We start from the raw sequence: 124,059 nt of genomic DNA on the forward strand, positions 1-124,059 counted from the left end.
ACCAACTGAGCCACCCAGGCACCCTTTTTTAACGATTTTATTTATTTATTTGACAGACAGAGATCACAAGTAGGCAGAGAGGCAGGCGGGTGGGGGGGGGGAAGCAGACTCCCCTCTGAGCAGAGAGCCCAGTGGGGCTCGATTCCAGGACCCTGGGATCATGACCTGAGCCGAAGGCAGAGGCTTTAACCCATTGAGCAACCCAGGGCCCCTCAATTGATAACATCTTATATTTATGAGATACTATACAGATGGCCCCCATTTATGACAGTACAACTGACATTTTCTTGACTTTACCGTGTGTCAAGTGATAGGCATTCAGTAGACATTGTACTTTGAACTTTGAATCTGGGTCTTCCCTCGGACCAGCGATATATGGTATAATTCTCTCTCGTGATGTTGGACCACGACAGCCACAGCTCCCAGGTAACCATGGGATCTGGAAAGTAAACCATTCTCTCCTGTACAACCATCCTGTTTCTCGCTTTCAGCACAGAATTCAATCAATTACATGAGACAGTCATCACTTTATTACCAAATGGGCTTTCTGCTAGATGATTTTGCCCAACTGTAGACTAATATAAGTGTTCTTGTAACCAGGCTCAAGGAGTTTGCTGCTTGGGATACATCAAATTGAACACAACCCAAGGAAGTGTTGAAAGCAAAGAGCTTTTTAATTACTTGTTGCAAGTAAGGAGACAGCAGATAGCTCTCCAAGCACTGTCTCTGGGGCTCCTGGCTGGCTCAGTCTGCAGTGTGTGAAACTCTTGATCCTGGAGTCGTGAGTTTGAGTCCAATGTTAGGGATAGTGCTGACTTAAAAAAAAAAAAAAAAAAAAAAAGGTACTATCTCTCCTGGGATCATTACAGGAGGAAGCTTTATAAAAATTAATTAATTAGGGGCACCTGGGTGGCTCAGTGGGTTAAAGCCTCTGCCTTCGGCTCAGGTCATGATCTCAGGGTCCTGGGATAGAGGCCTGCATCGGGCTCTCTGCTCCACAGGGAGCCTGCTTCCCCCTCTCTCTCTGCCTGACTCTCTGCCTACTTGTGATCTCTCTCTCTGTCAAAAAAATAAAATATTGGGGCGCCTGGGTGGCTCAGTGGGTTAAGCCGCTGCCTTCGGCTCAGGTCATGATCCCAGGTCCTGGGTTCGAGCCCCGAGTTGGGCTTTCTGCTCAGCAGGGAGCCTGCTTCCTCCTCTCTCTCTGCCTGCCTCTCTGCCTACTTGTGATTTCTCTCTGTCAAATAAATAAATAAAATCTTTTAAAAAAAATATTAAAAATAAAATAAAATATTTTTTAAAAATTAATTAATTATGGATCAAATAATTTTAAACAAATTTTTAAATTTTAATTTTTAAAAAACATTTATTTATTTATTTATTTATTTGACACAAAGAGAGAGATAGGGAGAGAGGGAACACAAACAGAGGGAGAGAGAGAGGGAGAAGCAGGCCTTCTGCCGAGTAGGCAGCAGATACGGGGCTTGATCCCAGGACCCTGAGATCATGACCTAAGCTGTAGGCAGACCTTAAACGACTGAACCACCTAGGTGCCCTAAATTTTTATTATTATTATCTTTTAAATTTCAATTTTAGGTAGTTGACATACAGTGCAATACTGGTTTCTGGAGTAGAATTCAGTGATTTGTCACTTATGTAGAACACCCAGGGCTCATCCCAACAAGTGGCCTCCTTAATACCCAGCACGCACCTGGCCCATCTCTCCCCACCTCCCTCCATCAACCCTCCATTTATTCTCTATCATTAAGAGTCTCTTGGGACACCTGGGTGGCTCAATTGGTTAAGGGTCTGCCTTGGGCTGAGGTCATGATCCCAGGGTCCTGGGATTGAGCCCCCTGTCGGGCTCCCCACTCAGTGAGTAGTCTGCTTCTCCCTCTGCCCATCCCCCTGCTTATACTCCCTCTCTCTCGCCTTCTATCTCTCAAATAAATAAATAAATATTTTTTAAAAAGAGTCTCATCATTGGGCTCCTGGGTGGCTCAGTGGGTTAAAGCCTCTGCCTTTGGCTCAGATCATGATCTCAGGGTCCTGGGATTGAGCCCCGTGTTGGGCTCTCTGCTCAGCAGGGAGCCTGCTTCCCCCTTTCTCTCTCTGCCTGCCTCTCTGCCTACTTGTGATCTCTCTCCCTGTCGAATAAATAAATAAAATCTTAAAAAAAAAGTCTCTTACGGCTTGTTTTCCTCTCTTTTCTTTTCCTCTTTCCTGTATGTTCCATATATGAGTAAGATCATACGGTATTTTCTTCTTCTGACTGACATGTCACTTAGCATAATACACTCTAGCTCCAGCCACGTCACTGTATTTGGCAAGATTTCATTCTTTTTGATGACTGAGTAACCTTCGTATGTGTGTATGTGTGTGTTTATCATATCTTCTTTATCCATTCATCAGCTGATGGACATTTGGGCTCTCTCCATAGTTCGACTATTATTGATAACGCTACTATGAACGTTGGGGTGCATGTATGCCTTCAAATCTGTATTTTTGTATGTATCCTTTGGGTAAATGCCTAGTCGTGCAATCGTTGGATACCAGGGCAGTTCTATTTTTAACATTGTGGGGAACCTCCATACTGTTCTGCAGAGTGGCTATACCAGTTTGCATTCCTACCAGTGCAAGAGGGTTCCCCTTTTCTCCTCATGCTCACTGACACCTGTTGCTTCTTGTGTTGTTAATTTCAGCCATCCTGACAGGTGTGAGATGGTATCTCCTCGTGTTTTTGATTTGTATTTCCCTGATGCCGAGTGACGTTGAACATCTTTTCATGTGTCTCTTAGCCATCTGGATGTCTTCTTTGGAAAAGCGCCTATGCAGGTCTTCTGTCCATTTCTTAACTGCATTATTTGGGGTTTTTTGGTGTTGAGTTTGATAAGTTCTTTGTAGGTTTTTGGATACTAAATCTCTTTCGGATATGTTGTTTGCAAATATCTTCTCCCCTTCTGTAGGTTGCCTTTTAGTTTGGTTGACTGTTAGGAAGCTTTTACTCAGTGTATTAGGGAGAAGGTGCGGGGACCTCACATAAGCACTTTAGTTGAACTGTGCATGCCTAGCATGTAAGCATGTTAGTGCATAGACGGTATAGTAAAAAAAAAAAAAAAAAGCAGTGAACTCCACCCATAGGAAGAGATCTTACTATTATAATGAGCTAAAGGGAACTTCAGGACAACTCAGGGAAGCTTCTTTTTAGGTCATCAGCTCCATTCCAGCACAGTGTTTGAAACTGTGGCTGGCTGTGACGGCCTTTTTCACCCATGCCCTTCCCCTGCCCCCAGACCCAAAGCTGGACTCAGGCTCTGCTGCTTCTAGAAAGATTGTTATCTGTGGGTAAGAGCATGTGGGTGTAGGAGGGACCCTAGCAGTCAATAGCCCACCTGGTCCCTCCCCCCAGAAGCCTTCCTGGATTGCAGGAAATGACCCCCTCCCCTGGCTCTTCCACCCACGGGGGATGAGAATCAGGTAGGAGAATAACAGATACCAACCTGCCACCGGATAATTTTCTGCTTTGTCTTGTACATTTCTCACCCATTAATCCACTTGGTTCTGAAGCCAGTCCTGTGAAGGAGGTAACAAGTAATACCCTTCCCATTCTACAGGCAAGGATACTGAGGCCCAGAGAGGTTAAGTGGGGTTTCCAGGGTCAGAAGATGAGGCAGACCCTAGGCTTGCGCCCAGCTTTGTAAATCCCCAGGCAAATTAGCCACCCTGCCTTCACAGGGGCTCAGACCCGAGTGAGCGTCCATTGCATTTTATATTTTCTTAACACTTGTCTCAGTACGGCAGGAGGAGATGGAGGACTGGGGGATGGTAACTCCAGAGAACTTCTGCGGGGAAGGGTGGGTAGGGCGGGCAGAGGGCCAGATGAGGATGCTGAGATCCTGGGAAGGGCAGAAGAAAGAAATCGGAGAGAAAAGCCAGTTGACCTGGAAATTGTCCCTGGGGGCCCATGAAGACTCAAAGCTCTGGTGGGAAGGTGTCTACTACCTTCACAGGTCCTTGGAGAGAAATGCAGTTCACAGACATTCCCTAGGCAACTTAGGAAGACCACCTCCCTCCTCCCATTGTGAGGCAGTTCTGGGTATAGGCAGTGGGGTAGGGTGGGAGGAAACAGAGGCGGTGGGGGCAGTGACCTGGGCTCTGCCTGCCCCCACCCCCTTCTGACGCCTTTGGTCGCTCCCACCATCATGGGCAGTGCTTACCACTGGGAGGCCCGGCGTAGGCAGATGGCTTTGGACCGGAGGAGGTGGCTGATGGTCAAGCACCAGCGGCAGCAGCAGGAACAGCAGGAACAGGAGGAACAACGGGAACAGCAGGAGCAACAGGTGCAGGAGAGGGTCCAGGTTCATCAGGGTCTTTCCCTGGGGTGGGGGTGGGGCTAGAGGGGAGTGGGGAGGGAAGACCGATGTCTAGGAAGCTATTATTTGGTCAATGTATTTTTTAAGATTTTATTTATTTATTTGACAGAGAGAGATCACAAGTAGGCAGAGTGGCAGGCAGAGAGAGGGGGGAGGACGGCTCCCCACTGAGCAGAGAGCCCAATGCAGGGCTCCATCCCAGGACCCTGGGATCATGACCTGAGCTGAAGGCAGAGGCTTTAACCCACTGAGCCACCCAGGTGTCCTGGTCGATGTATTTTGCTAGGAGTGGAAAGAAAGTCAAGGTCCTTCGACATTCTCTTGGATGGACTGTGTGTGTCTGTGTGTGTGTGTATTGTGGTAATTCAACTTTGCTGTTGTACTAGGCTGAGACCTAGTGTGGGATCCAGGGAAGTTCAGGCCCGAGAGATTTTATTTTTATTTTATTTTATTTATTTTTTTTTTAAAGATTTTATTTATTTATTTGACAGAGAGAGATCACAAGTAGGCAGAGAGGCAGGCAGAGAGAGAGGAAGGGAAGCAGGCTTCCTGCTGAGCAGCGAGCCCGATGCGGGGACTCGATCCCAGGACTCTGGGATCATGACCTGAGCCGAAGGCAGCGGCTTAACCCACTGAGCCACCCAGACGCCCCTTTATTTTTATTTTTAAGGACTTTATTTGACGGAAAGAGAGAGAGAGAGAGAACCAGCAGGGGAAGTGGCAGACAGAGGGAGAGGAAGAAGCAAGCTTCCTGCCCAGCAGGGACCCTGGGATCATGACCTGAGTGGAAGGCAGACGCTCAATGACTGAGCCACTCTGGCGCCCTGCCTGAGAGATTTTAAGGCTGCTCTGTCCAATAGGGTGGCCACCAGCCTGTGTGCTGTTGAGCCTTGAGATGGGGCTAGTGAGACTGAGGAGCTGAATTTAAAATTGTATAGAGATTTAATTAATTTAAATCTAAATTTAAAACCAAATACTCTTTATGTATTAGAAAACTTTGAAGTATGTTTAGAACAACTTGGATAGAACAATTTTTCAACTGTAAATTAATGAAATCTAAATCTAAAGCAATTATTATTATTTTTTTAAAGATTTTATTTATTTATTTGACAGAGAGATCACAAGTAGATGGAGAGGCAGGCAGAGAGAGAGAGAGAGGGAAGCAGGCTCCCTGCTGAGCAGAGAGCCCGATGCGGGACTCGATCCCAGGACCCTGAGATCATGACCTGAGCCGAAGGCAGCGGCTTAACCCACTGAGCCACCCAGGCGCCCTATTATTATTATTATGTTAAGATTTTATTTATTTATTTGACAGAGGCACGGTGAGAGGTGAGAGAGGAAACACAGGCAGGGGGAGTGTGAGAGGGAGAAGCAGTCTTCCTGCCCCATGCAGAGCTCGATCCCAGGACCCTGGGATTATGACCTGAGCTGAAGGTAGACGCTTAGTGACTGAGCCACCCTCGTGCCCGTAAAGCAATTATTTTTGATCAAAATGTAGAGTCCAAATTCAGATGTGCTGTTAAATATAAAATACATGCTGTATTTTGCAGACTTAGTACAAAAACACAGAATATAAACTATCTCACTCATATTTTCTTTTTCTTTCTTTTTTTTTTTTAAAGATTTTATTTATTTATTGGACAGACAGAGATCACAAGTAGGCAGAGAGGCAGGCAGAGAGAGAAGGAAGCAGGCTCCCCGCTGAGCAGAGAGCCTGATGCCGGGGCTTGATCCCGGAACCCTGGGATCATGACCTGAGCCGAAGGCAGAGGCTTTAACCCACTGAGCCACCCAGGCGCCCCTCTCACTCATATTTTCATATTGATTATATGGGGAGGTATTGGGTTAACTAAAATATATTAAAATCTGTTTCACCTGGTCTTCCTGCTTTTTCTTTTTTTTTTTTTTTAAAGATTTATTTGACAGAGAGATCACAAGTAGGCAGAGAGGTAGACAGATAGAAATGGGGAAGCAGGCTCCCTGCTGAGCAGAGAACTCAACGTGGGGCTTGATCCCGGACCCTGAGATCATGACCTGAGCTGAAGGCAAAGGCTTAACCCTCGGAGCCACCCCAGGCGCCCCTCTTCCTGCTTTTTTCAGTGGCTACTAGATTTGTAAATTACTTGTTGCTTGCCTATATTTCTCGTGGACAGTGCGTTTCAAAGTGTTTGCAAGGGGATGCCTGGGTGGCTCAGTGGTTAAGCCGCTGCCTTCGGCTCAGTCATGATCCAGCGTCCTGGGATCGAGTCCCACATCGGGGCTCCTCGTTCTGTGGGGAGCCTGCTTCTCCTCTGCCTCTGCCTGCCACTCTGTCTGCCTGTGCTCGCTCTCTCTCTCTCTCTGACAAATAAATAAAAATCTTTAAAAAAAAAAAACAAAAAAAAACAAAGTGTTTGCAAGAACGTATCCTTTATTCTCCCCTTACTGCTCCCAAGGTAGGAGGTAGGTGCGCGGAGACTGTTGTTTCCTGGGCCGGGGGCTGTGCCAGGGGGCACTATCACAGAAGAAACAGGTCTTGGGTGTTGTGGGGTGAAGGGAGATAGCCCAGCCTCCAAGTCCAGGGAACAGAGACTTTCACACCGCCTCTGTCTCTCCACTGATCGCTTGCCTTGCTCCCTGCAGTGTCTCTGGCAGATGGGTGACTGGGTAGGGAGGGAGGAGGATGCCACTTGTGGGGGGGCTTCTTGCCAGGAACTGAAGAAACTCCAAGAGGAGAAAGGCCAATCTGAGAAAAAACCCCAGTCCCCTTGGGGGTCGCGAGAGGAGCAGCAGCCACCACCGCCACGGAGGCCACCAGGAGCGCAACCACAGCCGCAGGCGCCCCCTGCCCAACCGCAGCCTTGCCGACCGCAGGTCCCCGAGCAGACCAGACCCCCACGCGCCGGGCCGTCGCAGCCACCGCAGCCACCGCCGCAGCCACCGCAGCCACCGCCGCAGCCACACGCAGCCACCCGCCCGCAGCCACCAGCAGCCCACCGCCGCAGCAAGGCATGCAACAGAATGCCCAAGACCCTCTTTCGCCAGTGCACCTCTATGCATGTTCTGACCCAAAAGTCAGGTCCCTAGCTTGGCTCAGTAGGGACCATCAAGCTGAGGGAAATCCAACTTTAACAGATTCCCAGGAGGAACAAAACCCCCTCAAGGCCCTAGTAAGTGAGATGCCTGTGGAGGGCAGGTGGTGAGAACTCTCTGCTCCCACCCCCAGGCCCTGTAACCCAGAGTCCACATCCGTCTTCCCACTGACTCTGATACCCTCTCGGGGCATCCTTGGCTTTTACTTGGGGGCCACTCCCCCTGGGATGTATGCCTCACTCCAGGGGTACAAAGGAGGCTGCTGACCTTTGCAGGGGGCAGCAGCTCCTCCTCTGAGACGAGGGTGTCAGAGGGAGTGAGGGTGGGCTTAACAAGAGACTTACCCAGCCCTGGCAAGTCTGGAACAGGGAAGGACAGTGCAGGGTTCCCGGTTGTGAATTTTCAGGGTAGGCTCCGTCGGTGCCTTGCCCTAGGTGGGGGCTGCTGCCTGGGCCCCAGACACATAGTAGAGTCCAGCTCTGCCGCGTTCCTTTTTCAGAAACTGTCAGATGCATGATGTTGTGCTTTCTTTCACCCATCGGTTTCAGGAAGTCATTCCAGTCAAATCAGATAAATACACCGGGCACTCACGATTCACGGTGAGACAGAGTGAAAGGCGGGTCGACTCTGCTGCGTGTGTAAGTGTGTGCGGAATCTAGGGAGGCTTCCTTGGTGGGAGGGGCATACAGTTATTTGTATTTTATGAAGTCAATTACGTAAAGCCTTTATAAGGCAATTGTATGGTCACTGCTGGATGGCCCATTCCTTCATTGTTGCCTTCCCAAAAAATGTGGAGACCCTGTCGCTCAGCACTCGGCAGAAACGGAGGGCTTGAAGATCTATTCAGAAAGACAGGACTGGGCCAGAGAAGCAAACCAGAGGGGCTGTTTAAGTACCGGCTGGGGCAGAGGCAGCTGGAGCAGGAGGAGGGCAGGACATAAAGTCAGAGATGGGAGTCTCGGGATTGCCACTCCCCAGCTGCGGGATAGCATCTCTGGGCCTCGAGGGCCCGTCCATAAACTGACAGTGATAACACCACTTCCTTGACAGACGTGTCAGGACCACTGAATGTGGCAACTGAAAGAGAAGGTATCACAAGCCCTTAGCTTTGAACCTGGCTCAATCCAGGCCTTCGAACCCGGGGGTGGTCACCCTTTATGAGGACGTGACACAGTACAAGCTTTGGAAAGAAGGTTTCTCTGACACAGGTGCAAAGGACGAGAGAGCCCGATGCCTAGCCCTGTTAGGGTGGGTGAGGACTGGGGCGCTCCATTTTATGTTTATTCCTCTGGCCTCAAAAGGGCCAATACAATGTTCTGGAACAGCAGGCCCAGAAATGGCTAACTAACCCGGTTTGCCTCCCGTCTCTCCCTCTTCTCAGTCGACGAATTACATGCAGCAGTGGTGATCCAGAGACAGACCCTCAACCCCACTGGCCATCAGCAAAAAAACCCAGATAACCGCTTTCTCACCCCCTCCCCACCCCCAGCATCTCCACTCCAAAAGTCACCCCCTCCTGATTCACTCTAGAAGAGGAGGCTAGCTGGGCATAAAGTGTGATTTCCTCTTGAAAAGAATCAAGAGACTGGTCAGCTCTGTGAGACTGGAAGCAAGGGGAGAATGAGGACCTGTGAAGGGGATGGAGTGGGTGGGAGAAGGAAGTAGGTGATTCCATGCTTCTGTAGGCAAAGCCAATGGGAGAACTTGGTCTTGACCATCCCAAGTCTATAGCTCCATTGCTGGCTCTCTTTTTTTTTTTTTAAGATTTTAATTTATTTGACAGACCGAGATCACAAGTAGGCAGAGAGGCAGGCAGAGAGAGAGAGGAGGAAGCAGGCTCCCTGCAGAGCAGAAAGGCTGATGCAGGGCTCTATCCCAGGACCCTGGTACCATGACCTGAGCCAAAGGCAGAGGCTTTAACCCACTGAGCCACCCAGGCGCACCCCCCCCCTTTTTTTTTTTAAAGATCATTGCTGGCTCTTCTTTAGCAAGGACAGGTCTATTGGGGGCTTCAAAGCTTTTATTTGAGAGAGAGCGAGAACATGTGTGTGCTCAAGGGAGTGATGGGAGGAGCAGAGGGAGAGGGACAAGCAGACTCCCCCCCTTTTTTTTTAAGATTTTATTTATTTATTTGACAGAGATCACAAGTAGGCAGAGAGGCAGGCAGAGAGAGAGAGGGGAGGAAGCAGGCTCCCTGCTGAGCAGAGAACCCGATGCGGGGCTGGATCCCAGGACCACTGAGACCCAAGACCTGAGCCGAAGGCAGAGGCTTTAACCCACTGAGCCACCCAGGCGCCCTGACAAACAGACTCCTTGCTGAGCACAGGGCCGGACACAGGGCCCCAATCTGGCAACCCTGGCTCAAGCCTAAATCAAAAGAGTCAAGTCGGATGCTTAACCGACTGAGGCCCCCAGGCACTCCCCTGTTGGAGGCTCTAGGTTTAGGACTCTCGCTGGAACCATCACCCCTCCCCACTGGCAGATGCTTACTGAGGAGGAGGAATTGCATCACACCAGAGCAGGCCTGGAGCTGGACTGGAGGTGGCAGGCAGTGCCCCCCCAAAGTCCAGAGTAATTGCCTGGCCATAGCGGGCACTGAGCTGTGGCATGGATGACGGGACGCAGGGCTGGAAAGAGCTCAGAGGAAAGACAGACTGTCCCCTTAAACACAGGACACCTCATCTTGGGAAGGGGAGGCAGACTGGCCTACAAAACCCCACAGGCCTCTTCCTTCCTCCACCTCAGCCCTTCCTGGAAGCAGTCAGCCTTCACCCCCTCACCACTTCCTGAAGCTGACATCCGGGGTCTCTCCCACAGCCTGTCCCCTTTTCCACCTGGCGCTGATGAGGGGATGCCTGGGCCTTTCACGGAAGCCTACACAGGCTGAAGGGGCCCCTCAGTGCAGTGTTTCCCCTGGGGGACCTGGGGTAGGGCACAGAACAGGAATATTAAAGTAGGGAGGGAACTTAAGAGACACAAGGTGAAGGAAGGGGGAGAGGGGAGGGTTAGCAGAGGGGCTCAGGGCCTGGGGAGAAGAGGCTGGCACCCACCTAGACACCCCCAAACAGCCCAACAGTGTCGTGCAGGTCCAGCTCTCCTCCCAACTCACAGGAGGCTCTTTGTTTACTCTTTAACATTGTGAAGTGTATTTCACTGAATACAATATAAATCCTTTACATTTGGCAACTGACACTCAGCAGAAACTCCAGGCTGGCCTTTCCGGACTTTTGTGCTCCTGCCAGCCTCTTCCTGACTCTAGTTACTCAGGCAAGAATGCGGGGAGACAGGACAACCTCCTTCCTTCCCGTTGTCCCCCGCAGCCAGCTAGCCAGGTGCTGTCCCCACTGCCTCCTCTCTACCCATTCAACTTGGCATTCAGCTTTCCCCACCACCTAAGTTCATCTCCAGGCCTGAGAGAAACCACAGCTGCCTTTAGCGAGCAATTACCATTCCTGCTCAGTGCCTCCAGCTGCAGCCCAGTGGGAGCCCGAGTTAGCTGGGACTTGGCTTCTTCACCCGAGTGACAGCAGAGAGAGGTTAAGACCAGCCCCTCCTGATGTGCGGTTCCAGCCTGCCCATGCCCGAAGGAAAGCAGAGGCCTCTGGGAGCAGAGGATGGGCCTTGGAGCTAAGCCGGGGAGGCCGTAGAGCCCAGTAGCTTGTGGCCGAATCCTGACAGCTTGACCTCTGTAAGCTATCGCAGAGCAGCAGCTGGGGCCACCGGCTGACTGACCTGGGTCCAGGGTTGTGGGCCAACCACCAGCCAGAAACCTAACTTCAATAAATGCCTTCCCAAGTGACTCTGGCTTCATCTGTTTTTTTTTTTTTTTTTTTCCTGGAGAGACGGAGGGGGTGCCAGATGCCTCCCTATCCTCCCCTACTATGTTTGCTCCTGCTGTCATGGGAATAATAAAACGATTTTCTGGCGAGAAGCTTTAGCCAGAGAAAAGCTCTGTCTTCCTAGGAACGGGGGCAGCCTTTAACTGGGGAGGCCGCCGAGCTGCAGGCCCTTAGCCTACCTTGCCCCTTGCTGTAGGGGCACAAGTTCCCAAGAGAGAAGCTGACCAGCCCCACCCCTTTGTCACATGACCAAAGCCAGAAGGAACTAGACAGCACCGACATCCCTCAAGTCACCCTCCCAACACTAGGTGGGGAACTTGAAAAAGATCCATATTTTAAAAGCCAGATAAAATGAAAGAGTTCTCCCTTCAGGCAGGAGGAAGGCCAGCCCCAGAGGAGCGAGGCAACCAAGGTACTCAGTACAGAGAACAGATGCCACTCCAGACACCTCAAGGCTATATCAGGTCAGGCTCTCCTCAAGACAGACACAGGGGAAAGCCTGGCACTGGCTCCTAGAAGAACCAGATTTCTTTTCTGGTGGAAGTCAGAGGATGTGAGTGACGTGCATCTGTGCGTGCGCACGCGCGCGCGTGTGTGTGTGTGTGTGTGTGTGTGTGTGTGTGTAAAGTTAACTTCCACATAGGGCTTCCTGTGGTTGAGGGGGTGTGTGTGGTGGGGGGAGGTAGAATAAAGCAGAGCTTTTCCTTTGGCAAAGTCACTGTAGTCCTTCCTTGGGTTCTGGGAGATACAGCCCAGGCTGGCAGGGGCCTGGAGTGCGGGACCAGCAGGCAGGTCACGGCGGATGAGGGACCAGCAAGTGGGGCACTGACGAGTTTCCCCGGCAGTCCACGTACTCATAGTTCTGGAAGACTAGCTGCTCTGAATGGCTCAGGTAGGAACAGGTCAGGGTGCCCCTGGAGAGGAAGCACGCTTTGTTGCTATGTCTGGTGGTGGAGGGGCGCGGGGAGAAGAGGAAGCTCTGGACCTGCTCTGCTGTCTGGGGTGGGGGATCCCTCAAACAACCCCCCTTCCTTCTGCTCCCTGCTCTGCCAACGCACCTGGGACAGCTGTCCCACCTGTGATCCAGACAGCTCGGTGGCTGTCACACCGATGGCTTATAAGCAAGGCGGGGTCTAAGGAAGGGGTGGGATCTGCCTTCCCAAGAGCCAGCAAAGATCATGGAGTTAGCTTTGGAGGACCTCTCCCACAAGGTGAGCAGAGCGCAGCTCTGCTGGGGTCAGGAGGCGAGAGGGACACCTGGGCTCCAAGCCCTACTTACTGGATGTGCAAAAGCACGTGGTGGACTTTGATTTTCATCCAGGAACAGATTTTGCTGAGAGAGAAAGAACACATGACCATGTTTCACACTGAGCAGCCCGGCAGCTTGGAGGAGACCTGCAGGTTGGTCCCAGGCTCCGGGCCTCTTTTCCATCAGGGGCCCCAAATGCAGTGCCCACTCTTTCTCCCTCTAAGGTGAGCACGTCACCCTTGCTGCAATGTCATTCCTCCAAGCCCTGTAGGCTTGGCCCAGGTGTGTGCTAGCTCCTCCCTCAGCAGAAAACAAGACATTCATGCTTCTTAGTGATTTAGGCTGAAGAGTCCAAGGTCACCTATTGTAAGAATTAATTAAATTCTGGCCGTTTTCATTCCATCCTAAGTCCAAACAGGCAGAGGGATGGGGACCCTGAATCCCTTGCAGATTGCAATCTTGGCCATGACAGTGAAGGCCAAATGCTGGGTGCAGAGAAGGAAATCTGGTAGGGATGAAGACTGGGTTTCCAACCAGGGACAGAGGCTAAGGGAGAAGAGATCAAGGGATACTTACTATGTGTTTTCATCCCAGATTTTGTTGGTCACTGCATAAAATATCTGTCAACCAAATGGGCACAGGGTGAACCCCAACCCCAGCGGCCCCCTCCAATTCCCACACGTATCCACACCCCTGTGGGTAGGGCTGGCCCCGGGACGGGGGGTGGGGGGTCACCTGTTCACTGGCCAAAGGACCGATGTGGAGGAGGAGGCTATTGGTGACCTGCCCCACCACGAGGGACAGGTGCAGAACCTCGATGGTCAGCTGGGTCACCGTGATGGGGTAGTAGTTGCTATTGGAGATGTTTAAGATATTCTGAGGAGGAAGACAAGGGAAAGGTAAGTGGGAAGGTGACCATCCTTGAAAAGGAGAAGTCAAGTAGCTTCCTTATCCCTGCCTGCCCCTCCACCTGACTGAGCCCCACTCCCACTATGGGCCTCAGCTTCGGAAGTCCAGCGTCAGGAGCCCCTTGGAGTGGCTCTTAATGGCGAAGGGGTCACCGTAAGACATGAAGTTGGCCCAGGACCCAGGCTCATCCTGCAAGGCTTCTCTCTGTCTGTTCCGCCCACCCAGAGTGTCTCAGGCATGCCCTCCACACCCTGTGTTTTATTTCTCTCGCCCTGATTCTTCCCCCCTTGGGGTGTACAGTCCTAATTCTACACGTTCCACTATGGGGCTCATGGTTGCACCTGCTTACCCCCAGGCTTCGACACCCTCTGGCTGCCACAGAACCCCTGGCTACCTGAGCCCAGGATGGCAATGCCCGACAAGGACTGCAGAGAAGAGTGGCCGTCAAGGTGGCATGGGGCTCAGGGGTGTGGGCGCCCACCCACCGTTATGTTGAGGTGGATGTCAGCCTCGTCAAAGGCTACCGTGGAGGAGTTGAGGCCCGCAGGCTGCACGGCGATGGACCGGGGAAACAGGAAAAAGACGATGAGGGAGGAGGTCACAAGGCAGATGAGGACGGCCAGGAACACGAAAAGCTTCCTGTGGGAAAGGAAGCAGGATCCGGGGTAGAGGAAGGGACAGGTCTGAACGCCACAGAACCTTGGGCAGAGAGGGACACTCCTCTCCCTCGACCACTGAGCACCTTGGGCAGAAGGGGCAGGGATTCACGTCCAAGAGACCCATGAAAAAGAGGGTCACGCCCCCCTCCGGGGACACTCGGGGCCACCTCCGAGGCTGTGCAGTACCTCAGAACAGGAAGCAGCTCATTTTCCATCTCAACCAGAGAGAACAAGCAGGTCTGAGCTGCCACAGAGAGGGAAGCTCGCAGGAAAAATAACTTCCCCATATGAACCGCAGCCTGGGCCGTTCGCTCTCTCCCGAAAGACCTCTCAGAGTCAAGAGATCCTCCCTCTTTCCACAAGGGAGCCATGCTTCTTGGAAGCACCGAAGCTCCCGACAACAGGTGGCCTCAGGTGGTACCTGCTGTGGCCCAGACTTCTTAAACCAGGAAAAGCCCTGGAAGCGGAGCCTCACTCAGTGAGGCTTCCCATGGAGAAGAATTGTGGTGGGGAGGCAGAATGGGGGAGACAGAGAATAGACCCCAGGGGTGACAGCTTGTGGAGCTGAGGTGAGAAAAGGGGCTTACGTGCGCCTGGGCTTCAGCCTCTGGTCCCCATAGGGGATGAGGGCCACTAACTGCTTCTCTAGCTCTGTGGAGAGAAAGAAGGTAAGAGAGAGGGAGGGCTAAGAAGTGTGCATGACGAATGTTTCCTGTGCCAGCCTCCTAGAAGCAACCCCTTCACCCCACCAAGTGGGGTCAGAAGCATGCCACCTCTGCCCCAGAGCAGGACTGGGACCGCTGGGCAGATGACAGCAGCTCAACTTTGTCAGCTCCGGAATGGAAGTGAGATTTTCATTACCAAGTGTAATTTTCGGAAGGCACCAGCAAATGAGAGAAGTCTAGCTTCTCTGGAGAGATCATTTGTAACTTTGTGAATCCTAAGGCACAGTGTTGCTAAAGGAGCAGGGAAGCTGGAGACGCCTGGGGAGAACCACCAGGGCAGGAGGGGTGGGGTGTCTCTGCAGCCAGTGCAGGGCTAGGGAACATCTCGCTGGCCTCCCTGCAGCTGGGGGACCAAGCCCCAATTTGAGGAGGCTCAGAGGGGCCTGACCAGCTGGAATCCAGGCTCCTTCCAAAGCCTTGGGCCACTCACCTTGTGGGATCTCCCCGCTACCCTGACAGGTGGGACAAATCACAAAGCTGGCACGGGCAGCCCCTTCACAAGGCGCTCGGGAACAGAAGGATTTGCTGCTTCGGGTGCTGGAGTATCGGGCAGCGTTGCTGCCAGTGGCCGGGCTGGGCGGCAGGATAGACCTGTTCTCCTCCCGAGAGCCCAAATGGGAGAATGTCTCACCCATCATTCAGGGGGAGTTTTCACTAAGGAGAAAAGAACAGAATTCACTGCTAAGCTTGTTAGCACGGACAATGGGAATGTCACTCTGGTTTTGGGTTTTCAAGGTTGGCAAGGAGCATCACCCCAAATTCAGTAAGCTCCAGCCCAAGGAAGTTAGGATATGGAAAACTGAGCAGTTACATGGGATTCTGGGATCAGAAATTTCAGTGTATTTCCTTTCATTACTGCAGGGGAGCTCAATCTGCCTGTGAGAGGGAAGAGAAAAGAAAAGCAGAAGTTATTTCCCTAGAAGGGACTTCCAGAAGTGAATGGTGGAGCACTTTATTTTTATTTTCTGGGAAAGTTGCTGAGCTGTCAGTTGCTTCAGGGGAAGGAAGTGGACAGGGCTGGCGGGCGGTGGGGGGGGGGGGGCACAGTCCAGAGTCCCTTCACCCTCTGCGACAAGAGGACTCTGAAGAGGTGTCCAGGACACCCAGGCAGAAATGCCTGCGATCTCCCAGCCTGGGAGTGGAAGGAAGGCTTCCATTCCTGAGCCCCGGCAGGTGCTGGCCGAATAGGAAGGCAGGGATTCTTTGAAACAAGGGAAAGGAGGCTAGGCTGGTCACAGGTGTGCCTAAGAACCTTAAAGAAGCCCTGCCAGGGAGCAGAAATCTCTTCCTCACTGCTTTCTGTGGGGTACGAAAGAATGCCTGGGGAAGGGTGGGAGCAATGGTCAGGGTCCATCCTACACTAAGGAATGCTAAAGGCTAAAAATCCAGATTTTCCCCCCAAAGGGTCAGGAGTAGTAGCAGAATGAGAGGGCAAGGTGAGCCACACCTTGTTGGGCCAAAATCAAGGGCGCCTCACCTGGTTCAGATCTGGGATCCAACGCTCCTGTCAGCTAAGAGTGAGATTTCTGAAATGTGTCTTTCAGGAGAAAGGCTCATAGGGCAGGGCGACCCGAGGGACAACGGGCTGGAGCTGGCCAGGCTACTGGCCCCCTTCCACTGAGTCCTGGGGGAGCGAATATGCAGCGTGGGGTGGGGAGTAGCGACCTCGGCCTAGCCGGAGGAGCTAGGCTGCTTCCAGCCCTACTCCCGGGCTCGGCCAGGGTCCCGAGTAGGAGAGCAGTGGCTCCGCAGAAGCTAGGATTTCAGTGATGGAGAATTTCAAGTCCTTCCGGACACCCCGAGGCCGTTAGTCGAGGCTGTTAACCCGCGAGTGCCTAGGTGAGGCTAGGAGGCACTGAAGGTCCCTCGGCCCTTGCCTCCCAAAGGGAAAGAAAGGAAAATCTGCGGAGCGCCTTACCCCACCCCCGGGCGGCAGCAGGACTAAAACGGTTGCAGGCAGAATCGAAAGTGCGCGAGGCCAGGCCTCGCCCTACGCTTTGACTCGGTGCCGGGGGAGGCTCCGCCCCAGCTCCTCCAGGCCCTCCCCTTCCCAGGGGCCCGCCCGCCCCCCTTCCCAGGGGCCCGCCCGCCCCCCTCCCAGAGGCCCGCCCGCTCTCGAGACCAGTTGAGGGAAAAGAGCTCATCTCTTCACAGACCACCCCGCCGCCCCGACGCTGCTTCCGCAAGCACCACCCACTCCAGGCAGGGCTTTCAAAGAACCTTTATTTGACCATTCTTGAAGCGGTTACATACAAGTACAATCGGACGGACGACTGGACCTCAGGGTCCTCCTGGACCCCTGCAATAACGATTCAGGAGGTCAGAACAGTTCCCGCCCCAAATCAACCCAATTAATTACACACACCCTGCCGCTCAGCCTCTACCCAGAAACCCGGATAAAAACGTTTTAAATAATGAACCAGCCTGGTTGGCTTGCAGTCTGAATCTTGGTTTATTTAATAGCGGTCAAGAAGTATACTGTAAATAAACATCATGATGACTAATGATTAATATCATCATTCATTATAAATACCAACCAGGTTAAATAATACTAGTTTACTATCCTTCCCCCTTTTGGATGAGGGTTAAGAGTCTTCTTTTTCTGGAAGTCATTTTCATGAATAGCTTTTAGTGTTTTTTTTTTGTTACCTTTTCCTTCACCCATTGTACCCAAGACTCCTTTCTGTAAACAGAATGAGGACCTGGGGCCCTGTCAGCAAGCTTTCCAGTTCATTCTGGGGTTATTTCAAAAATTTTTCAGTTTGTCCCCTTCCAAGATTTGCAAAACAGTCTCCCCTGTGCTAGGCTCTCTCAGGCTGGATACCTTTGAGCAGATTTCAAACATTCAAGAAGCCATCAGCATTTCCTATTTGCCTGCCCCTGAACTGATTTTACTAGATAGAGCTGGGAGCCTGCCTTTCACTTTCCACCTTTCAACTGTAACATCTACCCTGACCTTAAGAAAAAAAGGTAACCGTTTTTTTTTTTTCCTTTTAATAGAAGTTTTTCCCTTCTCTACAGTATTAGCAAAATATTTCACACTATCTACTTAAATTTGTTCCCTTAAATAAAGAAAAGTGTATGCAAAATGACTACAGTAAACACTGCTAACAGGTGCTGGTGGGTTAACGAGCACACTCCCTCCTCCTTTCACTGAAGTTCGGGGACCCACGAGGTGATCTTCTTGAATGTACCAGTGGGGTCTCTAGAAAACAACAGTGCTGATCACGAAGTCTTGCAGGGAATTGACTTTGCCCTTGAACAAGCTGGAGTAACAAGATTTCTCTGGGGCTCTGGGTGTCATTTCAATACCACACAGATACGAGGCTTGGGGTGGGCTAGAAAAATTGTTAAGAATTCTTGAAAACAACTTCCGAGGTTAGGTTAATTTCTTTTAAAAACGGACAACAGATATCCCCATAGAAACATCCACATTTAACCAAAGGAAAATACTCAACTTTGATACAAGCAGAAAGAAAAACCGTTCTATAGGAAGTTCAAGTTATGCTCTTCAGATGCACTACAATGGAGACCGGAGCTTTATACAAATCAACTGAAAAACCGTTTTCCTACAATTCATCTGATGTCTCTGCTTCAGTTCTGGTCTTTGATTTGCTCCCCAAAATACTGTAATGCAGGTACTGTCTTGATAATTCAATAATGGGCTCTATAGATTCATCAGATTAAAAAATAAGCCAGGGCTTTCTCCCCTACGCCTCCAAGGGCAGAATAAAGATCTCTGAGCAGCAGGCTAATGATTTAATATGAGGGCCCTCCTCAGTAGCGGTGGCTGTACCAGTCATTGTTGTTGACCTGAAGAAGTTCCGTCACAACCTGCAGGATGTTGTAATTGTGTTTCTTCAGCAGCCTGAGGTTCAGCTGCCGGTCACAGAATCCCATTTCGAAGAGATGGGCCATCAGGGCTGCTGTCTGATCTTCAGAAACTACTGGCTGTATAGAGTCAAGAAAAGCAGAGCAACGTTTTCAGTATCACGTATGTGCCTTGTCAATTGTTACTATCTTGTAAGTCATACAAATCTTTCCAAGATCTGTTTAAAATATTAGGGAATTCAACGCAAGGGTGGGGCCACTCCTGTCCACCAGCCACCACTGCGCGCCACCTGAGGGAAGGCTGGGAAGGCCCCGCTGTGGATTCCCCGTGTTTGTACCTGGAACTGGGCAACTCAGGAACTGTCCTTTGGCCCAATAAAGGAAAAGATGCAAGCAAGTACTGGAAACACTGTGAAGATGAAGCTAACTGTGCTGATGGGGCCAGTGGAGGCAGGGGCAGAGACGTCACCGGGAGAGCGGGGTCAGCTACGCAAAGGGGCTATATAAGAAACTGTTTGTGAAATGACATCTTGGGCGACCTTCTTGGCATTCCCCCCCCCCACCCCTTTTTAAAGAACAGAAGCAATCCACGAAAGAGGGAGCTAACATTCCTTTTCCTCCCTCTTTGAGCCAAGCCCTGTCGTGGACACACAACCTTCCTAAATCCTACCACTTTGGATTACCCTTTTTTAATTTTTTTATTACTTTTTTTTTTTTTTTTAAAGATTTTACTTATTTATTTGACAGAGAGAGATCACAAGTAGGCAGAGAGGCAGGCAGAGAGAAGAGGAAGCAGGCTCCCCGCTGAGCAGAGCCAGACATGGGGCTCGATCCCAGGACCCTGGGATCATGACCGGAGCCGAAGGCAGAGGCTTTAACCCACTGAGCCACCCAGGTGCCGCCTTTTTTAAAAATTAACAGACAGTGTATTACTAGTTTCAGGGGTAGAGTTCAGCGATTCATCAGTTGCATATCACACCAACTGCTCATTCCATCACCTGCCCTCCTTAGTGCCCATCACCCAGTTACCCAGCCCCGCCCCTCCCCTCCAGCAACCCTCAGTTCCCTAGAGTTTTTTTTTTAAATATTTTTTTTTAAATTTATTTTTATTTATTTGATAGACAGAGATCACAAGTAGGCAGAGAGGCAGGCAGAGAGAGAGGAGGGGAAGCAGGCTCCCTGACAAGCAGAGAGCCCGATGCGGGGCTCCATCCCAGGACTCTGGGATCATGACCTGAGCTGAAGGCAGAGCCACCCAGGCGCCCCAGTTTGTTCCCTAGAGTTAAGAGTCTCTTATAGTTTGTCTCCTTCTCAGTTTTCATCCTATTTTAGTTTTCCTTCCCTTCCCCTATGTTCCTCTGTTTTGTTTCTTAAATTCCACATATGAATGAAATCATATGGTATTTGTCTTTGACTTTCTTTGCTTGGCATAATACCCTCTAGCTCCAACCACGTTGCTGCAAATGGCAAGATTTCCCTCCTGGATTACTCTCTTACCAATTACTTACCGTCCTACCAATTAATTCTCTTGTGTAGGAAACAGATACAAATACCTCGTTTGGAAGGGTTGTTGAAAGGATTAAGACAAGAGTCTGTATACATGTTGAACACAGTCTCTGGCATTTCCTCTACACCTAACTCCACTGTTCCCTTCTTCCCTCTTATTTCAGAATAAACTATCATCCTTTCCAGAATCGTCCTTCCACACATCCTTTTGCTTGCTATTTTGTGATTTCTCATCACCTCAGAAATCTCTTTCTGTGGGGCGCCTGGGTGGCTCAGTGGGTTAAAGCCTCTGCCTTCGGCTCAGGTCATGATCCCAGGTTGTGGGATCAAGCCCCGCATCGGGCTCTCTGCTCAGCAGGGAGCCTGCTTCCTCCTCTCTCTCTCTCTCTGCCTGCCTCTCTGCCTACTTGTGATCTCTGTCTGTCAAATAAATAAATAAATAAATCTAAAAAAAAAAAAAAATCTCTTTCTGTGTATCACCTCTTGACTGTTAACCTCCTTTGCTACTGGCTCAGCCAAGTGTAGAAACACCAATCTCGCTCAGCCTTCTGCGGCCCAGCTTTCGCTCTTTCCCTCTGTGCTCCAGCTACTGGAGAATGAGGCATACTCCGAGGCCTCTCCACCTGCTCCCTGTTCTCTGGGGGCTCTGGCCCTTCCTCCCCGTTCAAGTTCCCTTCCCTGAGCTCCATCCAGCACATCTTCCTCCCACTTCTCAGGCTCCTGGGCAGGCCCTTCTTCTTCTCTGGATTCTTTTTTGTTTTGTTTTTTAAAGATTTTATTTATTTGACAGAGACACAGCGAGAGAGGGAGCACAAGCGGGGGAATGGGAGAGGGAGAAGCAGGCTTCTGGCGGAGCAGGAGTAGATGCAGGACTCGATCCCAGGACCCTGGGATCATGACCTGAGCCGAAGGCAGATGCTTAACAACTGAGCCACCCAGGAACCCCTCTTTCTTGGATTCTTAAAGGCTCCATCTTGCTTTTACACCCTTTCTTCCTGGAAACTCTCACTGAATCACGTGGTTTCTGCTGGAATGTGTATACAGGGGACTTGACCTCCAGGCCAAATCACTCCTCTGAGCCACAGGAACATGCCCAGCTGCACTATGGGTAACGTGCCTCCAACTCCACACCATCCAAAATGGACCTAATTTTCTTCTCCTCCTGCCCAAATATATCCTTCTTCTTGGATATCCCCTCTTAGTAAATGATACTATCTGCCCAAAGCCAGAAACTCAGGATTCCTCCTTGACTTCTTTCTAGCCTCTTAATCATGGTCTCCCAAGTTCTGCCATTTCTCTTTCTTTTCTACCCTTCTTTTCCATCTACACATGGGTTCTCAAATGGATTTCCTTAGGGCTCCCCCAACCTCCACATGGTAATGGAATTATCTTACTAGGCACAAATCTGATGTTAATCACTTTCCTAAAGCCCATTCACTGCTCCTCCCCCCACCAGAAGTCTTAAAATAACACCCAAACCACTCAACACAGCACCCCTACCTACATAAATTGGGCTTTTCTCTTCTTACTCTTCCCAGCCCAAATTCACCTTGCCGGCTCACGTTTCCAACTCTTTTTACTGGCTAGTCTCTGTCACAATGTTCTTTCTATTCCCCTTTCCTGGCTCATACTTATTTTGTCGTTAAGAACTCAGCTAGGCGCCATCTACCAGGAAGCCTTCTTTGGCCCCACAGAGGGGCCCACAGCAGGGGTGGCCGAGGTGTTCCACCCGAGAACACTGGTGCAGGATCTTACACTGTGTACCTTACTTGTGTCCCACTGTCTTTTGCGCAAGGACTGGTGTCTTCTTCACCTTGTAGCATGTATTTGCAAGAGCTCCCCACATGTAACAGGTCCTCAACAAACATTAGGTCTTTTTCCTTTCTTCCCTTAAGTAACTTGGCTAAATTCCTATAGCTAGAAAGTGCCAGAATGCCGTAATACTTTCCAGCCCAGGCAGGGAGCATCATTTTCCCCAGTGGTTTGGCTTCAGTTGAAGAAAAGGAAACATACACTGACCTGGGCAGTGACTGGTGGCCCAGCAAACAAGGCCTTGTATGCAGAAGCAGCAACAGACAAAGCCCCCTTCATGAGTCCTCCGGCAATGCTGCTCCCATGGTGGTGGTGCCTGGGGAGGAAAACCAAATTATCTCCCTAAAAAACACAAACCATTAGCTTTCTACAAGCTAATCTGGGCTCTAATCCTTGAAAGAAAATTGATTTCCCTGAGGAAAAAAGTCAGATGTAAAAAAGAGAATGTGATCATTTTCCTATTAGTTTTATGGCTAAAACCTTGGTTTGATGTAGAGGCCAGCTCTACTGCTGCAAGGTTAAGGGGCATGCAGAAAAGACACTCCTCTTTCTGTAGAACACTGGCTTTCTGTCCCAGCTGAATATTATGTGGTCAAGGGCAAAAAAGGGTATTTAGTCTGTCTAGTCTGTCTGCTTAATTATCATCTCAGAGGACACACCTCCAAAGGAAATGTGATTTTCTGGACACTGGAGGGAGGAATCCACCTTGCCACGGATCTGAGATGATTAGAAGCAGAGAGGCAGGCTTGTTTAAGAAACTACTATGAAGGGGTGCCTGGGTGGCTCGGTGGATTAAGCCTCTGCCTTCAGCTCGGGTCATGATCTCAGGGTCCTGGGATTGAGCCCCACATCGGGCTCTCCACTCAGCAGGGAGCCTGCTTCCCCCTTTCTCTCTGCCTGCTGCTCTGCCTAGTCGTGATCTCTCTCTCTCTCTACATCAAATAAATAAAATCTTTAAAAAAAAAAAAAAAAGAAAAAAAAGAAACTACTATGAAGATGCACCGTGGGCTTGACCTTCCTGCCTTCTTTGGTACTAAGGTGAGGTAAATTTGAGAGTACTGGTCTGGACGGTGAACTTTTTTTTTTTTTTTTTTTTAAGATTTTATTTTTTCAAGTTATCTCTACACCCAGTGTGGGGCCCGAGCTCACAACCCCGAGATCAAGAGTCATATGCTATACTGGCTAAGCCAGCCAGGTACTCCTGGAATGTGAACACTCTTAAAACGTAACTGTAGCCCTCTGGTTCAGTGTTGTTCACAAGCTTCAGGAGAAGTAAGAACAAGAAGGAATGATGGCTCTCCTTCTCTGCCCTCTGGAGGCACACGGTTTGAGAAGCTTGTGCAAGCAGAAGCAATACTAGCATATATATCCACCTGCTTCTGAAGAAGAGGCTGCACAAGGTCCAGTTACCTTGAGTGGTCAGAGCTCTTCTGTCTGCTGTTTACAAGTCCTGACGAGCCTCTGGGCTCTAAAAGCAAAAGAGCTATTGGTTAGATGTGGCATCCACAAGTGCCTAGTGTTTCTTAACTAGTAGTGGGGCGAGTTTTGAGAGGCAAGCAGCAATCTGATCACAGCTTTTATTTATTTAAAATATTTGGGAAATTTTGCAGATGATTTTAAGTGATAAGGAGGAACTGTCCAGAATGCAGTGCAAGGTAACTGTTCACTGAATACAAAAAACTAAGTCCATAAAGCTATCACACCAATTTATTTATTAGTTTTTAAGTACTTTTAGGTTGGTTTGTTTTTTTTTCAAATTAAGAGTGGGAAGTGACTTTGAAGGTCTACTAACAACTTCAAGGTGCTAAGAAAACAGCCCCACAGGTTTTATGACTGTGCTGAACTGCTTCGAGGTCACACAGTGAGGAAAGGGGGAGTTAGGCCTGGAACCTATACTGGTCTAGCGTCAAACCCTGTGTTCTTGCCACTGCAGCACAATGCCTGCCTCTGTGAGGTCTCACTTAATAAATATGAAGCTAGAGAACAGAAAAGAATGTGAGGGAGGGCCACAGAAAAAAGAGATGGGCAGGTTTCTGAGTAATGCCACGAATCATGAAGACAGAGTGCCTATTTATGCCTGGTTTCATCAGAAAGGAGCACAGAAAAAGACATCAAGCTCAGGCTGGTGGTTACCTCCTCTGATCTGATCGGGGACTGAAGAAACTTCTGGTATGGTAACGGGTAAATCCAATCCTGGAGAACCATCCAGCTGTGTACAAGGAGTGCTCCTTTCAGAAAGACAATATCGAAAGTCAGTGGAAAAGACACCTATGGGAACGCTGGAGACAGAGTACACATAGCACAGCTGTGGCGGATTCTCTATAAAGGCTTCCCTTTTCTGACCCAGACCTCATGTCTGAATGCAGGGATCAGGTAGGAAGAGCTCATTCTACCTGTGGTTTTCCTCCTTAGCCACACTCAAACTAGAGAGCCTGGCTTGAGTCAGGTCACTCCCTGCTCCATTAAATGGTCTTGATAAAGGGAAATGTCTAGCTGCACGAGAGAGTGGTCTAAATCCTAGTAAAGGCTCCATCCTCTGCCACACCATGAGAGAACAGTGACACACACAGATCAGATGATGAAAAAGAACTGTTCTCTGGTTTTAGAATATATTTTTTTCATAGTAGGTTAAGCTTTCTCTTGTACTTTGGGTTAACATAAGAATGAATTTTGGTGGGACGCCTGGGTGGTTCAGTTGGTTGGACAGCTGCCTACGGCTCAGGTCATGATCCCAGCATCCTGGGATCGAATCCCACATCGGGCCCCTTGTTCTGTGGGGAGCCTGCTTCTCCCTCTGCCTGCCACTCTGTCTGCCTGTGCTCGTGCTCTCTCTCTCTCTTTCTGACAAATAAATAAATAAAATCTTTATTAAAAAAAAAAAAAAAAAGAATGAATTTTGGTGTCTTTACCCATGAGTCAACAGAGCAAGGGGGCGTTCAGCGACATTTGTGTTTAAAAACTGGCTCTCTTTGACCCTGGGTTTTGGCAGCAAAAGCAAAAAACCAAACCAAACAAGAAACTGGCTCTCAATGATCAAAACAGAAGTAGGCAGACTACGCTCAGATAATTAAGAACAAGGAAAGCTTTAAATTCAGAATCCACAAATTCTGGGAAATACAACTTTTATTGATCTAAATTCAGACTTTCCTATGGGAAAAAGTCTCCTCCCGTGCTCACAAATAACAAACAACAACAACAAAACAGGTTTTGAGATGGGGCTGTTTCCTCCCTATTCCACCTGTGAACAACAGCCTGGCTGAGGGGGGTGCGGATGGTACCTGGACAGCTGTGGCGGAGGCCCCACCACCTCTGGCGTGAGGGGCACTGTGTCCAGAGTTTGTGAGGTCATGAGGATGTCACTGATGCTCTGCTCCTGCAGCTGGTTCTCCCCTCCAGTGAGTCTCTCCCCCGCCTCAACCCCAGGTTCGCCTTCAGCCCCTCGCTCCAGGCCCGGCTGTGAGAGCGCAGAGCTGTACATGGAGTCACCCAGGGGGCGACTGGTGTCAAAGCACTCAGGCAGGATGATGATGTAATCCTCTGAAGAAGTAGAGGACTGACTCTGAACTTCATCTTTGAGCTCGTCCTCCTCCTCCTCTTCCTCGTCCTCCTCCTCCTCCACAACAGCTTCTTTGGCGCTATGGACGGTCTCCTCTCGCTCATCTCCAAGTGGTCCTTCTTCAGGGGAGGCAAATTTCACTGAAGGATGGAAGCAGTTCATTTTAAGCTATAAGCTAAAAGCAGCTCCCAGTGCTACCCTTACCCGATAAAGCCTTGTGGGTCATGAACTCTAATGAGAGCCAGAGGAGGGGGATGCCCAGAGGGAAAGGGCTGCCGCTAGAACCACTAATGGCCACATTCTAAGTCTGAAGCCCAGGCAAAGCCAGAAGAACTGAAGCTCACGAGGTAAAGAGAAACACCAAGGCTTCTGAGAAGTGCCATGAATTTTTTTTCTTTAAAGATTTATTTATTTGACAGAGAGACACACAGCGAGAGAGGGAACACAGCAGGGGGAGTGGGAGAAGGGGAATCAGGCTTCCCGCCGCACAGGGAGCCTGACACGGGGCTGGATCCCAGGACTCTGAGATTATGACCTGAGCAGAAGGCAGATGCTTAACGACTGAGCCATCCAAGTGCCCCGGAGCACCATGAATCTTAAAGACAAATCAAAACTGATATATTGGCTAATGGTGCTACAGCAACAGAAAATGTTAGGTGGTGAGACTGCATATGCCTACTTTCCTCTGCTAAGTAATGCACAGTCATGGCAGAAAACTGGGAAAACAAGGATGAGGGGAAAAAAATACCTATAATTCTATCAGAGATAACTACTTCGAACATTTTTTGTTATGCATTTGTACCTAAGTCTGTGGGGGGAGGGGGAAATGAGTGTGTATCTTGAAACAAGAGTGAGATAAACTGTATTTAAAAGCATAGGCCAGGGGGCACCTGGGTGGCTCAGTGGGCTAAAGCCTCTGCCTTCAGCTCAGGTCATGATCCCAGGGTCCTGGGATCGAGCCCCACATCGGGCTCTCTGCTCGCAGGGAGCCTGCTTCCTCCCCTCTCTCTCTGCCTGCCTCTCTGCCTACTTGTGATCTCTGTCTGTGAAATAAATAAAATCTTAAAAAATAAATAAATAAAAGCATAGGCCAAATTTCATTATAATAAACAAAAGAAATTTTTCCGTATTATTTTGATGCACGAGAATGTGAAGTTTTGGGATAGTTCTTGAAATACATAGTATGGTCGCTACCTATCCGGTATCTACAAGTTTCTGTTACAAAGGAAATTGATTACAGCAGGATTTAACCTTGGGAAATTAATTTGGTACTCCTGCTTCTGCCCACTATTTCCTAGACTGTGTCCCTGGAGAAAGGACACAACTCAGCTGCCAGTGGAGGTGTCTGCTGAAGAGCTCGGTCAGCTTATAGGAAGACTCCTCAGTGTAGACTCCAGGCAGCTGGATGCTAAGGGTTGCTGTGCCTCTAAGTCATGCAGCTGTAATTCTGCCCCCGAGAAAGGGTGAAAAGGGGCTATGGTGGCTGCCTTGCATCCGAGGCTATAATTAGAAGAGTTGGGTAGGGAAGCCTGGGTGGCTCAGTCGTTAAACCTCTGCCTTCGGCTCAGGTCATGATCCCAGGGTTCTGGGATCGAGCCCCGCAACGGGCTCCCTGCTTCTGCCTCTCCCACTGCCCCTGCTTGTGTTCCCTCTCTCGCTGTGTCTCTGTCAAAAAAAAAAAAAAAAAAAAAATCTAAAAGAGTCGGCTAGAGTATGTGGGGTCTAAAGAAACCACCAGGGGCGCCTGGGTGGCAGAGGGTTAAGCCTCTGCCTTCGGCTCAGGTCATGATCTCAGGGTCCTGGATCGAAGGCCCCGCCTCGGGCTACTCCTGCTCAGCAGGGAGCCTTGCTTCTCCCTCTCTCTGCCGTACTTGTGATTTTCTGTCAAATAAATAAGAATCTTTAAAAAAAAAAAAAAAAGGAATACCACCAACCGCCACTCTCCAGTAAGAGGAGCCCTTTTTTCTCCTCAGGTCCGGCAGTCACAATTCACACACCGCCCATGCTAGCTGGGGGGACCTCAGGGACACTCACTGTGCACGGGACTTCTGTCTGCAAGGCGGGTTGTGATCGGGGGGCAGCGTCCAAGGTAAGGGATCGGATTACGGTCTCACACCCGAATTGGGTCCCACTCAGGTCAACTTCTGCTTCCTCCAACTGAGGAACGTTCTGAGCCTTCCTCTTCACTGAGGCTGTGGGATCTGAAAGACGTGAACCCTGCCTGTGCTGTGTTGAGGGGCTTCCTGAAGCCACATCACCTGTTGCGGAATTTCCATGCCCAGAAGAGCGCTATGAGGCCATGGAAGGTTGAGGAGACTTCAGAAAATGGAAGGTACAGACAACCCCGGACATGGCTAAATGTAAGTATAGAAGGCGTATTGTGTAATACGGAGGGGGACAAGGCAAAAACACTGACAAATATTATGAAAACCCTTACCAGGCAGCACTTTAAATCACGCACCCTTCGCTCTCTGCCTGTATCTCGCCACCAAGCCCTGGCTTCTCTATTATAAGGATTTGTCATGCGGGCAGAGGGAGACATGCCGGGGGGGTCACTATTCTGGAGAATGAAAAAGAAGAGAACCCATTCAACCCTAACAAAAAAAAAAAAAAGCCAAACGCATCAATTAATGGTCAGTGTCTAGACAGCAACAGCTCACAGGCTTCTTGCCCCTTGCAGGGCTGACATAAACCTAGGTAGGCTTCAAGGCCTATAAAGGAATTCTTATAAAGAACTCCCTCCAGGGGCGCCTGGGTGGCTCAGTGGGTAAGCCGTTGCCTTCGGCTCAGGTCATGATACCAGGTCCTGGGTTTCGAGCCCCACATCGGGCTTTCTGTCAGCGGGGAGCCTGCTTCCTCCTCTCTCTCTGCCCTGCCTCTGCCTACTTGTGATTTCTCTCTGTCAAATAAATAAATAAAATCTTAAAAAAAAAAAAAATAAAGAACTCCTCCAGACCATGAGGTGTGCAAGTACCTCAGATTAATGAACGCAAGAAGGATCACAGTCGTCTGGCCTGAGAAACCATGGCTAAGACACAGAACCAGGAACATAAAGGATAAACATTTAGAGAAAAATGGAGAAGGATCCCCACCCCCTGCTTTCAAAGATTTTAAGTAAGCCCTACATGAACATGAGGCTCAAACTCACAAGACGAAGAGCCATATGAACGAGCCGGCCAGGCTTCTCAAGGGTCCCTTTACGGCAGAGAAGCCTTGCACAAACATGTATTGTTGATCCCGACAAACAATAGGGAAAAGGAGGAAAATGGACCCATGGGTGCAGTTTTAACGTCACACTGTAGGAGAAATCTTTGCCGTGCAGTTCCTCAGAATAAGATTCTCACTACCAGGCTCTAGGGTGTGGCACTTTTATTGTCTATTAATAAACTGAATGACCTGGGTGGAATGACATTCTTACCCACGGGAGTATTGTGGGGCACTCTCTCCAACTCTTGGACAATGTTTATATCCAACAGCTCAAAGGACAGCAGGTCCTGGGGACAAAAAGGGCAACGTTAGGCGACCTACAGCGGATGCTGGAGCCAGGTTTTGTCTCGAGGGGACTTGCAGGCCACACCTTCCTGGACTCTGTTCAAATTCATGCCTCCCCTCAATCGGGTGAAATCAAGAAGAGTGAAGCGGGAACTAGATGTCCAATAACCAAGCGGCAGGAGAGAGACAAAAGGCAGTGGGGGTGAAAGTGAGCCCGAAGAGCAGAAACACAGAGGCAACTAAAGGGAAGCTGTGGAGAAGCCTGAGAGTGAGTTTCCGATGCAGAGAAGAAACATTGGAGACCTGCTTCCACTACTGATCCTCCTTGCTATTGTGGGCAGATCTCTGACTCTCTGAGCACTGTCTGTCCCTATACCACCTTCTTGTCAACAGGGTAAGGACTCTCCACTGCCTTCTGTCCCTAGCCCCCCAAAGCACTCAGTCTTCTACCTGGGCAGTCAGAAGGTCCACGGATGGGATGTAGAGCTCCCTCTCGTTGGCAACATTTTTTGTCTTCTGTGGAATGGAGGTTGCTGTTCCTTTGGTCTGCTTAGTCGCTTCATCAAGCTGAATTTCTTCTTTAGCCAGAAGAAAAGTCTCCTATACGGAAAAACCATCGGGACAAAGGGTTTTAGGCGCTCAAATGAACAAAGGTCAACTGACAGCTGCCTCCCTAAATATTGAAACACTGCTGCACGTCTACGTGTTTTAAAACTTGTTTCGAGATCATTTTAGACTTACAGATAAGCTGCAAAAAAAACCCAGTGTTCACTTATTACCCCCTTCACCCAGCTTCCTTTAATGACAAGTTAGAGTAACCATAGTAACAACTGTCAAAAGGATGACGTTAGGGACGCCTGGGTGGCTCAGTTGGTTAAGCAGCTGCCTTCGGCTCAGGTCATGATCCCAGCGTCCTGGAATCGAGTCCCACATCGGGCTCCTTGTTCTGTGAGGAGCCTGCTTCTCCCTCTGCCTCTGCCTGCCACTCTGTCTGCCTGTGCTCGCTCTCTTTCTGACAAATAAATAAAATCTTAAAAAAAAAAAAAAGGATAACATTAACTTTGGTTAACTGAATCTAAGCAGTAAAATGCTCTAAAAACAGTACTCTACCATCTGGGGGTGAGTGGGGGAGGGGGACAGTGCCCCACCAATGAAGGGAAATTTCTTAGAAACAAAACAACAAAAAAAACTATACCAACTGAAAACAAGGGCAAGACTTCATTAGCATTTAGGGAACACAGGCATGGAATGTTCAGGAGAGGTGATCATTAAGGAGCAAAGCCATCGGTCTTGCCGTTCAACAGGCCAGGCAGGCCTGTCTTTCCACAGATAGTAGAGAGGCTGGCCAAACATTATTACGAAGAGATAAAAAAGCACTGAGGATGCCTGCACCAAGATCCTAAGGACCTGCCTGCAAAGCCTGAGGAATGGGCCCAGGACAAGCACACTGGTGTGAGGGGGAGGAGCAGCCAGCTCTGAGCTGGCTGCTGTAGTATTAGTCTCCCCTTCCAGCGCTCACCTCTTGCTGGCAGGTGAGCTCATCAGCTTTGCTTGAGCGAATCATGCCCTTTTCAATGTTCTCAGGGCCCCCTGTGGAGGGGAAAGGATCCACTATGATACTGCACCAGACCCGAGGCCCAAACTGCTGTCCTTTGTGAGAAAGACGCCAATGGGAAGTGTACGTTCCCTCCAAGGCTGGGGCGATGAACTCCACAGACACAACCCCCCACATGGCCGGCCTTCAGGCAGGGAACCAAAACATCCTTCTTTTCTGTAGAAGCCAAAGTTAGGTTTCCCCACATGAACTTGAGCTGAAAAGAATAGGGACAAGAGAAAGCAAGCTTGTCAGTCAGCTGAGCACTGTCACTTCAGGTCACCCCAGCTTCAGTCCGTGGGGAAAAAAAATACCTTTGTGTCTCCACTCCACTTGACATTTCCTGTATTTTTCATCCTCCAGTGTTTGATAAACTTGGTTCCTGGCTGAAGGTGAGTCCCATCAGGCAAATTCTCATCCACAAATGCTGCACTGAGGGTCGGCATAACTGGGGCACAGGGCTGCAAAGGGAGCCTGAACAGAAAATTCAGATAGTCACTTGTGTTGGGTACAATGGCTTCTGAATATCTAACACATGGTTCAAGAGGCTGAGAATAACTTTTTTTTTTTTTTTTTTAAAAGATCATTTGTTTGTCAGAGAGAGCGAGCAAGCAAAGCACAGAGAGCGGCAGGCAGAAGAGGCAGAGGGAGAAGCGGGCTCCCTGCTGAGCAGAGAGCCTGATGTGGGACTCCATCCCAGGACCCTGGGATCATGACCTGAGCCGAAGGCAAATGCTTAACCAACTCAGCCACCTAGGCGTCCCTGAGAGTGACTCTTAACGTACTAATGCATTTGCCTCAAAAATAATACTAATGGGGCACCTGGGTGGCTCAGTGGGTTAAAGCCTCTGCCTTTGGCTCAGGTCATGATCTCAAAGTCCTGGGATCAAGCCCCACATCGGGCTCTCTGCCCGGCAAGGAGCCTGCTTCCTCCTCTTTCTCTGCCTGCCTCTCTGCCTACGTGTGATCTGTCAAATAAATAAATAAAATCTTAAAAAAAAAAAAAAAAAAAAAAAACCTAACAGGAGGCACCTGGGCAGCTCAGTCAGTGGAGCACGTGACTCTTTATCTAGGAGTTAAGTTGGAGTCCAACATTGGGGGTACAAACTACTTAAAAATCTTAAAAAAAAAAATACTAATAACATTTTTGAAAGAACAAGACAGAGGAGTGCCTGAGTGGCTCAGCTGGTTGGGTGTCCAACTCTTGATTTCAGCTTGGGTCATTTCAGGGTTGTGGGATTGAGCCCCGCGCTGAGCTCCATGTTCAGTGTGAAGTCTGTTGGAGATTCTCTCCCTCCACCCCACCCACACTCTCTCTCTCAAATAAACAAATAAAATCAATTTTGTTTATCTGAGAGAGAAACAGTGTGCAAGAGCGCATGAGTGGGTGGGTGGGGGGGGAGGCAGATGGAGAGGGAGAAACAGACACCACACTGAACACAAAGCCCGACAGGGGGCTCCATCCCAGGACCCCAAGATCATGACCTGAGTTAAAGTCAGACGCTTAACTGACTGAGCCACTGAGGCGCCCCATAAACAAATAAATCTTAATAAATAAGTAAAAATAAAAAACAAGACAGATTTGGGGTACCTGGCTGGCGACTCCTGATTTCTGGGTTGTAAATTTGGGCCCCATGTTGGGTGTGAAGGTTAGTTAAAAATCTTACTCCTGAAATGAAGAGCCATGGTGAGGATAAGCATCCATAAATAGAAGGACTACAGAGTCAGGCTCTTCAAATCCCAACCACCTCCATTCAAGAGAGGTCCTACCAGCCAGTCTGGAACCTTACTGGCTGCTCTGTCAACAAGGACTACCAAACCACCCTTTAAGAATGCTGGGATCGGGGCACCTGGGTGGCTCAGTGGGTTAAAGCCTCTGCCTTCGGCTCAGGTCATGGTCCCAGTGTCCTGGGATCAAGCCCCACATCGGGTTCTCTGCTCGGTGGGGAGCCTGCTTCCTCCTCTCTCTCTGTGCCTGCCTCTCTGCTTACTTGTGATCTCTGTCAAATAAATAAATTAATTAAAAAAAAATGCTGGGATCAGAGAATGGGAAGTTTTAATTCCTTTTTTTTTTTTTAATTAAAGATTCTTATTTATCTATGTGACAGAGAGAGAGACAGCGAGAGAGGGAACACAAGCAGGCAGAGCAGGAGAGGGAGAAGCAGTTTCCCCAGCAAACAGGGAGCCCAATGAAGGGCTTGATCACAGGATTCTAGGATCATGACCTAAGCCAAAGGCAGACACTTCACAACTGAGCTACCCAGGCACCCCTAATCATTATTATTTTAAGATTTATTTATTTATTTGAGTGAGAGACAGAGAGATAGTGTGCATGCTAGCGAGTATGCAGAGAGGGAGAGAGAAACTTCATCAGACCCCCACTGAGCTCAGAGGTCTGACTCGGGGCTTGATCTCAAGACCCGGAGATCATGACCTGAGACAAAGCTGGGTGCTTAACTTGTCTGAGCCACCCAGGTGCCACTAAGATGGAAGCTGGAACAGCTTGGGTGTTAGGAACTGCCGGTAAGTATGAGAAAACCTGGTTAAAGTCCCGTTTCGGCCGGCTGGACCGCCAGCCCTGGTGCCCACCCCGGCCCCAAGCTTACATCAGCGTGTGTGACTGCAGCAGGCTCTCGGGTCGGCCCAAAGGGGACCTGGGGCTCTGCAGTCCATGGATGGAACTCCACAGATGAATCTTCCTATGGAGCTTAAGCTGCTTTTTGAGTTCCTTGACCTCTGCCTTTCGCTGTTTCTTCTCAGCTCGCAACCTTTGCTTTTCTGCCTTAAGAAAATTCTTGTCGACCTGTTTCTGGAGCCTGTGAGGTAACAAATGGAAAGTCTTAAAAAACAAACCTCATAAATCTTGAAGCTTATTTGAGCCCCTTGTAGCCTCCATCAGTGCCGGCTTCTAGCTTAACATCTTCCTACAGTTCTCATTCTGTCTCAGCTTCGGCTCACAGTCCCTGTTGTCACACACTAACTGGAAACGCGCAGGAACTACGGAGACTGTCTGAAGTCCTGTGATTCGTGCCCCAACACCACAACAAGATGCCCTTCCGAGAACAAGGCTCCCGTGTACTTATGGCTTTACCTGGCTTGTTCCAGAGCAGCAGGGAGACGAGGGGCGGGGAGCCTCGGATGAGAGAAGGCTTCAGAGGAACCTACCACAGGTCTCCGCAACTTCAGCAGGATGTGGTTGGAGTCATGTGCGTACGGCCCTGATTCACAATCTTCACAGATGTTGTAGGATGGGCACAGGCTGTGGGGAAAAGCATGGCAAGTGGGAAGTACCAGAGGGAGTGAGAGAGGAGACCGACTTCCATACTGGCTGTCCTACCAGCTAGGTGGTAACTGGAGCCTGTCACCTGGCCATGACCTGTCTCAAGTTTCTTATTAATAAAATGAAGGCAACAGCACTTAACATGTATCCATTTCAAAGGAAAATCGACGGGAGCAAGCAAGATAGGAACGCATGTGGAACAACGGGGAGATAATCTCTGCAGATATAATTTTGTTTTGGGGAGAACATAACTTTGCCTCTGTTAGTTCCAGTGTGTATCTGAACACATTAGCAGTCTGAACGGTTACCCTCTCAAGAGTATTTCTCGTGGGTGATGACAGCTTGTTTCCAGTCTAGAGCTGCTCAGCGCGCCATCAGAGGTACGTATGCCCAGTTTCCCAATACCTCCCCAGGAAGCCAGGAAGCCCTGTTCAGGGGTCTTCTAACAGCTCTGTGCTCCGAAGGGACGGCTCACCTGCACTGGTAGCGCACACCAACGATCCTCCTTTGGCAGCTGTTGCAAGCAATGTGCCAGCTGAAGTGGTTTTCTGGCAAAAACAGTGTTTCCTCTGAAATGGGCATTGAGACTTCTGATGGACAGGAACCCAGGGATGGGTTCTGGAGGACTAGCTTCTCGTGTAATTTCTGTTCAAGTTTCTCAACTGTTTCTTTAACCACTTGTTCTCTGAACTAGAATACAGAGCAGAAAATGGGGAAAAAAACCTCAGTTCCAACATTGGGAAAAAACCTGAAGACGTCAAACAGACCAGACACCTCACCGTCTCTTGTGTAAGAACATCATAACCAGCTAGAAGCTACTGAACGAATGGACAGAAATGTAGCCAAACGTCTACTCTTTCCACATGTACACTGGTTCAAAGGGGATACCAAGAAATCATTTTGATGAGTAAATTTTAACCTCTTCCTTCTCAAGCACAGAGCCTTGGCCCTTTCCCTCAACTTAGAATTAGGCTCCCTCTTTTTCTGACACACACATCCCTGTAGAAGTGAGGAGGTTTCTGGACTGGAACTGCTCCAGTCTGGAAATGATTAGCTATCCCTCTTCATTCCCCTGCATCAGAGGCAGCAGACCTCTGGGTTCAGCTTTCTCCCACGCTCCAATGGCTGCTAAAACCCACACCAGAGAGAACACTCACTGTCTCCAGGTAGCTTGTGAACCAGTCTGGGGGCTTGTCTTGAGGCTGGTCCGCATCACGTGGAGCAAGTGGAAACTGCTGCAAGGAAATACAACCCAAGACCTTGGACGCTGCTTTTTTTCCCCTAAGGTATTTATTTTTTCAAGAAGACTTTGACTTTTTTTTTTTTTTTTTTTAAAGTAACTTCTACACCCAATATGGGGCTTGAACTCACACAACCCTGAGATCAAGAGTTCCACCTTCTACCAACTGAGCCAGCCAGGTGCCCTTGTTTAAAATCATTTTCCCAAAATGTAGTACTCTGAGGTTTCTTTTGTCAAATGATATACATGAATGGTCAAAAAAAACCCCAATAAAGTACACGAAGTATAAACGGAAAATAAAGTATATCACCCTCCTGCCCCTTTCTCCAGGACCAGTTACCCGTTTCCAAAAGTCAGGCAGAGATCGGCACAGTAACTGCCCAATCTCCGAGGGACAGTTCAAATGTTACACCACCAAGAGACGTAAGGCTAGGAAAACTGCAGACAGGCCCATTCCCTTCATACCTGTGCTGCAGGCTCCTCTGGGGTCTTCATGTCTGATCCTAAGACCTTCACCAGTGATGAATAATGTGCAAGTGGCTTCTTCCCTGTCCTCATGACGGGCCGTTTTTCTGGTACGGCTGGCGCCGGGGCTTCGTCAACACGGGAGCCTTCGTGGACTTGCATCTGGAGTTGGTTTCCCTGCTTAACTGCCATCTGAGAGAACACATTATGAAATTAAAACGTATTGTGTGATTCTCCTTTCCCAAATGAAAACTCAAAGACATCTAAACAGAAGGGGTACGATAATTTATGCTGAAAATATTAGGATTTACCTTTATTTTATCAAATCTAATGACAATGTTAACAGTCATCCTGTTTTTTGTCCAGTACTTATTTACTTATTTTTTTAAGATTTTATTTATTTATTTGACAGAGAGAAATCACAAGTAGGCAGAGAGGCAGGCAGAGAGAGAGGAGGAAGCAGGCTCCCTGCTGAGCAGAAAGCCCGATGTGGGGCTCGAACCCAGGACCTGGGATCATGACCTGAGCCGAAGGCAGCGGCTTAACCCACTGAGCCACCCAGGCGCCCCTTTTGTCCAGTATTTAATCAGGAATGGTTTTATTATAAAAAAATACAATAGGTTTAGGATAGCGCTTTATTAGGTGAGATGTTCTTGTTAACTAGGTTACTACTTTTCTGTTGAACAGGTTTTTATGTTATGACCTCACTTATGGATTGTGATCTCAACTTTTCAAAAAAAGTCAATCCCAGACTACCACAACCCAAACAAAGTTATAGCCTATAATTAAGCGTTTATTTCTCTTTCTTTCTTTTTTAAATTTTTAAAAAAGATTATTTATTTATTTATTTGACAGATAGAGATCACAAGTAGGAAGAAAGGAAGGCAGAGAGGGAGAGAGGAGGAAGCAGGCTCCTTGCCGAGCAGAGAGCCCGATGTGGGGCTCGATCCCAGGACCCTAAGATCATGACCCAACCCGAAGGCAGAGGTTTTAACCCACTGAGCCATCCAGGTGCCCCTCTTTCTTTTTTTTTTTTTTTGAAAGATTTTATATATTTACTTGAGAGACAGAGAGAGAGAGCTTGAGAGGGGAGAAGGTCAGAAGGAGAAGCAGACTCCTTGCTGAGCAGGGAGCCCGATGTGGGACTTGATCCCAGGACTCTAGGATCATGACCTGAGCTGAAGGCAGTCGCTTACCAACTGAGCCACCCAGGTGCCCTAAGCATTTATTTTTCCATCCGAATAGTGTTTTGGAAAGCATGCTGGAGTGGTTACCTCTTTTTGAAGAGCATCTTCTTAAAAATCCTATGTTGAAAACTCTACTTCAGGGAACATTTAAGGTTCCATGAAGGTACTACAGTGTCCATGAAGAGATTAGAGGTCAAGTCCATCAGTTTCTAGATCTCCCCATCTGTCACCCAGAGACAAGAACTGTTTTTTCATCTATTTTTACACATCAGACTTAAGCTTCCATTTAAAAATAGCATTCTATGGCAAAAAATTTGAAAGGTATTATTTTAAGATCAGAGATCAGGAAATTTTCTTAAAGGGCCATATAATAAATATTTTAGGCTTCCAGGCCATACAGTTTTCCTCTCAAGTCTGCACAAAAGCAGCCACAGACACTATGTAATAGGAACAGCCAGGTTCCTATAAAACTTTATTTATAAAAACGTATGGCTAGCCCACTGGCTGCTTTGCCAGCCTCTATTCTAGACCATAAGCCAAAAAGCTGGTAGTAAAATGTATGGTACAGTCTGTGGAAAAAACTGCTCAAGAAATGACTATAATGCAATGTGTCAAAATATAAACATGGGATCTTAAATATCATATAGCAAGTACTATGTAAAAATGTATATTAAAAAGTCTTGCTTCCTGAGACAGGGCAGGCTTATACAACATCTAGACTCTCAAGGTCTGAGTATCTTTTTTAAGATTTTTTTTTTTTTTTTAAAGATTTTACTTATTTATTTGACAGAGAGATCACAAGTAGGCAGAGAGGCAGGCAGAGAGAGAGGAGGAAGCAGGCTCCCTGCCGAGCAGAGAGCCTGATGCAGGGTTCGATCCCAGGACTCTGAGATCATGACCTGAGCCGAAGGCAGCGGCTTAACCCACTGAGCCACCCAGGCGCCCCAAGATTTTTTTTTTTTTTAAGATTTATTTATTTATTTGACGGAGAGAGAGAGAGAGATCACAAGCAGGCAGAGAGGCAGGAAGAGAGAGAGGGGGAGAAGCAGGCTCCCTGCCGAGCAGAGAGCCCAATGCGGGGCTCGATCCCAGGACCCTGAGATCATGACCTGAGCCGAAGGCAGAGGCTTAACCCACTGAGCCACCCAGGCGCCCCTCTTTAAGATTTTTTTTTTTTTTTAAAGATTTTATTTATTTGACAGAGAGAAATCACAAGCAGGCAGAGAGGCAGGCAGAGAGAGAGGAGGGAGCAGGCTCCCCGCTGAGCAGAAAGCCCGATGCGGGGCTCGAACCCAGGACCTGGGATCATGACCTGAGCCGAAGGCAGCGGCTTAACCCACTGAGCCACGCAGGCGCCCCTCTTTTTTAAGATTTTATTTGAGAGAGAGAGAGAGAGAGAGAGAAAGCAAGAGCATGCACTCAAGCACAAGTGTGGAGGTGGGAGGCAGTAAGCAGACTCCTTGCTCTGCAGGGACCTATGTGGGGTTCACCCCACGACCCCGAGATCACGACCTGAGCCGAAGGCAGACACTGAACCAACTGAACCACCCAGGGACCCCCCGAAGTCCGAGATTTCTGACTATGTAAACAGTGATTATGGGAAAGAATAGTTTTGAAGACCATAGGCTTTTTTTTTTTTTTTAGTGAAACTACTGTAGCTTCTGAGAACAGGGCAAGAGAAAAGCCAGGAGGAGCTGGACAAAGGTGAAAGGGTGTGGGAGACAGGTCCTTACAATGGCTTAAAAGCAAAGAGGAAATGGGGCACACCTGGGTAGCTCAGTCAGTTAAGTGTCCAATTCCTGATTTTGGCTCCGGTCATGATCTCAGGGTTGTGAGATCAAGCCCCAAGTTGGGTTCTGCGCTGGGCAGGGAGCCTCCTTAAGATTCCCTCTCTCCTTCTTTCCCTACCCCCTTGCTCCCCTGCATGCTCTTTAAAAAAAAAAAAAAAAGGCAAAGAGGAAATAGAAGACCACACGAAAACTGGGAAGAAGGAAACTGTGAAGCATGAGATTGCTAAGAAATGAGTATCTCAGCTAAGAGAAACCACGGTGGGGCCCGAATGTCCAAAACCAAGAGACTAGCTGTTAAATAAGGATTTCTGAATAAAAACCAAGACTGGCTAAACTATTGAATCCAGTGGCACCTAAAATGGCAATTTTGACCAGGCAACAAAAAGGGTAAATCCAGCTTCCAGTTTAAAAACATCTTGCCTTGAGGTGCGTAGGTGGCTCAGTGGGTTAAAGCCTCTGCCTTTGGCTTGGGTCATGATCCCAGGGTTCTGGGATCGAGCCCCACATCAGGCTCTCTGCTCAGCGGGGAGCCTGCTTCCCTTCCTCTCTCTCTCTCTGCCTGCCTCTCTGCCTACTTGTGATCTCTGTCAAATAAATAAACAAAAAATAAATAAATAAATAAAAATAATGGGGGCACCTGGGTGGCTCAGTGGTTTAAGCCTCTGCCTTCGGCTCAGGTCATGATCTCAGGGTTCTGGGATCGAGTCCCGCATCAGGCTCTCTGCTCAGCAGGGAGCCTGCTTCCCTCTCTCTCTGCCTGCCTCTCTGCCTACTTATGATCTCTCTGTGTCAAATAAATAAATTAAAAAAAAAATAATAAAAACATCTTGCCTTGGGGCACCTGGGTGGCTCAGTCAGTTAAGCATCCTATTTCTGATCTCAGCTCAGGTCTTGATTGTGAGTTCAAGCCCCTCCTTGGGCTCCACAATGGGCATGAAGCCCACTTAAAAAAAAAAAAAAATCTTGCTTTTCCCTCCCTAGACCAAAAGTGATTATGGAAAAAAGTTTAGTCATGGTTTAGAAGTTCATAAAAGATAGTCAATCTTAGTCACAAAGGTGGTAATGAAGGGACAGCTGGGCACACCTTAAAGAAGTGACCTTGAGGAATGCTTTAAATTATTATTGACAAGCAAGAGATAGTGAACTCAATAGTTTGTACCTTAAAGTCTCCCACATTATCCTATAACATTCTATAGGAAACAAGGTAAAGTTAGGAGATGAAAAGTGTGAACCAGAAAGCATCATTTCACAGTTATTTTTATTTTTTTAACTATAATTTTTTTAAGTAGCTCTGTACCCAGCGTGGAGTCTCCAGTGAGGGGCTTGAATCCTTGACCCCAAGATCAAGACCCGAGTCGAGATCAAGAGTCAGACATCCAATGAATGAGTCACCTAGGTGCCCCTTTGTATTTTTATTTTTTAATTTATTATTATTATTATTTTTTATACTTTTTTTTTTTTCAGCATAACAGTATTCATTATTTTTGCACCACACCCAGTGCTCCATGCAATCTGTGCCCTCTACAATACCCACCACCTGGTGCCCCCAACCTCCCACCCCCCCACCCCTTCAAAATTCTCAGATCGTTTTTCAGAGTCCATAGTCTCTCATGGTTCACCTCCCCTTCCAATTTCCCTCAACTCCCTTCTCCTCTCCATCTATTATTATTATTATTTTTTAAGATTTTATTTATTTATTTGACAGCCAGAAATCACAAGCAGGCAGAGGCAGGCAGAGAGAGGAGGAAGTGGGCTCCCCGCTGAGCAGAGAGCCTGACACGGAGCTTGATCCTAGGACTCTGGAATCATGACCTGAGCCGAAGGCAGAGGCTTTAACCCCCTGAGCCACTGAGGTGCCCCCTCCTTTGTATTTTTAAATGCTACAATGGTTATACCAAGACCAGAAATGAGAGGGAACAGTAACTAGAAAGAACCTTTAATAACAGGAGCTGCCTTTTGCTGAGTGGTATGCCCCACTCGTCACACTCTCTCTAAAAATCAGTTCTGCTGTGTTGCATTAGTTTCTGCCCATGGCTACCGGAGTTCAGGTTCTAGTTTTAGTCAATAAATGTTTTTTTCCCCAAAGATTAGATTGATTGATTGATTGATTGATTGATTTCTCTGCAGGAAAGAGAGGTAGAGAGCACGAGCAGGGGGGAGGTGGAGAGGGAGAAGCAGGCTTCCCGCTGAGCAGGGAGCCCAATCCCAGGACTCTGGGATCATGACCTGAGCCAAAGGCAGCTGCCTAATGGACTGAGCCACCCAGGCACCCCTAGTCAAGAAGTATTTTTAACAGAAAGTAAGATGAAATGACCATTACCTTAAGTGCTTCTTCATACTCTCCTACAAAGACAAAGAACAAAGAACACACATTGTGGCATTTCTTCACCAGCCCAAAAGATTCTATGTAAGTACTGCCAATCCTTACTTTTAAGAATTTCCTGCTTACACTCCTTATACATGAGCAGCTGCTACCTTTTTGCTGACAAACTCCCCTCCCATCCCACTGCAAACAGAAACTACTTGTAGATTAGTTCTCTCTCTCACATCCTACTCTCTCTGCTACTGGAGCCTTCCAGCTATGAAACCTCAACCCAGCTGCCTCACACTAGGTTTAGTGACGCTCAGGACGCAAGGGAGTTCATGGGTAGTGTAATGCAGACAGACCTCAACATATTGCCGGTTTGGTTCCAGACCACACAAAAAAAAAGTCAAATGAATTTTTTTGTTTCCCAGTGCACAAAAAATTATGTTTCTACTATCTGCAATCTATTAAGTGTGTAACAGCATTATGCTTTAAAAATAAAAGTACATACCTTAATTTAAAAAAAATTCTTTACTGCTAAAAAAAATGCTAATTATCATCTGGACATTTAACAAATCATAATTACTGGTCACAAATCATAATAATATATACAACAATGAAAAAGTGAAATATTGAGAGCATTAGCAAAATGGGACACACAGAGTGAGCAAATGCATTTGGAGAAAGTGATGCAGGGTTGGCATAAACCTTCAATTTGTGGAAGAAAAAAAAAGGCAGTATCTTCAAAGCACAATAAAGCAAAGCACAATAAAATTATCATCATTAATTATCATTAGAGCTGGTTAAAATAAGCTTGGTGGGGGGCTAGCCTGGGAACCTGACCTTCATATAGAACACTGTTCCTAGGGAAAAGGCGCTCCCAGTTCTGAACAACTAGCCATCTTATAAATAAGTTCTGGGAATACCACTTTATATGTTTGTAAGCTGACAGTAATATATGTACCACGTCAGGGACAAAGCCAACACCAGGAGAATGGAGTTGTATGTTTGAATGAGAGGCATATTTTCAGAAGATTAGCGTCTTAAGTGTTAAAAGAACCTTCCATTAAAGCTGTCTTTAGGGTCCAATCAAAGGCACTAATCTATACACAAAAAACTGCTACAAAATAAAAATCCGCTATGTAACTAATGTTCACGGCTGAGTGAATGAGATGTCAACTTACTGTATACTAAATTCCACTCTAAAGTAAACACTGCAGCAATATCTGAGTGTAAATGGAAATGTATACACTCAAGAACAGACTAAAGCTTTTAAATAAAGCTGAACAGGTTCTCTCAGGAACTCACCTTGACTATTGATGGATACCTGTAAAAAGACAAAAATCAACAGTGAATTAGAAACTTCCTGTCAGCTGAACATTTTTGTCGCTAGGACCAGCCTCACAGGTAAGATGCACAATCTCAGACTGGGGGCTTTCCAGTATCATGAATTAATTGTGAGTAATAATTAAGGACTTTTTAAAAAAAGAGTTTATTTGACAGACAGATCACAAGTAGGGAGAGAGGCAGGCAGAGGGGGGTGGGGAAGCAGGCTCCCTGCCCTGCTGAGCAGACAGCCTGATGCGGGGCTCGATCCCAGGACCCTGAGATCATGACCTGAGCCGAAGGCAGAGGCTTTGACCCACTGAGCCACCCAGGCGCCCCAATTAAGGACTTTTATTGCTTAATTTCTATACCCTCCTTTTATTTCAGGTACATTAAGAGGCAGCATTTACAGTGGTTAATAGCCTGGGCTCTGGAGCCAGAAGGTATGGAATGAACCCCTAACTCCACTATTTCCAAGCTTATGTGCTTCTGGGCAAGTCATTTAGGCTCTCTGGGCCTCAGTTTCCTCATGGGTAAAAGACAGATAATAACTAACACCCAATGCACAGTATTGTTATTAGTCTGACACGTAACCACTCAATAAAGGTTTACCATAAACTAAATGGTGGCTTGTGGTATACTTCAACTACATCACTATATAGTTTTAGAAGTTTTCTCTCAGTGCTGTGAAGTGTGTAAACCTGGCGATTCACAGACCTGTAGCCCTGGGGATAAAAATATATGTTTATAAAAAATAAAAAATAAATAAATTAAAAAAAAAAAAAGAAATAAAAGCCAAAAAAAAAAGTTTTCTCTCCAATTTCCTTCTTCAATGTTGCTTCCTTATTTCTCAATTCCATCTCAGATGTCACCGTCAGCTCAGAACATGCGATGATCAAGTACATTTAAACGACTACACAATGCAAAAACACTAGTCTGAACTTTTCGATTTGCCATCACTCTTGAGAAATAAGATCTGTTTTCTGAACAGCTGCCCATGGGTACCATCATATACTTACTTCTTCATTTTCCTCATCCAGGTATTTTATTTGAATAGTGGTCAGATCAAATGAAACTTTTACCTGCAAATGAAATGTACATGCTATATGATCAAGGTATCAAAAAGGCAGGTTCTTAACAGAAACCCAGGAGTCATAAAAGAAAGGATGGGTATATTTCAATATATAAAAATTAAACATTTAAAAGGCATAAAAGAAAAAACTATGAACAAAGTTAAAAAACAAAGAATAGTTGAGGGGAGTATTTACAACTCATAACAAAGGGTTATTATCTGCAATACACAAAGACCATCTGCAAAACTGCTCATTGTTACGATTTTTTTTTTAAAGATTTTGTTTATTTGACAGAGAGAGATCACAAGTAGGCAGAGAGGCAGGCAGAGAGGGAGACAGGAGGAAGCAGGCTCGCCGCAGAGCAGAGAGCCCGATGCAGTGCTGGATCCCAGGACCCTGAGACCACGACCGAAGCTGAAGGCAGAGGCTTAACCCACTGAGCCACCCAGGCGCCCCTGCTAATTGTTAAGATTAACAACCCAGGTAAAAGGAGGCAAAATTATACAGAGATTTCATACAAGGGAAATCACATGAGCCCAACAAATGTATGAAAAGATGTTCAAACTTAATGGTAGTCAGAACAATGCAAATTTAAGCAATGAGATGTCATCTCAACAGAATGGTGAATAAAATTTAAAGCTATAATATAGCCAACGTTGTCAAAAATTCAGGGCACTGTCATTTTTTTATTGATTTATTTTTAAAAGATTTTATTTATTTATTTGACACAGAGAGAGGGAGAAAGAGAGCGAGAGCATACATGAGCAGGGGCAGAGGGAGAGGTAGAAGCAGGCTCCCCTCGCTGAGCAATGAGCCCCATGTGGCACTTGACCCCAGGACCCTGGGATTATGACCTGAGCCGAAGGCAGCTGCTCAACCAACTGAGCCACCCAGGCATCACTCTTTTATTTATTTTTTTAAAGATTCTATTTATTTGAGAGAGAGAGAGAGAGAGAGAGAGAGGAAACAGAGCATATAAGCCGGGGCAGCGGCTGACAGAGGGAGAAGCAGGTTCCCTATTGAGCAAGGAGCCTGATGTGGGACTTGATCCCAGGACCCTGGGATCATGACCTGAGTGGGAGGCAGACGCTCTATACCCCAGGGGCCCCTTGTCATACATTTCTATAAGGTGCTACAGTTGTTCTGCAAAGCACCTGGCAGTATCAAAATTTAAACTCACATGCATTGTGACCCATTAATCTCCCTTTAGGAAACCATCCTACAGAATAGTACGCAAGTTTTATAGACAAAGAGATCTCTCCTGTAGTTTATTATACAAAGGTAAAAAGCAAAACAACAAAAAAACCTATTTCACCTTGAGGGCACTGAGTAAGTGAGATAACAATGAACTCAAAGATACAAATAACACACTGGTGGTCGCCAGAGGTGGGGGTGAGAGGTGGATGAAATGGGTGAAGGTGGTCAGAAGGTACAAAACCAGTTATAAAACCAGTCAGTCCTGGGGATGTAATGTACAGCGTGGTGCTATACACTGGCGTATACACCTTGCTGTAGATCTGAAAACTGCTAAGAGCACAGATCTTAAAAATTCTCATCACAAGAAGAGTAACTGTCACTATGTGTGGTGACAGATGTTAGCTAGACTTATGATCATTTCACAATATATAAATACACAGAATTGTTATGCCGTATACCTGAAATCTAGATGTTATAGGGCAGTTATACCTCAATTAAAAAAAAAAAAAAACAAACTGGGGCACCTGGGTGGCTCAGTGGGTTAAAGCCTCTGCCTTCAGCTCAGGTCATGGTCCCAGGGTCCTGGGATCGAGCCCCGCATCCGGCTCTCTGCTCCGCAGGGGGCCTGCTTCCTCCTCTCTCTCTGCCTGCCTCTCTGCTTACTTGTGATCTCTCTCTCTCTGTCAAATAAATAAATAATCTTTAAAAAAAAAATACTACATACAATCTTTCAGTAAGAAACAGTTAAATTATGGTATGGTAACACCAAAATACTATGGGCAATCCATAGCTTTAAAAAAGGTAAGTGCAGACCCTTATCTATTGATTGAGAACTGTCTGGAATAAACTGCTGGGGGGTAAAAGCATGCTCCAAAATTATGTTTATAATATGATCCTAGGACGAAATCTGTATGAACATGAAAACTGTATATATTAAGTATATACAGGGCTTTTAACACTGGTTATCCCAAAGAGGTGGGAATAGTGGATGGAAGGAGTAGAGAGATAGTAACTTTTTCTTTATATATGTTTGGATTGTTTAACTTCTTATAATGGGCACCTATTACCCTTTTATAATTTAAAATTTACAGTAAAGAAAAAAGGCAAGCTATCCGCTCATTTAACTACTAGAAAAAGAACACTAACTATATTTGATTTTTAGATCATTTCACAGACCCAACTTTCTGGTTAACCAGCTGTTTAGGACAGTTTGAAGAAGTATTTGCTGGAAGACAGAGAACTAGATCAGATCATCCTGTGAAGTCTCCCCACCTTTTTTTTTTCCCTTCTTAGTTATCATACCACATGACCAAATAAAAGCAAGTTTTTACCAAAGGGCTCGCTGGATAAACACAGCTGCACAGGAAGTAAAACATTCACTATTGCAAACCAAACAAAAACAGAAGAGTACAAAGGGCAAACCAAGAGGAGGAAAGGCAGTGACAACGTAAGAATAGGTAAGTAGCTAAGCACCTGTGGAAGTTTTTTCTGCTCAAAAAAATTTTAAGGAGGATCCACGCCCAGCGTGGAGCCCAAAGCAGGGCTCGAACTCACTACCCTGAGATCAAAACCTAAGCTGAGTTCAGAAGTCGGACACTTAACCAGCTGAGCCACCCAGGTGCCCCACTGCTCAACTTTTAGGTACTTGACCTCTGCCCTAGCAGTAACAACCATCAGCTTGCAAAACGTTAGGTCACATCCGTGGTGCTTCACAAACCACAGTGACATAGCTGCTCAGGCAGGAGAACATTTAGCTGGGGCCTGGATAGGGTAGGGCCCGCACCAATTCATTCCTCATGCTGTTTCTAAAATTAACAGCTTTTTATTTATTTATTTATTTATTTAAAAGATTTTATTTATTTATTTGACAGACAGAGATCACATGTAGGCAGAGAGGCAGGCAGAGAGAGAGAGAGGAGGAAGCAGGCTCTCCACTGAGCAGAGCCCGATGCGGGGCTCGATCCCAGGACCCTGAGATCATGACCTGAGCCGAAGGCAGCGGCTTTAACCCACTGAGCCACCCAGGTGCCCCAATTAACAGCTTTTTAAAGTTCTAGCTGCAAATTAAAGAATTTGTTTGTGCCCTGGTGCTGGTGGTGGGGACAGTGGTGCACAGCCATATGAATACTTAATCCCCGTAAAAAGTAATTTCCCAAAAGGCCTAGAAAAAGGCAAATAGGACAGCTATGAAACAACAGAGCTAAAAATAGCTGTCTTGAAAAAAATTACACTTAAAGGAGGGAGAAACAAAGTAACACTCACCATAGCTTCCACATCAGCCCAAGTTGTATTTTCTGGATCGGAAACCAGAAAGCTTTGAGTTTCATTTTTAAAAGTCACATTTAGAGTAACCTGTGGTTCCATGCTGTGGGGCTAGAACAGAGAGGATGGGGAAGAGAGAGAACACACATTAGGGCCGGTTCTATAAACTGCATAAATGGGGGCACCTGGGTGGCTCAGTCAAGATCTCAGGATCCTGGGATCAAGCCCCGCCTTGGGCTCTCTCTGCTCAGCAGGGAGCCTGCTTCCCCCTCTGTCTCTGCCTGCCTTTCTGCCTACTTGTGATCTCTCTGTCAAATAAATAAATAAAATCTTTTAAAAAAATAATAAACTACATAAATAATCATTCAACAAATGCTTGTAAAGACCTAATACAGGCTAGGCCAGGAAGACACGACAGTGAGTAAGACAGGGTCTCTGCTCTTCTGCTATCTAAAAGATTTTACTTATTTACCCAAGAGACCAACAGAGAGGCAGAGTGAGTGCATGAGCAGGAAGGAGAGGGAGGAGCAGGATCCCAGAACCCTGATATCATGACCTTAGCTAAAGGCAGACACTTAACTGACTGAGCCACCCAGGCACCCTCGTCGGCTATTTATAATCTGGTGGGTTGCATAAAACACACCTCACGGTTTTGTTTTTTCTTAAAGATTTTTATTTATTTACTTATTTACTTGAGAAACAGTGAGAGAGCGAGCAAGTTGGGGCGGGGGGTGGTCAGAGGAGAGAGACAAGCAGACTGTGCTGAGCACAGAGCCTGATGTAGGGCTTGATCCTAGGAGACCGAGATCATGACAGCAGCCGAAACCAAGAGTCGGATGCTCAACCAATTGAGCCATCCAGGCGCCCCTTTGTGTGTGCTTTTTAAAAAAGATTTATTTATTTTTGAAAGGGACAGTGCACATGAGCAGCGTGAAAGGCAGAGGAAGAGAAGCAGACTCCCCACTAAGTGCAGAGTCCCACCAATCCCATGACCCCAAGACCATGATCTGAGCTGATACCAAAGAGTAAGAGGCCCAACCCAGGTACCCCCAAATCTCACTGATAAAAGTTTGCTGAGACAGTGTAAATTTTGGCCACACCCGCAGAAACCATCTAACATTTGCAAAATCCTTCTGGATTTTATGAGACTTAATATGATTAGTTAAGTCAATAGAGACTACTGAGTATCTGCTAGCAGTAGGACAGAACAGTAAGACCCATATAGGTCTCTACCCTCAGGGAATTTACATTCTCATAACTCGAAAGTGACATTCTACATTTTTTCTTGGAAAAGCAGCCTTTCCTAAATTGAGCAACCCAGGTTCTCTATTATATCAGGTTTAACAATTTAGAGGACAAAATACTAGCCAAGAAATTACACCAGGGTAGCAGTCAACACCTTTCATCCAAGTTCATGGTTTTTTGTTTTTTGGGTTTTTTTTTTTTTAAGATTTTATTTATTTATTTGACAGAGAGAGATCACAAGTAGATGGAGAGGCAGGCAGAGAGAGAGAGAGAGAGAGGGAAGCAGGCTTCTTGCTGAGCAGAGAGCCCGATGTGGGACTCGATCCCAGGACCCTGAAATCATGACCTGAGCCGAAGGCAGCGGCTTAACCCACTGAGCCACCCAGGCGCCCCTGTTTTTTGGTTTTTTTTTTTAGTAGTTTCACTTTCTTTTCTTTTATGGAGAATTTCATATATAAAAGCAGAGTAATGGACATATAATTAGGAAACTCAAGGCTACCCTCATTTCATTTATACTTCCGTACTGCCCCCACCCAATTCAGCAGTCAACTGCTTTAACCTAACTATAGCAATCTAATTAAAAAAAAGTATTATGGGAAAATTTAAATATATATAAAAGAAAGATTAATATATAATGAACCCCTAAGGACCCATCAGCTATCTTCCATAATTATCATCAACACAGGACTAATCTTATTATGGCAATACCTGATCCCTATTGGATTATTTTGACAGCCATTACTTCTTCCCTAAAATTGAGCATGTAAATCTTAAAGTTTTTTGTTTTTTTTTTTTTTAAGATTTAACTTTTTTTTTTTTTAAAGCTTTGTATCTTTTTTTTTTAAAGATTTTATTTATTTGACAGACAGAGATCACAAGCAGGCAGAGAGGCAGGCAGAGAGAGAGAGGAGAAAGCAGGCTCCCTGCTGAGCAGAGAGCCCGATGTGGGGCTCCATCCCAGGACCCCGGGATCATGACCTGAGCTGAAGGCAGAGGCTTAACCCATTGAGCCACCCAGGAGCCCCGAGCATGTAAATATTAAAAAAAAAAGGGGGGGGGCTTTTTGAAAACCATGATACCATTATCATGTTGAAGAAGTTAACAATTCTGTAACTGAATATCTACTCTGGTCAGGTCAATTTTTTTTTCCTTTAAAAATTCTATTTTTTTTTTTTTAAAGATTTTATTTATTTGACAGACAGAGATCACAAATAGGCAGAGAAGCAGGCAGAGAGAGGAGGAAGCAGGCTCCCCACTGAGCAGAGAGCCCGATGCGATGCAGGGCTTGATCCCAGGACTCTGGGATCAGGACCTGAGCTGAAGGCAGAGGCTTTAACCCACTGAGCCACCCAGGCGCCCCTAAAAATTCTATTTTTAAGTGGTCTCTACACCTAACATAGGGCTCAAACCTAAAACCCAAGACCAAGAGTTGCACATTCTACCAACTGAGCAGGCCAGGCAACCCTCTGGTCAGTTGTTTTTAATTAAGGATTTTATTTACTGATGAATTGTTAGATGGGTTTGTTCTTAAGACTTCATGAAAAAGTTTGCTAAAATCCAAACCGAAGTTGTAACAAAAAAGGTCATCTTTTAAACATATTCATCAACAGATCTTTAAAAAATCTCTTCAAATAACCAGATTCTGCTCTAGGCATAGGAGGTAGGAGATGAGTAAGACTAAGTCTCAGCAGTTTGCAGCATACTGGGGGAGGGAGCAAAAGGGTTGAGAAGAGCTGGGCTCCAGACCCAGCTCTGACACATTACTAGTCACGTAATGGTGAGCAAGTCATTTAACCCGTGAGCTTCAGCCTCTTAATTTATAAAATAGGTCAAATAAAAACGGGTGTGCAAGTTCTCTGAAAACGTTACTCAAATGTAAAAATGATTACAATAAATCAGTTTTTAAAAACCAAAATGCAGTGCCCTGTGAAACAATACAATTGAGGCTGTCATTAAAAAGGACCTTGAAGTCTCTGAGGATCAGGGATTTTTTTTAATCCCAAAACAATTACCCTCCAATTTTTTCCATTGTCTTTATCTAGAGCCAAGTTCACTACCAAAAAAATACCAGTTTCTAGCACCAATCTGCTGACATCTAGTATTCATCTACATGGAATGCAATTCTTGGGGTCCTTAACATTTGGAGAGATTTCCTGTCAACTCCCCAGATTCTTGGGCAAAAAAAAATATCAGGGAAATGAAGTAACTGGTTCAGTCAGCCAAAAAGTAGATATTCTGAAACACGTTCTCACTTTTCAACTTCCGAGAAACCCTTCCACACTTTTGAGAATCCAGGAGGAAGGAAACTAACTCCCCTTTTCTCAAATTACACAATTAAAATTAGTTTAGTTACCCTGGAGCTCATCCAGCTGGTAAGGCTGATGAGAGAAAACAGGAAGTGGGGGATTCTAGCTAAGCTGGATCATATCCAGGTCTTCATAAAGAATTGCCTATTTCTGTTTGGCTTTTATGTTAAAATTCTTTCAGCAAGAGCATTAATCTTGAACTTGTGGAAATACCAAAGCTATGGTTAGGACCATCTGTCCTTGTAGGTTTAAAGCCAGTGAAGTCAGATGGCTGGGACCCAGGCCTTCAGCTTTCAAAACCGTCATTATTAGAAGTTCATGCCACTGGCTCACCTCTGCTTGGCACAAAATAGTTTTTCCTCTACGTCAGTTTTTTCAGGATACCAAAAATCCCATTAATGAAGCAGACCTGGTAACCTGAGCTTTGATTACTATCTCCACCAAAGGCCTGACAAGCTATCTGGGGGTTAAAATGTGTGACCTATAGCTGTGTGTTTGACAAAAAGGAAAAAAGGTGTCCTTCCAATACCTGAGGTCCCTGACCAAGGAGACTTCTTTATGAGGTTGTCAACAAGCGGAGGGGGATGGGGTTGGGAGGCTATGGGCAGTGTCATTTTTTTTTTTCCTTGCAGACTTCATCCTAGTCTTCCAGTTATCGTTTCCTAGCACTCCATGTCCCCAAGACAGTGTCACCACCCTCTGAGGACTCTCTCGTTTTCTTAGCTTAGGCCCCCTTTCTGCTAAGAAGTCTTGGCCTTCCATCAGCGGAGGCTGAGGTTCTGAACCACGCACCCTCCATTTCTCTGGCAGTATCCGGCCGCTCAGCCAGCTCGGCTCTCTCATCCGGTCACTGACAAGACTGGCTGCCCACGGACACAGGAAAAGCAGCCCCCCCCCCTTTTTTTTTTTTTTTTGCAGGATCCCTTCCTTAAACTTCCCCTAGCCCTCTCACTGGCGATGTGCTACCACCCCTCCGTAACCGCAGCTGCTTTCTTACCAGCTCCCGGCCCCCGGGGGGCGCCTGCCGGAGGCCAGTGCAAGAACCGTTCGCTGCCAGCTCCGCTGCTATCCCTGCGGGGTGAATCTAACATGGCGGATAGAAATAGGGCCTAGTCCCCAGTTTCTGAGTTTACGACAAAGTGATTGGCTCTTATCAGTTGTCCCTCAAAACTACCATCCCACTGATTGGCCAAGCATGCGTGCCAGGGGCGGGGCAAGAGCTGCCAGAACAGCACAACAATAACAAACACTGGGGCAGAGGGGCGGAACTACGAGTGCGCAGTCGTGGTGCTAAGCCCATTTCCCCTTCCCAGGTAAATTCGGCGCCCTCCGAGTTCCCTTAGGTCACTGACCTTAGTGGACTCCTTGCCCGAGACTCGCGCGGCTGCATGGGAATTGTAGTCTTCCTGGGACTTGTAGGTTCTTTAGCCTATTCGCCGCTCTCAAGATACGAAAACCTAACACTCCAATCCATATCTGTTGACGTGCATAAGCGCACGGAGCTCTTCAAACTATCAACTGGCTAGCCGTGAGAATCGCGCCCGCTTCCGGTGTCCAAAGCGCCTCTCCATAAGACTACAGTTTCCAAGGAACACTGTGGCGAAGACCTGTTGATCCGCAATGCATCCTGGAAATCGTAGTTTTTCCCACACAATCCTTTTATTTAACTAAACTGGAGACTTCCATGCGGCAGAAATGGTGAGGGAACAGGGCCCCTTTTTTGCGACTGTTTCAGCCTATCTTGAGCTCATATTCGGGCTTCAGGTAGTGATTCCGGCCCTAGTCCAGCAAACTGTGACGTAATAAGCCGCCAGTAGAAGCGTAGAGGTGAGAGGGCAGGGGCCTAACAGAAAACTCCGGGAGAATTCCGTCTCTTCCGTCTCTTTCTAATTACGTAACGGGGGATAGAATGGATGACCAATCGGGAGCCCGGAGAGACTCTCGGCTCTTTCTGCTCCGCCCTTCCGTAACGGGTTTCGATGTCGTATTCAGAAAGGTTCTCGCTCAGTGGCTGCGGCCAGTTTCCATGGCAACAGGAAAGCGCGGGAATTACAGATAAATTGAAAGTGCGACTGCGCAGCGTGAACTCGCCAAGGCTTTCAGGATTGAGGGTGGTCCGGGGGGTTTTCAGGGAACTGGGTCCCTGCACCCGGGAAGCCCCGACACTTTGCTCTGAGCGAAGGTGAGCGAGCCCATGGGAAGGGAGAGGGTCCCAAGTGTGCTGTGAGAGAGCAAGATGGGTGTTACCTGGCAGGGACCGGCAGAGGGTGGGAACCTGAGAAGACTAAGCCGTGAGTCTGCGGAAATCTTGGGGATGGGGGCACTTTGTGGGTCTCGGGGCAGCGGAGGCACTGAGGATAAGGGAGGGGGCAGGGTGTGTCCGAGGGGGAATCCTGATGGCAGGAACCGGAATGTGTCCTGAGGAGCATCATAGTATAAAAAGACCGGCTGGTATATGTGAGAAGGAGGTCCTGAGAAGGGAAAGGGGGCAGGAATGTGTCTGAGAGTAGGAGGCTGGATTTTGTCGGAGGGACAGCCTTAAGAAAGAACTGGCTTCATACGCGTGTCTGAGAAGTGACAGGAAGAAAGTAGAGGGGCGTCAGTAGTCACCGATGCTACCGGCTGGGGACGTTCCTAAAGAGGATCCTGAAAGAAATGCAGACCAGTGGGAAACACTGGGGAAGAGCAGGGGTGGGGAGCGGTGGTTGGTGTTGGGTTTGTTTTTGTTGAGGTTGATTTTCACCAAGAAAAAGAAAAGAGCCAGGATCATTGGAGAAATAGGAGGCTGCCATCACTCACCCAGTCACTCCGCTGTGGCTTTTTTTTCTTGGAGAGAGAAAAAGACCAAAAGGAAGTTGTTGGAGGCTTTATGGGGGGGGGGGGCAATTTAAATGGTCTTAATTACCAAAAAAACACAGCTTTTAAAAATTAAAAAAAAAAAAAGCTTTTGTTATTAATTCTGTGATTGGTGTGATTTTAAAGCACACCAGTCGAAATTTCTTGTTTAAAAATCACATTTAATGAAACTAGGCTGTTCTTAGAAACCTTTCAAAGTAATGTGTGTGTGTGCATACAAATATACACATATATTTAAGCTTATGCCTCAAAATTCACTGGAACAGGAAGAAATGGATTTACCTGCGGATCGTGTTGAAGAAGTACAAAATGTCCTTAATGCTATGCAGAAAATCTTAGAGTGTCCAATCTGGTAAGTCGACAGAAGGGTTTATTAATTTGAGATTCTTCTTTATTTGATTATATCTTATGCAAATAAGCAGAATTGACCTTGCATATATTTAAAAAAATTATATCTATTAAGATTAGACTATTAAAGTTGCTGCTTTTCTTAACTTGAGAGCTTTGAGTATAGGAATTTACTCCTTTTTCTCCACTTTGTCTCTCCTCTTCCCCTTTTACTCCCTTAACACATTTCTGCTCCCCTATCTTTCCTAGCTCATAGACTGTCTTGATTGATTCTACTTGGGCTCAGAGATCTGGCTTGGAGTAATTGGCCTTTTCATCCAGGCTCTAAATACAGCTCAGTCACTTGGAACAGGCATAGTTATTAGTGGCAAAATAAAATCACAAATGATTTGTGCTTGTGAGTGCGTAGGTCTTTGGTTGAAGTAGCCCTATATATTGAAATAAGAATACTTGGTGGAGGGGGGTGCGTGCCTGGGTGGCTCAGTTGGTTTAGCGTCTGCATTCCACTCAGGTTATGATCCTGGGGTCCTAGAATCAAGCCCCAAGTCAGGCTCCCTACTCAGTGGGGAGTCTGCTTTTCCTTCTCCCTCTGCCCCTCCCGCTTCTCGTGTTTTCTCTTTCTTTCTTAATAAATAAAATCTTAAAAAAAAAAAAAGAATATGGGGGTTCCTGGCTGGCTCAGTCGGCAGAGCATGCGACTCTTGATTTTGGGGTTGTGGGTTTGAGCCCCATGTTGGATGTAGAGATCACGTGAAAATAAAATCTTTTCTTTTCTTTTTTTTTTTTAAAGATTTATTTATTTGAGGGGCACCTGGGTGGCTCAGTGGGTTAAAGCCTCTGCCTTCGGCTCAGGTCATGATCCCAGGGTCCTGGGATCAAGCTCCACTTCGGGGTTTCTGCTCAGCGGGGAGCCTGCTTCTCCCTCCCTCTGTCTCTGCCTGCCTCTCTGCCTACTTGTGATCTCTGTCAAATAAATAAATAAATAATCTTAAAAAAAAAAAGATTTTATCTATTTGAGAGAGAAAGAGAGAACATGAGAAGGGAAAGGGTCAGAGGGAGAAGCAGACTCCCTGCCCAGCAGGGAGCCCAATGCAGGACTCTTCACTCTCCCTGGACTCCAGGATCACGACCTGAGCCAAAAGCATTCGCCCAACCAACTGAGCCACCCAGGTGCCCAAAAAGAAAATCTTAAAAAAAAAAAAAAAAAAAAAAAAAAGAGAATACTCCAAATCATCAAAGCCTTTGGCAAGTCTCTGACTTTTTGAGTACGTCTTTATTTTTCTTCATCTATAAAGAGGGAGCTAGAATATTCTAAATATTCAAGGTTTTTTTGTTTTTAAGATTTTATTTAATCATTTGACAGAGAATGAGAGCACAAAGCCAAAAGACAGAGGGTGAGGGAGAAGCAGACTGTCCAATGAGCAGGGAGCCTGATGTGGGGCTCGATCCCAGGACCCTGGGATCATGACCTTAGCTGAAGGCAGCTGCTTAACTGACTGAGCCACTCAGGCGCCCCTCAAGGTTTTTTTTCCCAGTTGAAACATAATTTATGTACAGTGAAATGCAGAGATCTTAAGTGTGCAAGTCAATGAGTTTTGACAAGTGTCTATATCTGTGTGACCCAGTGAAGATATAGAACAGATCTGTCACTCCAAGAAGTTCTCTTGTGTGTATTCAGGAGCTCTTAATTTGCTGACCCTCCTCGACCCTTGAGGGCCTATGGCTAGAACTTTATTACAACATAATTGGTTTCTTGTAAAATTTTATATATTTTTTTATTTAAAAAAAAATAAAAGCATTATTCTGGGAAGGGTGTTTATGGGATTCACCAGCTGCCAAAGGGGGTCTATGGCACAATACAGGTTATGAACCCCAAGCAGTCACTAGGTGATATCTGTGGCATTTGCTGAATCTACAAAATAATTAAAAGCTATACCTTGGGCTGTCTTGGTGAAAAGCCAGAAAGGAACCTTAGAAGAATTGTTGCCTACCCTCTTTCATCTTATTCCTTTTATTCTGGTCAATCTGGCCTCTTGGTTTTGTTTTTTGTTTTTTAAGTAGGTTCCATGCTCAGCATGGAGCCCAATGTGGAGCTTGAACTCACAACCCTGAAATCAAGACTTGAGCTGAGATCAAGAGTTGGATGCTGGGCAGCTGTGTGGTTCAGTTGGTTAATTGTCTGCCTTTGGCTTAGGTCATGATGCCAGGGTTCTGGGATCGACTCCCACATCGGGCTCCTTGCTCAGCCAGGAGTCTGCTTCTCCCTCTGCCTCTCACCCCCCGCCCCCCATGCTCTCTCTCACGTGCTCTCTCTTTCAAATAAATAAGTAAAATCTTAAAAAAAAAAAAAACAAAACAACCCGGGGCGCCTGGGTGGCTCAGTGGGTTGAGCCGCTGCCTTCGGCTCAGGTCATGATCCCAGGTCCTGGGTTCGAGCCCCACATCGAGCTTACTGCTCAGCAGGGAGCCTGCTTCCTCCTCTCTCTCTGCCTGCCTCTCTGCTTACTTGTGATTTCTCTCTGTCAAATAAATAAATAAAATCTTTAAAAACAACAAAAAAAAAAAAAACAAAAAAAAACAACCCACTTTTTCAAAGAGGCATTTCCAGACAACCCTATTTAAAGTGATAAAACCATCACCCCCAACACACTATTTCCCTTTCCTATTTTTTACCCCCATAGCTTTTATTACTATCTAACATTCTGTATAATTTATTCTTTTTCTTTTCCCTTATAGGATTTAAACTCCATGAAAGCAAGGGTTTTTATTTCTTTTGTTTACTTCCATGTCCTTAGTAGTTAGAGCAATGTAGTTGGGATGTAGTAGCCACTCACTAAACGTTTGTTGAAGGTATTAAATAATAAGCTAAATTGGTTCTTTGATAGTTTAATGGTTTTTAATATCGTGATGGATAGTGGTGGGTAATATTCAAAAGGTAAATTGGAAAGCTTTACCTATTGCCCCTTCAATAAAGGAGAGTAAATTCAAGTACATTTCTCTTTGTGCTTCAAAGTTGTTTTTCTATTTGGAGTCAAGTAAATTAGATTAAAGAAAATGCAAGTCGTGTTTCCAGAGAGATACAAGATTTGTAAGTAACCCTCCTCTCCCTTGCCCCTGAACATTTCAGCTAAATAAAAACAAGAGCTAAATGAGATTTATAGCCTACTGTATGAATCATCAGAGCCAGAGAAGCAGGAAATGACAACCGGAAAAAAAATTGCTTTTGAAATAGCATAAAACTTACTCATGATATTTACAAAGAGTGATCAGAAAGTCTTGAATAGTGTGGCATCCGGGTCCATTTATTTTACATTTCCACGAGACTCAGTCATAAAAATGTAATGTTCTTTCTCATTGTGGCAAATTAAACCATCAATTAAAAAGCTCAGATATGTAAGAAGTACAGATGCAAGAATGAAAGTTAATGGTAAATTATAATTTTCAACTAGCTATTGTATGTTTTCCAACTCCCTATTTTTTAAAATCTATTTTCTATTAACAATAGGCTTAGATTTTTATTATTTATTTTATTTTCTATTTACTTTATATATATATATATATTTTAAAGGTTTTATTTATTTATTTGACAGGGAGAGAGAGATCACAAGTAGGCAGGGAGGCAGGCAGAGAGAGAGAGGGAAGCAGGCTCCCCGCCGAGCAGAGAGCCCAATGCGGGGCTCGATCCCAGGACCCTGAAACCACGACCTGAGCTGAAGGCAGAGGCTTTAACCCACTGAGCCACCCAGGCACCCCCCCTCTTCTTTTTTTTGTTAAGATTTTATTTATTTATTTGAAAGAGAGAGAAGAGTGAGAGAGCATGAGTGGGATGGGGGGAGAGGGGAGCAGCAGGCAGAGGGAGAAGGAGGCTCCCCACTGAGCACGGAGCCTGATGTGATGCTGGGCTTGATCCCAGGACCCTGGGATCATGGCCTGAGCCAAAGGCAGATGCTTAACCAACTTAGCCACCCAGAGGCCCTTTTCCCCATTTCCTCTTCAAGCTTTTTTTCAACAGTCCTTACCTTTTTACATTTCGAAGTTTTCATCCATTTAAAGTTTGTGTTTACAGTATGTTTGTATAGCTCGGCTTATAATTACCATACTGAAACATAATTATTGCAGAGTTGAGTCAGTGGTGAGAATGAAAGCCATCTGGTATCATAGCTAAATCCAATTTCGCCTTTACTGAGAATTTCTTTGATATGTAGCTTATCTGAGATTTGTAATTTAGTAGCAAATCAGAGTTCCCTTTGTCGGTGGTTTTTCTTTTTAAAATCATATTAGGTCTGGATAATAATTCTCGCTTTGGTACAAGTCATCTCAGGTTGTGAACATTTTCCTAAGTAACATTTAATTTTATTCTGACAAATAACCTCAAGAGACTGTTGGAGTGGATAACAGAGAAGGAACCCGGGATTCAGGTCGAGGGCTTGGCCTGAGGTCCTCTGCTAATAAAAAAAGAGACCGGGTAGTAGAAACCTGGCCTTCTGACTTCCTGTGGTATTTTCTTCTCTGTTACCTGTGCTGCGTCAGAAATCGTGTGATCACAAGAGTTGTGTTACCAAACCTTTCACAACGAGGCTATTGTCCCCCAGCTTTTCTTGGGATCCTTTTCTAAAAAGTGAAACACGTAATGAAGACCCACATTCCTGCCACACACAGATGGCCTGTTGTTTGATGTCCTGGCTGAACTATACCAAAAACCCGTTGCTGAAGTTCTCATTCAGAATAAAAGATAAAGACTCAAAATGGCCTATAGGTTGCTACCTGCTCAGGTTCCCAGATGCCTGCCTGACCTCTTGTACTAGTGCTTGCCCCATGGCCTGCTCCCTGACCTTCAGAAATACCAGGCAGGGACCTGCTCAGAGTCTGCCTTCTCTGCTCCCTCTGTTGGAATGTTCTCCCCCCAATGATTGCACAGCCTGTTTCCTCATATTATGCAACTGTCTGCCAATGTCATCTCAGCGAGGCCTTTCCTGGTCACTCTGTATACAATGTCCCCCCACCCAGCACTCTCTGTCCCTGTTACAGGGCTTTATTTTTATTTTTAGCTCTTATTCCCATATGTTCTTGTTTAATTCTCAGTTAACTGTCTTACCATAACTTGAATGAAAGTTCTATAAGGACAGGCTTTGTTTTGTCTCCTGCTCTACCTCCCCCTCTAGGAATTGTGCTTGTGTATAATTCCTTGTTGTATTAGTAAGTGAAATAATCTCAGGAAGATACTAAGATTTTGTGAATAGACTGGTAGGGATGGGAATTTGGGTGACAAAATTTTCTTTTCTCAAAATTTTAATAGTTTTCTAAATTTATTTTTTTATTTTCTAAATTTTCTATGGTGAGGATTTATTACATTGTTTTTTTACAAAGTAAGCACAAGCCAAGCATCATGTACCTCCTAAAGTGACATAATAAGTCCTAGCACACAATACCACCTGTGAAATGTTTTTGTCAAAAAATTGAATCTGGGGCACCTGGGTGGCTCAGTGGGTTAAAGCCTCTGCCTTCAGCTCAGGTCATGATCCCAGGGTCCTGGGATCGAGCCCCACATCGGGCTCTCTGCTCAGCGGGGAGCCTGCTTCCCCTCTCTCTCTGCCTGCCTCTCTGCCTACTTGTGATCTCTGTCTGTCAAATAAATAAATAAAATCTTTAAAAAGAAATTGAATCTGGGGGTGCGTGGGTGGCTCAGTTGTTAAGCGTCTGCCTTCAGCTCAGGTCATGATCCTGGGGTTTTGGGATTGAACCCTGCATAGGGCTTCCTGCTCAGTGGGGAGCCTGTTTCTCCCTCTCCCCCTGCCCCTCCCCTTGCTCCTACACGTGTGCACGAGCTCTCTCTCAAATAAGTGAAATCTGTTTTTAAAAAATGGTACAGGAGGGGCGCCTGGGTGGCTCAGTGGGTTAAGCCTCTGCCTTCGGCTCAGGTCATGATCTCAGGGTCCTGGGATCGAGCCCCACATCGGACTCTCTGCTCAGCATGGAGCCTGCTTCCTCCTCTCTCTCTGCCTGCCTCTCTGCTTACTTGTGATCTCTGTCTGTCAAATAAATAAATAAAATATTAAAAAAAATGGTACAGGAGGCCTGGGTGGCTCAGTGGGTTAAGGCTCTGCCTTTGGCTCAGTTCATGATCTCAGGGTCCTGGGATCGAGCTCCGCATCGGGCTCTCTGCTCAGCGGGGAGCCTGCTTCCCCCTTTTTCTGCCTGCCTCTCTACTTGTGATCTCTCTCTCTCTCTGTCAAATAAATAAATAAAATCATTTTAAAAAATGGTACAGATCAAATGACCTGCTTTTTAAAATAATTGACAAGGGGGAAAAGGGAAGCGAGATCTATAGATTAAAAGATACCTAAGATACATCAGTCAAATGCAGTGCATGGATCTTATTTGAATCCTGATTTAAATAGATATTAATTATTAAATTTTAAGAGACAGTGAGGGATGTTAGCATATTGTATATTAGATGATATAAAGGAATTATTATTTTTTTAAAAATTCATTTATGTATTTGAGAGAGAGAATGTGGCAGGGAGGGACAGGGGGAGAAAGAATTTTAAGCATACTCCACATTGAGCACAGAGCTCAATCTCATAACCCTGAGATCAGGGCCTGAAACCAAGAGTCAGACACTTAAGCAACTTTCCACCCAAGCGCCCCTAAAGAAAATTATTATTATTATTTTTTTTAGGATTTTATTTATTTGACAGAGACACAGCGAGAGAGGGAACATAAGCAGGGGAAGTGGGAGAGAGAGAAGCAGGCTTCCCACTGAGCAGGGAGCCCGATGTGGGGCTCGATCCCAGGACCCTGGGATCATGACTTGAGCCAAAGGCAGATGCTTAACGACTGAGCCAACCAGGCACCCCGAAAATTATTTTTTTTTAAAGATTTTATTTATTTATTTGACAGACAGAGATCACAAGTAGACAGAGAGGCAGGCAGAGAGAGAGGAGGAAGCAGGCTCCCCGCCGAGCAGAGAGCCTGATGCGGGACTCGATCCCAGGACCATGAGATCATGACTTGAGCCGAAGGCAGTGGCTTAACCCACTGAGCCATCCAGGCGCCCCCCGAAAATTATTTTTTGAGAGTAGTATTGTTTCATGGTTACCCTAAAAAGATCTTTGCCTTTTAAAAATATGTTTTGAAATATTTATAGATGAAATGAATGACTCCTGGGATTTATTTTAAAATGATCTGGGCTTTGTTTGGGTGGGTGTTTGTACAGATGTAGTAAGACTGGCTTTGAGTTAATAATTGTAACTAAGTGATGGTACATGGGGTTTATTTTACTATGTTATTTGTGTAAATGCTTGAAATTTTCCATATTAAGAAATTTAAGGGTGGGTATGCATGCCTGGGTGGCTCAGTCGGTTGAGTGTCTGCCTTCAACTCAGGTCATGATCCCAGGGTCCTGGGATTGAGTTTTGCATCTGACTACCTGCTCAGCTGGGAGTCTGCTTCTCCCTCTGCCTGCAATTCCCCATGCATATGTTCTCTCTCTCTGACAAATAAATAAAATCTTTAAAAAAAAGAAAAAAAAAGAAAGAAATTTAAGGGGTACTTCTCTGGCTCAGTCCATAGAGCATGAGACTCTTCATCTCAGGGTGGTGAGTTTGAGCCCCACATTGGGTCTAGCGATTACTTAAAAAAAAAAGAAAAGAAAGGAAAAGAAAGAAATTTAAAATAAAAAGGCACTCACGCAAAAAAAAAAAAAGAAAGAAAGAAAGAAAGAAGGTGCTGTGAGATGACCCAAAAGAAATACAAGAAGTTTGTTATCTTCATGGAGCTTAAAGTTTAGTTAAGGTATAGGATGTTCCCCACAAATTTAGCTTGAAAAATGTATCAGTGAAAACAAATAATAGATTAATGTCAGCCAATTTTTTAAAAAGATTTTATTCATTTATTTGACAGAGAGAACATAAGTAGGGGGAGTGGCAGGCAGAGGGAGAGGGAGAAGCAGGCTCCCCACAGAGCAGGGACCCTGATATGGGACTCCATCCCAGGACCCTGGGATCATGACCCGAGCCGAAGGCAGTTGCTTAACCAACTGAACCATCCAGGTGTGCCTCAGCCAATCTTTTAAATGCTGAAAATAATAGAGAGTATGGAAAAGAGTAATATATTCTGTTTTGAGGTTTGAAAGCTCAGAAATATAAGGATCATATTCTCTGCTGTATTTTAGCAGACATTTAATATTTATTAAATGGGGGTGCCTGGGTGGCTCAGTGGGTTAAGCCGCTGCCTTTGGCTCAGGTCATGATCTCAGGGTCCTGGGATCGAGTCCCACATCGGGCTCTCTGCTCAGCAAGAAGCCTGCTTCCCTCTCTCTCTCTGCCTGCCTCTCCGTCTACTTGTGATCTCTCTCTGTCAAATAAATAAATAAAATCTTAAAAAAAAATTAATATTTATTAAATGAACTTAAAGCCTTACCTTGACTCAATTATAGCAGCTTAAAATTGTACTTCTTTATCAAGAATTTATTTATATTGAAATGAATTATTGAGCCTTCTCTTTTTTTTTTTTTCCCCTATCCTTCTAGTCTGGAGTTGATCAAAGAGCCTGTTTCCACAAAGTGTGATCACATATTTTGCAAGTAAGTTTGAATGTTTCATGTGGCTCCATTACTTCGCTTTTTTGCTTATTCTTCACAACACAGGAAATACCTAACTTTATAGAAGCTTTAGCTTAAGTGAAAGTTAAGCGTAAAAGAAAGAAAAAAAGAAAAATCTAACTCTGTTTCACTCCGGCTAGGAGTACTTAGAAAACCTTTGGAAGTTGGTTGTAACCATAGTTGCTGGGAAAATACTGGCACATTTATCTAGTGGGATATGAAATCATTCTGAAGTGCTGTTTGTGTTTGCAGCCGTGGTAAAAGCAGATTGCCAGCGATTGTGCGATAAGCAATGTCCCAGGTTCTCCTTTCTGTTATTTCTGTTCGTCACTTTGCTTTCTCCCTTCTGAGGTTCATTGTTTGCCTGCTTCATAATCCTTGTGAAGATAGGAGATGATCTGATATCAGTTTATATCTAGGCTGAAATTAATTCATACCAATGATTCAAGTTATATTTACAGTTTTAAGGATCTTCCTTTTTGAAAATGTTCCTTGATGAAAGAATTTGGGAAAACATTTGGTAGGTGATTTGGTGGAACAAGGGGGTTCTTTCTCTCCTCGTTGTAAAGCCGTGATTAACACTTGCTCTGAATGCCAACTAATTTGTTTTTAGATATTTTTCCTTTTTATTTTTTTTTATTTTATTTTTTTTTAAAGATTTATTTTTATTTATTTATTTGACAGACAGAGATCACAAGCAGGCAGAGAGACAGGCAGAGAGAGAGGAGGAAGCAGGCTCCCCGCCGAGCAGAGAGCCCGATGTGGGGCTCGATCCCAGGACCCCGAGATCATGACCCGAGCCGAAGGCAGCGGCTTAACCCACTGAGCCACCCAGGCGCCCCTATTTTTCCTTTTTAAATCGGAAATGAAAGCCTTGTCTGTGGTAATGAGTTTACCATCACAAAAGGTTATATGATGACAGAACCTGTTTCCCTTCTGCCCCCCAAGCCACTGCCTCTCCCTTCCCTCCATCTCTGCACCCAAAGTGGAGCTCAGATTTCCAACCCTGAGATCAAGAGTTGCATGCTCTACTAACTGAACCAGCCAGGTGCCCCCTCAGGAATTTTTTTTTCTTTTTAAGGAATTTTTCAATTCAGGCATTCTTTTTTTTTTTTTTAAGATTTTTATTTATTTATTTGACAGAGATCACAAGCAGGCAGAGAGGCAAGCAGAGAGGGGGGCGGGAAGCAGGCTCTCTGCCGAGCGGAGAGCCTGATGTGGTGCTCGATCCCAGCGCCTTGGGATCATGACCTGAGCTGAAGGCAGAGACTTTAACCAACTGAGCCACCCAGGCGCCCCTAATTCAGGCATTCTTAATTTGGGATTTGTGAGTGGTTTTCATAAATGTCCTAGGATTATATTTGGTTTTAAACGTAATTGTATTTTTTTAAAAGATTTTATTTATCTATTTGACAGAGATATCACAAGTAGGCAGAGAGGCAGTCAGAGCCGGGGGGCGGGGGGGGGAAGCAGGCTTCCTGCTGAGCAGAGAGCCTGATGCGGGGCTCGATCCCAGGACCCTGAGATCATGACCTGAGCCGAAGGCAGAGGTTTAACCCACTGAGTCACCCAGGTGTCCATTAAACGTAATTGTATTAGGAGCTATAGTCATGTGCAGTTTCCTGGGAAAGACAGTCCATAATTTTCATCAGATTCTTAGAGTGTTTCCATAACCTAAAAAACGTTAAGAGCTTCTGTGATAAGGATAATGAGGGCTGGCTGAAGCTGAAGGAAACCTGTTCCCCCTGGAGGGATATCCGAACGCTAGCTGGCCCCTTCCCTTGCCTGAGTTCGACTTTATTCTTCCCATTTGTCTGTCCCAATAAGGATCCAGAGCCCATTCCCGCTGCCTCTCACCCCTTTCCCATGCCACCCACTGTCCTAGATCTGCTCCCACGAGTTTCCTTCTGATTCCTGAGGCTCTTCTCCCTGTCAGGTGCCAGACCGCACAGCTTTATCACTCTGCTTTAAGAATTTTTAGTTTTGTGGCCCCTGGAGGGAAGCTTCTCAAACTATTGTGGTGTAGAACTGGTTTCTTTGAGATTGATACTTTTGTAAAACAAAATTTAAAAGTCCCAGTACTGGGATACCTGGGTGGCTCAGTTGGTTGAGGGTCTGCCTTTAGCTCAGGTCATGATCCTGGTGGTCCTGGGATCAAACCCTGCATCTGGCTCCCTGCTCAGTGGGGAGTCTGCTTCTCCTTCTGCCTGCTGTTGCCCCTGCTTGTGCTCTCTTTCTGGCTCTGCTCTCTCTCTCAAATAAATAAAATCTTTTAGGGGCACCTGGGTGGCTCAGTCGGTTAAGCGGCTGCCTTCAGATTGAGGCCCACATCGGGCTCCCTGCTCCGCGGGGAGTCTGCTTCTCCCTCTCCCTCCACCTGCCACTCCCCTTGCTTGTGCTGTCTCAATCTCTGTCAAATAAATAAATAACATCTTTAAAAAAAAAAAAAAACCTTTAAAAAATAAAAGACCCAGTATTTAAAAAGTTATAGATAGATGAAAATTAACCTTTTAAATGCTGGACTTTTACTGTTCATGAGAATCGTTCTGAAATGTACTGTATGCGTTCCTGTCACCTTGAGTAATGAATACATAATATTATAGCGAGTAAAGAGATTGCATTGTGAACATTCATTACTTTAAGAGCTTGTGGAAGAAGGAAATTATAGGTAGAGTAAATAATATGAGCAAAGTATGAAGAGAAGAAAGTAAACTCTCCAGGGAAAAGAAACTAACTTTGTAAATATGTGTAAGAGTAGTGTTGGGGGGTGCCTGAGTGTCTGACCTTGGCTGTGGTTGTGATCTCCGCAATCCAGGCAAGTGATGAGTCAGTGTCAGGGAGGTTTAATGGCTAGAGACATTAAGATCATGGTATCAGTGAATTCTGGAATTTAGCAATGGGTTGGTACATCAGAGATATAGAAATAGGCAAGACATGGAAAATCTAGCAAATAGATTGAACATAGTCTCTCAGGAGTCTAGGTGCAAAAATGAACACAAGTGTAGGGTGGTGGTTATAAGGGAAGAGTCGTGGCAGGGATCCAGCCATAGGAGGCTGAGGGTTAGGGTTAAGATTCCTGTCCCTAAGAGACAAGAACATTGACCCATGAGACTGGGATACTGGGCAAGGAACTTAGGCACTATCTTCAGGATGAAGAGCTCAAGACAGATTCTTTTTTTAAAGATTTTTTTTTTTTTTTAATTTTATTTGACAGATAGAGATCACAGGTAGGCAGCGAGGCAGGCAGAGAGAGAGAGGAGGAAGCGGGCTCCTTGCCGAGCAGAGAGCCCGATGTGGGGCTCGATCCCAGGACCCTGGGATCATGACCTGAGCCGAAGGCAGAGGCTTTAACCCACTGAGCCACCCAGGCGCCCCTCAAGACTGGGGCTTGGGACTAAATACAAACTAGAGGTTTGCTTGAGAAGATAGAGCTCTAATATCGAAACTGACAAGGTTTGGTGGGACCAGCAACACAGTGGATGCTGAGTTGCTAAGTTATGGAGCTCTCAGGGTCTTTATTTCCTTTAACTAAGGCCTGCATTGGTTCATGATCTGTTGGCAAGAATCCAGGGCACCCCCATTGTAATGAAAGGAAGCCAAAAGTCATCCTGCCTTTATTTTGCCCAGACTTAGAATTATTAATTTATTGCTTCCTGCCAGGATAGATTTGGATCAACAGCTCAAAATTAGATGAGTTTCCATAACATTGTTAATCTGCTCCGGGTACAGATGTGCCCAGAAATGAGTACTCTAAACGTCCCCCCAAATTAGTTTGTGTCACTGTGATTTTACTGTTTTCTTACCAGCTTTATTTATTTATTTATTTATTTATTTTTAAAGATTTTATTTATTTATTTGTCAGAGAGAGCGAGGGAGAGAGAGTGAGCACAGGCAGACAGAATGGCAGGCAGAGGCAGAGGGAGAGGCAGGTTCCCTGACGAGCAAGGAGCCCGATGCGGGACTCGATCCCAGGACGCTGGGATCATGACCTGAGCCGAAGGCAGCTGCTTAACCAACTGAGCCACCCAGGCGTCCCTTCTTACCAGCTTTAAAAATCTGACTCCACTCTTTAGAAAACATACTACATTGGCTTAAAAAATATATTGTCTTTCCCTAAGCATTGGGCTTTAGAAATTGAAGAGGCTAAAAACTTGGGATGCCTGGCTGGCACGTGACTCTTGGTCTTGGGGTTATGAGTTTGAGCCCCACATTGGGTGTGGGGATTAAAAAAAAAAAAAAATACAGTCTTCGGGACGCGTGGGTGACTTGGTCATTTAAGCATCTGACTCCGGCTCAGGTCATAATCTTAAGGTCCTGGGATGGAGCTCCACATCAAGCTACCTGCTCAGTGGTGAGTCTGCTTCTCCCTCTGCCTACCACTCCTGCTTGTGCCCTCACGTGCACATGCTTTCTCTCTGACAAAAAAAAAAAAAAAGACGACTCAGACATTTTTACCGAGAACCTCATGTAGAACTTATATATGTGTGTGTTCTCATTTGATTGGCGTATCACATGTATTCCTCAGAGCTCGGGAACAGAATTTAACAAATCTTCTCAGCCTTGAATGATATACCAATGTTCCATTGATCTGTGGGTACTTTCCTTATCTTAGTCTTTTCAAGTCATGTACAAGTTCATTTTCTCTTTTGAGTTTAGTAAATAACCTTGAGGCACCTGTTCTTTTTCTAGCATAAGGAAAGATTGGAACCTATATTTTGGTTGATTTCTACTTACCTAGTTCCCCTGCATTATTTGTGTAATTATTGTACAGGCTACAACACTCTGTAATGTAGCTTGTCCCTCTTGGCTTAGTTGCTCTATGCTGCAATATTCTATTTGGGAGATTCCCTCCCTTCCCCTCCCATGAACTGTGTAATTATACCATTTGCCAGTGTAATGCACTGATGCCTCCTAGGGCCATTGTGGTAGCATATGGGTAGGATTTGCATCTTTTCAAGGAGTGGTAGCCTCGTCTGTGGCTCTTTAAAGGGGATTACATACAATGCAGGTAGCTTTTTTTTAAAAATTTTTTTATTAATATAAAATGTATTATTAGCCCCAGGGGTACAGGTCTGTGAATCGCCAGGCTTACACACTTCACAACACTCACCATAGCACATACCTTCTCCAATGTCCATAACCCTACCACTCTCTCCCTCCCCGCTCCCCCCAGCAACCCTCAGTTTGTTTTGTGAGATTAAGAGTCTCTTATGGTTTGTCTCCCTTCTGATCCCATCTTATTTCATTTATTCTTTTCCTACCCCCCAGACTCCCCACATTGCCTCTCAACTTCCTCATATCAGGGAGATCATATGATAATTGTCTTTCTCTGATCGACTTATTTTGCTAAGCATAATACCCTCTAGTTCCATCCACATCATCACAAATGGCAAGATTTCTTTCTTTTGATGGCTGCATAGTATTCCATTGTATATATACCACATCTTCTTTATCCATTCATCTGTTGATGGACATCTAGGTTCTTTCCATAGTTTGGCTATTGTGGACATTGCTGCTATAAACATTCGGGTGGCACGTGCCCCTTCGGATCACTACATTTGTATCTCTCTCTCTTTTTTTGACACAGAGAGAGATCACATGTAGGCAGAGAAGCAGGCAGAGAGAGACGGGGGAAGTAGGCTCCCTGCTGAGCAGAGAGCCCGATGTGGGACTTGATCCCAGGACCCTGAGATCATGACCTGAGCTGAAGATAGAGGCTTAACCCACTGAGCCACCCAGGCGCCCACTACATTTGTATCTTTAGGGTAAATACCCAATAGTGCAATTGCTGGTTCGTAGGGTAGCTCTATTTTCAATTTTTTGAAGAACCTCCATGCTGTTTTCCAGAGTGGTTGCACCAGCTTGCATTCCCACCAACAGTGTAGGAGGGTTCCCCTTTCTCCACATCCTCGCCAGCATCTGTCATTTCCTGACTTGTTAATTTTAGCCATGCTGTCTGGTGTGAGGTGGTATCTCATTGTGGTTTTGTTTTTTTTTAAAGATTTTATTTGTTTATTTGACAGAGAGATCACAAGTAGACAGAGAGGCAGGCAGAGAGAGAGAGAGAGAGAGAGAGAAGCAGGCTCCCTGCTGAGCAGAGAGCCCGATGCGGGACTCGATCCCAGGACCCCGAGATCATGACCTGAGCTGAAGGCAGAGGCTTAACCCACTGAGCCACCCAGGCGCCCCTCATTGTGGTTTTGATTTGTATTTCCCTGATGGCGAGTGATGTTGAGCACTTTTTCATGTGTCTGATGGCCATCTGGATGTCTTCTTTGCAGAAATGTCTGTTCATATCCTTTGCCCATTTCTGGGTTGGATTATTTGTTCTTTGGGTGTTGAGTTTGATAAGGTTGCAGGTAGCTTGTTGATACCCCTTTCCTCTACACTATAGAATTGTTGTTGAGCACAGCACGGTCATGGAGCATCTGTACAGGTGAAGAAGAAACCTAGTCTCCTTGACTGTTCCTAGGGCCCATCTGTACTGTCAAATGAAGACAATACAGCAGGGTTGTTGTGTAGAGTAAGAGAAGGCACTGTGTGTTTGGGAACATGGTCAGTAAAAAGTGCTCTCTGCGTCTGCTGGCTTAACCATTCCTGCTGCCTTTTCAACTCCCTTTTTTCTTTAATGGTCCTCTCACTGCCAATGTCTGCTCCCTTCCCCAGTCACCTCCCTTACCAGAATATTCTGTTCTTTATGATGGCAGGGATTTTATTTTGCCTTTTGCTGAATCCCCTGCATCTAGAACAGTACTGGACATGTAGTAAAGATCGGTGGCATGAGTGAATCCCTGCTCATAATGAGTGTCCCTGCAGCTGTCTCTACTGTTCTCTTCCCTTTTCCCCTTAATACTTGTCTTTTCTCTGAATCTTCTGTCTTCTTCCTAAGGGAATTTTGATCTTCATAGATACAATCAGTCAGTAGAAATAGTATTTTTTTTTTAAGGAAGCAGATGTATGAGAATATGTTGCATGTGTCCTTCATGTCTTCCTAGCCATATTTGCTGTCTGAGGTAACCACCAAAATTGTTTTCCACCCAGAGATGCTCTGAGAGCCCACCTGTCCCAGAAGGCTGGAGCCTTCCTCATTTTTTAGACTTCTAGTGAGGTGACTTGGTTTTATGCCAACTATCATGACACACATTGTGAATATGAAAATGAGTGCATTTTCTCCGTGCCTTGAGCTTTTTTTTTTTTACAATTTTATTGAAATATAATTTACATGCTATAAAATTCACCCATTTTAAGTGTACAGTTCAGGGTTGTGGGTTTTTGTTTTTGTTTTTGAGGGTTTTTTCCCGTATATTCATAATTGTGCAACCATCACTGCAATCTATGTTTAGAATTTTTTTTTTTTTAAGATTTTATTTATTTATGTATTTGACAGAGAGAGATCACAAGCAGGCAGAGAGGCAGGCAGAGAGAGAGGAGGAAGCAGGCCCCTGCTGAGCAGAGAGCCCGATGTGGGGCTCGATCCCAGGACCCTGAGATTATGACCTGAGCCGAAGGCAGCGGCTTAACCCACTGAGCCACCCAGGCGCCCCATATGTTTAGAATTTTTTTTAAAAGATTTTATTTATTTGAGAGAGAGGGAGTGAGTGAGAGAGAGCACCTAAGGGAGGAAGGTCAGAGAGAGAAGCAGACTCCCCACTAAGCAAGGAGCCTGACTCAGGGCTTGATCCTCAGACTCTGGGAACATGACCTGAGGTGAAGGCAGATGCCTCATTGACTGAGCCATCCAGGCACCCCACGTTTAGAACATTTTCATCACCCCCCAAAAGAAACCCTGTACCCATTAGTAGCTACTCCCCATTCCCCTTCCATCTCCTCTTTTGCAACCATAAATCTACTTTTTGTCTCTATAGATTTGTCTATTCTGGGTATTTAATATGAGTGGAATCATACAACGTATGACCTTTTGTGTCTGACTTCTTTCACAGAACATGATGTTTTCAAAGTTCATACTGTGGCATATCAATACTTCTTTTTTGTGGCCGAATAATATTTCACTGTGTGGATATACCACATTTTGTCTCTTCATTCAGTAGTTGATGGACATTTGGATTGTTTTTGGCTATAATGGGTAATGCTGCTGTGAACATTTGTGTACAAGTTTTGTGTGGACTTATGCTTTCAGTTCTCCTGGGAAGAAACTTTAGGAGCAGACTTCCAGAGTCATATGGTAACTCTGTATTTAACTTTTTGAGGAACTGCCGAACTGTTTTCCAAAGTAGCTGCGTTGTTTTATATTCCCACCGGCAATGAATGAGGATTTCAGTTTCTCCACATCTTCTGCAACACGTATTTTTTTAAATTATTTTTTAAAGATTTTATTTATTTATTTCAGATAGAGAGAGAGCATGCGCGCACAAGCCAGGAAGAGGGGCAAAGAGAGAAGCAGGCTCCCTGCTGAGCAGGGAGCCCAATGCAGGGCTCCATCCCAGGACTCTGGGATCATGACCTGAGCCGAAAGTAGATGCTCAACCGCTGAGCCACCCAGCCATCCCTGCAATACATATTTTAAATTATGGCCATCCTAGTAGATGTAAAGTAGCATCTCATCATGGCTTTGGTTTGCATTTTCCTAGTGGCTAATAATATTGGACATCTTTTATGTGCTTATTGACCATTTGTACATCTCCTTTGGAGAAAATTCAAATCCTTTGCCTATTTTAGCTGGTTTATTTCTCTGTTTATTATTGAGTTGTAAGTTATTTATATATGCTGGATATAAGTCTCTTAACAGGTATATGATTTGCAAATATTTTCTCCCTTTCTGTGGATTGGCCCTTTCCTTCCTTCCTTCTTTTCTTTCTTTTTTGCTTTTTAAAAATTTTTATTTATTTGAGAGAGAGAGAGTGAGCACGAGTCGGGGAGGTAAGGAGGAGCAGAGGGAGAGGGAGAAGCAGACTCCCTGCTAAACAGGGAACCTTATACAGGGCTCGATCTCAGGACCCTGAGATCATGACCTGAGCCGAAGGCAGACGCTTAGCCAACTGAACTACCCAGGCTCCCCCTGGCCTTCACTTTCTTCATGATAATATTTGTAGCACAGAAGTTCTTAAGTTTGATTTAGTTCAGAGGCACCTGGGTGGCTTCAATGTATTAATGTATCTATTTTTTCCTTTGGTTATTTGTGTATTTAAGAAATCATTGCTTGAGCGCCTGGGTGTCTCAGTGGGTTAAGCCTCTGCCTTTGGCTCAGGTCATGATCTCAGGGTCCTGGGATCAAGCCCCACATCGGGCTCCCTGCTCATCAGGAAGCCTGCTTCTCCCTCTCCCACTCCTCCACCTTGTGTTCCCTCTCTCGCTGTGTCTCTCTCTGTCAAATAAGTAAAAATAAAAATCTTTAATTAAAAAAAAATTTTTATTTATTTTTTTGACAGAGAGCATGTCAGTTGCTTGATGGAAAAGTCCTATAACTGGGTTGTGGGGATCATTGTACAACTCCATCAAGTTACTAAAAGTCATTGAACTGTATACTCACAAATGAGGAGGAGCATGGTGCTACTTTTTAAAACCTGTTACCTAAATAAATAAAATCTTTAAAAAAGGGGGCGCCTGGGTGGCTCAGTGGGTTAAAAGCCTCTGCCTTGGGCTCAGGTCATGATCCCAGGGTCCTGGGATCAAGCCCCACATCGGGCTCTCTGCTCAGCAGGGAGCCTGCTTCCCTCTCTTTCTCTGCCTGCCTCTCTGCCTACTTGTGATCTATTTCTCTCTCTCTCTCTCTCTCTCTCTCTCTGTCAAATAAATAAATAAATATATATATATATATATATATATATTTTAAGATTTTATTTATTTATTTGACAGACAGAGATCACAAGCAGGCAGAGAGGCAGGCAGAGAGAGAGGAAGGGAAGCAGTCTCCCCGCTGAGCAGAGAGCCAGACGTGGGGCTTGTTCCCAGGACCCTGGGATCATGACCCGAGCCAAAGGCAGGGGCTTTAAACCACTGAGCCACCCAGGCGCCCCATAAATAAATAATCTTAAAAAAATAAAAAAGAAAGAAATCATTGCTTAACCCAAGGTCAAATGGTTTATAGTTTTAGTTTTCACATTTAATTCTGTGATCCATTTTGAGTCAACTTCTTGGATTGTGTGTTAGGATTCTAGCTTCTTCTTTTTGCATGTGACTATTTGGTTGTCCCGGCACTATATTTGTTGGTACACTATTCTTTTTTTATTTAATTGTCTTGGTGCCATTGTTGAAAATCAATTGACCTCAGATAGATGGGTTTTTCTGTATTCTCCGTTCTGTTTCATCCATGTGTGTCTGTCCTTATGCCAACAACCTGTCTTGATTTACTGTAGCCTTGTAGTGACGTGCTGAGTTTTTAATTATAATCATTTTACTTAAACTATTTATCATTTATATCTCATTATTCAGCGGGAAATAATTAGGAATCTATCATTAAATATGCCATATTGACTTTTTAATAAGTTTTATTTGATCATAACAGTCAGCCATATGCATGTAAGTTCAGTTTTCATAGATCATTGCTTATGTAGTTTGGTTTTCTGCTTATCCAGCATCTAAAAACAATTAAAGCCACTGGTTGTAATTCACCTGCCATTACCTTTAAAATGGCTCTTAAGGGCAGTTGTGAGATTATCTTTTCATGGCTATTTGCCTTTTGAGTACTCTGTACCAAAAAAAAAGTAACTTGAATTGTTCTTTTCATTTATAATTTATAGATTTTGTATGCTGAAACTTCTCAACCAGAGGAAAGGACCTTCCAAGTGTCCTTTGTGTAAGAACGATATAACCAAAAGGTACTTAATTTGGGTAGTGATGGGAGGTTGGGCTCAACAGTAGGGAAAAGTAGAAATTCCTTCATAACAGAGCTGGTGCTCCTGTCAAACTATTCATCAGTAGAAAAATGTATAAATGAGTGTTGGGCTGACAGAGTAAATTATTTCTGAAGTCATTTTCTTGAAAGTTTTGTGGTAGGTCTGTCTCACAAAGGTATTAGCAATTCATTGCCTCTTTCTAATGCTTCTGAATGGCATAAAAACGTGCAGTCTTACCTAACGTGGGAATGTACCATTCTGCCCCCTTTGTCTCTAGGTCCTGCTTTTCTTTTTCTTTCTTGCGCTTGTTTCTACTTAATTATACACACACAGTGTGTTTATACATTTTGGGTCCCTCCCACCAGGATATAAGTTCTCTTAGGACACTGACTTTTTCTATCTCTGTCAGTGCTGTTTTTCAATGTTTGCCACATGGCACTCACTTAGATATTTAAAGGAAATAATGAATTATATTGTCCTACAACTTTCCTAAACCAAAATTTCTCTTTGGACATTATCATCTATGATGTGGGAAACCAAAGGCAGAAGAAAAATTACTAAACTTCCTTACTACATACAGCCCATTGACAAGTCCCTGAACCAGGCAGAGTGACATTCTTCTAGGGACTCAACTGCTTCCATGTTGACACTTTGCTAAGGGCAAATGGCAATCTTAGCCTGACCCCCCAGGATCTTTTTAAGTCTACTTTAACATATAAAAATTCCTTTATCTCTACCCTCCAAGATCCATGTTGGCAATCATCTGCCAAGCATATGACCCACTGATATTCATCTGAAGAGTCTCATGACTAAGGTTTTATTAGACAGTAATAAAGGACCTTTTCCTTACAATCACTAGCCCCCTCAAGGTCCTGGATACCTTGCTTCCAAAATTCCTTAGAGACTTACACTACCCCTAACCCCTTCCCAACTTGAAAGTGTATAATGGGCCATTATGTTACATTTAAGTAACATAGTCATCATTTCACAGAAATCCCTGAAAGCTCAAATTAGGAGGTTGGGTAGATGAGGTTCAGTTGTTAAGAATGGTAGGTTCTCTATGCAGTGAATTTATATCTACTATCGATTCAGAGTACAGTATTTTAGATAGTTACAGGCTTTGGGTAGGCTTGAATGGCAAAAAAAAATAATAATAATTAATTTATGAGAACAACCAATCCTGCCACACAGTTTGTTTTGATGTTAGTGTAAGGTCACTAATAGCTCTTTTCTTGAATGTATTTTTACTGTTGCTACATCTGGCTTTTTGTTCACATATCTTTCCTTATTCTAGTGTCCTTAAAAAGTTGGTAATCCTTTGCTGAGTGTGTTTCTCAAACAATTTAATTTCAGAAGCCTACAAGAAAGTACAAGATTTAGTCAACTAGTTGAAGAGCTGTTGAAAATCATCCATGCTTTTGAGCTTGACACAGGATTGCAGTGTAAGTGTTGCATAGCCCCAGGGGCCAGCACAAGTGGCTGTCCATTAAAACTCAGGAAGTTTTCACAGTTACTCTGTGAAGAGGCAATAACACCTTTTGGTCTAGGTTAATTTTAAGTCTTTATCTGTGATTTATTTTTTAAGTCATTCCCACTGATCTCACACCTCATTTTATAAGTCCTGAGATACACATTTTTCACAGTTTAGCATCTCCAAAATTGGGAGCAATTTACCACCTGTGGTGTGCCATTGTTAATTTAGTATGTTTTCTCTCTAAGTGGCCCAGAAAATAATTGTGTGTCTTGCATCATTGGTACCTTGGATTTAATGAAATATGATATTAATACACAAATATGTTAGTACTGAAGTAGGAAGAAAAAGATTAGAAATAATTTTGACAGTCTGTGTGTTTCCTAGGAGTAGACTTTCCAAAGTAGATTAAAAAAATGATAGGTAAGCTTTAATGCATTGTCTTAACAAACCAGAGAGCTCATACACAGGATTTCTTTTGGTTCTTTGATACAGTTACTGTATTGTTTTAAACTATAATAATAACATTTTCCTTTGTAATTCATAGTTGCAAACAGCTATAATTTTTCAAAAAAAGAAAATAACTCTCCTGAGCACCTAAAGGAGGAAGTTTCTATTATCCAAAGTATGGGCTATCGAAACCGTGCCAAAAGACTTCGACAGAGTGAACCTGAAAACCCCACCTTGGTAAAGCCATTTTCATTTATTCTGGTAACATCTCTTGACTGAGCATTTTGAATTAGTGAAGGTGCTAGATGCTCATGGATTTATATAAAAAGGCAGTAAACATGGGTTTGTAAATAGTTAACATGGACTTACATAAAAAAGCAGTAAACATAAAAAGTCAGAGCCACCTGGGTGGCTCAGTCGGTTAAGTGTCCGAATACTGGTTTCAGCTCAGGTCATGATCTGGGGTCATGGGATCAAGCCCCACATTGGACTCTGTGCTCAATGCAGAGTCTGCTTGAGATTCTCTCTCCCTCTCCCTCCTGCTTGATTGCTAATAAATAAATAAAATCTTTTTTTTTAATTTTAAAGATTTTTATTTCTTTATTTGACAGAAATCACAAGTAGGCAGAGAGAGAGGAAGGGAAGCAGGCTCCCTGCTGAGCAGGGAGCCCAATGCGGGGCTCGATTCCAGGACTCTGGGATCATGACCTGAGCTGAAGGCAGAGGCTTTAACCCACTGAGCCACCCAGGCACCCCAATAAATAAAACCTTTAAAAAAATAAAAACTGCTTAAGAAAAAGGCAGTAAACAAGATCAGATAGTAAATTAAGTGCTTGGTCAAGAGTTGGAAGAGCCAAGAGATGGTCCACATACCTAGTGTGGGCAAGAGAGACCTTTTGGGTCCATCCCCTGCTTTAGTGCTTTTATCCATTCTGATGTTTGTCTAAAATAGCCTTGAGGTCACTGATGACTTTAAGATTTGAGCTTGCTAGTTTTTAAAATAATCACCTCACAGCAATTCTTCAGGCATGAGGAAGTATCTTCTAATTTATTTTCTTTGAAAAGTTGCCTGGGAAATAAAGTCGGTCTTTACCATTTGAAAATTGCTTCAACTTAAAAGGTGTAATTGTCAAAGAAAATGCAGTGATTTGCTCTGTTATTACTTGCATATGAATGGATAATGCAGATCTTAAAAATAATAGTTCTCATCGTACCAGTATTCATTTTTCAGTAGATGTTGAAGGACTCAAAAAGAAGGAAAGCTTCATCAAAGTGATATTGGATTTTTAAATATTTTTTCCTGTACTGAATGTTCATAGGATTGCTGGGTTTTTATTCATAACCCTGTTATCAAATGTGATTAGAAATGTAAACTAAATGATTCTCATTCCCTTTCTATACTATAATACAAAATATTAGCTTCAAAATACACTTTTCTTCAAAAAATTACATAGATAATACATATTCAGTTTAGAAACGTTTAAAACAGCACAGAGAGGAAAAAATATTTAAACCACACATAACTCATATATTTTGATTTGTAGTTTGCCAAGTGTTTTTTCCAGTTGTCAGATTTTAGTTAGTTATAATAGTCTGGTTTGTCCATGGCCTGGAGTTTCTCTTCAAGAAAAGAAACACAGAGCTGGTTTCAACAATTGATTGATCATTCTTTACTGTACTGCTTAGCAGGAAACCAGTCTTAGTGTCCAACTCTCTGACCTTGGAATTGTGAGATCTCTGAGGACAAAGCAGCAGATACAGCCTCAGAATAAGTCTGTCTACATTGAATTGGGTAAGAGACACAGATTTTGTAAGTTTAGAATGATAGTTGCTAGATTGTGGTTTTACAGTTATACCAAAAGCCTCATAATTTATACAATGTCAGGGAAATTTGGGAAGTGGAAATAAAATAATTTTATTTTCCTAGCCTTACGGTGTGTTACAAATAGTGTAAACGATGTAGCACTCACTGCTTTGTAAAACAAGACCCTTATTTTATAAAGAGAGCAAAAGGAAGTGTGTCTTGATTATAACGTGTAAACATGCTTTGGGAGGATGGAGATAGGGATAAGAAATAACATGATGGGATGGCCACAGCATTTGAAGGGATCCAGGATACATTGTACTAGACTAGGAAGACTTTTTGTTTTGTTTTGTTTTTAAAGGAAGACTTTTAAGAAGACCGGAGCTCAGTTCAAACAGGTCTCTCTAATTGTCTTACCTGTTAGAATGCATTTATAATTGGGAAGAGTGACCTTCTTTGGGCTGCCAAGCACCACCATATGTCTACCATAGCACTTACCAGATTCTCTTGAAATTACCTATATGTTTTTTCCCTGCTTGAAGATCATAAGTCCCGAGACAACAGGTGTTGTCATAAAAATAGTATTTAGGAGAACTCACCGACATCCAGACCCTGTTGGGACTTATTTGCGTAACTCATGTAACAACTCATGTTGCCGTAACTCACGGCAACCCCCTGAGGTTGTTAATATTATTGTACTTATTTTGCCCATGAGCAAATAGAGGCACACGGAGGTTAAGACATTTTGTCGAGATAACAAAGATAGCAAGTGGCAGAGCTGTAATTCAAACTTGGGAATTCTGGCATCAGAGCCCATGCTTGTAACCACGTCTCTGTGTTACCTGCCATATGTTTCATCATGTCTGCAGATTTTATACATAGTGTGCGGTAATATTTCTTGAATGAATATCTGTCGTGCAACAAGTACATCTCATGACTTTAACCCTTACAGTAAAAATCCTTTCAGTAAAAATCCTATTACTGATTTGTTATCTGGGGAATTTTTTTAGGATCTGATTCTTCTGAAGATACAGTTAATAAGGCAAGTTACTGCAGGTGAGTTAAAGAGAGCCTTTGTCTGTGAAGTTGGCATTTTTGTATTTAGTTAATAAATATTAAGGATTGGTATTTAGGTTAGAATCATGGCATTGGAATAGACCTTAGAGGTCGTTTACTTTTTATAAGTGAGACAACATGTCTTAGTGGAGTCCAGAAGAGTATAAACAGAATTCTGCTCAGACTTGCTTCCAGCAGATGGTTGTGTCTAACTTAGTTCCTCGTGCACAGTAGTATTTTGGCTCATGAAAATATTAAAGGGGGGCGCCTGGGTGGCTCAGTGGGTTAAAGCCTCTGCTTTCGGCTCGGGTCATGATCCCAGGGTCCTGGGATGGAGCCCCGCGTTGGGCTCTCTGCTTCCCCCCCTCTCTCTGCCGACTTGTGATCTCTCTCTGTCAAATAAATAAAGTCTAAAAAAAAAAAAAAAGAAAAGAAAATATTAAAGGACTTCATTTTCAATTATTTTTCTGTTCCTTAATTCCATCTATCTCTCAAGCTTTGTCTACATGAATTATACAATGATCTGTTATCCACCCATCCCCCAACTGGGTTACCTGTCATATTGCTTTCCTTAGGAATGATTGCTTGACCCTAAAATCTGTGATGGCTTGTCTGAACTATGCTGGTACCATTGCCAATCAGATCTTGTTTGCAAATGACTTTTTCCTCATCTCTCATTGGGAGGAAATGTTTTTTAGCTGGAAGGGAAGCACAGAGGCAGTGTTGCATTCTGTTGTAATGTCCGCTCTATCCCAGTGGTCCTTTTAAGTGTCTTTGCTCTTGCTTTTTCATTAAGATACACTTTTATTTATTTATTTTTTAAAGATTTTATTTATTCATTTGACAGACAGATCATAAGTAGGCAGAGAGGCAGGCGGAGGGTGGGGGGAGCAGGCTCCCTGCTGAACAGAGAGTCCGATGCGGGGCTCGATCCCAGGACCCTGGGATCATGACCTGAGCCGAAGGCAGAGGCTTTAACCCACTGAGCCACCCAGGCACCCCTAAGATACACTTTTAAATTATGTTGAGTTTTTTCCTTTACTATCTTTGGGCTATTGTTTGTCTACCATTTAAATTTTAATTCTCTCTCTTTTTTTTTTTTTTTTTTGACAGACAGATCACAAGTAGGCAGAGGCAGGCAGAGAGAGACAGGGGGAGGAGGCAGGCTCCCCGCTGAGCAGAGAGCCCAATGCGGGACTCGATCCCAGGACCCTGAGATCATGACCTGAGCCGAAGGCAGAGGCTTTAACCACTGAGCCACCCAGGCGCCCCTAAATTTTAATTCTCCTTTGCTCATCCATAAAGCAATGTATCTGTGCGACTCTGCTGATTTTTATGATTGTTTCTCTTCAGTCTTTGACCGTTTGATTTTGGCTGGAAGTTACTAAAGCAGAGTGCAAATTTCAAAAAGTGAATCAAATTGATCAACTTACTGCCGTCATACCTAGAGGAGCTGAAATACTTGATCTTGCTTATTTGACAACTCTGTGAGCGTAAAACTAGTGTTTTCTCATTGAAGTTTCTGTCTTTTCTCTGTAGTGTGGGAGATGACGAGTTGTTACAAATCACCCCTCAAGGATCCAGGGCTGAAGCCAGTTTGAATCCTGCAAAAAAGGGTAATGACAAGTCTTCCCAACTTAACAGGCACTGAAGAGAGAATGGGTAGATTCTATACCGTAATCAGATTATTCTGAAGCGCATTTGGGACATTTATAATTCACAACGTCTCTTTGCAGAGTTAGAATGTCTTTCTCAAATGTCATGATACAGGCTGATCTGTTTCAATGGCACGAGGCTGATGTGATTGTAATAGTACCCTGTGTAACTGGTTGTTACCTTTTACATTTAATTGATGTGTTTGTGTTTCATCTTTTATACACTAGTATTTAAATATAGGGAGTATGAGTCTGAAGATAGAACGGAGTGCTGTATAGCTCATTCCCAGTCTGCTTTTAGTCCACTGTCAGAGGTTAGGGAAATAGGAGGTGTGGTTTATCAACAGGGAGAATTCTGAAATTAAGTATTTGGGGTGGACATAATGAGAATCTAGATAAATAGGAATTCTGTGAAAGTGCATGAGCTACGTCTTTCGTATACTTGGTGGTTGATGAGGTCAGGTTCTCTAAAAATAGCCATGTACTTTATTTCCACCCCCAAGTTGTATTAAGTGTACATGTTTCTTCATGATAGTTCAGTTTTTAAGCACCTTGTTTTTTTTGTATGCTTTCAGCTGCTTTTGAAATTTCTGAGGACATAACAAATAGTGAACGCCATCAATCCGATAATAAAGATTTGACCACCACTGAGAAGCATCCAGAAAAGTATCAGGGTATTTCTGTTTCAAACTTGCATGTGGAGCCATGTGGCACAAATACTCATGCCAGCTCATTACAGCATGAGAACAGCAGTTTATTACTCACTAAAGACAGAATGAATGTAGAAAAGGCTGAATTCTGTAATAAAAGCAAACAGCCTGCCTTAGCAAGGAGCCAACAGAGCAGATGGGCCGAAAGTAAGGAAACATGTAATGATAGGCAGACTCCCAGCACAGAGAGAAAGGTACTTCTGAAAGCCGATCCCCTGCGTGGGAGAAGAGAACCGAAGAAGCAGAAACCTCTACGCTCTAACAGTCCTAGAGATTCCCAAGATGTTCCTTGGATAACACTGAATAGTAGCATACAGAAAGTGAATGAGTGGTTTTCCAGAAGCGATGAAATGTTAACTTCCGATGATGACTCACATGACGGGGGATCTGAATCGAAGACCGAAGTAGCTGGTGCAGTAGAAGTTCCAAATGAAGTGCACATATGTTCCGGTTCCTCTGAGAAAATAGACTTAATGGCCAGTGAGCCTCAGGATGCTCTGATACGTGAACGGGAAAGAGTCCACACCAAGTCAGTAGAGAGTAACATCGAAGATAAAATATTTGGGAAAACCTACCGGAGGAAGGCAAGCCTCCTTAACGTGAGCCACACGAGCGAAGATCTGCTTATAGGAGCGTGTGCTGTAGAACCTCAGACAGCGCAAGCTCATCCCCTCACGAGTAAAACAAAGAGTAAAAGGAGAACTACAGCAGGCCTTCGTCCTGAGGATTTTATCAAGAAAGTAGATCTGGCCGTCGTTCCAAAGACTCCCGAAAAGCTAGTTGAGGGAACTGACCAACTCGAGCGAAGTAGTCACGTGACGAAGATTAGAAATAATAGTCCGGAGGATGAAATAAAAGGTGATTATGTTCAGACCGAGAAAAATGCTAACCCAACAGAATCCCTGGAAAAAGATTCTGCTTTCCGAAGCAGAGCAGAGCTGAGCAGCAGTATAAGCAAGATGGAACTGGAATTAAATAGCTCCGGTTCAAAAGCACTTAAGAAGAACAGGCTGCGGAGGAAGTCCTCCACCAGGCACGGCTGTGCGCTTGAATTCGTAGTCAGTCAAAATCCAAGCCCACCTGATCGCAGCGAACTGCAGATCGATAGCTGTTCTAGCAGTGAGGAGATAAAGAGACAACCTGCGGACCAAATGCCAGTCAGACGCAGCAAAACGCTTCAGCTCCTGGAAGAGGAAGAACCTGCAGCTGGACCCAAGAAGGGCAGGAAGCCAGGCGAACAGATACATAAGAGATTTGCCAGTCATGCTTTTCCAGAGCTGAGTTTAACAAAGGTACCTGGGTGTTTGGCTAACTGTTCAAGTTCTAATAAACCTCAAGAGTCTGTCCACCCTAGCCTCCGAAGAGAAGACATAGAAGAGAGCCGAAGAACGACTCAAGTGTCTGGTAGTACCAGAGATCCCAAAGAGCTGCTACTGAGTGGAGGAAGAGGTTTGCAAATTGAAAGATCTGTAGAGAATACCAGTGTTTCCTTGGTACCTGATACTGATTGTGGCACTCAGGACAGTATCTCGTTACTGGAAGCCGACACCGTAAGGAAGGCAAAAACCACACCAAATCAACGTGCGAGTCTGTGCACAGGAATTGAACACCCCAAGGAAACTATCCACAGTTGTTCTAAAGATACTAGAAACGGCCCAGAGGGCTTTGCGGATCCACTGACATGCGAAGATAACCACACTCAGGAGACAAGCATAGAAATGGAAGAGAGTGAGCTCGATACACAGTATTTACGCAACACATTCAAGGTTTCAAACCGTCAGTCATTTGCTCTGTTTTCAAATCCAAGAGATCCAGAAAACGACTGTGCAGTGGTCTGTGCCCACTCCCGGGCCTTAAGGAAACAAAGTCCAAAAGTCACTCCTGAATGTGGACAAAAAGAAGAGAATCAGGGAAGGCAAGAGTCTGAAATCAAGCATGCGCAGGCAGTTCCTGCAATGGCAGGCTTTTCTGCAGTTAGTCAGAAAGTTCAGAAGCCAGATGATTATGCCAAATGTAGCCTCAAAGGAGGCTCTAGCCTTTGTCAGTCATCTCAGTTCAGAGGCAAGGAAACTGACCTCCTTATTGCAAATAACCGTGGATTTTCCCAAAACCCTTATCATATACCACCACTTCCTCCCATCAGATCAGGTATTAAAACTCTATGTAACAAAGACCCATCAGAAGAAAGGTTTGAGCAGCATTCAATGTCACCAGAAAGAGCAGTGGGAAATGAAAGCGTCATTCAGAGTACAGTGAGCACGATTAGCCAAAATAACATTAGAGAAAGCTCGTTGAGAGAAGTCAGCTCAAGCAGTGTTAATGAAGTAGGTTCCAGTACGAATGAAGTAGGCTCTAGTACTAATGAAGTAATTTCCAGTGGAGAAAACATGCAGGCAGAACTAGGTAGAAACCGGGGACCTCAATTAAATGCCATGCTCAGGTTAGGTCTTATGCAACCTGAAGTCTGTAACCAAAGCCTTCCTGTAAGGAATTGTAAAGATCCAGAAATGAAAAGGCAAGGAGAAAATGAAGGTATAGTTCTGTCTGTTAATACAGATTTCTCCCCATGTCTAATTTCGGATAACCCCGAACAACCTATGGGAAGTAGTCATGCTTCTCAGGTTTGTTCGGAGACACCCGATGACCTTTTAAATGGTGACAAAATAAAGGGGAAAATCAGCTTTGCTGAAAGTGACGTTAAGGAAAGATCTGCTGTCTTTAGCAAAAATGTCCAGAAAGAAGAATTCAGAAGGAGCCCTAGCCCTTTAGACTATACACGTTTGGTTCAGGGTCAGCAAAGAGGGGCCAGGAAATTAGAGTCCTCAGAAGAGAACACGTCTAGTGAGGAGGAAGAGCTTCCCTGCTTCCAACACTTACTGTTTGGCAAAGTAGCCAACACACCTTCTCAGTCTACCAGTCACAATGCTGTTGACGCAGAGGGTCCGTCTAAGAAAACAGAGGAGAAGCTAGACTCACAGAAGAGTAGTTTAAGTGACCTCAGTAACCGGGTACCATCAGCAAAGGCATCCCAGGAACATCACTTGAGTGAGGAAACGAGGTGTTCTGGGAGCTTATTCTCTTCACAGTGCAGTGCTTTGGAAGACTTGACCGTTAATACAAATACCCAGGATCCTTTCTTGATGTTTGATCCTCCTTCCGAACAAGTGAGGCATCAGTCTGAAAACCTGGACGCTCTGAGTGACAAGGAATTGGTTTCAGATGATGATGAAAGGGAACTTGGTCTGGAAGAAGATAATCACGAAGAAGAACAGAGTGTGGATTCGGACTTAGGTACTGGAACCAGGTTTTTGTGTTTGCCCCCATCCGTATTCTAGAAATGAGCTAACTGTTGGTGTCTTGTAGGGGAGCACATTTTACAAGTTCCCAAGTGCAACTAAAGTCACTGCTTCTTAAACTTTACACATGTTCCTCTAAGGTGCCTTTCCTTAAAAGTGCTTTACCCAGCTGGCACATCTTCTCTGTTTGAATGAGATCTAATTGTTGGCTGACTTGTTTCTGGTTTGCTATTGTTATGATTTCTAAGAGGAAATCTGGGTGTCCCAAAACAAGGAGCGTAATCATTCTGCATAACACAAAAGTGAAGTTTGTCCTGCCAGTAGGAAGACGGGTACGGCAAGTTATGGTATGTGCTGTTTTTACATCTGAAACTTTTTATCATCATTTAAGGTGAAGCGGCATCCGGGTACCAGAGTGAAACAAGCTTCTCTGAAGACTGTTCGAGGTTGTCCTCTCAGAGTGATATTTTAACCACTCAGGTGAAAAGTTTGTGTGGGTGTGTACGTGTGTGTGTGTCGTGTCCTCTGCATTCAGTAGCGTGCACCCCACATTCTGACATTTGCTTGTATCATCCTTTTTTATTTTTTTAAAGATTTTATTTATTTATTTGACAGAGATCACAAGTAGGCGGTGGGGGAGGGGGAAGCAGGCTCCCCACTGAGCAGAGAGCCCAATGCGGGGCTTGATTCCAGGACCCTGAGATCATGACCTGAGCCGAAGGCAGAGGCTTAACCCGATGAGCCACCCAGGCGCCCTGCTTGTATCATTCTTTAGAATCAATGGCCTAACTGTTGTATGTGGTGCCTCATCTCCTCAAAGTAGATTGTAAGCATCTGAACCGAACTCGTGCTGCCTTTCATTTCCCACTCACACACACATACACAGCAGCTGGCTGAGAACTCTCAATCCTGAATTTAATGAATAAGCTAAACCTTCAAAACCAATTCTCCCTATAGCGGAAAATATCTGTGAAAACACTACTGTACCAAAGAGAGGGGTATGGTTATTCTTGGGAACAAAGTGGAGCCTACAGAGTTCTCTTTCTGCTGGAGACGATCCGCCTTTCGTTGCTTCGTGGAGATTTCTTTGTTCTTTCTCTTCTAAGCTGGTAGTAGTTTGTTCTTTGGTACCTGTAAGTCCTCTTTTTTCTTTAAGAAAGAAAGTACAGGGACGCCTGGGTGGCTCAGTTGGTTAAGCAGCTGCCTTCGGCTCAGGTCATGATCCTAGCGTCCTGGGATCGAGTCCCACATCGGGCTCCTTGCTTGGCGGGGAGCCTGCTTCTCCCTCTGCCTCTGCCTGCCATTCTGTCCGCCTGTGCTCGCTCGCTCTCCTCTCTCTCTGACAAATAAATAAAATCTTTAAAAAAAAAAAAAAAGAAGAAGAAAGAAAGTACACAATTTTACTTCCTGTATTTCGTGGTCAAGACAATATTGGGGTTACTTACGAACGGGATAAGAGCCTTGTCATATCTTATGGCATTTGATAACATGAATGTTTTAGTACTGCAGAGGGAATAGTCTCAGAAAAGCACTCTATCTCAGCATTTAAAAAAATATATTTTATTTATTTATTTGACAGAGAGAGACACAGTAAGAGAGGGAACACAGGCAGGGGAGTGGAAGAGGGAGAAGCAGGCTTCCCACTGAGCAGGGAGCCCATTGTGGGGTTCGATCCCAGGACCCGGGGGTCATGACCTGAGCCGAAGGCAGCCTCTTAAAGACTGAGCCACCCAGGCGCCCCATCTATCCCAGCATTTAAAGATTAACACCAACATCTTCACAGAACGGGTAATAATAGTTGACCTTGGAGTGGGAAAATAGAAGACTGGGAGGAGAAAGAGGAAGCCCTACTTTCTCTGAATATCCTTTTGTGCCTTGAATTTTTTTTTTTTTTTTAAGATTTTTATTTATTTGACAGACAGGGATCACAAGTAGGCAGAGAGGCAGGCAGAGAGAGAGGGAAGCAGGTTCCCTGCCAAGCAGAGAGCCTGATGCGGGGCTTGATCCCAAGATCCTGGGATCATGACCTGAGCCAAAGGCAGAGGCTTTAACCCACTGAGCCACCCAGGTGCCCCTGTGCCTTGAATTTTATACCATGTGGATTACCCAGTAATAATTATTATTAACTTATTACAGTTTTTCATTCTTTTTCATATAGGTGCACAAAGGCCTTTTTTTTTTTAAAGATTTTATTTATTTATTTGACAGAGATCGCAAGTAGGCAGAGAGGCAGGCAGAGAGAGAGGCAGAGAGAGAGGAGGAAGCAGGCTCCCTGCTGAGCAGAGAGCCCGATGTGGGGCTCGATCCCAGGATCCTGGGATCATGCCCTGAGCCGGAGGCAGAGGCTTTAACCCACTGAGCCACCCAGGCGCCCCACAAAGGCCTTATTTTAAAAAAAATATATATCAGGGGCGCTTGGGTGGCTCAGTGGGTTAAGCCTCTGCCTTCGGCTCAGGTCATGATCTCAGGGTCCTGGGATCAAACTCCGCATCGGCCTCTCTCCTCACCGGGGAGCCTGCTTCCCCCTTTCTCTCTGCCTGCCTCTCTGCCTACTTGTGATTTCTCTCTCTCTCTCCGTCAAATAAATAAGTAATCTTTAAAAAGAAAAAGAAAACTCACTTTAAAAATATATATATATATATATGTATATATATATATATATATATACATATATATATATATATATTTATATCGGGGCGCCTGGGTGGCTCAGTCATGATCCCAGGGTCCTTGGATCGAGCCCTGCATCGGGCTCCATACTCTGTGGGAAGCTTGCTTCTGCCTCTCCCACTCCCCCTGCTTGTGTTCCCTCTCTCACTCTGTCTCTCTGTCAAATAAATAAATAAAATCTTTTAAAAAATTTATATATCTCATACTCCATGTACTTACATTGTAATGTTGTTTTTTCTATTGCATTAAGTTTCCTCCCATGATTCATTTCTAATTAGTATACAGTATTCTGTCTTTTGGATAAGCCATGATTTTTTTTTTAAGATTTTATTTATTTATTTGACACAGAGAGAGAGATCATAAGTAGGCAGAGAAGCAAGCAGAGAGAGAGGGAGAGGCAGGCTCCCTGCTGAGCATGGAGCCCGATGCGGAGCTCGATCCCAGGACCCTGGGATCATGACCCGAGCCTAAGGCAGAGGCTTAATCCACTGAGCCACCCAGGCGCCCCTGGATAAGCCATGATTTTTATGACCTGTTGCTGAATATGAGGGTTACGGGCTAAGAGGCACAGTTTGCTATTATGTACAGCATACCTGTACATATCTTTTATCTGGTAATATCTTTAAATTTTTAAGTAATCTCTATACCCAATGTGGGGCTCAAACTCACAACCCCAAGATCAAGAGTTTCATGCTCTACTTACTGAGCCAACCAGGAGCCCCTATAGCAGTATCTCGATAGCTAAATATTTGCCCATGTTCCCAGTGCTTTCCTTAGTATAAATTCCTAGGACTGAAATGTTTGGTCTTTGATACATATTGTTAAATTGTTCTTCAGAAAGATTGAACAAATCTAAATTCTTCCAGCCCCCGTGGTACTTGATGGTTCCCATTTCCCTGTACCTTTGCCAACACCAGGTGGTATCCAGTTTTTAAATCTTCTAATTCTTGGCATTGCTGTGAGGACTATAGAAAGAAAGGGCTTGTCTTCTGCTGCCCACAGAGCAGATTCCTCTAGGACTGAAACCTGCTGGAGTCAGGAGGAAACCTCTTCCGTACCTGAGTTGTCACCAGTGTTCTTCCCGCCTACAGGATTACCATGGTGACTGAATGAACAAAAAGACCAAGGAGGCCTTTTCTCTGCAACTCCTGTGATCCTTTCTGTGTGTGGACTTGGGGCTCTGTCGACCTTTCACGAATGCCTGTCACCTTTTTGTGCCTTGTGTTTTAAGGTTGTAGGTCCTGGTTTCTGATTCTGTCCAGCCTCCTTGTTTTTTATATTTCTGATCTTATTTGCAGAGATACGTCTGTTTGTTCAAGATGCATTCTGCAAATTGTTTTTAGCAAGCATCTACTCCAAAACAGACTTAAGGTCAGATTTCCTGGCTAACCTAAATCTAGAGTAGCACGGATGCAAAATGATTGAAGTAGGATATTTTCCCTCTATCTGTTTAATCAAACTAAGGAGAAGTATATGAGAGATAGAGAAATCCTAATTTGGTACCATTAGTATCTATTTTTTTATCAAAGACTGACTATATTCATTCATTCATTTCTGCATTTAAACATTTACTGAGTGCTTAACTACCTGCTAGGCATTGGGAATACAAAAATGATTAAGGAAGGATTCCTCCCCTCAAAAAGGGTCAGTATTCCACTTCCATATGCTAATGAATTAGCAGTATAAATGAGGTAGTGGGGGATCGTCTGTTCCTGATAGTAGATGTAGATGGTGGAACTTCTGAAGGAGTCATTTGAGCTGGACTTTGAAGGAGAAGAATTTTTCTAGGTTGAAAGGGGAAGGAGGCAGCAAGCAAGGCAAAGACAGAGGCATGAAATGTCCAGAAAGCAGAGTTGTCCCATGTGACTGGAAAAAAGACATAGGGGTAGTTAAGGGAAGAAATAAAAGATCAGGGTGTTTAAGGCCTTTTGAATGCTATGCTTAGGAATTTGGACTTTATCCTGAGGGCAGGAATGAGTAATAATGATATAGTGTTCAGAAATATTAACTTATCTGAGCAGTGGTATACTACTAAGGTCTTTATGGAAGAAAGAGACATGATAAACATGGCTTTTAAAGAACTTCCACAGTAATGCAGCTGTATTAAAAGAGATCAGAGTTGGGCGCCTGGGTGGCTCAGTGGGTTAAGCCGCTGCCTTCGGCTCAGGTCATGATCCCAGAGTCCTGGGATCGAGTCCCGCATCGGGCTCGCTGCTCAGCAAGAAGCCTGCTTCCCTTCCTCTCTCTCTGCCTGCCTCTCTGCCTACTTGTGATCTCTCTCTGTCAAATAAATAAATAAAATCTTTAAAAAAAAAAAAAAGAGAGAGAGATCAGAGTAGCATGTTGGGAATAGAAAAGAAGAATAGGGCTAATTCTAGAAACACTTAAGAATTAGAATTTTTATTTTTTTTTATTTTTTTATTTTTTTAAGATTTTATTTGTTTATTTGACAGAGAGATCACAAGTAGGCAGAGAGGCAGGCAGAGAGAGAGAGAGGGAAGCAGGCTCCCTGATGAGCAGAGAGCCTGATGCGGGACTCGAGCCCAGGACCCTGAGATCATGACCTAAGCTGAAGGCAGAGGCTTAACCCACTGAGCCACCCAGGCGCCCAAGAATTAGAATTTTTTAAAAAAGAAGAAAAGAAAAGCCTCGGTAAGCAATTTGGTTTTGGTCTCCCGAATGTATCTGGGCAATTACCTACAGGGGAATTTAGGTTTTAAAGTAATTCCTTTGGGAAAACCCAAAGGAAAGTTCTCTAATTACAGTTCTCTGGTTACTATTTTTCCTGATTTTTCTAACCTATTTAATGGCCACAGGGAGGTTAGATATGATGGTCGTGCCGGAAGTGACTAATAGGGCTTCTGAAGCTTGTCAGAGAGCTGTGCCCTCGGTTTCCTGCCAGATTTACAGAGGCAGCCCCAAGGTCAGGGTGTGATTAGCAACAGAACTACCTACAAGCACCACGTGGTGGCAGTGGCTCTGCTGCACACGTTGGCTGCAAGGCGGTCTCAGGGCAGCAGCAGAAACCTTGTGACGCTGGGAATACGTTTTCTGGCCATAAAACCTGCAAGCTGTGAACTCGGTGTCGCGGGAGAAAGTAGATGGCTTGTTTTTAGTAGAGGGCAAAGTCATTTGCAAGGATCAGAAGCAATGGAGGGTGAAACAGTCCGTTTCCCTGGGGTTCGCCAGCAGCCATGGATCTTCCTTCTAACAGTGATGAAGAAATGTGTGGTTTGGAAAGCTCCTTACTTACCAAGTACTTTTTTTATCAAAAACCTAAGACTTAGGAGCGCCTGGGAGACTCAGTGGGTTAAGCTTCTGCCTCTGGCTCAGGTCATGATCTCAGGGTCCTGGGATCAAGTCCCACATCGGGCTCTCTGTTCCACTGGGAGCCTGCTTCCCCCTCTCTCTCTGCCTGCCTCTCTGCCAGCTTGTGATCTCTCTCTCTCTCTCTGTGTCAAATAAATAAAATCTTTTTTTTTTTTTAACTTTTTTATTGAATCTTTTTTTTTTTTTTAAAGATTTTATTTATTTGACAGAGAGAGAGATCACAAGTAGGCAGAGAGGCAGGCAGAGAGAGAGAGAGGGAGAAGCAGGCTCCCCGCTGAGCAGAGAGCCTGATGTGGGGCTCGATCCCAGGACCCTGGGATCATGACCTGAGCCGAAGGCAGAGGCTTTAACCCACTGAGCCACCCAGGCGCCCCAAATAAATAAAATCTTAAAAAACAAAACAAAACAAAACCTATGACTTAGTAGATTTCTTCTTGAAATGAAGAAACAAACATCAGAAGCCCCGTAAGCAAGAAGAGCCCAGTATCTTGAATTGAAAACAGTAACTGTCCTTACAGGATTTCCCAGGGCACTTTCTGCTAGATCCTTCCCTCCAGCTGATGATCTCTAGGTACCCTCTGAGAACAGCAACACTGTGAGGGCTCTAATCCCCAGCATGCCTCACATATAATAGATGGTCAGCAAATAATTTTTGAAGGAAAGAAATAGATAAATCAATGGGTTAGCTCTTTGCCCTCTCTCTTTTATTTTTTATTTTTTTTAAAGATTTTATTTATTTATTTGACAGAGAGAGATCACAAGCAGGCAGAGAGGCAGGCAGAGAGAGAGGAGGAAGCAGGCCCCCCGCTGAGCAGAGAGCCCGATGCGGGGCTCGATCCCAGGACCCTGAGATCATGACCCGAGCCGAAGGCAGCGGCTTAACCCACTGAGCCACCCAGGCGCCCCTGCCCTCTCTCTTTTAGAGACTAAATGGTCCAAGAATGGCAGAAAAGGAGGAGTCCTCACCAGCCAGAAATCAGACATTATTTGTATGGACTAATCCAAATCCCATAAGAGTCCTACGGTACCAAATCTGTGAAACACAGCCTGTGTAAAATAGTAACAGAATCATGCTGATTTTAAATATCGTGTTTGAGTACCTTCATGGTTTTCTTTTGCTTCCTATCTTTAAAAGAAAATAACCAGCTTTGAAAGAACATCACAATAAAGCCAAGTCTGTTGGGGAGAGTTTAAGGAGTTTTTTTTTTCAACTCTAACTCAAACATCATTCTGAAATAATTTCATGGGCATTAATTGCAGGAGTGTGGTTGGATTAAAAGGTGTTCAGCCAGAACTTATGATTCCGTACTAGGTGGTTTCCATTTCCATGCTAAAATTGGTGTGAGGGGCGTCTGGGTGGCTCAGTGGGTTAAAGCCTCTGCCTTCAGCTCGGGTCGTGATCCTGGGGTCCTGGGATCGAGCCCCACATTGGGCTCTCTGCTCAGCAGGGAGCCTGCTTCCCCCTCTCTCTGCCTCCTTGTGATCTTCTGTCTGTGAAATAAATAAATAAAATCTTTAAAAAAAAATTAATTGGTGTGACATACTTTTGCTCTCTGGCAAGTTGCTAAAAGAGTGTGACTTTCCTGGTGTCATTTCTTGTGTTTACAGCAGAGGGATACCATGCAAGATAACCTGATAAAGCTCCAGCAGGAAATGGCCGAACTGGAAGCTGTGTTAGAGCAGCACGGGAGCCAGACTTCTCGAAGCTCCCCTTCCCTCATGGCAGATTCTTGTGCTCCGGAGGATCTGCTCAATCCGGAGCAAAACACATCAGAAAAAGGTTTGTCGTATTGGCCAAACTCTGGTATGTTAAGCAGAATTCTTCTCCTCCCTAAGCCTTTATCGTACTACAAAGTGTGGGCCTGGGGTGCCTGGATGTCTCAGTCGGTCAAATATCTGACTTTCTTGCTGTGTCTCTCTCTGTCAAATAAGTAAAATCATGACAAAAAGTGAACATGGAGCTGAGGAATAACATGGCATAAATGAAGGAAAGCGAGCTGAAAGGTTGAGTCTTTAACTGGACAGAGCCTTATGGTGTCGTGAAGAGAGCACATCAGGCAGGTTGTAAATAGGGGCAGATCCACAGAAACATAGGGGAGAGGCTATGCTCAGGCACAGGTGCTCGGCCCAGGCGGGGCAGGGAGAGGGAGGTAGGGGGCTCCACTTAGGGACCTGCAGGTGCGGTGAGCCCCACTCCGCCTGCCCCGCAGAATGTTCTTCACTACTGTCTCCGTGATAGCCACCCTGCTAACTTCCTGTGAAGGTTCCTTCTTCATCGCTCCCTTCTGCAGCCCTGCTGGGGGCCTTAGGCCCTGCCTTTTCGTCTTTCTAGGAACTCAAGTCTTAATTCTCCAGAAGAGTGTGGCCCTGGTCCCAGAATGTGCCTTGCAGTATTTTTGTGTTCAGAGAGAAACAGTAGCTCATGCATGAGGAACTCAGGACTCTGTTGCTATGGCAGTGGTTCAAATGTATTTCCTTAAATGCTTTCTTTGTAACCGTACCTTCATTTAGTTCCTCTCCCAGATAATGAAGCCCAAAGTCTCGTCCCCGGCACAGCTCTCTTCTTTGGGGTGCTTTCACCCTCTTCAGTCTAAAAACAGACGAGACTTCCCATGTTAATGCACAGCATAGAAAATGTTACTGTCTGGCTTTGAATATGTGTGTAAATCTACTGTCTTTGCTTTGGAGTGTAGTGTGTGCGCATTTAGTTTTTGCTAAAGATCTGCAGGCAACGTGTTTCTTGTGGCTTTCTTTCTATTTATTTATTTATTAAAGGTTTTGTTTATTTATTTCACAGACAAGAGATCACAGGTAGGCAGAGAGGCAGGCGGGGAGCGGGGGGAGCCGCCGGACCCTGGGATCATGACTTGAGCGGAAGGCAGAGGCTTTAACCCACTGAGCCACCCAGGCGCCCCTAGTTTATCCTTTCTTTCTTTCTTTTTTTTTTTTAAACATTTTATTTATTTGACAGAGAGAGAGAGATCACAAGTAGACAGAGAGGCAGGCAGAGAGAGAAGGGGAAGCAGGCTCCCTGCTGAACAGAGAGCCTGATGTGGGCCTCGATCCCAGGACCCTGAGATCATGACCTGAGCCAAAGGCAGAGGCTTAACCCACTGAGCCACCCAGGCACCCCTAGTTTATCCTTTCTTTCTTTCTTTTTTTTTTTTTTAAGATTTTATTTATTTGACAGAGAGAGATCACAAGTGGACAGAGAGGCAAGCAGAGAGAGAGAGAGAGAGAGGAGGAAACAGGCTCCCTGCGGAGCAGAGAGCCCGATGTGGGACTCGATCCCAGGACCCTGAGATCATGACCTGAGCTGAAAGCAGCAGCTTAACCCACTGAGCCACCCAGGTGCCCAGTTTATCCTTTCTTAATAGCGTTCCTTCTTCCGTGATTTTTTTTCCTTTAATCCCCCCATACTTTTCATAATTCTTAGTGCATAATAGGCAGTAAGTTTATTAAATGTTTGATCTAGCCCATATTCCCTACCCATGAAGAATATAACGGGTTAAGACCCCCAGAAGAGGGGTACCTGGGTGGCTCAGTCGGTTAAGTGTCTGCCTTTGGCTCAGGTCATGATCAAGTCCTGGGTCATGGGATCAAGTCCCATGTCGGGCTCCCTGCTCAACGGGAAGTCTACCTCTACCCCTTGCTTGTGATCTCTCTCTCACACTCTTTCTCTCTCAAATAAATAAAATCTTTTAGGGGGGGTGTGATCTAAGAGGGATCATTCCAGGACTTGGGCTCTGGGTCCTGCTTTATGAAATAAGGATTGAGGAAGAAGAAAAGCAGAAAACTTTTTTTTTTTTTTTTTAATTTATTTGACAGAGAGAGATCAGTAGGCAGAGGGGCAGGCAGAGAGAGAGGGAGAAGCAGGCTCCCCGCTGAGCAGAGAGCCTGATGCGGGGCTCGATCTCAGGACTCTGAGATCATGACCTGAGCCCAAGGCAGAGGCTTAACACACCGAGCCACCCAGGTGCCCAAAAAGAGGAAAACTTTTGCCCAGTGTTTCTTGTATACTCTTCAGGTATGGAATCCAACTCAGATTAGTTTAATTTCTTTGTCGTTTGAGCCTTATTATATTGAAAAGAGCGGGGCACCTGAGTAGTTGAGTCAGTTAAGTATCTGATGCTTGGTTTCGGTTCAGGTCATGGTCTTGGGGTCTTGGGATTGAGCCCCATGGGGTTTTGGGCTCAGCTCAGAGTCTGCTTATGATTTTCTCCCTCCCCCTCCCTCTCACCCCCACCCCGTTCTTGAGCACTGTTTCTCTCTCTCTCTCTCTCTCTCAAATAATAAATCTTTAAAAAGAAAAGAGCAACTCATATGTCAAACGTTTAGACGATGGAATGACTTTAATATCTGTGTTTGTATCTAAGGCTCCTCCCTGCTGCACACCTTTTCACTCTTTTTTTCTTCTGATTTCTTTTTTTTTTTTCATATTTTATTTATTTATTTGACAGAGAGAGAGAGATCACAAGTATGCAGAGAGAGAGGGGGGGGAAGCAGGTTCCCCGCTGAGCAGAGAGCCCGATGCGGGACTCAATCCCAGGACCCTGAGATCGTGATCTGAGCGGAAGGCAGAGGCTTAACCCACTGAGCCACCCAGGCGCCCCTTTCTTCTGATTTCTTAAAGATTTTATTTGTTTATTTGAGAGAGAGTGAAACCATGAGCAGGGGGAGAGGGAGAGGGAGAAGCAGACTTCCCACTGAGCAGGGAGCCAACATAGGGCTTGATCTCAGGACCCCCAGGATCATGATCTGAGCTGAAGGCAGACACTTAACCAACTGAGCCACCCTGGTGCCCCTCACTTCTTTTTTTTTTTTTTTAACCCTTTCCAGTGGTTAATTCTGTTTGGTGTGATTCCTTAGAAACTATGCATTATCTTTTATCAGTTATCACCCTGTATTGGGGGGTAAATGACGCGCAATTGAAAGAACATCCCGCTGGTTCACTGTAAGACTGCTTGCTTTCAGCGGTTGGGAGTTCCTGTGTTTCTAACACACAGATCCAGAAAAGATAGGCATAAAGGAAACTAGAAATAATGCGTTAGAGGAGTAACTCAGGAGATCTATGATTATCTCCCCCCACCAGGCTACCCAGTGACTTAAAAAACAGTTTAATTAATATAGGCTTTTGCTTAAATTTTTCTGCCTTTGTTTTATGCATTTGAGCTTTTCTAATAAAAGCTCAAAATTAATTACAGTCATCAGTGACTTTTTTTTTTTAAAGATTTTATTTATTTATTTGACAGAGAGAGATCACAAGTAGGCAGAGAGGCAGGCAGAGAGAGAGGAAGGGAAGCAGGCTCCCCACTGAGCAGCGAGCCCGATGCGGGACTCGATCCCAGGACCCTGGGATCATGACCTAAGCCAAAGGCAGCAGCTCAACCCACTGAGCCACCCAGGCGCCCTCATCAGTGACTTTTTAATGGGTAGAAGACATTTGTAATTTTAAGTGTTTGTTTTTGCTTTTTTTTTTTTTAATTTATTTATTTGACAGAGAAAGATCACAAATAGGTAGAGAGGCAGGCAGAGAGAGAGGAAGGGAAGCAGGCTCCCCACTGAGCAGCGAGTCCGATGCGGGACTCGATCCCAGGACCCTGAGATCACGACCTGAGCCGAAGGCAGCGGCTTAACCCACTGAGCCACCCAGGCGCCCCTTGTTTTGCTTTTTAAAAGATTTCTGCCTCAAAGGCATTTCTTAGAAAGCAGTGGTACAATAATACATTTGGAAGAATTCATAAATAAAAAGGACGCACTAACGTGCCAGAACTTTGCCTTGGGTCCTTGTGTGTGTTTTCCTTTTCCTGTGCCATTTCATCAGCAGTTCCATAGATTTACTTCAAGGTTCCTTATCAGTCAGCACCTTGGTTTATGTGTGTGTTGGTTTTTTGGTTTGTTTTTTTCTTTGTCATTGAAAATGGGAAGCAAAATGTCACCTGTTTTTTCTTTCTCCTCCAACGGTTCCCCTCTTAGTTCCCCACACGTGCAAACAGCCCACGCCCCCAATCCTCTAAAGTCTTTGATGTGGAGGCAGTAGGGAATGTGCTTGGTGCTTTCCGGTACTTCTCTTCCCTGTTATCTAAGGGGATTTCAGAATAATTTATTTTGCTGCAGAGATAACATTCATTTCCTCTTCTTGTTTCCTTATCATTCCGGGCCAAAAAAATGTATGTATTTCCCAGCCTTGTCTCAGCCAGGTATCTTCATTTACTCCGTCCTAAAGTGTTTCTTTTCACTGTCCCTACAATTTTTGAGTCATTTAGTTTCATCTGGTGCCGCATCACTTCTGTTTACGAAATTCTGCCTGATGTACTTGTTTAAAAACCAATTTGATTGTCACAGGTTGCTGCTTTTGAAAAAATCAATATCCTCACCTGAATTACACCATCCGGACAAAGCAGTAAAGTAGATTTCTTTGTTTTCTCATTCCATTTAAAGCAGTATTAACTTCAGAGAAAAGTAGTGACTATCCTAAAAGCCAGAATCCCGAAAGCCTTTCTGCGGACAAATATCAGGTATCTCTGGATAGTTCCACCGGTAAAAATAAAGAACCAGAAACGAGAAGGTAAGAAGAAATAAATGTCTCATTGTAGTATCTAAGTAACATCTTTACTTATATCAAACTCTTATTAAATTTTTTTCACTGTCCTTTTTTTTTGTAAAGAGCTGTTTCTAACCTCTCATTGCTCTAGGACACTTCTTTTGTTTAATTCCGCGTAGGTTTTCTGGAACTATACAAGGCCTGAGGTACGAGGTGAGAAATGCACAGTAGATCTGTCCTTTTCGAAGGGCAGAATAAAATATAGAACTGAAACCTAAAGCCTGGCAGCTGAGGCAGACAGGCAGCCCTGGCCCTGATTGAAATTTTGGCCTCTCTAGAAAAAGTTTAGCTATTGACTTACCTCAGGAAAATTCAGAATATCTCTCAGGGATGTCTATGCAATTCATTATTGTAAGACTGTGCAGCACTTCATGTTTTCAAAAGTACTTTATCTGCTTCGTTGTTGGATCTTTACAATACTGTGAGGGTAAAAGGACAAGTTGGGACTGTTCTTTCTATTTGATAGTTCAGGACAGATCCTCAGAGCCGTTAGAGTCCAGCGTCTCACCACTCTAGGAAGGAAAAAGAATTCGTATTTATTGAGTTCCTACTGCGTATGCATATACTTTTATTTTTTTATTTATCTTCCTGAAAATAGTTGACAAGTTGTTGATAATCTAATCACACTGTCTTTCAAGCCTCGTGAACTGAGGGTATATTTTTGAGGCTGGAGACTGACATTGTGGCTGTGACAGAATACAGAGATCTGGCCTCCATAAGCCCGTGTTTAGAGGGAATGACCTCACTGCCATGTTTTAACCTGTTGTGCTAACCATCCATTTAATATTTACGCTAAATATTCCTCTACCTCCTCCTCCTCCCCAGTGTACCCTACAGAGACTTCTATTAAAGAACCTGCACATTAGGGCACCTGGGTGGCTTAGACAGTGACGGGTCCGATTCCTGATCTCAGCCCAGATCTTGATCTCAGGTTTGTGAGTTCAAGCTCCACATTTGGCTCCATGCTGGGTGAAGAGCCTACATAAAATATATATTTCTTTTTTTTTTTTTTATAATTTTTTTTTAAATTTTATTTATTTATTTGTCAGAGAGAGAGAGGGAGAGAGAGCAAGCACAGGCAGACAGAATGGCAGGCAGAGGCAGAGGGAGAAGCAGGCTCCCCGATGAGCAAGGAGCCCGATGCGGGACTCCGATCCCAGGACGCCGGGATCATGACCTGAGCCGAAGGCAGCTGCTTAACCAACTGAGCCACCCAGGCGTCCCTAAAATATATATTTCATATATATATATATACACACACACACATATATTTGTATATATGTAAAGGAAAAAAACCTACACTTTGATTGAACATCCTCTCTCTAGTAGACTACCTGAGAGCTATGGTTCGGGTTTTGCTCATCTTTAATGCACAGAGCCTACTTTTATTGCCTGACTTGTAGTAAGCACCCAATAATTGTTTAATAGACAATTATTTAATGTATTTTAATTATTAATATTATGTTATAATATTTTATAATCCATATGGTAGATTGCATATTATAATAATTTTATTATATTAAAGACCATTGTTTACTATTTAAAGGAAACTATAAATAATGCATTTGAGGATGAATTCCTCAAATCTGTTAAGTATCCTTTAAATCTGTTGCTAAGTATCTTATTCTGCAAAGCCCTAAACACCTGAAAGAGTGGAGGATGGAATCACTCGGCACATGTGCTCTTCTGACAGTATTTTATAGCTGGCTTTTGTTTTGAGAATGGCTTTGGACGTCAAAAAGGTAGGAGGTAGGCATGATTCTATAAATTCTGCTAAAATTGGGTAAAAAGAATGAGTGTATAAATGTCAAAATTAATCAGCTTTCTATTTTCATGAGAGATCTGATTCTAATACATCCATTTGGACTCAAGTGGAGTAGCATATAGAATTTGATTGAGTGAGCGGCAGTGGAGAATTTGGTGAAATTTGCTGACACGCTTTTAAACAGCTGAGAGATGGCCTGCCTCAGCCCAGGCCCTAAGCAGAGCTGTTATATGTCAGCCCTGACGTACTGGCAGGCTTCATGAATCCAGGCTTCTGGGCAGTCACTCGGGTTCTTCTCCGCTAGTCATTCCCCATGTCCCTGACAGTGAGCTGTTCCACTTGTGCGTCCACTGCCCAGGAAAGGTGATGAGTCCTTTCACGAACTGTCGTGGTGTGTTTCTCCCTTCATCCTTCTTCTAGGTCTTCTCCCTCTCAGTCTCGGTTGTTAGATACGAGGTGGTATGTGCACAGCTGCCCAAGGAGTCTTCAGGACACGGACTGCCCTTCTCAAAAGGAGCTCATTAAGGTTGTCAGTGTAGATGAGCAGCAATCAAGTAGGTCAGAGGCGCGAGATTTCATGGAGCAGCCTTATTTGCCAAGACCAGATCTGGGTAATACTTCATCTGTTGTAATGGAGAAAACACATCTGTTTTACTTTGAATCTGACCTAAAGATATTTTGGTTAATCAACTTTTAAGATGTCTAGCATGTCTAGTCTATAGTGAATGCTTCTCTTACACTTAAACCCATTTTAGAAAAATAACTTGAATATTAATCCAAGTTTACATGAAAATTATTGCAGTTCTTAGTCTGTCTTTATTGGTTTAACTCCAACAGTTTTGAGGATGGGAGAGTCTTATGTGCTCTAAATATTTTATTTCAACTGTTAAGTAAGAATTCTAGGGCCCTAGGGCCGCCTGCCTGGCTTAGTCAGTAAAAGAAGCAACTCTTGATCTTGGGATCGTGAGTTTGAGCCCCACAATAGACATAGAGATTACTTAAAAATAATAATAATAAAGTAAAAAAATAAAGAATTCTAGGGCCCTAGAAGTTTTCAGCCTGTCCTTTATTGAAAAATGAGTCCGATCTCCAAAGTAAGTTCTTATTTTATGAATTAATGAATATAAATGACTATGTATTTTATGCCTTATAAATCACTTTAAATGAGTGGTGTGTTTTATGGCTTATAAATCAAAGTTTTAATCAGTAAAGAAAGTTTTAAGTTAGTCCTCAAAAACACATTATCATAAAAGGTGCTCTTTGGCACCTAAATGTTGTATTTGGCTGTGTTCATTAAGGTCATTTTAGGAATCTCACGTTTTCTTTAGCTATGCTTACTTCCTGGTGGAGTGACATTTTCTGAAGCATTTCAGAAATGTTCTTCCAAAAAAAAAAACAAAAGAAATGTTCTCCTAGGGGTGCTTGGGTGGCTCAGTGGGTTAATCCTCTGCCTTCGGCTCAGGTCATGATCTCAGGGTCCTGGCATCGAGCCTCACGTCGGGCTCTCTGCTTGGCAGGGAGCCTGCTTCCTCCTCTCTCTCTCTGCCTGCCTCTCTGCCTACTTGTGATCTCTGTCAAATGAATAAATAAAATCTTAAAAAAAAAAAGTTTAAAATATAGAATCATGATGAATACTATTTATAATTGAAGATTCATCATCATGTGGGTTTAACTTCTTCCCCCATGCCTTTCAGAGGGAACCCCTTACCTCGAGTCTGGAATCAGCCTCTTCTCTGATGACCCTGAGTCTGATGCCTCTACAGACAGAGCCCCAGAGCCAGCTCATGTTAACAGCATGCCAGCTGCAACCTCTGCATTGAAATTACCCCAATTTCAAGTTGAAGAATCAGCCAAGAGTACAGCTGCTGTCCATATTGCTAATACTGCTGGGTATGATAAGAGGGAAGACAGTGTGGGCAGGGAGAAGCCAGAAGTTATATCTTCAATAAAAAGAGTCAACAGAAGAATATCTATGGTGGCATCAGGCTTAACCCCAAAAGAATGTGTGAGTGTATTTATGTATCTCCCTAACAACTGAGACGTCTTAACATATTGCAAATAGTTTTCAATACGTACTAGCAATGAATAACGTATAAGAAATCTAGGAACCAAGAACAATTCTATGTAATCTAATTTCCATTGCTAATTTCTGAAAATTGGGGCCTAGGTAAAGCTGTAGCATAGACTATTTTGTATATATTTACTTAAGAAAATAGTTATTAAATATTAGCAGAAAGGGTATAGTTTTGAGTATAACATAGAGCTTTTTAATTTATTTTTTTTTAAATCTAAAACCCAAGTAAGTATAGTTTTAATCCCCAGAGGAAACACCTTGGTTTACATCTTAGTGAATTTACAACCATAATTAACTAAATCCAAAGTGCTTCCAAGCAAATGGCCAGATAGTGGCATTTGTCCAGGTTTTGTCTTCCCGGCTTGTAACAGTTATTCCATAGCTCGCTCTATCATTTCTGCCCTACAGCACCCCTTCCCTATTAGAATTTGACATGTCCTGGGGCGCCTGGGTGGCTCAGTGGGTTAAGCCGCTGCCTTCGGCTCAGGTCATGATCTCAGGGTCCTGGGATCGAGTCCCGCATCGGGCTCTCTGCTCGGCAGGGAGCCTGCTTCCCTCTCTCTCTCTCTGCCTGCCTCTCTGTCTACTTGTGATCTCTCTCTGTCAAATAAATAAATAAAATCTTAAAAAAAAAAAAAAAAAGAATTTGACATGTCCTTGGGCCCCTGGTACCAGAAATAGGAATTGTTTCACATTGTAGAAAAATATCCATTAAAATATTAAGACCACTGAAATTTTGTTTCTGCTTGGGCTGAGTGTAGATTTCAGACATCTTAGGAAATTGATCTCCCTGATAATTAATCACCATTGGTATCCTTTCATAATAAAGTAGTTGAATGAATATTTCTTTAATATCATAGAATAACACACCAGCGTATCAGATGGATGAAATAGTGGGTGCCATTTATTGCACACTGAGAGATGACCCAGTCATTCTTAAGTATTTGTCTTAATATATCCTTCCTGGGCTTCCTTTAACCCTTTCTTTTTTTTTTTTTTTAAGATTTTATTTATTTGTCAGAGAGAGAGGAGAGCGAGCGAGCACAGGCAGACAGAATGGCAGGCAGAGGCAGAGGGAGAAGCAGGCTCCCCGCCAAGCAAGGAGCCCGATGTGGGACTCGATCCCAGGACGCTAGGATCATGACCTGAGCCGAAGGCAGCTGCCTAACCAACTGAGCCACCCAGGCGTCCCTAACCCTTTCTTAATATAATCTTCCTAGAACCATTTCTCGCTTCTCTATAGGTAGTGGCTCAGGGGCCAAATGTATCCCACTACTAATCCCACTGTATCTACTATGTCTGCCGTAGTAGATACAGTGAATAAATTCTCATCAATAACGCTAAAATTCCCATCTCACAGCCATGTGCCCAGATCAGCTATTCGTTCTGAAAATTCATACCTTTGTCTGCTTACATTGCTCTTGATCATTTACCTATACCTCTAGAATCCCCATTTATTCATTGAAAATTAGCATTCCGCTTTGTTTTGTGAGTTCAGCTGTTCAGAGAGGCTAAAATGATCTAATCTTTTCTTGCCACGGACGACTCGGCGGAGCTGCAGATTAGACTGTAAGCCACTTGGGGACGTGTTGTCTTTAGGCAAGCCAAGAAGAAAACTTTTCGGCTCCATTCAGACTTGCTGAACTGTGGTAAATTTATTATGAAAGCTGCTGACTGTAGTACACATGATTAATTCGGAAGCCCACATTAAGATGATCTTTTCAGCAGTTGCTGTTCTAACTGAACACTGTTTCAAGGCTGGGATTTCAGCAATTAATCAGTTCAGAATTGCTAATGATCCTGGCAGAGGGCAGTGGCAAAAGGGGGAGGATGTCATTAGCTTCTCTAGCCTCCCTTTTGCAGTGCCCTGTGGCAGTACGGAGCAAGCAGCTTAAAAGAAAGATGACTGCTCTCCGTTGCAGTTTTGCACAGCACAGAAATATTGGCAGGGGTGGCCGTGACTAGTACAAGATGGCCCTTAGGAAGAGAAGTTGTTTACCAAAGAGTAGCTACTGATTATGTCTACTGTGTCCGTAATGGATCTGGTTAATCCCTTTTACTGCTTATTGATTTTTATTTGATTGATAGATCACAGCTAGAAGGCTGTAGCTTTCTTTTCTGATGCATCTGAGTCTCTTCCAATCCTTATTCTTTTTTTTTTTAATTTTAAATATTTTATTTATTTATTTGACAGACAGAGATCACAAGTAGACAGAGAGGCAGGCAGAGAGAGAGAGGGAAGCGGGCTCTCTGTTCAGCAGGGACTGATGTGGGACTCGATCCCAGGACCCTGAGATCATGACCTGAGCCGAAGGCAGCGGCTTAACCCACTGAGCCACCCAGGCGCCCCCAATCCTTATTCTTAAGGGGAAATGATAGCTTTTGCACTGACCTTTAGAAGCATCTTGAATGTTTTGTAACTCTTAGAGGGTTGAACCTTATTTTTAGCCACGTGCCGGTGGCATAACTTTCTGAACAGGCTGGTTACCTCTTGGCTTATAAAGTGTAGGCAGATAACCCTAAATTATAGTAGAGTATCACTCTGAAAAGGAACTGGCTTAGGGATGATGAGGGCTATTAAAGGGAAAAATTATTATTTTTGAATCCTGGGTTGTAATTCTGTGTCTGTGAGTGCAAACTATTTTAGAATTTTTTCCAATGATTTCTACATAATTTTTTATTAAGTTACTATTCATTTTGGGACTTCAGGCATGTTTGAATAAAAGGGATGTACGTTTTATGAGGAAAATGGAGAGTCAAAGCTAGGGTAACTAGCATTCGAAGCTATGTACTAGAGGTAATTGATTATAATGTAATATTTGATTTGATTTCAGATGCTTGTGCACAAGTTTGCCAGAAAACACCACATCACTTTAACTAATCAAATTTCCGAAGAGACTACTCATGTCATCATGAAAACAGGTATACCAAGAGCCTCACAGAGCATGTTATGTCTGTTGCATAAAACTACATGAAGAAATGGGAGAATCTGTCAGGCAAAGGATGGATGACTGTCTTCCAACAGTTGATCAGTTGTTTATGAAAGAAAAATAAGGGGCGCCTGGGTGGCTCAGTGGGTTAAGCCTCTGCCTTCAGGTCAGTCATGATCTCAGGATCCTGGGATCAAGCCCTGCATCGGGCTCTCTGCTCAGCAGGGAGCCTGCTTCCTTCTCTCTCTCTCTCTCTGCCTGCCTCTCTGCCTACTTGTGATCTGTCTTTCTGTCAAATAAATAAATAAAATCTTAAAAGAAAAAAGAAAGAAACGAAAAATAATAGTTTTGTTATGTCCTGACCCCCTTTTGTTTGGGGTAAGATCTGGAGAGTAGTGAGCCAGGAATGGTGAACCACTTCTAGTCCACCCTGCCTAGATGGCACTGTGCGAGGGGCTGTCTGATAAGGCAGATCCCAAGTCCTGGAGGAACGCATGGGGCAAAGAGGGGAATGAAGTGAATTCCCAGTCTAAATCTGGGCAGTTGTGGCGGGGGCGCCTGGGTGGCTCAGTCGGTTAAGTGTCTGCCTTTGGCTCAGGTCATGATCCCAGCGTCCTGGGATCAAGCACCACATCAGGCTCCTGAGCAGGGAGCCCGCTTCTCCCTCTTCCACTCCCTCTACTTGTGTTCCCTCTCTTGCTTTCTCTCTGTCGATAAATAAATAAAATCTTAAAAAAAAAAAACGGGCAGTTGCAAACACTAGCTCCATGTCCACTCTGTGTCCTAGCTCCACTCACGCACGTGGACTGAGCATGTTGACAGTTTTTCCGGGAAGCAAGTCTCCTGTCAGCTCTGAGGTAGCCTAGCGTATGAACCAGGAAAAAGAGAAGGGGAAAATTCATTTGTCCTACACCTTCCTCTTTTTCAATCTTAATTATGGCTTGTGTGATAACGGAGACCTCGGAGGCTTTTAGCTAAATCTAAGTAAACATTTCAAGGCCGCTGAAAAATCACATTTGGAATTGGGCCTTATGTACACAAGCCTAGTGTCCAGAGCAAGAGAAATGTAGATGCTGACCCTCCCCTCCCCCCACAACGCATCCTCTGCAGGAGCGGCTGCCTGGAAGGTAACTTGCTCTCCTTTGGCTTTCTTTTTAAGCTGGTCACTGACCAACTAGAGTGTTTCTGCAGAGGTAGAGGTAGAGGATGAGGATGGAGGGAAAGGAATTCAAAACAGTGTCATTTGAAGAACAGAGGAAAGAATGGAAAGACCAGGGGCGCCTGGGTGGCTCAGTGGGTTAAATCCTCTGCCTTGGGCTCGGGTCATGATCTCGGGGTCCTGGGATGGAGCTCCGCATCGGGCTCTCTGCTCAGCAGGGAGCCTGCTTCTCCCTCTCTCTCTGCCTGCCTCTGCCTGCTTGTGATCTCTGTCTGTCAAATAAATAAATAAAATCTTTAAAAAAAAAAAAAAGAATGGAAAGACCAAAGGCAACGATCTAGCTGTCTCCCCAATATTCAGAGAGCTGCATTCTGGAAGAGGAGGTGGACTCACTTGTTGGGCCCCAGAAAGCAAAGAACAGTGCATGTAGCCCACGGAAGTTGCAGATTGTAGTTCAAGTCTTAAACCCTTTTGAACAAAATGGACTCTCCAGAAATATAGTGGCCCTTTCCAGGATTTTTCTGTCTTATAGCTGATGGCGCTTGAGCATAGGGGTCCAGACTCCTTGGCAGGGACACCGTGCCTTAGAACTTCTGAGATCTTGGGATTTCTAAGGTGCAAACACTGTCGCACTGGGTCAGAGGATAATGCTCCCAGGAGTCAGGTGCCAGGATAAGGTACTTTGAACTAATTACTATTTTATTTTATTTTATTTTATTTTTATTTTTTATTTTTTTTTTAAATATTTTATTTGTTTATTTGACAGACAGAGATCACAAGTAGGCAGAGAGGCAGGCAGAGAGAGAGAGGGACGGAAGCAGGCTCCCCGCTGAGCAGAGCCCGATGTGGGGCTCGATCCCAGGACCCCGGGATCATGACCTGAGCCGAAGGCAGAGGCTTTAACCCACTGAGCCACCCAGGTGCCCCTATTTTATTTTTTTTTAAGATTTTATTTATTTATTTGACAGAGAGAAATCACAAGCAAGCAGAGAGGCAGGCAGAGAGAGAGGAGGAAGCAGGCTCCCCGCTGAGCAGAAAGCCCGATGTGGGGCTCGAACCCAGGACCTGGGACCATGACCTGAGCTGAAGGCAGCGGCTCAACCCACTGAGCCACCCAGGCGCCCTAATTACTATTTTAGAGATGAATGTCATTTATGTTTAGTATATCTTAATCTATAATTTTAGATCAAAGCTGCTAAAAGGTGAAAACTTTAAAAGGCAAATCAGGAGTGCCTGGGTGGCTCAGTGGGTTAAGAAGCCTCTGCCTTCGGCTCAGGTCATGATCTCAGGGTCCTGAGATGGAGCCCCTCAAAAGGCTCTCTGCCTACTTGTGATCTCTCTCTGTCAAATAAATAAGTAAAATCTTTAAAAAAACAAACTTTAAAAGGCAAATTAGGGGCGCCTGGTTGGCTCAGTGGGTTAAGCCGCTGCCTTCGGCTCAGGTCATGATCTCAGAGTCCTGGGATCGAGCCCCGCATCGGGCTCTCTGCTCAGCAGGGAGCCTGCTTCCTCTCTCTCTGCCTGCCTCTCTGCCTGCTTGTGATCTCTCTGTCAAATAAATAAATAAAAATCTTTAAAAAAAAAAAAAAAGGCAAATTAAATCTACAGTCATTCGGTCTTTAAACAAAGGTGATACATTTGCTACTTTTAAACTAAAAATGAACTAAAACAGAAATCTGAGTTTAAAGCCTATTACTGAATCAACTTTTACAACATTTAAAAGCTTTAAAAATTGAAGAAAGAAAAAAAATTTTTTTATTTGTGAAGAATTCTGGGAGAGAAAATGGCTATTGCTTCCACTGGCAGATGGCCTTCTGTGTTTAGGATTTAGTTAAATCCATTTCTCCTGTTTAAAACTAAATGTACCTCCATTTTGTTTAGTTCTTCAAAGGGGGCCTTTGAAACACTATGGAACAAACAGAACTGATTCTTTAGCTACTGATTTCTGAGATATATAGAAAGGAGAAGAGCTGTGAAAATAGTCTATTTTCCTGGCCCTTTAAGGGGAATTGGGAACTAAGCAGTTAGGACTTCCCAGGTAGACTTTCTAGTGGGTGAAACTTTGTCACTTACATGGACATTTCAGATTCAGGATTTCACATATTCATATCCCTTCACATTTTGCCATCCAGTGAAATAGACCTTCCCATCCACATGTATCAGTACTCCTGAAACAGGGAATTTCTTGAACACAGTGACCAACATCTTGAGCACCTAGAAGATAGAGCAGATGTCTCCTGTGGTCTTAACCTCGTATCAGCCTCTTCTAGACTTCCAAAGATGCACACCTGCTGGTTATAATTAGGGATGCTTCCAGCCTCGGAGTCTATCACAGGGCTTCTGGAATCATCAATCCGGATTGATCTTTTTTTTTTTTTTTTTTTTCAAGATTTTATTTATTTATTTGACAGAGATCGCAAGTAGGCAGAGAAGCAGGCAGAGAGAGAGGAGGAAGCAGGCTCCCCACTGAGCAGAGAGCCCGATGCGGGGCTCGATCCTAGGACCCTGGGATCATGACCCGAGCCAAAGGCAGAGGCTTCAACCCACTGAGCCACCCAGGCGCCCCAATCCGGATTGATCTTAAGTGGCATAGGACTTGGGGGCATTTTAGCTTCTTACAACAGAACTTCCTGATTTTTGTTTTCAACTTCTAATCTTTTGGGTGTTTTTCATCCTGCAGATGCTGAGTTTGTGTGCGAACGGACACTGAAATATTTTCTGGGTATTGCAGGAGGAAAATGGGTAGTTAGCTATTTCTGTAAGTACAATATAATGTCTCCCCTCCTCCCCTTAACACCTCAGAATTGCATTTTTACACCTAACATTTTCTTAACACCTAGGGTTTTTGCTGATGCTGAATCTGAATTACCAAAAGGTCTTTAATGGTAACACTTAAACTAGCTTTATCTTGAATGCATATCTTTTTGTTGGGATAAGCTGGTGATTTTGGGGGAAATGGATTTCTTTTCCTAACTAATAGGAACTAATCTGCACCTAGCAAAGTTTGCCTATAACTAAGGATTTATTTAATACCAGGCAGAAATCCATGTGCAGCAGGCACTTTTATAATGTTTAAATTCAGCCACCACAGTGTTTCCAGAAGAAAATCTATTAGGGAGCTGTGGCTTTACAGAGAGAGGACCTCTACTCCGTGTTCTGCCTTCGTGTGACCTGTCTTTTCTGTCATCTCTTTAGGGGTGACCCAGTCAATTAAAGAAAGGAAGATGCTAGATGAGGTAGGTACTTGATGTTACAAGTGAATCAGAAAGACTTGGTGCCATCGAGTCACAAAATCACTGAATACTTCTCTGCTGCCTTGTTTGTACTACTTTCCAAAGACTTTCCCCAGTGATGTGGATCATCAGAATTGCACGGAGCAACCCAGGAAATTCTGCGCTTTTGCTCATTTGTTCAAGCTTCAGTAGAAACAGTCCTTTCCTCAGAGAAAGGAAAAGGAATTTATAAAGCAGAAAGAAAAGATTCATAAGCCTAAGAAATAGGCCAGCCCGATCGCACAAGCATAGACCTTTGTAGAAAACTGGTTGTCCACTGTGTTTGAAGAAAAGCCCTTCGTATTAATATGCAAATGTATCTGTTAAAACTCAGATGCCTTCAAAGAGATGTTACTTTTATGGTTTTGAGAACAGTGAGGTAAATAAGACGGAGTGTAGGAGGAGGAATAATTTTAGATCAGAGCCATCCAAGAGCTGCTGGTGACAGATCAGGCAAAATAAAAGTAGCAAAAGCACTTTTAAACTACTATGTGCTATTTGGCATATTCATTATTAATCAAATGAGGTTTTCAGGGCACCTGGGTGGCTCAGTGGGTTAAAGCCTCTGCCTTCGGCTCAGGTCATGATCCCAGAGTCCTGGGATTGAGCCCCACATCGGGCTCTCTGTTCCACGGGGAGCCTACTTCAAAAAAAAAAAAAAAAAAGACGTTTTCGTTGGTTTTTTTTTTTTTTTAAAGACTTTATTTATTTATTTGACAGAGATCACAAGTAGGCAGAGAGGCAGGCAGAGAGAGAGAGGGGAAAGCAGGGTCCCCGCTGAGCAGAGAGCCCGATGTGGGGCTCGATCCCAGGACCCTGGGATCATGACCTGAGCCAAACGCAGAGGCTTTAACCCACTGAGCCACCCAGGTGCCCCTTCGTTGGTTTTAACTTTGATTCTGTGACCTAATAGGATTGGGAACCTACTATGGCCTGGGCAGTGGGAATACAGCCGCAAGACTGATGGGTCCCTGCTCTGCTGGGACTCATGTTCTATCGAGGGGAGATGTACAATAAATAAAGATGCATTTAAAATACCAATAAAGGGGCGCCTGGGTGGCTCAGTGGGTTAAGCCGCTGCCTTCGGCTCAGGTCATGATCTCAGGGTCCTGGGATCGAGTCCCGCATCGGGCTCTCTGCTCAGCAGGGAGCCTGCTTCCCTCTCTCTCTCTGCCTGCCTCTCTGTCTACTTGTGATCTCTCTCTGTCAAATAAACAAATAAAATCTTTAAAAAAAAATAAAAATAAAATAAAATAAAATACCAATAAATAGGAGCACCCAGGTGGCTCACTTAGTTAAGTGTCCTGACTCTCAGCTCAGGTCTTGATCTCAGGGTTGTGAGTTCAAGCCCTATGTTGAGCTCCACAATGGGCGTAGAGCCTACTTAGAAAAAGTGAACAAAACAAACTAACAAAGCCAATAAATACTGTGAAATAAAAACTTTTAAAAAAAGTGATAGTAGTGAGATAATTAAAAATACATACATACATACATACATACATACTTAACTTGGAGAAATATATGTAACAGACTAGCACCTGACTGGGGACAGAGGTTGACTACCTAGGGACCAGGGAAGCCTTTCTGAAAAGCTTGAGCTGAGACCTTAAAGACAGATTTGGCCTGGAAAAAATGTAGGGAACAAATGTTAACAGAAGAACAGCGAGCATAAATGTCTTAAGCTAGGAATGAGTTTGGTTTATTAAAGAAAAATAGTGTAGCTGGAGAGTAGTAGTTGGTGAATCATATGTAGGGAGCAGAGGTTGGACCAAGGGTTGGAGAAGGTCACGGATAAGGGTTAGATGTGGCAGGATTTGGTGGAAGTCATGGTAAGGAATTTGATTTGTAGGGTAATTGGTGGCATGGAGTTGGTAAGAAGAGATTGAGTTATGTTTGGAGAGAGGACCTGCTAAAGGGTTAGATTTGGAGGATGAGGTAAAGGGAGGCATTGAGGGGCTGAGGCTTGGGTTTAAAATTTTTTTGTTTTATGATTTTATTTATTTATTTGACAGAGATCACAAGTAGGCAGAGAGGCAGGCAGAGAGAGAGGAAGGGAAGCAGGCTCCCCTCTGAGCAGAGAGCCCGATGTGGGGCTCGATCCCAGGACCCTGGGATCATGACCTGAGCCAAAGGCAGAAGCTTTAACCCACTGAGCCACCCAGGTGCCCCAAGGCTTGGGTTTTTAGCCTGAACAATAGAGTGGATGTTAGTAAATCAGATAAGGAAGACACAGAGCAGGAGGAGCATTCTGAGAGAGGGCAGAACAGGAGGCAAGAGCTCTGTTTCAGATGTGTGAATTTGGGGATTTATTTATTTTAAGATTTTATTTATTGGGGCGCCTGGGTGGCTCATTGGGTTAAAGCCTCTGCCTTCGGCTCAGGTCATGATCCCAGGGTCCTAGGATCGAGCCCCTCATCGGACTCTCTGCTCAGCAGGGAACCTGCTTCTGGCTAGCCTCTTTCTGCCTACTTGTGATCTCTGTCAAATAAATGAATAAAATCTTTTAAAAAAAAAAGTTTTATTTATTTATTTGACAGAGAGAGAGAGAGATCACAAGCAAGCAGAGAAGAAGGCAGAGAGAGAAAGCAGGCTCCCCATTGAGCAGAGAGCCCGATGCGGGGCTCAATCCCAGGACCCTGAGATCATGACCTGAGCCGAAGGTAGAGGCTTAACCCACTGAGCCAGCCAGGTGCCCCAGAATTGGGGGATTTATATTAGACTTCCAGGCAGAGAGCTTAAGTAGGCACGGGGGTACAATCAGGATAAGAAATTTGAGGGTCAGCTTCCAACATGACCTTTTTAGCTCTAGACTTCTCCCACTCAAGTGACTATGAAATGTTAAGTGTTTTTTCCTCTAATAACAGCCTATGGCGACATTCATGACTCTGTCCTCCCTACAATCTAGTTTTGATCAGAATTGTTCCTAAGCATTCTTCCCCCAAATTCTCCTGAAAGCTCTAACCTCCATAATCCTATTATTCTTTATTTCCTCATCCTTGAACCAGTGAGTTTGAAAAAGTGCTAACTTTAGTGTGTTCAATGTATATTTTATCATTTTGGTCTCATTAACTGTAAATCTCTCAATGGACATCTGAGAGCCCTTATTTCTTTAGACGGCAATACACAATTGATTTAAGAGATCCAGAATTCTCCAGTTTCCTTTATAACAGCACAGTATTAGCAGTTTAATCTCAATGCGAAGTGACTGTTTTGAGAAGAGACAGATGTTGAAAATTAAAATACATTAAGTCCTGATGAGGTGAAAAGCCAATTGTTCATTTCTGCCCACAAAGATTTGCTTCAGTGAATTGATTTCAGCAGCTGAGATGCTGGTCATCTCATTCAGTCCACCAAAAATGATTTGGGGGGGGGGGGGGCGGTACGGAGTTGTCAACATTCTACCCAGCAGTACTAGATTCCTTAATAGGATGTATCTACTCTACTGCCATCTAAGGACGCTTCTCTTCTCTGATCTCTGTGGTTTGCCTTGGGTTTCTTCCAGCATGATTTTGAAGTCAGAGGAGACGTTGTGAATGGAAGAAACCACCAGGGTCCAAAGAGAGCAAGAGAATCCCGGGACAGGAAGGTAAAGCCCCAACCTGCCCTGTTGGTGAAAACCCCACCCACCTCGCTGCGTTCCGGTCCCCCTGGTGGAGCGTGTGTCAGGCACCTGCAAGGGGCACAGCATCCTCACTCGTAGAGCACCAGCTGGGTGCTTCCTTGAGGTTCTTGTTTCCTTATTTTAAGGTTTTATGTATTTGAGAGACAGAGCACAAGGAGGGGGAGGGACAGAGTGGGAGGGACAGGCAGACTCCCCTCCAAGCAGGGAGCCAAACTTGGGCTCAATCCCAGGACTCTGAGATCATGACCGTCCGGACACTTAACCGACTGAGCCATACAGGCGCTCCTTTTTAAAAAGATTTATTTATTTATTTATTTATTTATTTATTTAAGAAAGAGAGTACATGAGCAGGAAGGGCAGAGGGAGAGGGAGAGAAAATCTTGAGCAGACTCTCCACTGAGCCTGGAGCCCAACGTGGGGCTCAGTCCCACAACCCTGAGATCACAACCCTAGCCGAATCCAAGTGTCAGGCGCTTAACTCACTGCACCAGCCAGCCTCCCCCAGGTTCTTTCTCAGTTCCCCTAGCCCGACAGGCTAAGTAAATATTCTCCCCATTTTATGGATAGGGAACTTAGAGGTGTGAGAAGCTATGTACTTTGGATTCTAGTCTGGGGTTCAAATCTCAGCTGATAAGTGGCAGGGCTGAGATTTGAAACAGATGTGAATTTAAGGCCTTTGCTGTTTCCACATCCTCGTGGTGTCTTTCTGTAACCTAGAGCGGTCGCTGCTGTGAGGCAGATGTACACAGTGCTGTCTGTGGCGGCAGAAGAGAAAGTGACCGATAAGTCAACAGCTAACATCTTTATAGTGTATACTGTATGCTAGGGTCAGCTCTGAACACGTGATCATATTTTTTTTTTATTTTTTATTTTTTTAAAGATTTTATTTATTTATTTGACAGAGAGAAATCACAAGTAAGCAGAGAGGCAGGCAGAGAGAGAGGAGGAAGCAGGCTCCCTGCTGAGCAGAGAGCCCGATGCGGGGCTCGAACCCAGGACCTGGGATCATGACCTGAGCCGAAGGCAGCGGCTTAACCCACTGAGCCACCCAGGCGCCCTAAAATCTCTTTTTTTCTGAAGATTATTTATTTATTTGACAGAACAAGCGCACACAAGCATGGGGAGGCTTAGCTAAGCCACCCAGGAGCCCCACAAATAAATAAAATCATTAAAAAATTTTTTTTACAACGGCCCTATGAGGTGTGTACTATAATTATACCTTTTTTGTTTTAAGCTTTTATTTATTTATTTGAGAGAAAGCATGAGAACGGGGTAGGTGCTGAGGGAGAGGCAAAGCAGATGCCCTGCTGAGTGGGGAGCCCAACACGGGGCTTGATTCCAGGATTCTGAGATCATGACCTAAGCCGAAGGCAGACACTTAACCGACTGAACCACCCAGGTGCCCCTAATTATACCTATTTCTTTTTTTTTTTTTTTTTTTTTAAGATTTTATTTATTTATTTGACAGACAGAGTTCACAAGTAGGCAGAGAGGCAGGCAGAGAGAGAGAGGGAAGCAGGCTCCCTGCTGAGCAGAGAGCCCGATGCGGGACTCGATCCCAGGAACCTGAGATCATGACCTGAGCCGAAGGCAGCGGCTTAACCCACTGAGCCACCCAGGCACCCTAATTATACCTATTTCATAGATGAGAAAATGACAGCTCAGAGAGGTTGAGTAAATTGCCCAAGCTCACATAGCTAGTTGGGAACCCATGACTAGTTGAACACATGGACTCAAGCTCCAGAAGCTGAGCTCTTAACGGTATCATAGTTTCTTGGGGCCCGTGGCTGGCTCAGTCAGTAGAGCAGGCAACTCGATCTCAGAATTGTAGGTTTGAGCCCCACAACAGGTGTAGTAGAGATTACTCAGGGGAAAGGAAAAATCGTAACAAACAAAACAATAATAGGGCTGTCTGGCTGGCTCTGTCAGTGACTCTTGATCTTGGGGTTGTGCATTCGAGCCCCATGTTGGGTGTAGAGATCACTTAAATAAAACCTTTAAAAAATAAGAATACCATAGTTTCTTGGAAAGGTACAGAAGATTTCACAGAGGAATAAAATAGATTATTCCGGCAACTTTACAAATGAAGGACTAGAGGCCCAGGAAGACTCCATGATTTTCCCCAGGTCATACTGTAGCAGATGATAGAGCTGAAGCGATGTCGCCCTCTCAGGGAGAAGGCCCAGCAAGATTTCACAGCTGCATGTCAGGCCTGCACTGGCTGCTTTCTCGGGTCACTGACTGAGCACTTGCGTGCGGACTCTGCGTTTCTTCCTTTTTTAAATGAGCATTTCAGAACAGTCCCATACAGAGCACCGTCTGTCCCTTTTATAGAACTTGAGCAAGAACCAGTAGGGGTGATTTTCTAGAGAGAACTTTTTTGGGAGAGCTCTGAACCCTTGGGGTCAGCCCACCCCTACCCTCTGAGCCTATCAAGTAACTTGCAGATGCCAAGAAAAGCTGCTGGGTCTGTTTCTGTTTCTGCCTCCGCCCCAGGCGAGTTCTGTGTGAACCAGGCATTTGTTTTTATTCCACCGTACGCAAGGCAGTGTTAGTGCCAGATTCTTCCTCCTTCAAAGGAAATTCCAGTGTTTGGGGATTTTTCCTGATTTGGGGATGGCAGTGAAGGAAAGTGCTTTGTCAAAGTAATGACATTCTGAAGATACTAAATGTCACTATAGTCTTTTCCTGGGCAAGAGAAATGTTATTTGTAGAGATGAAACTTCAAATTTCTTATCTCATAACTAGACATCCTCATCAGTGAGTGTCAGCTTGGATATAACAATTCCTGATCTTTCGTACATTTCACAGCAACACTTGGCTGCGGCCAGCTGCCTGGGGAGAGCTTTTAGGGTTATGAGCATCTAGAGCCTGTCAACAGGTTGGGGTGTGGTTTAGTCGTATAGATCCTAAGAATGGCATGTGTGGATGCTGTCACAACTGAGACAGACTTGGCCGCTGCTCTTTTTTTCTTTTTTTAATTTAATTTAATTTAATTCTTTTTCAGTGTTCCAAAATTCATTGTTTATGCACCACACCCAGTGCTCCATGCAATACGTCTTGTTTTTTTGCTTTGTTTAAAGACTTTATTTATTTGAGAGCAAGAGAGAGAGAGAAAGAGAGAGACAGCAAGAGAGAACACGAAAGGGGAAGAGAAGGAGCAGTAGTTTCCTGCCAAGCAGGGAGTCCGAGGTGGGGCTCGATCCCAGGACCCCGAGACCACTACCTAAGCCAAAGGCAGATGCTTAACCAGCTGAGCCACCCAGGCTCCCTGAACTGGTGCCCTTTCTTATTCCTGTGGCTGTAGTTGAGATGAGAGTGGAAGGCTCATTTCCTGAAGGCCATCATGAGTTTTTAGCTCCTGATTTTTCTGTACCCTGGTCTCTCTTATTTGAAAGGAGGTGAGTTCCAGGCCTAAGCGATTCTCTTTTTTGTGGAATGGGGAGAAAGAGGGTCAAGAGATAATGATGGTTACCCAAATGACATACACGCAGCCAACTGACACAACTTTACATTTCTTTTAAATGATACCCTAGTGGGGCACCTGGCTGGTGCAGACGTGTAAACCTCCAACTCTTAGTTTTAGCTCCGTCATGATTTCATGGGTTGTGGGATCAAACCCCATGTTGGGCTCTACATTCAGCGGGGAGTCTGCTTGAAAGGCTCTCTCTCCCTCTCCCTCTGCCCCTCCTCCCACAGGTGCTTGTGCATGCATACGTGCTCTCGCTCTCTCAAATAAGTAAATAAATCTTCAAAAAAATAAATAAGAACCTAGTGCTTTGGGCGCCTGGGTGGTTTAGTTGGTTAAGTGTCTCTGACTTCTGCTCAGGTCATGATCCCAGGGCACTCGGATCAAACCCCATATCAGGCTCCCTGCTTAGTGGGGAGTCTGCTTCTCCCTCACGTTCTGCCTGCTGCTCCACCTGTTTGTTCTCTCTCTCTCTCTGTCAAATAAATAAAATTAAAAAAAAAAAAAAAAGAAGAAGAAGAACCTAGTACTTGCCTAAGAACCTGAACTAATGTATGTATAAGAATCTCTCTGTCTCATGAGCCACACAAGGCTGTTTATTATTTTTTTTAATATTTTATTTATTTATTTGAGAGAGAGAGAGAGAGAGAGACAGTGAGAGAGAGCATGAGCGAGGAGAAGGTCAGAGGGAGAAGCAGACTCCTCGTGGAGCTGGGAGCCTGATGTGGGACTCGATCCCGGGACTCCAGGATCATGACCTGAGCTGAAGGCAGTCACTTAACCAACTGAGCCACCCAGGCGCCCCACACAAGGCTGTTTAAATTCTACATAACTAGATTAAATAAAATAGGAAGTTTAGTTCCTCACTCACCGTAACCACATTTCAAGAGCTTGGTAGCTACGTGTGACTTGTGGCCACCTTACTAACACCTTATTTCCATCATCACAGAAAGTTCTTATGTTTTGTCTTTTAAAGTTTATTTACTTATTTAAATAATCTCTACACACAGCATGGGGCTCAAACCCATGACCCCAAGATAAAGAGTCACACACTTCACCGACTGAGCCAGCCAGGTGCCCCCCAGAAAGTTCTTGTGGGCGCTCACTAAACAAAAGTTGGGGAGGCACCTTGGAGGTGCCAGATAATCTGTGTCTCCCGGAAACCAGGCATGACTGCCTGGTCATCTCAGTGAGGAGAGGCAGAACCAGGCTTCACTTCTAGATTAGATTAACTTCTGGATGAAACAGTTAGGTTGCCTGAAGGAACAATGGCTGTTCTTAGAGCAGCGTGAAGGTAGGAAGAGATGTCAGATGCCAGAAGACAGAGGAGAAAAGGAGCATGTGAAATCAACGTAAACTTCCCCGCCAGTTAGGGTGATGGTCAGCCTTGATGTACCAAGTCCAGATAAACAAACTGCAACTTAGAGCTTGAATCTCTTGCCATCCAAACCTCTTATTAAATATAGAGAAGACCTGGGGTTTTTTTTATTTCAACAAGAAGTGAAGGAGCCTGGGCCTGACTGGTGGCAGGTGGGGGGTGCTCAGCCTCTGAGTAACAGGGAATGACTGTAGAGCAGACACACCTTTCTTAGAAGTCTTCTAAAGTCCATCAGTAGCAGATGTCTCAGGAAGTAGCAAAAATTAGCAGGTGGTAAAGAAAAATGAAACTCCTTCATTTTGGAGACTCTATTATTTTGTTTTTAATGCATGCTCTTTTATAATTAGTATTTCTTTTCTCTCCATCCCTCTGTCCCTCTGTTTCACTCTTCTCCCAGATCTTCAGGGGCCTAGAAGTCTGTTGCTATGGGCCCTTTACCAACATGCCTACAGGTAAGAGACTGGGAGAAGTGCAGAGTCCAGCACCAGCCTTTCCGCTACATGGTGGAGTGTTACATGAGAGACTGTCTTAAGGGGGCTCCTTGGTGAGGTGCTCTAGACCTCATTCTGTTTCTCTACCATCTGTCAAACAAAACTGCTCCTAAACGTTGCCCTATGTCAAAAAAACAGTCCTGTGCCCCTTCTCAAGAACTAGCAGGCCGTGAAAAGTTAGCTTCTAGGATGCAGTGTTCTGTGCTCAGAAGGGATAGAGCTGCCCTTACTGCCCTTTGGTTTAAGAAAGGAGGGAAAGAATGAGGTGGGGAGAAGATACCTTTCAGGTTTGTGAATGTTAAGAAAGAATTCTGCTCTTCCTAAATCATTTTCACTTGATACTGAGAAACAAGCACAGCGGCTACTTAAACCCTGTGGGCCTGGGCCCCACACAGGCCCAGAGCAGGCAGGGAAGGACTCTAGATGAACATTTTCTAATTAACTTTGACATTGAATGTGATGTTATGTTCAGGAGTGCTATGGGGCTCAACCTTGGAGTTGTGTGGCCCTGAGGCCCTGGCGTGTGTATAGATCTGGTTTGCTCTTCTCGAAACAAAGTCCACCCACCTTTGCTTCTGTGCCCACTTCCGCCCCAGGGATCAGGTTCTCTGGCTCCTCAGAAGATGGCCTTGGCCTCTGGTCAGGGACAGATGAGTGGCAGCAAGAGAGCCCAGCAAATTTTCCTTCTGTCTTCTTTATTGGTTATTGATTGGATTTTTATGAAACTTCCAAGTGCCACTTGGGGATTTCTTGGTGTTTTTGTTCTTTGGTATAATGAAAACCAGGTCTCTAGCAGGTATCATTTTGGAGATGAGTCAATTGACCTCAGTTCTTTAAGACAAACAGGAATCACCTCCGCAATCCCCAGAAATGGACTGCTGGGAAAAGAGCACCCAGAGAGAGGCCCCAAAGCCATTCATCGGTCTGTTCTGCTGATTTTCCAGGAGCGGGTGGAACATCCCTGCAGTCCATTTTGATTTCTCTTCCCCCAAGTGTGTCGATTTCAGCTCAGCATGGAGCCCTTCCCCACTGACGGGCTGAGTCTCCATTCAGGAGGATGTGTATTTTTTTGACTGAATGAATTATCTTCCTGTCTCCTGACATTTACAGTAATTACCGCCAAGTATGGTGTCTTCGGTGGCCGTGATTATCGATTGCCAACACAGAATTAGGCAAGGAGGGAGGGAAGGCGAGCAGGCATTTTTCACAGTTTCTTAGCCAGCAATTTAGCAAATTAAGGGAAACTGCCTCTTGGATTCTTTTCTTCCAAAGTGTTTTGTTTGAGAAACTGTCAAACCTTATCTACCAAGGGGCCTTCTGGGGACTGATAAGCAGGGTAGGTTGCATATTGGTAGCAAACTGACTTCGAATCCATACCTGGTATAGATTCTAATTCAAGGCCTCTCTGTCTTGAACTGCTCTCTTTTGGAGCAGAGCTGGAGACTCTCGCCCTTCGAAGTGTTGCTGTAAGCCTTCTCCCAGAGGAGTACAGAGTAGAGGGCCCAGGTGAAGTGTGTAGAGTACTGTGGTGATTTTAGGTCTCCCTGTGCTATTTAGATCAACTCGAGTGGATGCTGTGCCTCTGTGGGGCTTCTGTGGTGAAGAAGCCCTCGTTATTCCCTCTCAGCAAGGTGAGTGTTTGATGCCCTGTCAGAGGGGACTGCACACAATCTGTCCTGTGACTGAGCAAGGCTGGCACCCGTCTGTCCCTGTGAGCCCTGCCAGTGGGCCTCAGAAGCCTGTCTTAGCCTGAGCCTTCCCCGATCATATGCCAGTGCCAGAAAACTCCCGTGTGTGGAGGGTCAGTGAGGACTGGAATTCTCAACGTATTTAATTAAAGGAAGGCTCTCCCTCCAACGCTCCCTTTCGGCCTCGTGCCCTTCCCCGTCCTTTCTGTGGCTGCACCTGTAGTGTAGTCTGCTTCAGCACACTGTCAAGAAAGGGCGACGTGACTATTGCACAGGTCCAGCTCTGATAGCCTCCATCCTGTTTCCTTTCCCGGGACGCAGGGTGCTCACCCCGTGGTGGTCGTGCAGCCGGATGCCTGGGCAGAGAACAGTGGCTTCCACGGTAAGTTTTGCTAAGCCTTTGTCTGCAAGAGTATGGGTGGTAGGGCCTACATGAAGTCTGCAGGTGACTGGTGATTTTTAGGTCTAAATGTCCTGTTTCAGTCAGCTGGAGCAGATGGTACACCTGTGTGGGGCTTCAGGACACCATGGGCATGTGCCTGTGACTTGTGGAGTCCTGGGTGATGGGGTTGGTTCAGCACAGATCACCCAGTGTTTGGTTAACACAGTAATCAGGACCTTCTGGGTGCTCAGTGAATATTTGAATGAATGAATGGCTAAAGTGTCCTTTTAAAACTTCTTGTGGTTTGCTCATTTTACTTTATAAAAGTAATACATGAACTATTTCCATTGGTGGGAGTTAACTATTAATTACTGCTCATCACATAAAATATAAATGAGCACAAACAATGAAGTAATTCCAGTAATCCCACCACGTAGAGATGCTGATGGGAAGATTCTTCCAGGCACATGTGTGTATATATGTACAAGCATGTATTTTATACACATATGGTTGTGCTCATCATACTGTTTTGCTTTTCCATCTAAGATGTTGCAAAATCATTAAATTGCAATGTTGTTTCAGGCTGTCTGGTGACCTTTTTTTTTTTTTTTTAAGATTTTTAAAATTTTTATTTGGGAGAGTGTGAGCAGGGGAGGGACAGAAGGAGAGGGAGATAACCTCCAGCTGAGTGCAGAGCCTGATGCAGGGCTTAATCCCAGGACCCTGGGATCATGACCTGAGCCTAAACCAAGAGTTGGTTGCTCAACCGAGTCACCCAGGTGCCCTTGATGACTTTTCCTTTAACAGATTGCAGCTCCTTTTAGTAAAGTTGCCAGAGGCTGTAGGTTTTCACCAGCAGTCACTCCTCAGGCTTCTGAATGAGGTCCTGTGTCCTGAAGCATTACTTAAGATGAACAGTTTTGCACCTATCCGAGTGACACTATGAACTCATACAACCAGGTCCCTGGAGTAGATTGATAAGAGTCTGGTCTAGGGAAACGTGAAGTGACACTAATTTCTGCCTGTGTTCTCTGTCCCCAGCGATTGGGCAGACATGTGAAGCACCTGTGGTGACTCGAGAGTGGGTTTTGGACAGTGTAGCCCTCTACCAGCGTCAGGAGCTGGACACCTACCTGATCCCGCAGATCCCCAGAGCCGCTGTTGACTCCAGCCAGCCGTGCATGTAGCTTCCGGGGCCTGTCTCCACAGGACCCTGAGAATGATCCTAAAAAGCAGCCTTTTCCCAGGCCCTGGGAGCTCTTCCTCAGTCCTTCCACAGTCCCGGTTACTGAATATTTAATGTCCATCAGCCTGAGAAGAAATTCTGGCTATGTAAGGGTCCCTTAAAGATTTTCTGCTTCCAGTCGCCCTTGGAAATCTACCATGAGCACAAAATTGTGGTAATTTTTCACCTGAAAAGAATTTAAAACCGTTTAAACCCCACCAGTCGAGCAAGATGCTGATTCATTATTTATCAGCCCTATTCCTCATACTGGGGATGCTGGCTTAGAGCTGCAGGCGCAGAATGGCTGGCCTCAGGAGAATAGTTGGTCTCCGTAAGTTTGCGTCTCTAAAACCCCGTGTTCATAAAGGCCAAGAGTCAGACCCTTCAGGGGGAAGCGAGTACTTCGGGAATCGGTGACGTGACTTCAAATCAGAACAGTCCTCGGGGGCTCTCAGATGTTGGCGTGGAGCATGGGTGGGGCTGGAGGGATTCAGAGGCAGGGAGTAGATGGAAACACAAACCCTAGGGGTCAGAGGAGAGTGGAGTCACACCGGCCCTGATCCCCAGAAGTCTGTGCTATAGTCACTGGATTTCTAAAGAATTGCTTAGCACAGATGTCCTCTGAAATAGAATCTTTTCAAGAGCTGGTGTCCGAAGAGAGTCTTCTAATTCCCCGTCAGAAATAAATACAGGGTTTATTGTTGCAGCTCTGATGTGTCACCCATTCCTCTTGAAACATAAGATCTCTGATACAAATATTTCATGTCTGTGAAATGACGGATCCCACCAGGAAAGGAGCTGTTGCTTTCCTTGAGGTAATTTTTTTCTCTTTGCCTCCTATTGCTGAACGGTACAGCTTCATAAATAATTTTGTTTGCCGAAGGAAAAGAAAGTGTTTTTCATCAACTCATGATCCAGGACTGTTTATAGCTTTGGAAGGACTGGGTCTTCCTTAGCCCCCCAGTGTGTGAGGGCAGTACAGATCAGATTGTACAAAATGTTGTGTAAATGTTGTGCTGTTTACCTGCAAATAAACTTGGTAGCAAAGACTTCTACTGAGCATGACTCCTTGAGGCTTACAACTGCAGACCTGCTCAGACCCTTTCACTGTCCTTCAGTCTCCTCATCTGTAAAATGGGGGTAACAATAGTGCCAACTCCAAGCGTTAATCGAGGAGACTTCAGTACCTACTGTATTTGCTGTTGCTTCCATAGCAAATTGCCACAAATCTAATGGCTAAAAACAACATCCACTTACTATCTCACAGTTCTGTAGGTCAGAAGGCCACATTGGCTCAACTGGTTTCTTTGTTTCAGGTTTCACAAGGCCAAAATCAAGGCAGCAGGGCTGTGTTCTTCCAGAGGCTCTGGGGATGCATCGCTTCCAAGCTCATTTCATGTTGTTGGCCAGATTGTTCCTTGCAATTGTGGGACTGAGAATCCCCGTTTCCTTACTGGCTATTGGCCAGAGGTCATACTCAGCCCCTCCCACATTCCTAGACTCATGAACCCCTAGTTCCATCTTCCAAGCCAGCAACCAACACTGGTTGACTTTCTCATGTTTGGAGTCTCTCTGACTTCCCCTTCCTCATCTCTCTGACTGTCGGATCTAGCTCCTGCCAGAGAAATTTCTGTTTTTAAGGGCTCAGGAGATTAGATTGTGCCCACCAGGTAATCCAAGGTGCTCTCCCTATTGTAAGGTTCATAACCTGAATTACAGCTGCAGAGCCCCTTCCCAGCAGGACCTAGATTAGTGTTTGAATAACTAGGGAACGGGAATCTGGGGAGGGTATCTTGAGATTTCTGACAACCAATCCTATTTAACATACTTAATCCACAGATGAGAATCTATATTGGGGTTTTTTTTGTTTGTTTGTTTGTTTGTTTTTTTTTTGTCTTCAAATGTTCAGAGATTAGAGTCCTCTTAGAGACAAAGAGAATTAAATCCCCCCACGATTCAGCACAGCCACCTTTGTAAGGAGGGTGGGTGGGTGAGGGGAGAGTAGAGAACGGAAGGAACAGGCATCATGTTTGTCTCATATGGTCGTCATCGCAGCCCTAGGAAGTGGGTATTTGTCACCTCATTTGAATAAAGGAGAATGGAAAAGAGAAGATTTTGCTCCAAGTTTCCATAGCTAGTGACAACCTGGAAATCAAAGCCCATGCGCTCTGTGCCCTATCATGGAGCTCCCTGCCCATGTCATCCACCCAGTCAGAGGCACTGGCTTAAGCCTCGAGGGAATTTGGGGAGAGGAGTGGGTTGTGAGGGGAGGTAGCACTCTAGACTCTGGCGGCCACAGTGGGAGGCAATAGAATGTTCCTGCCTTCCACCAGGCAGCTCTCCCTGGGGAAAGCAGCCCTCCTTTGCCCTCAGCAGAGACTAACAGGATTGGCTCACAGCTGCCAGTTTCCACCTCCATCCAGCCTCCTGCTTCCAACTGCTTACCTTTCAGTGATCAAAGCCTTCCAGTCCAGGGGTGCCTGGCTGGTTCAGTCAGTAGAGCATCTGACTATTGATATCTGGGCTGGGAGTTCAAGCCCCAGGTTTGGTGTGGAGATTACTTGAAAGTAAACTCTTAAAAAAAAAAAAAGCCTTCCAGTTCAGTGTCACCTAAGGCACCACGTGTCCTGGGCTCATGCCAGTGCACTGTCAACCCGGCAGGGAGCCTTGGTGGGTCTTGGTGGGAACAGTAAAGGCAGGTGGGAAGCAAGTGCTTCAGTCACAGCGACAAGCCATGGCTTGCTGGACCCTGGGGGTGAGCCAGGCCTCAGCCTTCCCAGGAAGGGTGAAACCAGGGATGACTGAGACACATAAAAAAATGTTTTCTATAATTATCTCTCAAGGTCTTCCAACAAATATCCACCCCATCTGTTTCTCAAGCTCTGCATAACCGTTCCCGGAAGTCAGCCTCTGGCCCTGGCCTCATGATGCTCCGCTGAGTTTTAGAGGTTTATCTGGTGATGAAGTAAATCTACTTGCTCCTTTGACCTCCGGCTTTAAGATATCCTCCCACTTTTCCATCCCACAGTCTAGCCCTCTGGGCATGGCCATGTTTGGGACACTAGTTCCTGTGTGGCCTTTATCTCATCTTACAAAGGAACTGCACAGGAGCTGGAAAAGGCGGAAGAGGCAAGGTTACCATGCAGGTGCAGAGAGGGGGGCCTAGAGAAGAGCTCTGTAGATTATCTCCCTCCTACAAAATGCAACCAGAATCGTCAACAAAGTATCGGCTCAGAAACACACAGAAGAAAAGAAAGGAATCAGTGTTGGGGCGGTTGGAGCGGAAGAAGCCAAGCTGCCCAGAGTGTATCCTGTGAAGGCTGCGAGGAGCAGATAAGAGGGCCCCAGAGGCAGGCAGCATGGGTAGAAGGGCAGCTCGAGGGGGAACGGCAGATCTCCCTGCAGAAACCCGAGAGAATACCGCTTGCTAGCCAGGGACCCAGGGAGCTTGCCTATCAAAGGCTGTGTAGACTGGCTGAGCCAGAGGCCCCTTTACCATACTTCGACGATGATAAAACAACCTGTAAATCTGCCCATAACGAGGAGAAAATTAAAGAAATGAATCTGAGCAAATAGAAAATTAAGGGAAACTGGAGACAGCCAGCTCCTGTAGAGAGCAGGGCTTGGGGACATGCAACCAACGCAGGGGGTAGGGGGTGTTATCTTGAAATGAGTCCGAATGATCAGGAAAATCAAAGCAATGGTTGGAGGTTCTGGAAGGGATGGAGAACAGGAGAGTCCCCCACCCCACCCCTCCCCAGATTACTGGCACAGACGAACTTTGAAGACCTAGTTTCTGGGACCCAGAATGGTAAGGCAGTTTCACAAGCAGCTTAGTGCAAGGATTCTCAAACCCTGGGGAGTCTGGGTGGCTGAGTCTGTTAAGCGGCTGCCTTCAGCCCGGGTCAGGATCCCAGGATCCTGGAATCGAGCCCCACATCAAGCTCCTCGCTTGGCGGGGAGCCTGCTTTTCCCTCTCCCGCTGCCTGCCTGCAGCTCCCCCTGCTTGTGCTCTCTCTCTCTCTCACTCACTCTCTCTCAAAAAATACAATCCTTAAAAAAAAAAAAAAGGATTTCCAAACCCTGATCCTCTGATGGGGACTGAGGCAGGGGTCCCCACCACTAGGACCTTGTTAGCTAAGCAGATTCTGGGGAAACCAGGGGTGGGGCCCAGCAATCTGATTCCGAAGCACGCTCCCTTTTGAGAACCACTAGCTTAGTGGAAGGGGCTGCTGATTGATATAAACAGTTACCTGAGGTCTATTTTGTCTCCAGGAGAGGTGACTCTTGGATCTCTTAAGAAAAACAAAGGTCCATGGGCTGGTTAGTGGTTCTTATCTACAAGGTTGCAGCAGCTGGCTTCAGTTGACTCTAAAATGGCCCTTTAAATAAATACAAAGGACAAAGATTAAATTATATTAGCAGCCTAGGAGCAGAAGGGCCAGACTGCTTAAAAAAAAAAAAAAAAAACAGCTAGAGATTTTATTAATATTTAAATTGCAGTGAAACCCCAGCTGCAGCCTCGACTCCAGCATAGAGATATGCAAATGGGGCTTTCTAAAGAAAGGCAATTTCAGACAGCCCGCAAGGTAACAAGAACAAATAAAACAAATGATTTTGTAATTTATCTTTATTGACTGATGGAGAGCAAGGCGAAGAGATAGCC

General features: G+C 45.0%; 4 protein-coding genes across 18 annotated transcripts; 2 read left to right on the top strand and 2 right to left on the bottom strand.

The window, feature by feature from the left end:
- The first annotated feature begins 3,822 nt into the window (after positions 1 to 3,822).
- CCDC200 (coiled-coil domain containing 200) lies at positions 3,823 to 8,989 on the top strand. The gene is made up of 5 exons (XM_047706015.1): positions 3,823 to 3,854; positions 4,091 to 4,340; positions 7,065 to 7,292; positions 7,986 to 8,044; positions 8,827 to 8,989. The coding sequence occupies exons 1-5, from the start codon at positions 3,823 to 3,825 to the stop codon at positions 8,903 to 8,905; spliced, it is 648 nt and encodes a 215-aa protein (XP_047561971.1). The 3' UTR covers positions 8,906 to 8,989.
- Positions 8,990 to 10,407: 1,418 nt separating this feature from the next.
- On the bottom strand, positions 10,408 to 16,863 carry TMEM106A (transmembrane protein 106A). Of its 4 annotated transcripts, none has more exons than XM_047708721.1 (9): positions 16,745 to 16,804; positions 16,304 to 16,330; positions 15,257 to 15,480; positions 14,689 to 14,752; positions 13,928 to 14,081; positions 13,269 to 13,409; positions 13,110 to 13,153; positions 12,564 to 12,617; positions 10,408 to 12,198 (listed from the first exon to the last, which is right to left on the bottom strand). In XM_047708721.1, the coding sequence occupies exons 3-9, from the start codon at positions 15,462 to 15,464 to the stop codon at positions 12,078 to 12,080; spliced, it is 786 nt and encodes a 261-aa protein (XP_047564677.1). In that variant the 5' UTR covers positions 15,465 to 15,480; positions 16,304 to 16,330; positions 16,745 to 16,804; the 3' UTR covers positions 10,408 to 12,077. The 4 variants fall into 4 exon arrangements, with proteins under 4 accessions (XP_047564677.1, XP_047564675.1, XP_047564676.1 ...); XM_047708719.1 differs by adding an exon at positions 15,638 to 15,702 and having other exon boundaries at positions 16,304 to 16,804; XM_047708720.1 differs by lacking the exon at positions 16,304 to 16,330 and having other exon boundaries at positions 16,745 to 16,863.
- Positions 16,864 to 17,029: 166 nt separating this feature from the next.
- Positions 17,030 to 51,424, bottom strand: NBR1 (NBR1 autophagy cargo receptor). The gene is given in 23 exon segments (XM_047706083.1): positions 17,030 to 18,777; positions 22,183 to 22,291; positions 23,386 to 23,443; positions 24,109 to 24,203; positions 25,254 to 25,671; positions 27,573 to 27,606; positions 27,608 to 27,748; positions 27,989 to 28,086; positions 28,950 to 29,025; positions 29,474 to 29,623; positions 30,543 to 30,749; positions 30,751 to 30,834; positions 30,932 to 31,091; positions 33,224 to 33,433; positions 33,709 to 33,876; positions 34,373 to 34,587; positions 35,055 to 35,132; positions 35,603 to 35,794; positions 40,900 to 40,922; positions 42,193 to 42,211; positions 43,230 to 43,292; positions 46,743 to 46,853; positions 51,291 to 51,424. Coding segments are annotated over 22 exon segments (2,874 nt in total). The 5' UTR covers positions 46,845 to 46,853; positions 51,291 to 51,424; the 3' UTR covers positions 17,030 to 18,603.
- Positions 51,425 to 51,571: 147 nt separating this feature from the next.
- Positions 51,572 to 120,442, top strand: BRCA1 (BRCA1 DNA repair associated). 12 transcript variants are annotated; one of them, XM_047706077.1, is made up of 23 exons: positions 51,572 to 51,606; positions 53,416 to 53,501; positions 62,028 to 62,081; positions 72,797 to 72,874; positions 74,246 to 74,334; positions 74,911 to 75,050; positions 76,500 to 76,605; positions 77,628 to 77,673; positions 79,213 to 79,289; positions 79,904 to 83,329; positions 83,726 to 83,814; positions 90,943 to 91,114; positions 95,776 to 95,902; positions 98,124 to 98,314; positions 99,398 to 99,708; positions 102,612 to 102,699; positions 106,547 to 106,624; positions 107,062 to 107,102; positions 110,641 to 110,724; positions 116,005 to 116,059; positions 117,656 to 117,729; positions 118,108 to 118,168; positions 119,210 to 120,442. In XM_047706077.1, the coding sequence occupies exons 2-23, from the start codon at positions 53,422 to 53,424 to the stop codon at positions 119,353 to 119,355; spliced, it is 5,613 nt and encodes a 1,870-aa protein (XP_047562033.1). In that variant the 5' UTR covers positions 51,572 to 51,606; positions 53,416 to 53,421; the 3' UTR covers positions 119,356 to 120,442. The 12 variants fall into 12 exon arrangements, with proteins under 12 accessions (XP_047562033.1, XP_047562026.1, XP_047562028.1 ...); XM_047706070.1 differs by lacking the exon at positions 51,572 to 51,606 and adding an exon at positions 52,288 to 52,475 and having other exon boundaries at positions 53,389 to 53,501; XM_047706072.1 differs by lacking the exon at positions 51,572 to 51,606 and adding an exon at positions 52,288 to 52,475 and having other exon boundaries at positions 53,389 to 53,501; positions 95,779 to 95,902.
- The last annotated feature ends 3,617 nt before the right edge of the window (positions 120,443 to 124,059 follow it).

The sequence above is a fragment of the Lutra lutra genome, chromosome 16 (assembly GCF_902655055.1).
Source record: "Lutra lutra chromosome 16, mLutLut1.2, whole genome shotgun sequence".
In the NCBI taxonomy this organism is placed as follows: Eukaryota; Metazoa; Chordata; class Mammalia; order Carnivora; family Mustelidae; genus Lutra; species Lutra lutra.

Coding starts and splice junctions, on each gene's coding strand:
- TMEM106A (XM_047708720.1), bottom strand. CDS start 15,464: ATGATGGGTGAGACATTCTCCCATTTGGGCTCTCGGGAGGAGAACAGG. Junction 14,753..15,256: donor TAGCGGGGAGATCCCACAAG/GTGAGTGGCCCA, acceptor TTCTCTCCACAG/AGCTAGAGAAGCAGTTAGTG. Junction 13,410..13,927: donor ACATCCACCTCAACATAACG/GTGGGTGGGCGC, acceptor CTTCCTCCTCAG/AATATCTTAAACATCTCCAA.
- CCDC200 (XM_047706015.1), top strand. CDS start 3,823: ATGGTAACTCCAGAGAACTTCTGCGGGGAAGG. Junction 3,855..4,090: donor GAGAACTTCTGCGGGGAAGG/GTGGGTAGGGCG, acceptor ATTGTGAGGCAG/TTCTGGGTATAGGCAGTGGG. Junction 7,293..7,985: donor CGCAGCCACCGCCGCAGCCA/CCGCAGCCACCG, acceptor CTTTCACCCATC/GGTTTCAGGAAGTCATTCCA.
- BRCA1 (XM_047706070.1), top strand. CDS start 53,392: ATGCCTCAAAATTCACTGGAACAGGAAGAAATGGATTTACCTGCGGAT. Junction 72,875..74,245: donor AAGAACGATATAACCAAAAG/GTACTTAATTTG, acceptor ATTTAATTTCAG/AAGCCTACAAGAAAGTACAA. Junction 117,730..118,107: donor CGTTATTCCCTCTCAGCAAG/GTGAGTGTTTGA, acceptor CCCGGGACGCAG/GGTGCTCACCCCGTGGTGGT.